Here is a 144,179-nt window from a genome sequence, read left to right as displayed (position 1 = left end):
ACCCCTCCCTACCCCGTTCATCGACGAAGTTCTAGACAATGTGGCAAGAAATGAAGCTTACTCATTTACAGATGGATTCTCTAGTTACCATCAAGTTCAGATCGCAGAGGAGGACAATAAGAAAACCACATTCACCACTAAATTGGGATCCTCTGTATAACATGTTATGCCCTTTGGGCTAAAAAATGCGCCAACAATATTCTCCAGGATTGTAATGGTTGCTTTCATAGATTCTATTCAAAGGTTTCTAGAAGTTTACATGGATGACTAGATCATCTACAATTTGCTGAAGAAGTACTCCAATTTGCTCCGAGTGATGTTTGACTAATGTAGACAACTATAGATTTCCCTAAACCTGAAGAAGTGCATATTTGTTGTCCCTTTCGGGACACTTCTGGGCCATATAGTCTGCAAAGACGGAGTTTTTGTTGATCCCTCTATGTTCGTAGTGATTCTGAATATGGAGATGCCAACAACCGTTAAACAACTAAGATCCACCCTTGGTCACACAGGATATTACGGGAGGTTCATCCCCAATTATGCTTCGATCATTGTGCCGCTAGAGAATCTATTGAAGAAAGCCGAAGGTTTGTCTGGTCAAATGAATGTGAAATTATTTTTAATGTGTTGAAGGAAAAAATAGCAAGTGCACCAATATTTATTTATCCAAATATGAGCAAGCAATTCCACATCGACATCGATGCATCGGGTGTCGCCTTGGGGGCTATCCTAGCTCAACTCGGAGACGGAAACCTTGACCACCCCATTTACTTTTCTAGCAAAAAATTATACACGACAGAAAGAACTATACCATGACTAAGTGCAAAGCACTTGCGATGGTATACTCTTTACAAAAGTTTCAACACTATCTCTTAGGGGGTTCGTTCAAATTCTTCATTGGTCATTTTGCCCTGAAATACTTGGTGAATAAGCCCGTACTTCAAGGAAGGATTTGCAAATGGATTTTATTCTTCGAGGAGTTCACATTTGAAGTAATTTCCAAGCCAGGCAGACTGAACATGGGGCTCGATCACCTTTCTCAGCTAGAGTCAGGAGAAACTGGGGGATCAATAGATGATCAGCTACCAGATGCTAAACTGTTTCTAGTTGAAGCGATACCATACTACTTGGAGGACATTGTAGTATTTCTAGCCACAGGTAAATGCCTAAAGGGGTACACGACGACACAATAAAGGCACTTGGTGGTTCACGTTGCAAATTACCAGTTGATTGCAGGACAACTATACAAGTTGGGCCTTGATAAGATATTACACAGATGTGTTCTTGTTCATGAGAGACCTGATGTATTGTGGGAGTGTCATTTAGGAGTTGTGGGTGAGCACATTGGGGGGAAAGCCATCACGAGGAAGGTGATGTAGGTGGGACTATGGTGGGCCATAGTTTTCCAGCAAAGGAGCCAACAGGTGTGACGTTTGTCAAAGGGTTGGGAAACCATCTCACCAGGATGAGCTGCTTTTGCAACCAGTGCGGGCACTACATGCTTTTGAGAAATGGGAAATTAAATTTGTAGGACCTATCAACTCACTGACACGACACTCACACGTCATGTACATTATTACCGCTACATAGTACCTTACCATATGGGTTGAAGCGACACTAGTCAAGGATTGCACTGCAGACAATGCCGCCAGATTCATTTTTCAGAATTTCATCACCCAATTTGGGTGCCCTCGAAGCCTCACCAGTGACCGAGGGACCCATTTCATTAATGAAACAGTCACCTCATTACTTCAAAACTTCATGATACATCACCATAATAGAAGCCCATATCACCCTCAAGCAAATGGTACTGTATATCCCTTCAACAAAATCTTAGAGAGGGGACTCACCAAGATCTGCTTGCCCAGTCAGGATGATTGGGATGAACGGGTGCCGACCACACTACGGGCTTATTGTACAACCATCAAGTGCTTACACAAGTATACACCCTCCCAGTTAGTATATGGACGAGAAGTTGTATTACTTGTTGAATTTACCATCCCTAGCCTCTTCATTGCGCATGTCACTCACATGACAGAGGAGGATTCAATTCCAAAGTGGTTGGAAGGGCTCTTGAACTAGACGAGGCTAGGTTTTTGGCATATTTCCACCAAATTGTCGAAAAGTATAGGCAGAAGGGATGGAACGACATGCATATCAAGCGGAAATCCTTTTCAATTCGAGGACATGTTTTGCTTTACAAGAATAAATTCTTAAAGTTTCCTGGGAAGCTGAAAATGCATTGGTTGGGACCCTTCATTGTTGTAGAAGTGAAGGAATTGGGAGTTGTCAAGCTCACACAACTAGATGGTGTCTTACTGTTAGGATGGATGAATGGTGCATGCCTGAAACCTTTCCAAAGTTCTAACAATTCGACACCAAATTAATTGAATCTACGAAATGGGATTATATTTAGGTTTAGGTAGAGTTAGTTGGTTCCTTGTAGTATATCAGTTTCATAAGTTAAGTTAGCTGGTTTGTTGTTCTAGTTGGAGTCAGTCAAGAATAAAATTTCATCATATATTTTAGTTATGAAAGTACTTTTACCCCACCATAACTGCTTGTTGTCAGGGAATCACACATGTCAATAGTCGTATATATCATAATTAAGCAATAATTCTCTGTGTCAGTTAGAATTTGGGCTAAATATTTCCCATAATACCCCTGGAACAATCTGTCATCAACTTCTAGGCATCTGCCATCATAGCACCATAATTACCCATCAATTTTATCCTCCTTTTACAGTTTTGCGTCACCAGAGTCAGGTCCGACTCAGCCGCCTTTACTGCTACCATGGTTAAGACCAAGTGGGGAAATTTCCAGTACTAATTAGTTAAGTGGTATAATAATGATAAAAAATTGTCAGTTTTTTCTATTTAGTTTGCATGGAAATGATAAGTTTCTCATAACCAAAAGGTAAGGTGGTCGAATTGTCGAGTCTGGAGTATGTATCTCACTTTCTTTGTTCCCAACCCAAATTCAAGCCCCTTGTGTTCTTGGTGTATTAACGCCACTCTACAACAATGACGAAGACCATAATTTTAGTTCCAGAAGTTGAACCATATTCCAGAATTACAAAGAAAGAGCCTCTATATGGAAAATATGATAAAGTTGTGCTTGTTAACAATGACCTCTCAGACTCATTCTAGTTTCTAGAACTAGAGCGGGAGGTCTACACAATACCTGTTACCAAAGCCGATGGGAGTTAGTCCATAAAAGTTATTAAATATTTCAGGGGAATTCAAGAGTCAACGTTACTGAATTTAAGAAGTCTCCTAGTCTTCGGCACACAAGGAGCAACAATGTAATGCACAAAACTTCTCATTAGTAGGATGCATGGAGGATTGTTATGGCTAGATAAGGAATACCCCATCCATGTTATCGATATTCAGAGGCTCACAATGTTGTCTGTTGTCGAAGCTGCCATATCAACTGCGTCTACCAGAGGGAAGAAAACATGTGATGATAATTATTATAACAAGTATGGTACCTAACGAGGAGGAAAGGGTGCTCTGATAGAGCCTATCAATAAGTTTAACATCAACTTTTCCTATTAAACAATTGTTGGGAAGATTATGTGACACTTTTCGCGAGGTGAATGTACATTAGACACCATCTCAGTTACGAAGGCTTATGTGTAGGGCATGCAGTTGAATTGGTGTAGGTTTCTGCTACAGGAACTTTTTGATGCCTGTGAAGGATGTGTGTAAAATGGATACCCACTTTATTTATGGATATCTCGTAGTGACATTGTCCATGTGGAAATGGTGCCCACCCGAAGGCCGAGAGATGGCAATGGTTACTAAAGACTAACCACTTTCTCTCAAGTATGTACCATATCAGACCTCGGGGGACCCCAATAGCAAAGAAATCAATGAGGCCTCCTTTTCCGGATGGTATAAGAAGATGTTGGAAGTCACCAAGGCCACAAAAAGGATCTCGAAGTCACTACTTGATGACTACTCACAGGATATCTGGTTCGACATCAGCCATGGTAGCACCTGGATATGGTCGAAGTGTGTCCATCCTGATACATTTTAGGTGCAAGCACAAAAGTTTATTTTAACTGAAGAAGCATTCCATATTGAAGTTTCCTCCTAGCCAGGAATCTTTGGAGAAGTTCAGGAGGGGAGGCATATATATTTGTTTGGAGGAATGGTGCCCCAACCATTATCAGTAGAAATGATTGCAGCATCAAGGAAGTGGATGGATGAGGAGACACTGAACCCAGTCATCAAGAGGCTCAAGATGCAGATGCGGTCCTTGCAGGAAACTATGTTGAATCTTGGCGCCTCAGTAAGTCCATTCCCATCCTTTTCATAATTTAATAGTTCAAGGTTGTCTGTTTCATTGATTTGTAGCCCTCTAGTTGCTTCGATTCCTTAAGTCAAGCCCCACTCTTAGTCAAATCTTGCAATTCTGGATCCTCGCCCTATTATCACTGAGCCACCATCCAGGCCCAAGAAAAAGACTAGTTCCACCTCCACCCAAATTGTTGATCTCACTAACGGAGAGCCCCACTATCACACTACCATGCCCATGATAGAAGAAAATCCACCTTCCACTTCCACCACCTCACCATGGTCACAAAATCCATCACCTCTCACAACCTCCATTTCTTCCACCATCTCTGACATCCTACCATCTGGGACTATGCTTGGTACATAAATGGAAATGGAGGTCGACTCTATTATCCAATAAAATGCTGAAAATATGAATGGTGCGCTTATAATTTGAATTTCTACCACGGAGACCATTTAAACGTCCATGATGTCTTTATTTCTCAAATTTGGTCTACTCACAATCACTGGGAAGTTTATTACCCTGCCCCTTCCCAACCCCACCACAATCTACATAGTACCCCTTCCCATCGATCCCATCACCTCATCACCACCACGCTCCCCCATGATTTACATTGATCCACAAATAGTTGAACCCTTGCAGAGAGCAACATCTCCATAGGGTCACTCTGAGAAATCAGTTGTCAATGGATAGTCGTTGCAATGTCGGTTCCCTGGACCTTTCACAATGAACCCCAATGACCTCCAAGGTTGTTCCTTAACCCAACTATTTACTTTCATTCAACTAGATGCACGCTAAGCATAGGCACTGCACAATGTCTCGGCTACCGATCACGAATAACAACAACAACAAATTCTGGTCCCTGCAACAAAATGCAACCATCTCCTCCAGGATAAGTAGAATCTACAATGTCAGGTTGACTAGATTACTAAAAAATCCAAGTATTATGGCCCTCAATCGGTCATATTGTGATAGATGCTCCAAAATATTTCTTTATCTACACCATTATTGAATGTGTTGATCACATCAACGCACCCTGCGCTGACCTTGTCTCGACCAATCGAGAGCTTAAGAGAAGTACTACCACTCAGAGGGCACTACCAAATTCTACCACCCAACATGTAGGCGAAATTGAGCAGAAGCAACTGGCCTGAAAGCCTTGATCGTCGAGGCTGCGAAATAAGCTCAAGGCCTTTTGCAATAAGTTCATGACTGGTTTTGTTGTCTAGCAAGAAAGAATCAACCTGTTTACCCTTTGCGCCACCATGTTAATCATTTGTTTAATCAATCCATGGGTACCCAAGACAAGACCCAACAGAAGGAACTTATGGTAGAAGTAGAAGTCCTCGAGAACCAAATCCGGCACATCAAAGATGAATTGACCAAGACCAAGAAGATACTCTGGGACCTTTGGCCACCCGCATAGGCTCATCTCGAAACAATGCAATAGATCAGTGAACAAAACCAACACACAATGGAATACTGTATTGATGACATGCCCGACCCAGCCTACTGCCAAACTTATGACACAATTCCTTGCTCAGGCGAGCACCCTCATAGGTACATGGCAAGTGGCTCTCAATGCATACACATAGTTCGAAAAGGCAGTCATCGAATCCATCCCTGAGTTGGGTCCTTCATTTGAAGGAACCAGTCAAGGGGAAGCAGCCAACTAAGGAGAAAGGAGCACCAGTAGCATCAGCAGCACTGATAGCACCGATAAAGGATTGACTCGAGGACGAGTCAATGGACTGTGGTCGGGGCCTATTGGGTCCTTTGTTTTGGGAAACAAGGTGACACATTGGAAGGATGACCACATTTTATCAAAGAAAACTATTGGGAAGTCATGGAGGAGACAAATGGAGAATAGGAAGGGATCCGTCAAAGACTAGAAGTTGTGAAAACATGGCCAAAGAAGTCGGGACTTAGGCAGCTACAACCAACCAAAAAGGAATACTAACAGTCGAGCAATAGAAGCAGCCGAAAGAGGATAGAGGTGGAGCATCCGAGGGAGAAGTGGAAGTCCAAGCAAACACAAGGATATAAAAGAAGGTCGAGGGGAAAAATCTAAGGGAAGAGATAGAAAGTAGATCGAAATGTTTTTGCAGAGTCGTTCGAGCCCACTCTGATTCTTATTATCTCGATTGGGTATTTCTCTTTAAAGTTAGTTTCTTGTTATGTCTATGAGGCTTTCGAACCATATGTGATGTTATACTATTGTTGGAGTTAATAGAAGAAGAGATTATTGGGATACACAAGTACTCTATGTTTGGGTTTGTGCAGTTTTCAAAAATTTTAATATGTTTACACCTGTATGATGTTCTTTCTCCTCATGCGTTTGATCTATTACAATTGGGTTCCTAATTGGTATAATTCTGGATTTACTGGCATTGATATATTCCATATGATTCTTCCCGATACCGGATTCCAACCCTTAACTAACTAAGGTCCGACACGCCTTGGGTGAGACGCCTTATTCGTCTTGGATAAGGTGAAAATGTTGACCTTGTTCTAGACTACAATAGATTTTTTGTTGGCCCCTGCGCTTGAACCCGAGGTCTCAACCCTTCCATTCTTTTTCTGCCAACAATAGGTTACTATAGGAGGTTCATCAGGAAACTCTCCTGGATTGCCTATCCTATTAAATCATTGCAGAGTAAAGGGAGGAAATTTGAATGGACAAAAGAATCTGTAGCTAGCTTTGAGCAACTGAATCAATTGTTGACAATTGCTCCAATTCTAAAGATTACAGATCTAGATAGAGTTTGTGGTATGTATAGATGCTTGCAAGAAAGGACTTTGTGGAGACTAGATGAAGGAGGGATAATTGGTATGCTACGAGTCAAGGAAACTAAATGAGCATGAGCAAAACTATGTGACATGTGATCTTGAATTGGCAGTGATCATTCATGCATTGAAGATGTGGAGGCACTATATTCTTAGTAGGAGAATTTTGTTGATGAGTGATCACAGTGGGTTGAGGTACTTGTTTGACTAACCAAATCTGAATGTTAGGCAAGTTAGATGGGTTACCACAATCAATGAGTTTGACTTGGAGATTAGGTACATTAAAGGAAAAGGGAACACGGTTGCAGATGCTCTTAGCATAAGAGTACATGTAAATCACATAAAAACTATGAGTTCATATGGGACAAATTTACAGGATCGGGTCTTGCAGGCAGGACAAAAGGATGACAAGTATAAGGAACTTAGGCACATGTTATAACAACAGGGTGTAGGTGATTAGGATGTGGACTATCATCTCAAAATGGATGGTTTGGTCAAATTTAGGGACAATATCTATGTGTTAGACAACAACGAGCTCAATAAGATTATCTTGAGGTAATTTCTTGTTAATTCGTATTTAGGTCATCCAGGATATTAGAAGACATTGACAGTGGTGAAGAAGTTATATTATTGGCTGAATCTGAAGAAGGAAGTGGCAGAGTTTGTAGCTAGATGCTTGGATTGTCAACAGATAAAAGCAGAGTGCAAGCATCCAAGTGGTCTACTACAGTCGATTCTGATTCTAGATTGGAAATGGGAGGCCATTTCCATGGATTTCATTGTAGGTTTGTCGAGCACATCCAAATAACATGATTCTATTATGGTTGTGGTTGACAGGTTGAAAAAGGTAGCACACTTCATTACAGTGACGTCTACTTATTCAACTAGTGATGTAACGTAAGTCTTCATAAGGGAAATAGTGAGGTTGCATGGTGTTCTGAAAAAATGTATCAGACTGAGATGATAATTTCACTTCGAGGTTTTGGAAGGAGTTATTTTCAAGTTTGGGTACAGAGTTGGAGTTCAGTAAAACTTATCATCCACAGAAAAATGGACAGATGGAGAGGGTCAACAAGATCTTGGAGGACATGTTGAGAATGTATGTTATGCATCAGAAGCGAAAGTGGGAGGAGTATCCTCCACTTGTAGAGTTTTCTCACACCAATGTGTATCATGAATCATTAAGGATGAGTCTATTTGAGGCACTTTATGGGCAAAGTTGTAATACTCCTATCAACTGGAGCGATCTAGTGAACAGGGTACTTATAGGATCGTACATGTTGGAAGACATGGAATAGGAAACACAGGTTATCAAGTAGAATCTAAAGGCAACACGGGATAGACAGAAGAATTATGTGGATCAACACGGGTCATTTAAAGAGTTTCAGGTTGGGGAGCATGTGTATTTGCGCATCAAGCCCAAGAAGAGCTTCTTAAGGATTAGGTTGTGTGTAAAGCTGGCACATTAGTATTGCAAGCCTTTTGAGATCCTTGATAGGATTGGACCAGTGGTATACAGGCTTGCACTACCTATGATAGTGAAAGTCCATGACATTTTCCATGTTTCATTGCTTAAGAGATATGTAAATGATGTGTATCATGTGATTGATTGGTATGTATTACAGGTGGATCTAGGAGGAGAATTCAAGTCAGAACGTGATCTAGATTTAAATAGGAATGCAACAAATTACAAAGATAACCATAAACACAGAGATGCAGTGGAAATAATACTTCATTTCTTTAATGTAAAATACTGAAATATGCTTACAAACAACAATGGAAATAAACTAGTTAGGGCGATGGTAGCTTATCTCTGAGAAGAGATGTGGCGGCTACATGCCTCTGAATTGTGTTACAATGAGGCTCGAAGGCCTATTTATTGTTGAGAAATAATGGAAAACCCTTAACATCCCAAAACCTAACCCTCTAAGATGAAACGCCAAATCGTGGGCCTCGTTTTGGGTAAGTTGGTACATCAACTTCCCGGGGTCGTAACTTTGGCACCCAATCTTCGTTTGACGCGTACAATAGCTCGTTAGAAATATCTATCCATGCACTCCAACTTTCGAAAGAGAAAAATCGGTCCATGGAGCCATGTTGTTCTCAGATTTCCCAAAAAATGTTGTTTAGGGCCTCAAAATGACTCCGGAAGTTCAGGACCCGAAAAACTCCTAAAAATAGTAAATTGTGCTACAATTACGAAAACTGAAAAACTAAAAGATACAGTTGTGGGGTTCCAAGTGGGATAGGTGGGTGGCCACCAACATCCACCTGGATCATTCCTCCCCCCTTAGGAAGCATTGGTCCCCATTGCGTTGAGTTCCTTCATTTGCTGAACTTGGTCCCTGGTTAGCTGTTCTGCAATCTCGGATGTGTCCAGTAACGGTGGGAAGCGTGGTTGAGGGTGGTACACGTTGAACACTTGGTACAGGTGAAGGAATGGAGGAATATTGTGCTCCAAAGCATTATTTCCCACAACCTTGGTAATGGTGTAAGGACCATGTCGGCACGGTCAGAGCTTCTGATGGGCTCTTGTAAGGCTTTTTTCTCCTGCAGATGCAACCAGACTTTGTTGCCCACCTGAAGCTTGTATGGTACCCCTGTGGGTGAGGAGAAGTTGTTCCTGTGTTCTTTCATGACCGTATCCCTCTGTTGCTGCTACTGCATGGAGGAACCCTTCATGGGGGTCATGGATGTGGCAACGATCTTCCCCTTACTTTGGGAGCGAACCAAACAGAAAATGAATTTCCTAGTCTGGGAGATGAGCTTGCTGCCTTTCTTAGCCGTGATCAGAGAGGTGGCGATAGGTGGGCTACCTATGGTATCCTGTATAATGAATTACCCAAAGAAATAATGACAGCGCGAGGCCTTGACTCATACACAGCATGTCGCCTCCACAAGTATGGCTAGCCAAATAGTACATCACAAACATCCAAAGGTGCAACATCACTCAATACCTCGTCTGTGAAGGGCTTGATGTTGTAGGGAAGGCAACACTGTTGGCGAACTCAGAGATCTCGTCCTTGGTGAAGACACCCGATACTATACGGCTACGGGTGTGGTGTAGTTGGTAGGCCCAACCGTTTCACAACCTCTGCTGAAATGAGGTTCTTTTGGCTGCCACTATCGATAATGAATTGCAGGGGCAAACCCTTCACCCACATCTGTGAGTGGAAAAGATGCTCCCCTTCCTCTAGATCTTCGGGCTCATTCTTCTCGATCTTGGCGGTGGTAATAGTGACGCTGGGCTCCGCATCAATGATATGCTTCCCTTTGTCATTCCCCTTGTCGGGTTCTAACTCAGGGTCAGAACATGCATCTGATTCTGAAGCCTTCAACTCGGCCACCAGCGACTGCTTGGTCCGACATTCACTTGTGTTGCGAGTGGGGCTCTTGTGGAACTCACACCACTTTCCTGTGTCCTTCTTCGACTTCGTGGTGTTTTTATTTTCTTTCAGCTTCGATGGGTTGTCTTGGGTCACCCTGCCTTAGTTTTGTCCTTTGGTCTTTGGATTCGCAGATCCAAAGTCTCGCTTCTTCTGTTTGAACTTTTGTTCGATTTTGACAGCGTATCGGTACGCCGTGCCGAGCGAGGGGATGTTTAGGAACTCCATCTCTTCCTGAATGTATCTGTGTAGGCAGCCGCGTTATTTGAGTACCAGATGCAACTCAGAATATTTGATACCCAACTGTGTGCGAAGGGTATGAAAAATGTTTGTGAAATCCGGCACATCTTGGTCCCATCCCTGCCGCACTTTATGTATTTGTCCTCATAGCTTTTGACAGGGTAGTACTGCTCCTTAATGGCATCCTGGAATGAATTCCAACTGGGTGCGGCTGAAAACAGTGAGCCTGTACTTTCATCCTGCTACTCGCAGTAGGTTTCCTACCAGTCCTTGATGTGCGGGGCTGCTTTGAGAAGAGTGAAAACATTATTTTCCCGACTCGAAAATTCATGAATAGAAAAATACCCTTCTAGCAGATTTAACCATTTATCTACATAATCTGCGTCTATCTAACCCTTGAAGATGGGGATTTCAAAATTAACTTGTACCTTAAAGGGTGTGGCGTTTGCAGAGTAGCTGTTGGAAGCCGATGCATCGCCTCTAGGTAGCCGCTGAAGGATCTGCGCAAAGTTGTCCATCATCGCGTTCCTTTGTCGCTCGAGGGCTTCTTCGAGCAAGATTTTGATAGGATCTCCTGCCCCCTCATCTTTCATCTCATTCGCCATGGGAGGCCGTCGGGATTTGCGAGGCTGGTCTTGCAAAGGTTCGACTATTTCAAGCCCTAACTCCTTATATCCTGACCTTGTTGGGGACATGGAAAGAAAAACAGAGAAAAAGAAGACCGCTCTGAAACCACTAATCCAGATTTAAACAAGAACGCAACAATTTACAAAGATAACCATAAACATAGAGATGCAGCGGAAATAATACTTCATTTCATTAATGTAAAATACTAAAATATGCTTACAAACAACAATGGAAATAAACCAACTAGGGCGATGGTAGCTTATCTCTGAGAAGAGATGTGGTGGCTACATGCCTCTGAACTGTGTTACAATGAGGCTCGAAGGCCTATTTATTGTTGAGAAATAATGGAAAACCCTTAACATCCCAAAACCTAACCCTAGAAGATGAAACACCAAATTGTGGGCCCCATTTTGGGTAAGTTGGTACATCAACTTCCCGGGGTCATAACTTTGGCACCCGATCTTCATTTGACGCGTACAATAGCTCGTTAGAAAGATCTATTCGAGCACTACAACTTTTGGAAGAGTAACATTAATTATAGGACCCATTTTGCTCCCATATTTCGCAAAAAAACGTCGTTTAGGGCCTCAAAACGGCTTCGGAAGTTCAGGTCCTGAAAAACTGCTAAAAATAGTAAATTGTGCTATAATTACGGAAATTGAAAAATTGAAAGAGACAGTTGTGGGGGTCCAAGTGGGATAGGTGAGTGGCCACCAACGTCCACCTGGATCAGAACGCTAATGCATTTTGTAGTGGAAACAACTCATGCTCCATAACCAAGCAATCAAGCAAGTTAAAGTGTAGTGGAAGCTTTTTGGGCCCGATGAAGCTACATGGGAGATGGATGATTAGATGCGGGCTATGTATCCTTCATTATTTGTAGGTGGAGCTAAATGAGTTTTGGTATATGTACATATTTACATATGGATGTTATTGTAAATACCACAATGAGCTATGTTATAAAGCTCCAATAAGCGGTATGGTTGTCATATTGTTATGCTTGTCATGTTGTTTTTGCTTTTCAGCAAGTTGTTCATTATAAATACTGCATCTAGCTCAGTTATAAAGCTCCATGGGTAGTATGTTTTGGTTTTCAGTGCTCTTGCTGGTTATAAGTGTCATAGAACACCAAGGATGATGTTCCCCTAAGGGGGAGGGGTCTGTAACAACCTCGGGTTAAAATTTCATGTAATAAAGTTAATAAAAGAAAAATAAGACCAAGATCATGGGACACGTATTCCAAGTTGAATGTTGGGCAAAACATCCTAGTGGGTGTTCATTTGGTTTATTATGGCTAAGGAAATTGGCAAAGGCTCTGAAAAGGAAAAGAGGCATTTATTGGAATTTTATTTATGAAAATAAAGGAAATTAGGAGAAAAGGGAAGTGAAAGGTCATAGGTTTATGTGAGGACAAGTTGAAGGAAAATTGAAAAAATTGAAGAAATTAGAGGCATCAATGATAAAAAGGCTTATGAGGATTAGTTCACAACTTTTTTCAGTTCAATTTTGGAGCTCTATCTCTATTCTCTATGTTCTCTCATACTCTTGCACACTTGGATCATTCTTGGACCACTCTAGAATTGGAGAAAGGAAGGAAAAGGAAGGACAAGGAAGCAAAGAGCAAGGAAGGAAGAGTTAGATCAAGCGGCTACAACGAGATTACTTTACAGGTATTGAGTTGCATGTATGATTTGCTTGCTAGTTTTGGCATGCATGTGTGTATTTGGTTCTCTTGTTGTTATTAGCATGGGTTTTGCCCGGTGTGACAGTGGTTTTAGCCTTGCCTTGTCATTTCTGTATAGCCATGGTGTGATGGGGTGCTGTTGTAGTGGCTACAACACCCTCCAAATTTTTGGCTTGCATTCAAATTTAGAGCCTTCCTTTGTTTTTCCTTTGATGGTTGTAAACACTCGAGCTCGCCCCATGGGCTCTTGTGAAGTATTTTCACCTTCTGCTTGTTTGACCAGCGATCATCTTTCAACATGATTTATTTTCCATGCTTGTGATCTAATTCTAGTGAATTTGAAGGTCTATCTTTGTGTGTTTGGGTTGTCTTCTCTATGTAAACATCCATCGTACTCACACACAAATTTGTAAACAATGTCGTGCAAGTGTTGTCACGGTTGTCTGAAGGTCTATCACAAGTGTCGTGCTTGTCACTCTCAACCCCAAGACAGTCTCACTGAGGGCATGTTTGTATTATTGTCATGGTGGTCTATGTTGTCTCGTCGTCGAGTATGCTAAGTGTATGTTCACAATGATAGTCTGCACAAGTTTGCTTGCTTTCGACACTTATCCATTCTCCTGAAAATCTGCCGACCGGACAACCCTCTTCCGTCAGACCCTGATTGATCTGCATTATGCAGTCTCAGCCCTCAGTGACCTTGCTCTGCTGCCCAAAACTGCATAATGCTTGAGGTTGTCCTCCGGATCAGCTGCATTTTGCAGTCATGGAGGTGAGTAGCCTGTCTACTTCCCAGAAACGACTTCCCTCTCCAACTGAACTGTGCATTTCTCAAGCACAGTCATCAACTCTCCTCCTCACCTGACGGAAGCCTGCACTGCTCTGAGACATGGGTCTGCAATGTTCTCCAAATTTGCGCAAACATAACCAGCTAGTCACCTGCTACCTTGCTCTACACTATTCCCAAAAATTGCATAGAGCTGCCCAGATGACCCTTGGTATTTGTCCTGCACTGTCCCCAGGAATTGTGCAGTCATGTTCAACAGGTCCCTCTGTAGCACTGCTTTGTCTTCCCTTTAGAAATTGCACAATCATGACCAATAGTCCCTCTGCAACCCTGCTCTGTCCTCCCTCTGGAAACTACGCAGAATTACTGAGTAGTCCCTCTACAGCCCCGCTCTAGCTTCCCTCTGAAAATTGCGCAAAATTTGCCCCCTCAAGGTCCCACCTTGCAGCTGGCACTAGTGAATCTCACTGCACAATCCTACCTCCCATTGATCATTGTGCAATTTTTCCCGATAGTGTAGGTCATCCTCTTGGAATGCCTCATTCCAGCCCGAGCTGTGCTCTGCGTTGTCTCAGTGAGTTATCCTCCTTCCTTGTCACCTAGAACACAAGAACAATGTGTCATGCTAGACTAGGAGGTTTTGGATTTGATGTCATGCTGTCATGAGTGAATTGCAGGAACAGGTACACTGGTAGATCATGGCGAGTTGACGAATGGTATGAAGAAGGTGTGCACATGCTAGAAGACTTGCTTGCAGCTGAACGAACGTACCAAGCATATCACGCAACAAGCAAAATGAACACATGCATGGAACCATCAAGAAGGACCAAGACCATCGAAGACCCCACAACATTATGCCATGCAAAGGAGAAGACAAAGCACACTAATAGGCTCAATATTCAGCACGCCAATAGGCCCTAATTTTGTAGTATATATTTTCACTTTTTAACAGTCTATGGTATATATTTATATGTTTATAACATTGTCATGAACAGTCACAATATACCTCGTATGGGTAATTTTGTATAGACTTCTTTTTGATGGCTACGGCCCAACATATAGCATATGCCGCACTGGCATCTACAACATGTAATTTTCTCTTTATAATAGAAAATTGTGATTTTTCCCCAGGGAAAAAACTAGATGGTTAATCAAGTCAATTATTTAGTTGACATAATTTTGTGGTAAATTGGCTCAATTGTGCGACTAGCCAATGCATTCCATTGGTCGATCCAATTGAGTGGTTGACAAAATTGATTATTTAGTCAATTTTCCTTTATGCTTGACTGATTATTCAACACTGATTTACAATCGACTAGTTAGTCTGTATGACAGTTGATTGATTAGTTGGCATTGGACATTGGTCGATTGGTTAGTCAATATCAACTAGTAGTTGATTTGCTAAATGGTTGAATTGTAAGTAAAAATAACCCACGGTGAATGGTTAGTTAACTCGACCAATAATTGATTGGCTTGTCAAACTAGCAAATGGCCTACTATAATAATACATTGGTCAACCTTATGGTCAATTGATTCCAACATTTGGACTATTCATATTGGCAGTTGACTAGCTTATACCCTGGTCAATCCAACTTGTAGATTAACCACATTGATTATTTAGTTAATAGGTCTTTGTAGTCAACGAACATATTGCATGATTGATTAAGTGGTTTAGTTAACAATTTGGTTTATATAACTGTTCGATTAACAATCACCTACATGAATAGATTTATGTGAATTGGTTCAACAAAAAATTATGTCTAAAGGTTTAGAAGTTGAATTAGTACCTCATATTTCACCACAACAACCAAAATTAGTGCTCCGAATTTTCCTATGCTTTTCAAGTGTTCAACTTTTGGGGTATTTGGGTCCCTAAATGACGTTTTTGGGTGGAGAAATCTAATGAAGAGTGTGTTCCTTTGGTACACATAATGTTTACAAATTAAAATAAATTGTTCAAAGAGAGATTTCCAATGAGGTATCATAAATGCAAAACATAGTTAATAAGAGAAATTTACACCTAAAATATTGAAGGGGATAATTTAAGGGCCATTCTACTTCTAGGAGGCATAACTCCTCGCTTAGGGCTTGGATTAGGATACATAAGTGGCATGTGGATAGCTTTTGGATGGAAGAACCCATCCATTGAATCAAATTTCAAATATGGGCATTCTAATTCTTAATTAATCATCCAAAGAATGTTGAACCGAATTAAGGAAAATGGATTAGATTAACAAAACATCAAATGATCATAACTTTAAACAAATTAAAAAATTGTATTCTAAAAAAAGTCAATTAAAAAAAAAAACGTAATTTTAAAAACAAATTTAAATAAAATAAACGTAGGGAATTTAAAGAAAAAAAACAATAATAAAATTTTTTTTATTTAAAAATAATAATAAAACAAATAAACTTTAAAAATATGCATATATTACCCGGATGCGGGTGAATTTCCAGAACATTAATGCTGAGGAGATGGATTGACGGCGCTCGGCCCAGCCAGCTGGTGGCCAGCGCGCCATCCCAGGCTCAGTCATGGCACCTGCAGAATCACCTCAGGCGAGAGCAGGCCAGCCTGCAGAAAATCTTTAATGCTCGCTCCGGCCGAGAAATGAAGGAAGATCAATTTAATATGGCGCCCCTCAACCCATCTGCTTACCCTCCGTCCTTCAGCATTTGCCCGCTCCAAGCAGGAATTCCCTGCAAAAGAACTATTACAGGAAAACGTTGTTGCCTGCTCTGCTGTCTTGCCTTTGGCAATGGGTTCCATTTTTCCCATTCCAAGCATTGCCCTTTGAACCCTACCCAGGAGCCCTCTGCGTATTCTCTGTTTTCCTTCCAAGCCCCCAATTCTCCTGAGCTTCTCATCCGCCGCAGCACGATGGTTCGTCACCGCATGCGGAGTCGCAAAGGAGGTGACCAAGGAGGTAGCACCCGCTCTCAGGCTGCGCACAATGAAGCTCCGCCTCCACCACCTGTTTCTCCACCTCCTTCTCAGGCCAGCTCTCTCCCTCCTAGTCCGCCCAGCCGTCACCATCCTCACTCTGCCTTCCATTCGAATCATTTCAGGTTTCAGAGCAACCTGAACCGGCCCATTATTACGGCTAATATCACTATCATCCTCTCTGAAGAAGAAGACCAGCACAGTGCTCCTGCGCTTATCTCTGCAGAGCAACCTCAGAACATTCACAGAATGGAAGTTTGTCTAGGCTCTGAGCAGCCTCCGTCGGATGAAGGCAGGGCAGCCAGGCATGGCGGTCAGAATGTTGAAGGTGATACTGCAGGCGACACACAGCACCCAGGTGGCAGCGCTCATGGAGCCACAACTTCGTTGGCTTTTGCTGGCAGCTCGAGCGGCACTCCTCCGGCTATGGAAATTCCAGGTGGCAATGCTCATGGTGCCACTATTTAGCCTACCATTTCTGGCAACTCGAGCGGCATCCCTCAGGTGACGGGTCTTCCAGCTGGCAGAGCGGACATCAATGTGGCGAAGGAAGGCAAGATTTGGTATGGGAACGAGTGTCCAGTTGTCAAGGAGGCTCCTGACCAGGATTTCCCAATGTAACGCCACATGGCCTCGCAAGAGCCACCTCAGATTTTTGCTGTTGACTGGTCAGGTCTTGTTGTCTGTGGTTTTGTTTCTAGTTCTATGGTTAGGCTTTTTTGTCTTGTTTCTCAACTGTTTTAGATGGTGAAATCTCAAGACTTCATTTCGGTTTTGTCGTTGTTCTCCCGGTCATTAGCTTGGTTTTTTGTAAATCTAAACTAGTTTCCCCAAATATGGTGCAGTTATGATTCCCAGATGGAACTTAGTTGTTTTCAGCTGAGGCTGCAGCCTCATTGTAAATTTATTTTTCCTTCCTTTTAATAGAATTAGCTTTTACAGAGAAAAAAAAAATGCATATATTGAAAAAGAGAAAAAAGAAGAAGAAAAACATCAAAATTATTTTCGTGGAGAGTTTTAAGATAAAACTATGTAGAGGATTTGTAATCCATACTGTGTTTTGAGTGGACACTCCACTCATCATCAGAAAGCAGAAAATAAAGATATATAATTTAATTATAAAAGAGCAAAAATAAAGATATATATTAAAAATAAATTAAAAAATAAAGTAAAATAAAAATAAAAGGTTATACTATAAAAAAAAAAAAAAATATATCCCCTTTCATTTTTTAAAAATTATATATATATATATAATTTTAAATTTTATTTACATTTTATATATATTTTTAAAGTTTTATATATATTTTTAATATTTTATTTATTATTTTTCTATTTTAATGTTTTTAAATAAATTTTATTTTTTCTATTAATTTTTGAAAAAATATTGTTTACAATGTCTTTTGGAATAAAAAGGTGATTTTTTATAAATATTTTATTTATGTTCTTTAAATTGATTCCTCTTTTTCTCCTAGGGGTAGCTCGATTGGTGATCGAAGTAATGTGAGTCCTAAGAAAATTGAGAGATCCAAGGTTCAAATCCCCCTATTGTGACCCGGTTTATGGAGAAGAGGTTAGGTTGTAGACCCCTAGAGGTTTACTCGTAGCCATGTGTCACGTGAGTTGCTAGGTTTCTTTGGGATTAAACCAAAAAAAAAGATATCTCTCCTTTAAAAAGGAATATTTACACTTTATTTTCTCATTTTTAAGATCTAAAATATTAAAAAAATAATAATTAAACAAAGTATCTAATCCCACTTTTAGATTTACATTTGATTTTTTTTTTAATAGTACAAATGGTCAAAGTTGTAGTGTGAATTAATTGGTAATTTTAATGCTAAAAATAAAATAAACTAAAAGTTAGATAGTTTTGAAAAACATTTAAAAAAAAAAAAAAAAGGAGAAAAATGGAAAGGTAGACAAATTTTCAAGTGTTCAATTTTATGGGTTTTCATAGTCACGATATTTGGCTTTTAGTGCCATGATTCAAAAGTATTTGAATTTTAATCATAAAAAAATGGGTGATGCTTCATCATCACCACTTTTGCATTTCAAAGTGTTTTTTCATGTCCTTCCTAGTCATGACTTTTGGTCTTTAATGCCATGATTGAAAAATGCTTGAATTTTAACCCTAAGAAAAGAGGAGTGACATTGCATCACCACTTTTGCATTGTAATACGTTTTTTCATCATGATATTTGGTCTTTAATGTCATCATTGAAAAAAGTTGGAATTTTAACCCTTAAGACAAAAAGAGGTGATGTATCATCACCAATTTTGCATTTCAATAGGGATTTTCATTGCTTTCATAAGCATGCTATTTTAATGCCATGGTTAAAAAATGTTGGAATTTTAATCCTGAAATGAAAAATGGATGATGATGTATCACAAGTTTTCAAAATAAACATGAAAATCATGATTTGATGCAATATCCAAAAATCCAAGAAATTGGTAAAGTTCTCATTGAGTTGGTAACATTGTTACTCAACTACAAACTTGACAATGAAAGGCTAATTAGAGCTCAAAAAGAGCAACATTAAGACTCAAATTTTGTAAAGTGTAAATCATTTGCAATAGAAGGTAGATCAAAAATCTAAATCTAACCAAGCTGCAAAGCACCGAGTATCTGGTAAAAGGGAGGATACCAAAATCTAGTACTATAAACAAACATTAGTTTTGCTCCCCAAAGCGATCAATGAGGAAAGCATGCACATCCTCTAATTTAGATATTAGCCAAAGTTTGTCACTATCTAGACATCAAGAAGTAAGTGCAAGAATAATTTGAAGGGAGAACTCAAAAAATTCAAGCCTTTTGTGTTCAATGGAGACCATAAGAAAGGTAAGGGGTGAGAGGCTTGGCTATTGGGAATAAGCAAGTGTTTTCAATTGCGTAATTAGTCACATAATTTTGAAGTTGGAATAGGCATCTATCACTTACAAGGCAAAGCATCCATGTTGTGCGACCACCTCAAGCAAGTTAAGAGCTTTGATGATAAAAATATATCTTGGAAGCAATTCAAGCACTATTTTCAAGATAAGTGTCTCTCTAAGCATTGTTATGAAAAAATGTAAGAGTTCTTTGATCTAAAACTTGGAAATATGACTCCTGGATGACATGTTTTTAGGGCAAAATCGGGGGGATGGGTTGCCACCGCCCCTCCTAAACAAGTGGCTAGGGACATGCTAGCATGCTCCCATAAGAGAATAAATGATTGTCAAGCTATTAACACCTCGCCTAAGGTGAGCAGTATGCCACATCCTCGATCCTTAGACCATGCATTGCAGATGTCTTGAGGAGAATTTTCTTTGCCAAGACAGTCCCATCCTCGCGTGGGAAATGAACAACACTTGTATTGTTATAAATTTGATCCCCCTTTTGGCATGAGCCTACTTGAATTCTAACACCAAACAATCCACCTTTCGGTTAGTTTCCCGATATTTTTCTCTGAGCACTCTCCATGTGGGGCTTTGGTTGACTCACCTTAGTGAAACTCGATTAGGCCCTGTCATAACTTCCATTATTGTCCTTGATAGTTAGAACCTTAGTTGCATTATTCAACATCCTTGGAATTATAGGGCTACTTTCCTATACCCTTCATGGTTTGCAAGTTAGGGTATGATGTTTCTATTTCTAGGATTATCTACTTTGCATGTAGGTTGGAACATTGAGTGGGATGCATATGACAACATCATGGTCGACACAAACCTCCATGGTACTAAAACTCTTGTGGCATTCCTTGGTTTGACAATTTCAGGTTTGCATATGTTTTTTCACTTAACTTCTATCCATATGTTCATAACTGTAGTCCATTGATTCTCGACCTTCTTTTTCTATAATGTTTTTCTCATTGGGTCCTTCTTGTCCCTAAAGCTCCATTCCCCTCTACTCCATTGGTAATCACGTATTGCCCTCTGCTCCTTAGCTAATGGTTGCTCACATCTTGGTGCCAGCCTCCCTCGTTAGCTCATCATTTGCTCGTATCCATCTTTGCACCCTCTTTGTTCCCCTGTGGCTAGTTGGTGACTTTTCTCTTCCCCCTCTTTTGATCTATCTTTCCTTCTTGCTTATGTGTCCCCTCCCATCCCTTTCATGTCTCTTTCCCCTTAATTCAACACCCACCTCTCCACCTTTTCTCATGTCCTTCTCAATATTAGAGTCTGGTTCATAGTCATTCCTCGTCAATGAGTGCATCTTCTTACTATTAGGAGCATGCCTATCGGGGACATGCATGTGTGCATCACGAGATTTAGGAAATTGTCGACTAGTTTTGAGACCTCACCATGGGACCCATCAAAGAGGAACTTGCTTGCATGGAAAGTGAAGGGGTCTCCCATCGACAACAAATTTTAGACATAGAAGTTTTGGTGGATCTAGCTAATTGTGTGCCCGATGTTGGGCATACATGTGGCAGGTTTAATCAATACATGCACACCATTGATTTGTATTGACATATGAAGTTTCTTCTAGGAAAAGTTTTGTTGAATCATTATGAACACAAGGTTGACATACTACAATCCTTAGAGCACCTCCACTGGAATTTGAGGAACATTGATTAGCATATGAGTCATATTGAGTGCCATCTTAGTATTCCTCCACCAGCTAGCAACACCCCCGGCAACACGAAAGATCTAATTCAGGCAACTGCTATAGATTCTAACTCCTAGGCTTAGTTTTTCTATGCTCATGGCCATTTTGTTTTTGAATCTGCTGACGTTCAGATCAACACCCTCCAAAAATTTTCCTACCCATGAATTTTGGATCCTTCTTAGGATCTAATGATCTATTCGCTTCATGATCAGTGAATGTTATGCTAAGTGTTTAAGTCTTCTTCTTAGTTTCTGAGTGTCGAAGTCACTTTCATACACATGTTCAGTTCGTAACAAGTTCATGAGTGCATTCTTTTATGCAAGCCTGAATAGGCATAAAAAATTCCATAAAGACAGTGTCTGTGAAATATTCAATCTATGACATCTGTCATTGCATACTTTCAATTGCAGTCTCTCACTTTTGGTTGTGATTGTACTTCTATTCTGATGAGTTTTTCCAACTGTCGCTTATGTGCACCTTTACTTTCGTAAGTATCACTTTCATGTTTATGAATGTTATTTTTGCTTTCCTTTACTTTAATAAGTGTCATTTTCATGTTATATTCGCTCTAGCATGTGTCATGTTCAACGTCGTTCGCATTTTGCAAGTGTCGTTTGCACTTTTCTTTTACCATTGCAAATGTTGTCTTTTCATATGAGAAGTGTCACATATAGCATAAGCATAGATATAGTTCATTTAAAGGGGTAAATTTGGTACTAATGAGTCATAATTATCATGGATACATGTATTACACTCATTCCCAAAGTTTTATGCACTATCGCAAAAGTGTCGTCATTATCGTCGCAAAGTGTATCTTTAGTGTCGCACTTGGAGGAAGTTGTTGTTCATATGTTCTGAGTGATCAATATTGTGTTGTCGATTGTTATGTGTGTGATCATGTTCAAGTTTTATCCTTATTCACTTTGACCTCACTAATCCCACACTTAGCTAAATTCTGAAAACTTCTTGTCGGAGCAAATTGGTTTCGCTTAGCCCTCATGAACTGCACACTGCGCAATCTCAACCCTCAAGCTCAACCCTTGCTTCTTGGAACTGTGTTTTGCCTTCTAGAACTACACACTATGCAGTTTCAGTGCTCAACCCTGACCCCTTGAACTCCAGAACTGTGTAACCCAACCTCCCAGTAAACTCCTTCTGCACACTGCGCAGTCTCGAGCCTCAAGCTTCCAGCCTGACTCCTTGAACTGCGCAAGCCCTAGGCCTCTCTCTCTCCAGAACTACACAGTGGGTAACCTCAAGCCTACCTCATTAAACCCCTAAACTACGCAGTCAGCCTGCCCTACCTTCCTAAACTCCACACTACACAATCTCAAGCCTTAGTCCTTGCTCCTGACCTCTTAAGTTGTGCAATTGTGCAATCCTTAACCTAGTCCCTCAGTGCAGCACCCAGCTATAGCTTAGTTAGTGATTTAATAAAGCATGTTAGATTTGGATTTTTTTCAGACCGATGTCATATTGTCATGAATGACTTTTAGTTGTAGGTATTATATCTTGTCATGACAGGATGATGATGAATGGGAAGAAGAAGGAGAGCTTACTAGAAGACACCTTTGGAGACGGAAGACAAGATGATCATTGAAGAGAAGATGAAGAGACACTATCTTTTGACAGAAGATCAAAGATCATGACCAATGAAGATTCCATATCAATCATCCCTTTGGAGGATGAATACAAAGCACATGCAAGATCCATCTTGAAGATGCAAAGAAAGCAACAAAAGGAGAAACTTAATAATGCCACGTCATCATGAAGTTCCATGCCATCATTGTCAAGAGTCACATGTGCCATAGTGTCTTGCCACATCATTTGTGGAATGTAATTATGTAATTCTCCAAAATGAGCAAATGTAAAATATGTGGAAGACAAAGGGTCCCACATGGAATATGAAGAGTCACTTTTGAGTTCTAAAGTCTTATAGAAGGTCAAAGGTCATGTAAGAATTTGAAAGTCATTATAGAACCTCAAGAGTCATGAGGGAGGTGAAGAGTCACATGGTAGTTGAAGAGTCACCTCATTTGTTATAAATACACCCTCATAACTCAAGCAAAAGGACTTTTGGGACTTGAACTTTCACCTTGGCTTCTCTAGCTTGACATAGGAGAGAAGATCTTTCTTTGGAGAAGCAAGTGGTGACTTAATGTTCCACTACTGGAGCTAGTGTGGCAGCATTGTACTTGTATATCTTGGCACTTCCACTTAATATATGAAGCTCGATGAGACAACACATTTTCATGCATATATTGTAAATATAGTAAGACTATTCTTTGTATGTTTGTGGTATATGTTTTGCTCACATGTACTAAGTAAGTTGACCTATTTCAGTGGCTTTGGTACTTATATTGTTGAAGGTGTGTTGTATTTGGTTTTATGATCGTGGTTGTCTTATGAACTAATTTGCATACTAACTTGTGATCCTCTTATGCTCTTGTGTGTGTCTTTTTGGATGTTACTATTACCTTTCTTCTACAGGTTCACTCTCTTTCACCATGTTGTGAAAGTACCTTGTATACATTGCAATTGTATGGCTCACAGTGTCAACTTACTTGCTTGTTTCAAAGAATGTTTGTATAACCTCTTATGTTAATAATGGAAGCCAAGGAAAATCCCTAAGGATATTGGCAACTGAATGTATTTCTAGTTGGGGCTCCAACTCCAAATGATGTGAGGTCTAATTGGGACATCACATCAGGGGGACCCCCTTGGTTGACGAATTTCCATCACTGTCAACAAAATCATATAGTTCTATCTCCATGCGAGTTTGGCTATTTTTTGGGTATGTATACTTTCTACTCATTTTTGTAAAGCATGATCTCACTTGCCTCTTTGTGAAGAGTACAATTTTGGCTATGGTCCAGTCTTACTAGTGAAATATTGACCTCGAATGGCTAAAATATCCATGTAAATCTCAATTCGGAAGGAAATACAATATCTATCCCCCAAAACAAATGGAAATATGACAATGAAGGATTATGAAAGAAAATTCCATGACTTGTTGAAAATTTTCAATGTTATTAAAGGTGAGAAAGTCAATATCCACAAGTTCTTGAGTTCTTTCCCCTACATTATAATAAGAAGGTCAAGTTTGACGAACCCAAGACTCTAGAGGAAGCAATAAGAAAATCCAAATACTCTATGAATAAAGAAAAAGTAAGCTAACATTCCAAAATTGCTGGGATGAGAATAAGAAATATACGATGGAGAAAAGGAGGAAAGGGTACAAGCCCATATGTTTCTAGAATAATGTAACACCCTCCTCCCACATTTACCCAAGCTTGCCAGTCCACCGAGGTAAATATGTGACGAAGAGTTACTATGATATGAATCAACTCCCTAATTACAGTCAATTAAGTGGAATCGACAAACCAAAACTTTACTGACCTCTCTTAGGTGCTACAGGACCCCCAAGAGGTAGCCAACCACTCCAGGTGCCCAACCCTTGAGTTAAATTGTTTTTTCACTGACATGGGCTCTCAATTGCTCAAATGACAAGGAAAGGAAGCAAATGTAACCCTCCAGTTGCTCCCACAAGCCTACTTCCTAGCGGCTGCAGACTGATTTACTCGGTTTTGTGCCAGTGACCCCGATATCTAAGCCACTTTTCCAAGGCTAGGACTTAGGCCCTTGCCATTTCTTGAATTGTTCTATTCATTCTCTCAAAAACACTATTTTGACGTGGATTTCTTGCAACCGAGAACTACCTCCTAATTTTGTGCTTCTCACCAAAATTATTGCATTCATTTGAGGTAAATCCTTTCCCTCAGTCTGATCTCAAACATTTGATCTTCAGATCCATCTCGTTTTATACCTGGGCCTTGAATATTTTAAATTTCTCAAATGCTTCATATTTTTCCGTAAGATGGCCAACTCAAGTCATTCTTGTGAAATCATCAATTAAGAGCATAAGCTATCTCTCACCTCATGGAAACTGCTTTCTCGTGGGAACACAAAGATTTATATGAATGAGTTCCTATGGCCTTAATGTAAAATGCTCCTTTGCTTTGAGATGCATTTGTGTTTGCTTTCTAAATTGACATGACTTACAAATGATGTCATGTAGCTTTGAGATTTTGGGCATATTTCTAATTGCCTCCTTTTTGTTGAGATTTAATAAATGATCAAAATCAATATGTCCTAATTGCTTATGACATAATCAACTTTCATCTATCTTTGCCACATGGCAACTTTATTTGCCACCTTTTAGCACATAGACAATGCTTCGAGTCCTTGTCGCCTTCACTATTAATTTCCCTGAATATTTCTTCTTTACTTCACAACCATGAGACCTAAATATAACTTCATGTCCTTGGTAACACATTTGACTAACACTTAAGAGACTATGTTTAAGGCCATCTATATAAAATACTTTTTGAGTTTTTGTCTTTCCCTTTCCCGAAACCAATATTCATTTTCCCATTAAATTTGTCGATGCAATGTTACCAAAAGTAACACTGCCTCTTTTGTCTTCATTCAAAGATCAAATTTTCTCTTGTCTCTTGTCATGTGATCTGAACATCCAATATCAATATGTCATTGGTTTCCTTGATTTTGAGAATAGAGTGCAAATCCACACTCTTATACGTCCTTAGGAATCTTTATCCATACCTCAGTGAGATATTCTTCCCTATCAGACCTTATCATCTCGCTTCTACACTCTCTTGCCTTATGTCAAAAGTTGTTTCATACATGGCATTCAATTTCATCCAAGATGAGAACATGCATTGTTCTTACCAACATTATTAACATAGGGATTCATAGACCTAGGCATTAAAAAATGATTAGATCTAACATTTATATTTCTGATATACTTATAGGCTCTATAATTTGTAGCCTTATGACCAAAGTTATGACATGAAAAATAATAGCCAAAGAAGAGATTTGGGTACCTTGGTGTGAAGATTCTTCTTTATGGGATTTCTCTACAAGATTTGTTTTGGTTGTTAGCTTGAGAAGGTTCATTCTTATACTGCTTACCTGCTCTATTGTTATTTGTGAAGCTGATCTACTTCTGTTTTTGTTAACTTACGACATCATTCCTTACTTTGCTTGGCTTGGTGCTTGGTCATTTTAGTACATTAGTATAGCTCCTAAGTTCCTATGTTCTTGATGCATTAGAACTCGATTCTCCTTTGAATTTTTCATGATATTCTTTGTAGTCCAAACCTATATTGATTTCCAGTGTTCTTTGATAATCGAGAATATTGTTAAGAGTTTCAAATCCCTTTATAAATATTGAGTTCATATCCATCTGAGCTTTATATTTCTCTAGATATTTTCTTAGTGAAAGTATCTTTGTTTCGAGCCTTTCACGATTCTTCTCCTTTTCTTTTATCTAGCTCATGAGGATGCCTTTTATCCTCTTTTCCTATTTTAATTCTACCTTTAGAAGAATTATTACTTCATTTGTAACATGATGTTTATCTTCATATAATTGTAGTTTTTCTTTTTGCTTTTGGTTCTTTCTCCTTAGTCTGTAAATTAGGCACTAAGGAGTTTCCTTCATATCAACTTCTCCTTCAATCTTATCATGTTCTCGATCAGATCTCTCCTTATCAAACTTATGATATTCAAGGGACATGAGAAGTTCTTCATATAAACTTGCATCAAATTCACACTCCTCTTCATCTTATGTGGAGTTTTTATCTCCCTTAAGAGTAGAAGCTCTTCCTTTTGAAATATTTTCCTTTATATAATTTTTCTTAGGTTTCTTCATTCCTTCATCTTATTTTTTTATCATTTTTGTTGTCTTTCTTGGCATATGGACATTTATCAACAAAGTGACCTATTCTACCACAATTTAAACATTTAAACTTACCTTTGTATTTTCCTAATCCTTTCTTCCATTTCCTTATGAAGTTAGCTTACTATTTTTCTGACTCATGATTAGAACAATCATGATTTTTATGTTCTTTTGACTTGTTTGAAGTTTTAAATGTTTCCACCTTTAGATCAAGTTGTTCTTTCTTTGTTCTCATTTCATATGGAGTTAAAATTCCAAGAGCCTATCCATAAGTTTATTTAATTCATGCCTCTATGGTAGAGATCTTTGCATCAAGTCTAGGGGAAAGATAACTTAGTACCTTTTGTACAAATGTAGCTTTATCAAGTTTGTCACCAAATTGTTTTATGGTATTTACAGTCTCATCTACTCTAAGAAAAAAAACTTGCTATATTATCATCTTCATTCTTTTTTAAACCTTCAAATTGCATTCTGTGAGCTTGAATTTTTGCACGTTTTACCTTAATATCTTCTTCATAGATGTTTAGAAACTTGTCCCTCATGGATTTAGATTATTTGCATTACATAACCTTAACAAACTTTGATTCTGCAAGACCACACAGAATAACATTTATAGCCTTTATATTATTTTGATTATTCTTCTTGCCAACTTCATCAGTTGGGGGAGTTAGAGGAGTTTGGTAACCATCTACCACAATTTGCCAAACATTTGTACTAAGAGACATTAGATAGGTTCTCACCCAAATCTTCTAGAAGGCATAATTATCTTCATTGAATAACGAAGGCTTTTTTGAAGAAGAATCTTATTGGTTGGCCATTTTCTTGTAGGATCCTCCTCCTAATTGTTAGATTGGCTCTAAAGGAAACACACTCTAATACTAATTGTGGAAGACAAAATAATACTGAGAGGGGGGGGGGGGGTTGGGTGGGTGAATTAATATTATACGATTTTTAATAATCTTCAAAATATTTAAGCTATTTCTAATAAGCCATACAAAAACATAATAAATCAAAATGCACACGCAATGATTAGGAGACTTGTATTTTTACATGGAAACCCATACGAGAGAAAACCACGAAACAAATTCTTATTTATTGATGAATGTAAGAAACAACCTACATTTACATTAATTTACTAGCACGAACTGAAAGGAGACACCCATCCCCTGATTTACAAGCACCAACCTGAAGGAGACATTGATCCCCTAATTTTTAGGCACCAACTTGAAGGAGATAACAATCCCCTCGTTGTTTCATATTTTGAATTTGAATCTTTCCTGATCTAGTCATCTCCTTTTTAAGTAGATTCAATATATTTTAGGTCTGCACATTTCACTTTTGATCTATTCTCTCTTCAAGTCTCATCTTTTGATATAACTCAACTTAGCATTCTACTACAACTCTAGTCTGCATTATGATATGTTATGGTCCTTGTTCCTACACAATCGATACTATCACGACACTTTGATATGAAATTTAATTTGTTCAGGTTCTCACTACTCAAATTGGTTTACTCCCTTCCACTTTGTCTGCTACCATTGTCTAACTCTAGCCGATTTTAGCAACTCACCCTCGCACATACATCGTTTTAGCAGTAATTTCAATTATTTAACCCTACATTTAAATATCATGGCCTCCTTTACAATGGGTATCAATCCATGGTATTGACCCATGGTATTATGGGTTGAATGGGTCACACAAATTGCCCACACACTCTCAGTAGTATCTTAACTCCCCCATATCTCACACACTACTCTCCCGCTGCTACAACACAATTCATATTTGTAATTGTGCCAAGATTATTTTCTCCTTACCTATATGGAATGATGCATCGATAGCTCCATTTCGTCCAACCTTGTACCACTCGCACCCTTCACATATGTTTCATATGCCCAGGACTGCAACCATGAGCGCTATCATACCAGGAGCACACTATACTAGAGTGGTGTTGAAGGCTTGTAGCCCTTGGGTGCTGAACTTTAGAACCTCATAACTTGATGTCATGACTGAGTGCTTATATACTAGATACTGAAGACCCTTTGAACCCTTTAGCTCCGAGTGCTAGATCATTGAGCACCCAAGGCCACATGTTGTCCTTGGTCCTAACATAGCGCTTTGGTATTCTTCCAATAGTAAACATCTTGGTGCTGATACTTTAGCTCCAAGTGATAAACTATTAAGCACCCTTGACCGTATTTAGTGACCTTGGTCGTTTAGCGAAACAGTGACTGTTGGAACGTTGACCCTATATATGTCTAGTACTAATATGATCCTTAAACCTAATAGATGGAACTTCAATTGACATATATTTTCACCCTTGATTACAACTAACAAAATTACCCTCATTACACCAAAGTGTTGCATGCCAGAGTGCTTCACTTGTCGTTCATTTCAATATTGGTATGGTTAATGAACCCAATAGATAGACATTCACTGATAGAATTTAGTATTTGATGAAATTTTCTCATCATATTAGACCATTGCATACCATAGGTTTTACCAAGTTGATTATCCCTATACCACAGTATATTTCCCCGCAAGGGTTGAGCCTTAGGATACCTGCAATTTTGCCCTGTAACCTTGATTTTATAACTTTTTGGCCAAAACTAAATACATGGTAAATCCATGCCAAACCAGGTCCTGGAATAAGTCCTAAGACCTCTAGTTATGCCACGTCAATGCACCATGGACCAATCAATGTTTGTCATGTTTTCCTTTTGCCATGTCATTTATGCCACATCATCTCTACCACATCATATCAAATATTGATCTTGATGTTTATATACAAAAATGGACTTCAGTGCTCTAACACCTTGGTATAAGACCCACCATTACTACTTCACCTTCCATGTCATCTACTATGACCAATTAGGGCCTGTCACATCTTTGAATACCGACATGCACCTACCACATGTCACATGCCAATCATCTAGTCAACTAGCTAAAAAATCCATTTCTTCCTGCCACATGTCACATGCCAATCATCTAGTCGACTAGCTAAAAACTCCATTTCTTCCTGCCACATGTCACTTGTATTGTTACCACGTCATTAGATCTACCACTTTTTCTCCACGTGATGCCACATCATAACATTGTCATGTCATATTGGATCTGGTGCAAACCCCTGCTTTAATCATCGCACATGTGTGAGCCCAATATAGATCTGGGCCATTGGATTGAGGCATTCTCAGTTGTTACATCCATCACGTGCATAACTACACTATAACCTTTGCGCATGTTGTGAGCTTGATACGTCTAGGTCACTGATTTATCACAAGATCAATCGTCGTGAAAATGCCAAATTTATTCCATGTTTGTGTGATTGTGTCATGAAAAACACTTCAAGCAACCTGCTTGACCCTCTGTTGCTCGAACTTCATTGTGTTGTGTTTGTGCGAGCATGCCATCAAAAACACTTCCAACACCATGCTTGACCTTCTGTTGAGCGAACTTCAAAACCTCTTTTGACATCAATGACAACAGTACATTTGACATCAACGACAACACATGTGCAACAAAAATTGTATATTTTTTTTTTCATTTGAAAAAAATATATATACTTAGTTTCATAGATTGTACATTGCATTCACAACCTACAAATATAAGATGTAGAAGAATAAATTAAAATGTGTTTTTATTTTTAATTAATGTTGAAATTAAAAATAATTTAATTATAATTATGTTGATGATGATAATGACTAACGTCGACTAAGACCTATATGGTCTACCAAACCTTAAGAATGTAAGAGATTAATTATAATTCTTTAATTTTTTTATTTCTGTGCTAAAAAAGAAGTGAGATTAGTGTCAAATCCCCATAGTTTTGTTGAGTTAAAAGGTCAATAAGGTTGGTAGTGTGACAAGTATTTTGAAAATTAGATCAAATGTGAGTACAAGATGGACAATCTAACAGAAAGTAGTCTTCATCTTCAACCCTCCTATAATCACACAAGTGACAAACTCTTTCATCCCATGGTATTTTGGTGGCGTGAGCAAGGGAGGGGTTTTGGTGTGCTCACATAGGTAGTTGGAAACGATCCAACATCGGTCATATAAGGCATACTAGTTTGGTAATAGGTTACATCCTCTTCCATGGGTTGGACTCGCTGAATATAGGTGTGCAAGTATTTAATTAGGTTGTCTTATTCATCTCTCAAAAGGCGTATTTTCCTAGTAGCTAGTGTGTGAGTCTTATGAAACTAGCATAATAGTTCGGAGTGAATGGAATGGAAATCCACACCACCAGTCCAAAATTTATTTTGTTAAATTACTCCTTATTCATGCATTGGGCTCTCAATTTCCTATCAATGTAGGCTTGCCTTCTCATAGTGTAGTCTAATAAATGATTGTTGCCATGGGATTAAAAAATTATTTTATAAGAGTTTGAAAGAAAACTAACATCACATGGATATTGTATTAAAATGATGTTAAATGGATGAATGAAGAAACATTGTTGAATGGTGACAAGTGAAATAGATTGAATTGAAATTTTGACTCAAATAAAATTTGGAGGTGGGATTGGGTTTGTTGATATATTTTCATTTGCGATAAATTAGTTCAAGCACCAAGCTATTGTAAAGCGCTTATCTAAGCATGATATCTAAAAACAATTAAGGTTTTGAATGTTTCTAGGATAGTTCATGATTATGGTATAATAATTATGAAGCTATGGTTCTGACCTTATTATCTAATCAAGAGACTTTTGAATATATAAGTAGTTGCAATATTATGATGGGTGAACTAATTTATACATATACACCCCATCCTGCGTTGCAATAAACCTATTCAATCATTGATAATAATGTTTGTGTATTAATTAATGAAGAGGTTGGGTTGAGTTGATCTCCAAGAAATTTGTTGTGGTCTCCCTTCACAATACTTTTGTATGTGAAGTAATTGGTCTAGAAACATAACATTGTAATTGGTAGCCTTATAATAAAGACAACTAGTCTGGATTTGGATACAACCATATGTGTCTCGATGATTGGAACATAGACAATGGGTATAATTTGAGTATTATAGTCTCCCCCCCCCCCCCCCCCCCCACCCCCCTCCACCACACACACACACACAAGTAATAAATTGTGTTTATCATTGGAGCACCTCCCTGATTCTTTATGTTGGAATCTTGTGTCTCTTGTCACCAACTGAGTATAGAGTTGCTCAAACCAAAGAAGAATTAAAGCCTTAAAGTGGAGAAGCATGGCTAGTCCTTGTATGTCTTCTTAGTGATTAACAATTGAGAAGTCGACTCAGAGGCATGATGAGTATTGCTTATTAGTTGGTTGTTTCGAGTGTAGGTTACACTAAACAACAATGGGTAGTGGACTAGCATAGTGCTACTTTACATGCTTGTAGAAGAACATGGAACATAGAAGTTCTCTCAACATTGCAGTTTCATGATGAGATTTGCAACCATGAGAAGGACATAGGTCTCTATATAAGACAAAGAATAGACACTGAGACTTTAATCACCTAAAGTATTCATGTTGGTGAGATGAGTGGGATATAAGTCCCTTGGTTATGGAACAGAGTTAAATCCCTCCTTAATTTATGGTTTACCATGTCAAAATATGTGGACATAATCCTATCAAGGAGAACTCACCTTCCTCCAAAAATAGGAAAGGGATCTTATCAAGAGTCTCCAAGAGAGGGCATACAACTAAAAATAAACATGATAACTTGGTCAACATGTAAGAATTTCAGAAGAATCTTCACTCCAATAATGGATGCATGCAAAATATAATTAAGTAATGTTCAACCTAAGAGGATGTGCTTAAGGTTCCAACTAGAATATAGCATAAAGTGCGTGGGAGATCAAATAATAAAATATTCCTTAGAGAATGATTTATCACCAACCTCAAAAATGGCAAGTGGTCCACAAAAAGTGTGTAACCAATCCACATGTGTGAATCCCGAGGCAACCAACTCCATGGATGAATGTACAAAGTACCATGTAGATGGATAGCTCCAAAATAAATGAAGTATTCAAACCCCAAAGTAGCAAACAAGCCATCTCCAACAAGACAAATCCAAGGAAATAAGGGAAAATATGGGTTTTTAACATGCCAAATTTCGTGAAGTAATAAAACCTACACCTTAATACATAGCAAGAAGTGTCTCCACTGGTGCACCCTCCAAGGATATATCTAAACATAGTAAAATGACTAAATGAAAACATGTAAAAGCTACAAGTGTGGCCGTTTAAGGATTCCAGATGCCTCATAATAAATTCCTTCCATAACCACTCCAAATAAATAATATATATGTCAAATTAGAGGTGAGGGTGCTCTCCAATGAAGGTCACACAATGGCAATTATATTTGAAATATCCATGCAATAAAGATGAGAGAACACCTAGGAGGGGCATACCTTACAAAACTTTGCCATGTAACTACCTCGACCACCCAACAAATAATATAATATCTCCATATGAAGTATGCCCTGTGAAGGGGTGCTAGGGTTGTTGGAACTCATCAATTTCATGCCAAAACCATGTGTCATTTCCCAATACCATGAACAAATCCTAAAAAACCATGTGCACAAGAGAAAGTATGCCCCAGAGAAGTATGCCAACCTATTGAACAATAAAATAATCATGGAAACCTTCAAAATTGTGCCCAAGAGGGGGATGCTCGGTAATAAAGCCTAAAATATCCTCTAAATAACTCCTTTAAGTGTGAACAACTACCAAGTGATGTCGGGGGCTCAAGCTATTAACCTCCAAGATAATCGAATAGATCAATTTAACCATTAAATTGTTAAATCAACTTCAACACGTGTACAAAGATTCATGCTAAAATAAAATAAAACCATAACCCAACCTCCAAATAGTAACCAAATGATTCAATCAAAATGAACATGTGTGAAAATCAAACACATTCCACCTAGATGACATCTAGCAAATGTTACAAATGATAAGAGATATTACTTAGGGAAATCCCACCAAGGTAAAATACATTATCACAACACATATTATCTAACCACATCAACATCATGACACAATGGAACAATATAAAATCCAACCCATTCAATTATCAAGTATGTTCCCTCCACACATTAACACAAAAGGAACATGTCAAACACCCCTCTTAGTGACAAGCTGATGTCATGGCATCATCATACAAAGTTACTTAGAAACTCTAACAATATCAAGAAACATCTACCTTTTAATGTTGTCATCTATCCCTTTTGAGGGCTAAAACCATCATCCAAATACAAGACAAGCATATTGACCATACCATGATGAGGTAGCATGCTCCATAACCATCGAACATACAACAAATGGGTGATCAACAAGGTAAGTATATGTGAGAAGACCACCAAACGAACAAGCACAATCACCCAAACATGGAGAAGTGAGGCTCCCTCAACAAAATAACTTCATTAAATGTTATAATGCATTGAAGACGAAGGGCTCCATGAAAATGTATCCCCCAAATCGATCCATTGCTCCATTAATGTGATAAATCACAACGTGGAACCTCATAAAATATGAGGTATAGCACTAACCATAAGGGTAAATAAGGCATTGTAATGTGGAGAGGTCAATAATCAAGGAACACACCAACTCGAAGTGATGAAAGAAATCTCTTGTGATTGGTAAGCGCCCATCACTTATTAAGATGTGGAGCACTATTTGTCGCAAGGAGTAAGAGAATGTCTAGTTGTGAAAATACTAAAAAGCAAATCAAAATTGCTTAGAGAAAAAATTGAACAATGTATTATCTTTTATTTTCAAAGGAAAGCCTCATAGAAAAACTCTAATGCATGATTTGACATATTTCTGCATTACATCCCTACTAAATCCATTGATGTAAACTAGTTCACCTCACATGGGGGATTTAAAATCAAGCACTTACCAACATGGAGCTAGCCAAATGACCAACAACATCTATGATAATTGGTTGAGCTAATCTCTTGGAACAAGAACATTACACTATTACACATCAATGATCAACATTAAAACCCTAAAATTACCTAAAGGTCTCTTCCATTAAATTCACCAAAATATTTTTGGAACACTCGATGATATTAGAAAAATATAGAAAATTTTAGAAGTTTCTTAAAAATAATAAAATATGATATTAATATTCACATAATATTCAAACTAATTTGACATAAGACATGAGGCAAGACTAGAGTTTAACGTTGATGGAAAATAGTAGGATTGGTCTAATCATATCACAAGGGTTACGACTAGAGTCCAAGGTTAATGGAAAATAATAGGATTGTTCTATTCACAACAAAAGGGTTTACTTCATGTTCAAAGATTTATGCACCCAGTAGCCAAACCATATTGGGAAATGAGAGCTCCATACTCTTTACTTATTATTTTTTTTTATGCCAAGGTCTCATTTTAAATTGGTTTTTTCTCTGTTTTTAGACCAATTCTCTTCACACCTTCGAGAAAGATATGTTATCCCTCTTTCTTGTAGTTAGAATTCAAAATGTGGATATGGTTGCGAACAACTTCAATCTAGAATTCCAACGCTTAATCATGCTTGGTTCTGGTTCAAAACCTCAATGCTCTCTAGGTGGAACTTCAAATTACACTCTTTTCTGATATCCATATGATTCTTGCTAATTTGGATATTTCCTTAGCTAACAAGTGATATGGATATCTTACACCTAGTCATCCCTAGTTACTCCAGATACCTTTTCCCTTAAATGAAAAAACTAAATATCTGGGATTTGGGTCATTACTATGTTACGCACTTCATAAGGCCCAGATACATTTTGACCAGGATATCTCTTTGGGCACGAACTTCAAAATTCGTTTCTTATTATGGCTTGCAATGGTGTCCACGTTGGACGAATTATGGTCTGGATATGAATCCCGATTAATATTTGGTTATCCATTATAAAACTTTTTGTGGGGCCCACCTAGATACCTTCCTATTAAGCTCTTAAACTTCTATATAGTAATATGGAAATCCAACTCAGTTGCAATGTGCACACTTTGGTGAGGCTTGAATTTGGTTTGACCCAGATACCTTATAGTGCATGAATATTGAGATCCAAATATCCATTAAAATTTCTTGTGGGCTAGCTCTAGATGACTTGAAATTTATATATGGTTTCAATATGGATTCGGGTAAAAAATACACTGCCAACACTTATGTAACCTGGATGCTCCTCGACCCAAATAACTTGCTACCTGACTGGTCCAGATGATGGAGATCATTAAGAAACATTTTTTCATTTCTAACATTTGATAGATCTTTCTGGATTATTATAGCTAGATGCCCAGCCTGCCAATTTAAACTTTAGGTTATAAATTTATATCTTGAATCTGGTACAGTTCATCTGCAACACTCAACTCTTCTTGCAATAAATAAAGAAAACAAGTCGATCTATGTTTAAACAACTCAAATTTAGTTACAGAGAGATACATATGATATAGTACATGCGGATATATAAATTCAATAATAGAGGAAGGATTACAAATCTACATGATTGTGTACAATCTTCCTCTTTTCCCACATACTCTCACTCTTCTACACTCAAAGAACTCTCTTCCTTTCTCTCCAACTCTTAGTTACATGGAAATTCAATTACATAGACTTCTCATATAAATTAACAACATGAATATGCTTTGCTAAATTATCTAATAAACTCTTAATTTGACTAAGTCTCTCCCTTTCCATAGCAACTATATGACAATCATCTAAATTCCTAACAACGTATGTTATTTTAGATTACAATTAGTAAAATATTACACATTAAATAAATTAAGGAAACAAACTTCTTTGGTAAAGAGGTTTTAACTTGAGAAGGTTAAAAGTGATTTTGACTGGTAGATGCTCTTGCATTAGACTCCTGTGGAATAAAATAATTGTTTGTGAGATCCTTAATGCTTATGCCATACTAAAAAATATACGTTGTTGTCATACAAGTGGAATCCTCTGTTAGTTGATTCTTCCATTTGACCAAATATTGAAAGTACTCTTTACCTATGGTTCTCTTAACTACTCTTTGATTTGATACTCCTTCAATTTCATTATTAATTTCTTTTGTTAGTTGTCTCTTCCATCCATTGGAATGATCTTCATCACTTACATGCTCATTTACTATAATACTCTCAATCACCTTGAAGGGATACAAATCCGCAACATTGAAATTTGAGAAATCCCAATGTCATTTGGGAATTCTAATTCACAAACATTAGAAGGAAATTTTATTAAAATCGTACATGGACCAATTTTCTCAAGTTTTAATTTATTTTATGTCCCTATAGGAAACATTTCCTTTATGAGATATGTAATCATTAAGTCACCAACTTGAAGGTCCAGTTGTCTTCTTTCCATATATGCTCTTTCTTTATACTTCTTATGATTCTCTTGCAACTGTTGTTTAACTCTTTCTTGCAACTCTTGCATGCTCACTACAAAATCCTCACCACCAATACTCCTCAATTCTTGTTTTCCCAAGTTTTTCAAGTCATAAATTCATCTCTATATTTATATAAATTGTCTAAAATGGATTCATCCTTGTGCTTCTATTAAGTGAACCATTATATGCAAATTCAACTTGAGCAAGTTCTTGATCCCACTGTTTGGGATGCTCAATTGGTAAGCTTCTCAAAATATTTTCTAAGCTTCTATTTACCACATCTATTTGTGAATTGGTCTATGAGTGATATGTTGAATTTAAATTCAAGTTAGTGCTTAGTTTCTTCCACAATATTATCCAAGAATGGCTTGCAAATCTTGTATCTCTATCTAAAACAATACTTCTAGGTAAACTATTTAATCTTACAACATCTTTAAAGGATAAATTAGTAACATTGGTTGCATCACTAGTCTTGGTACAAAGCTATGAAATTTTCCATATTTGAAAATCCATCTACAACCACATAAATTGAAACATTACCTCGTTGAGTTCGAGGCAACCCCAAAAGAAAATCCTTACTCAATGAGTCCCATCATCTACTTGGAATTAGTAATGGTTGGTATAACCCTGTATTCTGACTCCTCCCCTTAGCAAATTGACATACTCTGCACCTTTCAATAAATCTCATCACATCAGTTTGTGTACCTGGCCAAAATAAAAAGCATTCAACAAATCACATGTGTTATCTTGTCCAAATTGTCTTGATGGTCCTCCATTGTGTTTTTCCTTTATCAAAACATTCCTCATTGAGCATTTTGGTATGTAAAGATTATTGTCCTTAAACAAAAAACCTTACTGAATCATATAATTCAACCATTAACGTATGTTTGTGTTGACTAGGTTCTCACATGTTGTGTATGCATCCTTAATATATGCACCATCTTTGTAAATTCCCTTTAGCTCATCAAATCCCAAAACTTTAACTTGAAAATCATGTAGAACTAAATTAATTATGCTCAATGCATTAACTACCATATTTGTTGAACCACTTGTGTGTTTAATTAGAAATTCTACCCACTTAGCACGACTTTGATTAAGTTTTGGCTAACTGTTGATATACTACAAAGCATGATTGTTATCGTACAAAACAAATTCTTTGGGCATAAGATAGTGTCTCTATTTCATCAAGGCTTGAACTACGACATAGAATTCCTTGTCATAAGAGGAATATTTTTTATTTTCTTCACTCAATTTCGCATTAAAATAAGCAATTGGTCTTCCCTCTTAACTTAAAATAGCTCCAATAGCATTATCACTTGCATTTGTCTCAACTTGAATTTTTTTATTAAAATTCGGTAAATTTAACACATGTTGTTATGTTATCTTTTGCTTCAGCAATATAAAATTCCTATCAGCTACTACAATCCTTTTGAATGGTTGTTTGCTTTCTTTAATGGTCTCTACATGATGCAGGTCCGAGTGTGACAAAGGACCCTTCTAAGACCTTTTACTTTTGTGATGTGTTAAATTTCATTTTTAAAAGAAACATAATTGAATACATGTGCATGTTGTAAAGAAGAGGACCATGACAATCATCAGTAGCATAAAAACATAAGCCGTTGATAATGGAGTTCGTCCAAGAGGGACTACGTCTCCGGGCCCCGATGTCAAGATGGTGTAGGCCACTGCATTAAGTGTTGTCAATAGTGATGATGTACACAAGAGAAGATGTCGGGATCATACAAGGAAAATGCCCTCACGCAGGAGTGGCTCCAAGAGATGTTCCGCTACAAGAACTCTTAGTCAAAAGACTCCTATCAGTATGACACAAACTCATGCATGATGATAATTAGCATCCTGCCGACATGGCATAAAAGGGATCTCCATGCAAACATACATGACGAAAACATGAGTATCCCATCAACATATAACAAAGGGATATCAATACCCAACATGACGAATCATAACAACAAGTACATCCCACAGATGATTCCCCATCACATCAAGCAGGAATCATGAAAACAAGTAAGAAACAAGATCCCACATTAGACATCAAACAAGGATCTGTGCAGCACAATGCATGGCAAAAGAAGTACATGAACGCACTGCATATACCTCACAACCACTGCATATACCTCACAACCAGGGGCCATCTGAAGAAGCAAATGTCAAACTGCTGAAGCTGGTCATACCATCAACCTCGCTACGTCGAATCTCATGGAATGATTGATAGCATGCTGAATGCTGACACTTGCACTCCACTTAGAAAAATGGTTGGAAAATAAAATAAGCAAATGAAAAATATGAATGCACCATCAGATTTGTGGCATCGAATAGTGTAAAATCGATTGTCAAATTTATGAATTCTGAGAAATTGAGAATTTGGGGCTCAAGGAATCTTTTAGATTCCCCCTAGATTCCTCAAAGATTCTGCTCCATGGGTGGACTGGAAATCTGCAACTCAAAAGGCGAATCTAACCTCGCCATTGCGATCCTTATGGAAAACCGTAAAAAACGACTGTAAACTTGAATATATTCCGGCATGGAGAAAAATTACCTCCTCGGGAAGATTTCAAGGATCATGGTTTCGCTCCCTGTTTCTATAGCAGTCATGGTTCCACCCACATCGATTTGTGTGCGCACTTCTAGCCTCCTCCATCTCTGGGCGCACTGAGCAAATAGGTTCATATAGAGTTTATTGGGCGGATTAAACAACGAATTTGTTTGAAGCGATGATTAAAGTAAGCAAATCGTTGAGGAGGGGTCGGGGGATCAAATCCCGCCCCTCCCTTTTTATGACAGCATAATTGTTTGGATACCATGTATGGGAGGCGCATTAAATCATTGGTAGGGGTCAGGTCCGCCTTGGCTGGCCCACCCCTTAACCTTCGTTGTTTGAATGTATTGAATGGCACATTGTATGATGGTTGGCGTGTGTGAGGGTGCCCGGGAGGCGGGCTGGCCGCACCGGCCGAGCGGGTTCGAGCCCCGCCACCCTCGGCGTTTGGTTGGGTGTTATGTTTGGTGGGGAGTGGGCCAGGTCCACCGGAGGTGGCCTACCCACTGCCCTTATAATAAATATTAACATATAGGGTGTTTGGAGGAGGGTGGACCGGCGGGGGTCACAGCCCGTCGGTTGTAATTTTTTTTTTTTTAATATATATATGTAACGAGTTTGGTGGGTGGCGAGGGTGGTGGCCCGCCACCCCTAATATATATATATTTTTAATCTTTTAAAATGAAAATAGTCATTTTTTAAAATTTGAAAAAGCACCGAAGGAGGCAAATTAACCAGGCCACAAATTCACCTGGAATCTCACTTAAGTTGGCCGGAATCCAGTGGCCGGTTTTGTCCAAACTGTGGCCTCCTTAAGCCTGTGCAGTCACCAAAGTCAACCAAAATTTCACTGCTCCTAACTTTCACATACGGACTCGGTTTGATGAACCATTCACATCACCGTGATCAGGACAACGAGATCTTCGCTCTGGCCTTGGTTCGAAATCATTCTGATCACTTTGATTTTTGAGCTTTCATAAGCCCTCTTTGTCCTGTGTGTGTATCTAGAGCCACCTGGATCAATCCTCCCCACTGAGGAGCTTTTGGTCCTCCAAAAGCATGAAAAATAATCTGCAACTTCTCTATACCTTGTCTGCATCACAAGTGTCCTGAAAGGTCTCACTTTCATCTCCTTCACCTTTGTTCTTCGGAGCCTTAAGTGATGAGCCGACACCTGCAACCTGTAGTACATTGTTTTGCAAATTACATGCTTGACTTTCATGACCAACTAATGACCCAAGCATCCCATACTTGCCACGAGTTTATAACACATACTCGGTGGTCAAGTTTACATTAGGATGGACACAATACCCCAACTATGAAAACAAGGCCAACATATCATTGTTGCTTCAACAAGTGATGGAAAACACATCATCACTGCAACACATGATTTACAACAATAAGTCCAAACACTATTTGCTTTGACAAGTGATGGAAACACAACATCACTTTCAGAGTGTGAAAATGCAACTCAAAATAAGACCAAACATCATTGTTGTTGAACAAGTGATGAAAAACATGTCATCACTTTTACATTTTAAAATGCAACAAATGATTTAAAAAAGCACGACCATGAAATGCTAACATATCTAGAAACCATTTTTCACTTATCAAGGTGAATGGGTCGCCTCCTTGTGGCACATTCGATGGTCGAACAACTGCTTCACCTAGTTCATGGTTCATGCATCGACACTTTGTCTTTAAGGCGCTGCTTTGGATGGAGCCTCCAACAAGTGGCTCTTTGATGGCCACTTCTATCGCAATGACTGCAATAGGTTTTCTTCCTCCATATCTGCTTAACATGTTTCTTTACCTGTTGTTGAGAGGGTCTTTCACGCCTCATCCTTTTGTGTGTTGCCATTCTTTTCCAACACTTAGAAAATGTATGGTTATGTAATCCACAAAAGGTACATGTTTTTCGATGCCATGTTTTACGTTCATCATTAAAAACATGATTGTAATCGAAATGAACATTCGAAAATCGAAACTAGTTATACCTTTCCTTGCCATATTTGGTGTAAGTATGGCGATGAGAGCTTGCCCTAGCTCTTTCCCTATGATGGTCACCACCATGAGATGATGGGGATGTGTTCCCATCATTCTCTTTCCTCGACGATTTCAACGATGTCTCGGAAGCATATGACACCTTCGAGTATTCTCCCTCAGTGTATCTCAAGCCTGCAAATTGAGGTCTCTGCACAACCTCCAATGGTTGAGTTATGCCTTGGTTATTAACACCAAGTTCTTTTTCCTCCTCATGCCTCGTCCAGGTAAGAAGCCTCTAAATCTCCAATGGAAAGCATACTATGTGAAGATGAAACCGAAAGGAAATCAACATCTTTTACCTTCTCTGTAGATTTGGAAAGAACTGATGAGGGCCTCCCGTCATTTGTTGTTGGTGGTTCACTAGTTGTCTCGGCATATTCCCCAACTTCCTTTCTGACATACCCAAGTCCTGTCTGATGGGGTAATTCTTCTACTTTGATGGGGTTGACAATGTCTTGGCCATTAACGCGCAAGCCTTTTCCTTCATACCCCATTTTCTTCAACAGTTTGGAGCCAATCCCTGTGGTATGATTTTCAAAAACAACGAAATCATCATCAGGAAACATACATGAATTCGGAGAATTGTTTTTTACCTCACAATGGTCACACTGCAGCTTTTCCAAGGCCTCGTCCTTGCTTGCAATTGTCATAGCAAACTATGTTTCTCCTCTTTCTCTTCTTGTAGATGCATCTTCAACTCAACATTCTCTGTTTGAAGGTTTGGTTGTTGTGCTTCAATTCTTCTAGGGCCTCTTCCGTGGCTTGCAACTGAAGCTGCAATTGCTTCTTTTCCTCTGTCTCTTTCTGTAGAGTTTCATACATTATCTCTACCCTTTGGGAAATTTTGAGCATGGTTTCGTACATCGCTTTTTCATCCTCTGTTGTTGCACGTTCCATTGTTCACGCTACAATTCACATCCATGCAAATACCACTCTGATACCACTTGATGCAGGTCCGGGTGTGACAAAGGACCCTTCCAAGACCTTTTACTTTCGTGATGTGTTAAATTGCATTTTTAAAAGAAACATAAATAATACATGTGCATGCTGTAAAGAAGAGGAACATGACAATCATCAACAACATAAAAACATAAGCCGTTAATAACGGAGTTCGTTTAGGAGGGACTACGCCTTCGAGCCCCGGTGTCAAGATGGTGTAGGTCGTTGTATTAAGTGTTGTCAATAGTGTTCATGTACACAAGAGATGATGTCACGATCATACAAGGAAAATGTCCTCACGCAGGAGTGGCTCCAATAGATGTTCCACTACAGGAACTCTCAGTAAAAAGACTACTATCAATATGACACAAACTCATGCATGATGATAATGAGCATCCTGCTGACATGGCATAAAAGGGATCTCCATGCAAACATACATGACGACAACATGAGTATCCCATCAACATACAACAAAGGGATCTCAAAACTCAACATGACGAATCATAACAACAAGTACATCCCATAGATGATTCCCCATCACATCAAGCAGGAATCATGAAAACAAGTAAGAAACAAGATCCCACATCAGAGATCAAACAGGGATCTATGCGGCACAATGCATGGCAAAAGAAGTACATGAACACACTGCATATACCTCATAACCAGGGGTCATCTGAAGAAGCGGATGTCAAATTGCTGAAGTTTGTCGTACCATCAGCCTCGCTACGTCGAATCTCATGGAATGACTGCTTGCACGCTGAATGTTGACACCTGCACTCCACTTAGAAAAGTGGCTGGAAAATAAAATAAGAAAATGAAAAATCTGAACGAACCATCAGATTTGTGGCATCGAATAGTGTAAAATCAATTGTCAAATTTATGAATTCTGAGAAATTGAGAATCTAGGGCTCAAGGAATCTTTTAGATTCCCCTATATTCCTCAAAGTTTTTGCTCCATGGGTGGACTGAAAATCTACAACTCAAAAGGCGAATCCGACCTCGCCATTTCGAACCTTGCGGAAAACCATGAAAAATGACTGTAAATTTGACTATATTTCGACATGGAGAAAAATTACCTCCTCAGGAAAATTTCAAGGATCATGGTTCCGCTCCCTATTTCTACAGCAGTCATGGTTCCACCTGCATTGATTTGCGTGCGTGCACTTGGCACCCACCCGTTAACCTTCATTGTTTGAATGTCTTGAATGACACATTGTAAGTTGGTTGGTGTGTGTGAGGGTGCCCGCAAGGCGGGCCAGTTGCACTGCTCGGGTGGGTTCGAGCCCCACCACCCTTGGATTTTGGTTGGGTGTTATGCTTGGTGGGGCGTGGTCCGGGTCCACTGGAGGTGGCCCACCCACCACCCCTTGCTTTTGGTTGGGTGTTATGCTTGGTGGGGCATGGTCCGAGTCCACTGGAGGTGGCCCGCCCACCACCCTTATAATAAATATTAACATATGCGGTGTTTGGAGGAGGGTGGACCAACGGGGGTCACGACCCACTGGTTCTGATATATATATATATATCTATATATATATCTATATCTATATATATATATATATATATATATATATATGTAACGAGTTTGGTGGGTGGCAAGGGTGGTGGCCCGCCACCCCTAATATATTATTTTTTTAATTTGTTGACACCTAATCATAGGGATTAGGTGAACAACTGTAATTAGTGTAAATAAATAATAGAGGAAATGGAGAGTCATCGGGAGATGAACTGAAAAATCACTCCCTCTTGTATATAATAATAAACAACCTGAATGAATAATACAATTGCATTTGAGGAGTTACCTCCTGGTCTGACATGGTATCAGATCCAACGCTATTTTTGGCTTCCCTCTCTGCTTTGTACCTCCCTTCTACCTATTCTGCCTATGTTCTACCTATTTTGCAGAACTGACCTCTTGCAACCACTCCACAGGTGTGCCTCTGTCAAGAATTTGATAACCGTTCTGCAGGTTTTCCCCTCTCCAGCAACTGCTGCAGACGTTCGGTTGGTTATGTGAGGCAACTGCTCCATGGTATTGGCCCTCCGCCTTCCCTAAAAAAAAATCATGGGTACTTGCTTTGACACGGAGTTTTAGACTGTGACTCTCAGATTGACCGTGAAGAAAACCTATAGATTACATGCCTTATTATCTATTCTAATATGTTTTTAAGTGGGATGTACTAGTGAATTTTGAAAGAGGCATTTTATTTGAGTCCAGTATAGGATGTTTTTAAGTGGGTTGTACTAGTGAATTTTGAAAGAGACATTTTATTTTGTCAAAAATGTGCTTGTTTTCATCAGAGATACAGGTCCTGAATGTGTGCTTTGTTTATAGTTAGACATTGAGGTTCAATTTTTGTGTGGACCATCTCTAAATCAGACCTTTTGAAGTGGAAGCCTTACATCTATACTCACTTGTTGGGTTTTGTGAGCATGTCCATACCTCTGTTATATACATTAAAATTGTAGTTTTTTTTTACAAGCAGAAGTGCAATTTCTTACAACTTATTGGCAGCAGGAGTATATATATATATATATATATATATTTTAAATGCACTCATTAATATCTATTATGGGAGTGGTCCTCAATGGGAAGGAAGATTATCCTGAGTGGTCTTGGAAAATCAAACACACTCTCATTTTTAATGAGCTGTGGAAAGGAGCGTGTGTTGGAAACGAAGATAAAGAGCTAGAACAACCTACCTCACACAAGGAATTCGCCATTTGGGAAACTAAGAACAACAAGGCTTATGCATTGATTGTAGCATCAATAAATGAAGAGGTGAGTCGCCATATTTCGCCATTTTCAAATGCTTTCGAAGCCTTACAAAAACTGAAGGAACTCTATGACTCACACTCTGCACTTGAAGTTGTTCAACTCATGATTAAATTGTTCACCCTTGAATTACAAAATGATGATCCTCTTGCTCTTGCATCAAAAGTAAAATCTATTATGCATGATATCAAAGTCACTAATGTTGAACTGGACATTCCTCTGATAGCTTTTCTCAAGGCACTTTATCCCACTTACTCAAATTATCTTGAGTCATTGCAAGCAAATGGAAACCTCAAAGATATTACCTTTGAATCCCTTGTGAAAAAAATTGCTGAAAGAGAGAAAGCTTTTGGGAAGAAGACAACTCAGTCTTCTGAAGAGGTTGTGTGCCTTGCACATAGAGAGAAGAATCTTGCTGAAGATTCTTCCAGAGGAAGAGGTGGTCGAAGAGGAAGAGGAAGAAATTTTAGAGGCAGGGGGGGCAGACACTCTCAAGGAGAAAAGTCAGATTTTCACTGCATACGCTGCAAAAGAGATGGATCACATGCTGCATCCACATGCAAGTTTCCGTGGGACAGAATTGAGCTTGAAAGAAACCAACCTAAAGGTAAAAAAAATGACAAAGAGAAAGGTAAAGCCCCTGAATCCGCTCACTATGTTGTGGAACATTGTAATATTGGAGTAAATGAATACTTATTTAATGCTTCACTTGCTTCTTGGAAAAATGATTGGTTGCTTGATTCAGGAGCAACTTGCCACATGACTTTTAGAAGAGATTTTTTTGAAGAATTTACTGACAATGTTGATGGAGCAATATACTTTGCAGACAAATCAAAACTTAAGCCATCGGGGCTTGGTACAATCAGGCTTAAATTGCCTGGTCTTCCAGACTTTCTTTTGCATCATGTTTTATATCTCCCACAGCTAAGAAGAAACTTGTTGTCCTTGGTCCACATCCACCAGCAAGGACACTCCATTCATATGTTTTATGGCAAGCTTGAGGTGAGAAAAGCATCAGACCACTCACTTGTCATGACGGGGATAGAAGAAGAAAGGCTTCTCAAGCTGCAGGGTACCTCTGCTCGTGCACAAAATTTCTCATACAATTCTCATTATGAAGAAGGTACATTTCCATCAAGTTTATTATGGCATGCTAGATTTGGACACTTGAACTATGACATCCTCCGCTTGTTGAAGAAAAATTGTGTTATTGGTTTGCCTACAATTCCTAGGAAACTTAAGCAATGTGATGCTTGCATTCTAGGAAAGCATAGCAAACAATCTTTTCATGATTCACATTCCAGAGCATATAGAAAACTTGAACTCATTCATTCAGATTTTTGTGGTCCAATGCCTGTTCCTTCTGCAAATGGAAATAAATATATGATGACATTTATTGATGACTACACCAGAATGTGTTCGGTTTATTTATGGAAGAACAAATCTGATGCTTTTAAAACATTCAAGAACTTTCATACATGGATTGAAAATGATGCACAATCTCATATTGGCTCTATTCACATTGATAATGGAAAAGAATACACTTCAAATGAATTTGAAAACTATCTTCGCCAACATGGGACCAAGCATCAAACAACTATGCCTTATAATCCCCAACAGGATGGAGTAGCTGAAAGAATGAATAGGACAATCTTAAATATGGTGCGCTCCATGATGTTTTTCAAAAATGTAAAATTGATGTTTTGGGCCGATGCAATTCTATGTGTTGTATATGTAAAGAATAGATGTCCATCTAATGCTATTAGAAACAAGACTCCTTATGAAATGTGGTATGGGCACATTCCTTCGGTAAAGCATCTTAGGGTCTTTGGTTCCACATGTTATGCCTTGATACCAAAGGTACATAGAAGCAAACTTGGTGCAAGAAGTCGTAAGTGTATCTTCCTAGGGTATTCAAACACCTCCAAAGCACACGTCTCTATGATGAATTCAATAAAAAGTTTGTTGTATCTAGAGATGTAATCTTTCTTGAATCATCCAAAACTGACAATGTTGTTGAGCGACAACTTGATCTCTTGGATAGATTTGCAACTGCAAAATCATTTCAAGAATTTGATAATCAGATTCCACATCTTGAAGGGGGGATTCCTATACTAGATCAACCTGTGGAATCTTCTTCTGAAGCACTCTCTCCCCCGCATGAAACTCCAACAACGGATGATACTTTGAGTGATGTGATTGACAGAATTGGGAGACTCAATCTTGATTCAATCCCAACTCAATCAAAGGAGCAACCTACACCATCTCGGAAAGGTCCCCCAAAGTGGCTGACAAAGACACTTGAAAGTGTTCATCCTGATGAGGTTGGAAAGAGAGGAACTAAAAATTCAACCCGAAAAAATGGAGGTGATGTAGATGACTCCGATTCACCTGTTGATATGGATGTTTCTTATGATTGTGAATTGAATTTGTCTACAGATTTTGAACCAAATTCCTTCAAAGAAGTTGCTTCTCGTGATGAATGGAAAGAAGCAATGCAAAAGGAGTATGATGCCTTGATAAAGAATGGAACTTGGAAGCTGGTTGATCCTCCATTGGGAACCAAACCAATTGGCTGCAAGTGGGTCTACAAGAACAAGTATAAAGCTAATGGCTCACTTGACAAACACAAAGACAGGCTTGTGGCAAAAGGTTTTGCACAGAAGGAAGGGGTCGATTATGAGGAGACTTTTGCCCCACAGAAAAATGGGCTACCATCTGGACACTCTTTGCCCTAGCAGCTCAGAACGGTTGGAAAGTCCATCAAATGGATGTAAAAACTACTGTCTTGAATGGAGATCTAAAAGAGAATGTTTTTATGTCCCAGCCTGAAGGATTTGTTGTAAAAGGACACGAACATAAAGTATGAAAACTTGTGAAATCCTTGTACGACCTCAAAGAAGCACCACAAGCCTAGTATGAAAAACTAACTGAGCATCTTCTGAAACTCAATTTTAAACATTATGATCTTGATGATGTAACTTTGTTTATCAAGAAGGTTGGAAAAACAGTTGTATATCTTGTGGTATATGTAGATGATCTTTTGATGACAAGGAACAATGAGAGCTACATTGCATCCATAAAGAAGGAATTGAGGAAAGGTTTTGAAATGACTGATTTAGGCTATGTTCATTACTATCTTGGTATTGAAGTAACTAAACATTCGAAGTCCATATTCCTTTCTCAAAAGAAGTACATTAGAGATCTCTTGAACAGATTTGGCATGACTGAATGCAATCCTCTAACTACTCTAATGGAACAAAACTTAAAGCTCACATCCATTGAAGGAAAAGAATTTGAGGATGCAACAAAGTATAGACAACTTGTAGGAAGTCTCAACTACCCAACTACTACCAGACCAGACATTTAGTTTGTTGTTGGAATCCTCTCTAGGTTTATGCAAAAGCCTTGTGAGGGACATTGGTTTGCTGCAAAAAGAGTTCTAAAGTACTTGAAGGGAACTCAAGAGTTTGGAATCAAGTATACACAGGTGGGCGACTTCATCTTGATTGGATACTATGATTCAGACTTCGATGGAGACAAAGAAACTGGGGTGTCTACTTCGGGTTATGCTATGAGTCTTTAATCAAGAGTTGTCTCCTAGAGATCACACAAACAATCAGTTCTAGCAGATTCCACAACAGAGGCAGAATATGTGGCAGCAGCTGAGGCAACAAAAGAAATTGTGTGGCTCAAGAAAATTCTTGAAGTTTTGCAGGTAAAACAAGTACAATTGACTCCACTCATGATTGACAATACCTCGGTAATAAAGTTGGCAAAGAACCCAAAGTTCCATGATCGAACGAAGCACATCAATACAAAATATCATCTGATTCAACATCATGTTGAGGCCAAAACAATCCATCTTCGCCATTGTTCCACTAATGAGCAGATTGCAGACATCTTCACCAAAGCACTTGGAAGAGAAAAGCTTGAAAGATTCAGAACGATGTTGGACTCACTAACATCCCTTCAGATTAAGGGGGGGAATGTTGACACGTAATCATAGGGATTGGGTGAACAATTGTAATTAGTGTAAATAAATAATAGAGGAAATGGAGAGTCATCGGGAAATGAACTTAACAGTCACTCCCTCTTGTATATAATAATAAACAACTTGAATGAATAATACGATTACATTTGAGGAGTTACCTCTTGGTCTAACATAATATTTTAAAATGAAAATAGTCATTTTTTAAAATTTGAAAAAGGACTGGAGGAGGCAAATTAACCAGGCCACAAATTCGCCCGGAATCTGGCCTAGGTTGGCCAGAATCCGGTGGCCGGGTTTTGTCCAAATTGTGGCCTCATTAAGCTTGCCGAGTCACCAAAGTCAACCGAACTTTGACTGCTCCTAACTTTCGCATATGGACTTGGTTTGACGAACCAAACACATTACCGTGATCAGGATGACGAGATCTTCGCTCTGACCCTAGTTCGAAATCATTCTGATCACTTTGATTGTTGAGCTTTCATAAGCCCTCTTTGTTCTGTGTGTGTCTCTGGAGCCACTTGGATCACTACAATAGGAGCACAAATGCTACTAACGTTCTTAATAAACTTTCTATAAAAACTTGCTAGACCATGAAAACTTCTCACCTCAAAGATATTCTATGGAACATGCCAAGTGTTACTTGCTTTCAACTTTTTATTGTTCTATCTTCAAACCATTTTAAAAAATAATGAAACCCAAGCATACCAATTCCTTCTTCATAAAACTACATTTCTTTAAATTAATTAACATTTTATTTTGTTGCTAGTTCTTAAGACTAATTTGAGATGTCTCAAATGCTCCTCTTTTATTTGGTTGTATACCAAGATATCATCTAAATATACAATAACAAATTTACTAGTAAATTCCTTCATAGCCTCATTCATCAAGCTCATGAAAGTGTTAGGGGCATTAATGAGACCAAAAAGGCACAAATAACCATTCATACATCCACGATTTTTTTTGAAGGTTGTTTTCCATTCACTCCCTTCTCTAATCCTAATCTAATGGTATCCACTCTTTGGATCAATTTTAGAGAAATACTTGGCACCACTTAAATAGTCAAATAAATCATTAATGCGTGGAATTGGAAATTAGTGCCTAATTGTAATATTATTAATGGATAAGGAATCAATACACATTCTCCATCCACCATATTTCTTTGGGTTGAGCACTGTAGGGACAACACATGGACTCAAACTTTTCTTAATGAGACTCGTATCCATCAACTCTTGCACTTGTCTCTTCACTTATTCATTCTCTTGTGGAGTCATTTTGTATGCTACTTTATTTGGGAGACTTGATCATGGGATTAAGTCTAATGCTTCTAATAGGAGGAAAGCTACTCAGTAATTCATCAACAATGATATTAGAAAATTCATCCCACATAAATTTGACTTCTTGAGGAAAATCTTTTAATTCATGCTACTAAGAATTACCTTAGATTTTCCTACCAAAGAAAAATGTACCTCTTCCTGTTTGACTTCTTGCAACAACTCCTTTCCACTAATAAGCAACATGTTTGTACTAACTTCTTCCTTTGCTCCTCCATCATGCAAAAGTAACAATGTGTGTCTTTGACCATTCTTCTTGAGCTTATAGGTGTTCTTTCTACCATCATGAATAACCTCTCTATCATACTACCATGGCCTTCCTAACCAAATATGGCAAACATCCATGGGCATTACGTCTCGTAATTCCTCATCTTTATAGATGGGAATATGAAGCTCTACTTTGCATTGTTCACTCACCAAAATTTGATGTCCTTTTTCTAACCATGATTTTATATAAGGAATATTGTGTTTAATATCTTGAAATCTTATTTGTCTACCATCTCAATAGAAACCAAATTATTTGTACTACCACTAGCAATCACAACTTTACAACACTTTCCCTTTGACTTCCATACAATTTTGAATAAGCTATTCCTTTGGGTTGTCTCCTTAGTTTCTTTCTTTAATATAATTAAAACTCTCTCAATCAATAATGATTCTCTTGCTTAAGGGTTTCTTCTATTGCCATTGAATTCACACTTTCCTCTTTGCTTCTCTCACATGTGCTGAAGTATTTTCTAGATATTCCCATGACATATGTCCCAACTTTCACGTATGTAACATCTAGGTTGGTAGTATTTTCCTTTACCTTAGCCTCTCATGAAAAATATTCTTCCTTTGAAATCACCTCCTCTTGTCAATTGAATACTCAAACTTTCACTATCCTCTCTTTAGGGCTGAAATATTCCTATACCACTTTGTTGTCCTTTTCCACTTGTAGGACTTATTCTTCTATTCTTCTGACTCTATTTCTAGTGATCTTCTTTTCTGCTTTCAAAGCAGTTTGATATGTGTCCTCAACTATTCTTAGGGATATGATACTAATCTCATCCTGAATTTCATACCTCAAACCATTAATGTACCTAACAACCTTTTCAATATTTTCTACAACACAGTGAACTATAATGTTTAGTTTATAAAATTCTTCAATATATTCCCTTATTGGCATAGATTTTTACTCAAGATCCCGCAGTTTCTTGAAAAGATTTAACTAGTAATATTTAAGCATGAATTTACCTTTGAACTTTGCAATTATTTTGTACCAACTTTTGATCTTGGACTTGCCTTTAATTTTTTTATTTTCCTGCACTTGATCCCACCATAAAGTTGCATGACCTTTCAACCTCGTCACTTCATACTTCACTTTTTCTCTTCATCAACATCTTCATAATCAAAACATTTAGCCATAACGTTGATCCAATCCATCAATTCATCAACAATTAAATTACCTTCATATACATGCTCCTCCATCTTTGGTCAGTCACTCATCTTGGCTATCATCTTTAGTGTTTTCTCCTCTTTTGATTCTTCACCTTCTTCTTCGCTAGAAGATTCTTCTACATCACTAACATCTCCTATGTTAACGCCTCTTTTTTTAGCAGTCTCCATTGCCTCTAATCTCGCATGAATGCACCTATCTCTATTTGCAAGGTTACATTCGCTACATGCCTCCCTTGACCTGCTTGTCTACATCTTTCTGCCAACTCTGAGTGCAACAACTATGCTATGATACCAAAACTGATGCCAAGGTCTCACTTTAAACTGAAAAATTCTCTGTTTTTGGATCTATTCTCTTCTGACCTTCATGAGAGATATGTTATCCCTCTTTCTTGTAGTTAATTGTATTTGTGGTTGTGGTGGTGATTAGCTTCAAACTAGAATTGAAATGCTTAATCACACTTGGTTATGGTCCAAAACCTCAATTCTCTTCAAGTGGAACTTCAAATTACACATAGTTCTGAGATCCAAATGATTCTTACCAATCAAGATATTTCCTTAGCTAACTAGTGATTCATATATCTTACACCTGAATATCCCTAGTTACTCCAAATACCTTTTCCCTTAAATGAGAAATCTGGATATATGGTGATCCAAGTCATCACCATGTTGCGCACTTCGCAAGGCTTAGATACATTTTCGCCTCGATATCTCTTTGGGTACAAACTTCAAAATCTTGTTCTTGTTGTGATTTGGAGTGGGGTCCACCCCATATGACTTATGGTCTAGATATGAATTTTGATTTAGATCTGGTTCTCCCTTATAAAACTTTTGGTGGGGTCCACCCTAGATACCTTCATGTTTGGCTCATAAACTTCTATCCAAAAATCAGGGTATTTGGATCGACTGCGATGTGCACACTTTGGTGAGGCTTAGATATGGTTTGACCGAGATACCTTTTAGTCACGAATCTTGATATTTGAATCTTCATTAAACTTTTTGGTGGGCTAGATTCAGATGACTTGAAGTTTATCCATGGTTTCATCCCCTAATTCAGGTAAAAACTACACTGCCAACACTTGTACAACTCAGATGCTCATAAACTTGGATAACTTGCTGCGTGATTGGTTCGAATGATGGAGACTGTTGATAGACGATTTTTTGTTTCTATCAATTGACAAATCTTTCTGGATTATTGTGGTGGGATGCTTGGGCCACAAATTTAAGCTTCAAGTTATAAATTTCTATATTGAACCTAGAACAATTCATTTGTAACACTAAAATTTTCTTACAATAAATAAAGAAAACAAGTCTATCTATGTTTAAACAACTCAAATTAATTACACAAAGTTACATACGATAAGGTGCACGTAGATATATAAATTCAATAACAAAGAAATTATTACAAATATACATAATAGTGTACAATCTTCCTTTTTTCCACATACACTTATTCTTTCACACTTGAGAACTCTTGTTCCCCTCTCTCCAACTCTTAATTACATAGATTTCTCATACAAATTAAGATGTTGTCATTGACGTCAAATGATGTTGTTAATGTCAAATGGGAGATTGTTTGGCAAAATGTTGTCATTGATGTCAACTATGTGGGTTCCATGAAGAGTGCCAAGGAGTGTCGAGTTGAGGGGGAGTCCTCTGATAATTGTTGTGTTTAGTAGATAACCATCATAGTAGCAGGTTAAATGAGGAAGCTAAAAATATTATATCTATGGTGGTTGGGTGGCCCAATCTTTGAAGGCACTTCTATTTCAGGGGAACTACTTAGTCGCCTTTGCAATGTGCTCAAATGGGCAGACCTTGGAAATACCTTTCCAATGGTATAAGGCAGCTTGAAAAGGATAATGGATTTATGGATAGTTGAATTTTGTCAGTGTTCCAACTTAAAGGTTCAACATTGATCTTGTGTTTTGCAAGAAATTTCTTTGTTAAAAGAAATTTCAGACTTAGGTGGATTTGTGAAGAAGTCAGACTGATCAATAAGGTTGGGCCTTAGGGCTAGTCAGAAGGTCAACCTAGTCGAGAGGTCATTCATTGAAAGGTTTTGGTATATATGCAGAGGGTTGACCCCCGACCCCTGACCCTAGGTTTCGACATGTGTACAGAGCACCGAGCCCCAACCCCCGACCCTCGACCTAAGTGGGACTCGACTAAGACATGTGGCAAATTTATATTGATGATGATTGGTGTTAAGGGTGCATACAGTAAGAGACAATTTGTGCGCTAAGTGCCTCCCTTCAAGTGTTCCAATGGATTGAGGGACCGATTCCCAACCCTTGTGGGACCCAATGTGAAAAGACTCTCAATACATGTTAAGTTGGGGCAGCTAGTGATCTAGTAGACAATCTTTTTTCCCTCTAAAAGATCTCTCGATCCCGAGTTGTAGTTTGAAGTGCTCAACGGTTAGGCCACTAGTTCTTGACTTGTGGGCATATGACGCCAAGTCACTATGGAGTACAAGATGGCATGTTTGGCAAAAGTCACTGAATCTAGTAGTTAACCAATTATGGAGATATAACAATAGACACTGCTCAAAAACTAATGATATACTAGATTTGCTAAAATGAGCAGGTTGATCAGATATTAACATCGAGAACAATGAACACATCACGAAACTGAATATCTCTAATTGAAGGCAACATATCATAGTTAATGCGACAATTATATCGAATTTGTTTTGGTAATGGGCTTCTCTAATCTTGGAGGAAAAGTATCAGACAATTTAGATTGAGAACGTAGTCTCTTTGGAAAGACCCTGAACATGTACAATGGAAATTTAGTTGACAAGGCAAGCAATGCTGGGAATTTAAGAGTCAATTGTATCATGCAAGAAAAACTGTTGACCATGATGACTGATTTCATGCTCCAGTGTTTACTTGCCTACAAGCTCTGCTTCATTAAATGTGGTTCTCGAGCTACGTAACAGTTGGTGAGGAAACTCTCTATATAATGTTGTAATGAAAAATCCTATCTATGGATTTTTGAGCTGTGTGCGCAGTGTGAGAGTGGGAGTTGTATATGAGCCAAATAGAGTGGAAAAACAGAATAACGTACATATAGGATTTTGTATGGATGCGTGTCAATGTTATGTATGCTAAGTAAAGTGCAGAGAGTGTAGTAGACTAGAAGCAACTAAGGAAGAGACCATTGAGTGTGTGTGGTCACAACGCAAGGGAGGAATTGTAGAAAGACAATAAACCAAAGTCACAATTTAATTGTAATACTAAGGTAGGTCATTGTGCAACGTGAGAGTGGGTGTTGTGTATGAGTCGAAACAGAGTGGAACAACATAGTAAGCTGCATAAATAATTTTGTATGGTTGTGCACCAATGTTATGTATGTTGAGTAAAACACAGAGAGTGTAGTAGACTAGAAGCAACTGAGGAAGAGACCACTAAGTGTGTGTGTTTGCAGAGTAAGGGGAGATCTGTAGAGAGACAACAAACCAGAGTCATAATTTAATTGTAATACTGAGGTAGGTCATTGTTCTTAGTATGAAAATTGTATGAAATAGTAGAACACTTGATTGAAGTAAGTTGGGGCTTGCAATTATAAGAGGTTGGAGCCTCTAGGCAAGTTGTGGCTTGTTGATTTAAAGGGGGTTGGGGCCTCTTGTGAGTGGGTGCTCACAAACATATGATGTAATCAGAGTTGGTGCCTTGATTATCATCATAATACAAAATAAGCTTTGGTGTTTTTTCTCCTAGAAGGGTTTCCACATAAATCATTGTGTCAAATGTATGTGAATGTTGGTCTCTCATGTGTTGTTTGATTGAATTCCATTGAAAGTTTAAGTGCTCAACACTAAAAGAAAGAAAAATGTTAATTACTGATTCACCCCCTCACCCCCCCCACTCAGTAATCCCTGATCCCCAACAATCTGCTTTGCTAAATTATCTTACAAACTCTCGAGTTGGCTAAGTCTATCTCTTTTTATAGCAACTAGATGACAATCATTTAACTTCCCAACAACATAGATTCTTCCATATTACAATTAGGAAAATATTACAAATTAAATAAATCAAGGAAAGCAACTTCCTTTGGTAAAATGGTTTTGACCTAAAAAGGTTAGAAATGATTTTGAATTGTAGATGCTCTCGCATCATTTTCAAACATTGAGCCAAGCTCAAGACCTAGGTTTGAAAAAAGTAAAAATGAGAGGATCATGACTAAGTAAGAAATAAGTTTGGACCCACATTTTGAGAGCCTCTCAATATAAGGTTAGAGTTAAAATATATTTAACCAACTCTACTTTTTGAGGGGATGTAATAATAGGTGGAGGTGTTACCATTTTTTTTTTTGTGACTAGAGGAATTGGCAATTAGGCGGGTCTCATTCTCACTTGACACAGGGTCGATTCCCACTGCTACTACTATAACCTTTAGTTGACCGTTAGGTAGGTGGTAAACCCATGGAGTTTGGAACCGATGACCATTACATAAGGAGTGTCTTAGCAATACAACCATTCACCAAGTATTCTATGCCTTGTGGTCGATGGATGTGCCACTTATCAATAAGTAATCTCACATTAGTTTGATTATATTTGGTAGATGGGTTAACTATGCATAATTTCCAATAAAATTAAGTGAAATAGAATTGAAAAAGGACCACTTAACACCTTCCTTCCTTTCCTCCCTAAAATTGTGCCATCTTTAATAAAAAAAACTTACTCTTAGTGAAGGAGAATAAATCACTTATTAATTACAATATCAACTATTTAAATATCAATATAATTGTCAAACTTTTCTAATTATTAATAATAGGGGTTGTCTTTAGTGCGACTTTTTGGACTTTTGGGTGCTGGAATCCTGCGGAAAAATTTGAGGTGAAATCTTGATTTATGTTATTTAAAGTGGGTTTTTGGACTCTATATATGGATTCAACACCCTATAAAACCCTAGGGCACTTCCATTGTGCAGGGGTTACCCATCAAGCTTGTGATTTCAATGAATTCTTGCCGGATTTTAGAGAAATTAGACCGGAAAAACCCATCAGAAAAGCTTTCAAAAAGTTCCACTAAAAACAACTTGTTAATAATATTCACCAATTATTAGTAAAATTTATCTAATCAAACTTTTCTATTATTAATAATATTTACTAATTACTATTAAAATTTATTCACCAATCACTATTAAAAATTTATCTGTTGATTTAAAATAAAATCATTATAAATTTAAAATTTATCTATTGATTTAAAATAAAAATCATTATAAATTTACAAACTAAAAATATGAAAACTAATTCCATAAAATCAAAAACTAATTCCATAAAATCAAATATGAAAACTAATTCCATAAAATCAAAAACTAATTCCATAAAATCAAATGTTTTATTCATAACTTGATGGTAGCCCATTCATTGAAGCCATTGCTCTCTACCATGAAGTCTTACCTCGTCTATTAGGGTTAAACATTTTATACACAACCCCGTTGGTAGCCTATTTCCTTAGTTTATGAGGGTTAAACATTTTTGAAGCCATTGCTCTCTATCATGAAGTTTTACCTAGTGTGGGCTAAAGATTTTATCCACAGCCCTGTTGGTAGCCTATTTCATTAGTCTATAAGGTCAAACATTTTATCCACAACCCTCATAAAGTCCTGGACAACTAATACATACAATATTATAGAGCCATTAATGTATATGGGAAATATATGCTACTTGGTTGCCATTCCTTAAATTTAAGGAAGTGCCATATACTAAGGCATATTAATGGGCCTATAAGATTGTATATTGCAAGTTGTATGCTGGCCAAATAGCCTTATAACCGAGGCACATTAATGACCCTATAATATTGTATATTTGCAGGTTGCATGCTTGCCAACTAGCCTTATAAGATTGTATATTTGTAGGTTGCATGCTTGCGAACTAGCCTTATAGTATTGTATATTTGCAGGTTGCATGCTTGCCAACTAGCCTTATAAGATTGTATATTTGCGGGTTGCATGCTTGCCAACTAGCCTTATAAGATTGTATATTTGCGGGTTGCATGCTTGCCAACTAGCCTTATAAGATTGTATATTTGCAGGTTGCATGCTTGCCAACTAGCCTTATAAGATTGTATATTTGCAGGTTGCATGCCTTGCTTTAAGTTGCATTGTATATATTGGTAAGTTGTATATATTGGTTGCAGTTGCATTGTATATATTGGTAAGTTGTATATATTGGTTGCCTTGCCAATGCATTAGCTCTATTTCTATAATAATAACTTGTATATATTGGTTGCCTTGCCAATGCATTAACTCTATTTCTATAATAAGTTGGATATATTGGTTGCGTTGCCATTGCATTATCTCTATTTCTATAATAAGTTGCAGGTTCAATTATAGGTTAGGGTGAGGCTTTCCGTGGTAACTCAAAAACTCTAAACGTGACTGCTCTCTTTCATGAAAGCGCTTCGATTTAAAAAAATTATCAGCTGGGCTTCCAACGGTAACAGCATTGTATATATTGGTTGCCTTGCCAATGCATTAGCTCTATTTCTATAATAAGTTGCAGGTTCAATTATAGGTCAGGGTGAGGCTTCCTGTGGTAAGTCAAAAACTCTACACGAGACTGCTCTCTTTCATGAAAGCGCTTCCATTTAAAAAAATTATCAGCAGGGCATCCAACAGTAAAACAAGACCTCTGACATTCTCGTAGCCCGTTCATGGCTGCTTTTGTCGTGCTTATCAGAACAATCCATGACGAAATAGGAATATGAATGTTTACAGGGTAAGAAGGCCATGTCCTCCACTGGAGCTACATTCCCGTCTGCATTGCCACCACCGCCCCATTTCCACTACAAAAGACTGGAATGATGACGAGGAATTCGTGCGCAGAGTGGCGAAGACCCTCATGCTCCCAAATCACCGGGATGTACTTGACCAAATATCCCCCCACCTCTCCCCATCCCACGTGCCCAGAATCATCTCCAAATACAGGTTGGAAGTTCGAGTCGCTCTATGGTTCTTCCGCTGGTCCGCCAGGCTTGAGGGATTCCACCACACGCTTGACTCTTACATTACCCTAATTCACAAGCTGGTCCGCGCCGGTATGTTTTCCGACGCCAAGTCTCTGATCAGCCAGTGCACCACGGGCGCCGGCAGCGACAGTGCTCTTCTTCAAGAGAAGCTTCTTGAAGGCGAAGGGGGGCCTTCTTTCGCCGCGGTGGCGGACCTGCTCATCAGGGTTTACGTCGAAGAGGGTAAGATATCCGAAGCTACTGAAGTCTTTAATCGCATTATTTCTCAGGGTATAAAGCCTAATGTTCTCTCGTGCAATGGCCTCATGGCTGCTCTGTTACAATCCTCTAGGCCGGCGGCGGCCGAGGGCATTTATTCTGGCATGCTCGGTATCGGAGTCCAGCCGAGCAGGCACACTTTGAATATCATGATTAATTGCTTCTGCATTCAAGGGAAGCTGAAAGAAGCTGATAGACTTTTACGTGAAATGGACAGCAAAGGCTTTAAACCTGACGTGGTTAGTTATAATTCTCTTCTAGGCGGTTTCTGTAAGATGGGCCTGATGAAGGAGGCTAGGGTTTTGCTCGCTGAAATGGTGGAAATGGGGGCTTTGCCCAGCCAGGCCACCTATAATATCCTAATTTGCGGTTATTGTAGGGTTGGTAGGGTTAAAGAGGCTCTTGCCGTGAGGGAATTGATGGTGCGGAACAATATTTTGGCGAACAATGTGACTTACAATACGCTTATCAGTGGACTTTGCAAGGAAGGCAGAGCGAGGGAGGCCTTTGCGCTGCGGGATGAAATGACGCACTGGAGGTTTTTACCGAATACTGTAACTTATAACTCACTTATCAATGGGCTCTTTGAGTCAGGGGACAGTGTAGAAGCGTTTAAACAGTACGATGAGATGGTGAGTAAAGGCATTGAGCCTAATCAGGTTACGTATAGTATTTTGATCAAAGGACTCTGTAAAGAGGGCAAGATGGAGGCAGCGAATTGTTTTGTTAGGAAAATGTTGGAGCGAGGATTTGGACCTAGGGCTGTTGTGTGCAATACTCTGATCGATGGATATTGTAAAATCGGGAATATGGTGGAGGCATTTAGGGTTTTGGATGAAATGGTCAGAAGTGGTCTCTCGGTCGATATATGCACCTACAGCGTGATCATTAATAGGCTTTGCAAGGAAGGGAAGTTGGATCAAGCAGACCGTCTGTTTTGTAAGTTATTAGACAAGGGTTTGGTTCTCGACGAGGTTGTTTATTCCACTCTTATTGATGCACATTTCAAGGCAGATGATGATGAGGGTGCCTTAAAACTTTGGAATGAAATGGCTCGGAAAAATATTCTTCCTAATGTTGGAACTTATAGTGCTTTCATTAATGGGCTTTGTAAAGGGGGATTTACTAAAATGGCACGCACTGTTCTGAATGAAATGCTTGAAAGAGGTTTGATTCCGAGCAGTCCAATTTTCAATATGGTGATTCGTAGATATTGCAAGGATGGCAATTTAGAGAAGGCTTTTGAGTTGCATAACCAAATGGTAGAAAGCTCCTTTGAGCTTGATAGCAGTACATATAGTGTGCTTATTAATGGTCTTGCTATGGAGGGGATGTTGGACAAGGCAGCCAAGCTTTTTCACATGTTGGGGAACAAAGGTGCACCAGTTGATGATACTATTTACAATACATTGATAAACAGTTACTGCAGAGAAGGCAATATTGAGGCTGCCTTGAAGCTTTTCAGTGAAATGGAGGTAAACGGTATAAAATCTGGTGTTGTCACGTACAATGCTCTCATATCTGGATTTTGTAAAGTAGGCAAACTTGAAGAGGCGTATCGGCTTATATACAGAATGATTGAAAATGGGATAGCTCTTAATTCTATTACATATGAAATTCTCATGAGAGGGCATTGCAAAACAGGAGGTCACGAGGAGGCATTGAAGCTGCATTGTAAACTTTCAACAGAAGGTCTTGAACCCAATCTTAATGTTTACAATATTCTTATTGAGAGGCTCTGTAAGGAAGGCGATATGCAGAAAGCAAAGAGTCTCTTCAGAGAAATGTTGGAAAAGGGTTTGTCCCCAAACCACATGACTCATACTGCCTTGATCAATGGACAATGCATGGAGCAGAAGATGATATTTGAAAGACAAGGTGACACATTTCAATGAAGCAAGGGAAATGGTATCTGTGCCTGGTACCACATCTAACCAGCAAGTCAAAGCAGGGTCAAATAATCTTGTTAGCACATCCCAAGGAAGGCAACATGGAGAAGGTTAACGGTTATCTCTGTCAAAGTCATCAACGCAGATAATTCTTTTGGGTGTGCGCAGAACATGCCTGCAACTTCTCACCTTAAAAAATGCTTGGTTAAGAAGAATCATTGCCTATGCTTGGAAGGTCTTTAACTGCACAAGACCATGTCTGCAGAGAGGTTTGATCTTTTAAACGAAATTATCTCTGAAAAAAGTGGTGTAGAGGGTGCTTATTTTAGCCAGTTTTACTAGATGTAATTTTAGTTCTCGAGGATATTTTGATTTTCTTCTTTTTGAGAAAAATCATTTAGGACTTTTGTTGTGGCTTTGATTGGTTCTTCTGACTAATCATATCTAGTACAATTCTTGTGGTTTGGAATTATTTCTACCAAGAACATTACATGCCGCGTATGCTATAAGCAAATTTACCTAGGCTATGGAATTGTTTCTCGCCTTTTTTATTTGCTCTTTACCGTACACAAGTAAGGAAATGGGGCCTCAGATGACCTAGGAGCTTGCCTTACTTTCACTTTGCCTTTGCCGTTGCCGAACACATTGTGTTTTCAATGTTGAAAGGGTTAGTCTTGTGGAAATACTAGCTAGTTTTCCTCAGGGACAATGGTTTTTCCTATGATGAAATTTTACATACAAGGTTTAAGCCTTGATATACCATAGTTCTCATTATAATTACAATGAATTTCATGTCAACCAATTGAAAAGTCTTTCACAATGTTTTAATGATAGATCTGGTCACTTACATGAAAACTCAGAAAAAAACACTCAAGTAAATTAAATAAAGAAATAAGAAGATCAGCTTGCCAAAAAAAGGTTGTCCAAAGGTCTATAGCCTATAATGCAATGTTAGAAAACTCAGAAAAAAAACGCTCAAGTAAAATAAATAAAGAAATAAGAAGATCAGCTTGCCAAAAAAGGATGTCCAAAAGTCTGTAGCCTATTATGCAATGTTACACAAAACTGTGGGTGTGATTAGAATTGGTGGGGGTGCTGTACTTGTCCAGAGATTAGGAATTGGGTATTTAGAACTTTAACCGTAATTTTTTTATAAATATATATTTAGAAATCTAAAATTTAATTTTATATTGAAAATTTAAAAACAAAGAAATAAAATCTAAAATGATTCATAACCTCATGGATTCTCAAATGATTCAATCATTCATAACATCATAGTAAATACCAACGCAAGCAATTTTAAATATGTGAATGTGATATCAATCTCCCCACATAAGTAATTACTATATGATGTGCTTCCAAGGAAATATTGACAAATTTCCCACTGAATTCACCTGATAAATTCTTGGTTATGTACACTCTTACTGTTGAATTTTGTGGTAGCTTTGGAAGGTCTTCTGCATAGGCTTGGTGTCTTAGCATGTAGGAGATGATTTATTGCCTCTTTAGGTGCTTGCTTGATGGAGTAAGTGATTTATGTCTTCTTTCCTAAGTCTAACTTAGGAAAAGTACAATAATTAAAGTCAATTAATTATTGTGGACTATTAAGTCAATTTCTAAGGATAAATAATAAAATTATTTAAGTGACTTAGAAATGATCTCAACCATTGATCTCCTAGATCTTCTAGAAGGGAGATTAGGGTTAGGGATTTGGGCTTGATGAAGATTATAAATGAAAGCCTAAGGGAGAGGTGAAGACACAACAACAAGAGAGAGAGAGAGAGGCAACGAATTCGTTTTTCGGAAGCGATTTTCACAAAGAGGGAGAGCAATTTCTCTAGAGTGAGAGGCTCATCTAGACTAAGGAGGAAAAGGAAGATTGCAGGTTGATTCAGGAGCATTTCCAGGAGGCCAAATTGTTAGAGATTGCAAAGACGAATTGCTGAAGCGAGAAGGAGGTCAAATTGTTGGAGAGGCCGATTTGCCAGGGCCAAATTTCCTCAGAGGTTGTTCGAGGGAAAGGCGCAGGGCCAAGTTGTTGGTGAGAGGTGGGTCAAAATTCTCCAGGCTGAATTTCTTCAGAGGCTAATTTTTAGTGGGCCGAATTTGTCCAATGGTGCTAAGCTACAAGTTCTAGTCAATGCATATTTCCTTGTAATTTCTCTGTGGGTCAAAACCTTGATTTTCTTGAGATTAATTAATGAAGAAGAATTATTTTGGGTATTTATCTATAGTAATGTGTGATTGACCTCTTTGATTTCATTTTCGTTGCATATAAATTTTTGGAAGTTAAAATAATATTGATTTTATTTTTCAACAATTTAGAAATTATTTGGGTAATAAAATAAATTTTATGGGAATAATAATTGTTGCAAGAAAATAAATCAGGGCTGGTATTAAGAGATTTAACACTTACATGTAAAGTTAGTTCATTCTTGAATTGCACTCTTGAAAAACAATAACCCTAAACTTAGATACCTCAACTTCATGTCCACCCTAGACAAGAAGATTACATTGATTTAGAAATTAACACAAACAAAATATATATACAAATATCAACCAAGCAATGTGCATTCCTTGTGACTAAGGATCAATAATTTTATATTGCAAAAGTACTTTCTTCAACCTCAGAGGTCCTCGAACTATGCTCGAAGCTACCATGCTAAACACTCACTCTCATAGGGGAAGGTTTGTTGTTGAAACCAAATGTCATGCTTCTAATAAAGAATGCATATGTGAGGCAAAGCATCTCTAATTGGGGTACCTAAAGAATCGGCTAAGTGTCTATATCTCGTGGAAGAGACAGTGGAATCATCCTCTGATATACTAATGAACTAGGCAACATTATGTTCTCCTTAGTCTCTGCCTCATGGAGATGGCACAACTAGCAGATCCCATTTGAGCGGCTAATCTGGTGGTTAGTCTTGATCCATAATCTATGTGACACAACTCTAAATTGGCCTAGGGATGTATTTAAAGAGCATGCATCCATTGGAAAAGTGTATAAGGGGGTCAAATAAAGCATCTCTGAGAACCATGAAGTGCTCAACATAGAAGGCCATCTTTCGATAGAACCCACCTTGAGGGTTGATCAAAATGACCCTCACAAACTGCTTGTAGATGTCCTCTTTGATGATCATGTTCAAACTCATGTTGTGTAGGTAGGAGGTGATCAAGTGTGTCGAGGGAATATCTGAAAAGGGGGAGGCGATCCATCGTAATGCCAACAGATGCTCGAAGATCTGAGACACTAGCACACCAACAGTGAGAATGGGCTAGGGAAGTAAACCAAGCAAGGGTATTGGTCTCGTCCCTTTGCTTTATTTGTTGAAAAGTGTAGCGAAAGAAGGTCTTCTATAGTGCGTGCCTCGGCCATAAAGACCTCAAATTGTCCTCAGGAGATAGACTTTAGTTGTGGTGATTCAATTTCCAATTTGTGGGATTAATCATGTGTAGAGTTGGAGCTCCAGTTAAAGAGGAGTCTTCTTTAGTTAACTATAGGATAGATGGTAGTTCAAATTTAGAAAAGGACGAGTTGGGAACTTCAGTTTTTGATTGAAGGAGAACGAGTTATAATTCCAAGTGATGATTGGAGAAGAGAACTAGTTTGACTCAGTTAACTAGTCAGTCACAACTCAACGTTCAAATTTGTAACTTGCCTATTATAGTGTGGATAGAATCTATAAAGGAAGGATGAAAGGCACAAGTTATTCATTTGTTTTGTGCACTAGGTTGTGAGACAAGACAAGAGCTCAAGAGATTGTGAGAGAGAGGCTTGTGGTGTGCGTACTTGCAGGAGCTAGTGTGTAGTATTGTGGAGGCTTTCTTGTCGCAGAATTGTGCTAAGAATTAGCAGGCAATTCTGCGCTAAGAAACAAGAGTTGCATCCTAGGAATTCAGGCGCAATACGCTAGGAAATAGGGGGGCCTATGTGCAAGGAATTTAGGCTGGGCAGTGGAGACTTGAGCACAAGGAATTCAAGCCAGGCAAAGAGCAAGGAAGTAGGAGCTGGGTCAACATAATTGCAAGGTGGTTTAGGTTAGTATAGCAGAGAACAAGTGTGTTCTCAGTTGAACAATTTGTCTTGTAATTGATTCAATTACTTAGTCAATAAAAGACCACTTCAAAGAAGAGGGTTTTCCTAGTTGTGTTTCCCAAGAAAATAATTGTGTTATTGTGTGACTGTGTTTTTTTTATCTCTGTGTTTAATTTTGTTGCTTATAAGTGTTAAGAAATTGTCTTAGTGAAAGAAAGTAGTTTTAGATTATTCATCTAAGCAGTTGTAGAATTCGTGGAAAATTAACATGGTATCAAAGCAGAGATCAGTGTAAAGATCGACACCAAGTTGATTAGTTAAGTGAAGAAGTGCAAATCAGTGAGGAAGGTGAGCGCTAGAGTTTGAAGAGTAGAGCAAAGAAGTTCCTTGGATAACAATATGGTGTTCCTAGGACTAAGGTCAGATCACAGTTTAGAGGGAGCCTCAAATTTCTGTGCATGGAAGGAGCGAATCACAATAGTGTTGGAAGATAATGGGGTGGGAGAGTTTATCAACTAGGCTATAGCGCCACTTCAAGATCCTCAACAATTGGCCCAGTATATTGAGAATGACACCAAGGTGAGGAGGATCATTCTAGAGGGGATCGAAGACCATATTATTCCTCATCTCTATGAGAAGAAGACAACATATGAGATGTTTAAAGCTATCTTATATTTGTTTTAGGGTACCAATGATGCCAAGAAGCTTGCTCTCAAAGAGAAGCTAAGAAGTATCTAGATGAGCAAAGATGAGCCCATCATCACATATCTTTCAAAGTTAACTTAGGTTTGGGATGAGATAGGTGGTGCGGGAAAGACAGTTGTAGAAAAAGACCTTATGAGTCTTGCGCTTTTGGGACTCCATAAGTCTTGGTATGGCTTTCAGGATGCAGTGAGTGGTAGAGAAAATTTTCTTAGTTGGGAAAGGTTTTGGAGTGATTGCGTTCAAGAGTAAATCCAAAGAGGGACGAGAGATGGTAGATTGATGGAGACAAAGGACGAGGAGGACCTTGCCCTGGCAGGCAAAGGAGTAGAGCCAAGGGAAAGAAGGGCCAAGGAGAGGCCGAGTCCAGTCAGAAGGGTGAGAAGAAGAAGAAGGATCTAAGCAAGATCAAGTGCTTCCATTGCCATGAGTTTGGGCACTATGCCTTTAAGTGTCCTAATCGGAAGGATCATGTAGCTGCATTAGCGGAGGTAAATGCATTTTTTGCCCAGTTCGAGAAAGATTTCTCGTTGATTGCTTGCATGGCAAGCTCAATAGACATCAATGTATAGTATATTGATTCAGGGGCATCCTTTTACATGATTGGGAACAAGAAGTATTTTAGCCGCCTAAAGGAGGACATACAGTTTTAGATCGAGCTAGGAGATGATGGTATGTATGTAGCTAGAGGAGTTGGTACTGTTAGTTTTCAGAGGAAGTCTGGTAATCCTCTTCATCTCAGAGATGTCCTCTATGTTCTAGGCTTTAAGCAAAATCTTGTTTCGATAGCTACCCTTGAGGACGAGGGTTATGATATCATCTTCAATAGAGGTAAGGCTTACCTCCAGCACTTAGCTTATGGATGTAAGAAGCAGATAGGTGTAGGGAAGAAGAGCCTGTACCTGCTATAGGTTGAGACAGGCACAACCTTGAGCAACAAGACAGGGAGTGCGCAGAGTAGAAAAATGATCGAAAAGTGATGGTTGAGTGAGAGCAAGATAGAGCGCTCAAGATGGAACCTAAGCCAATATCTCAGTTTGAGTCTCAGCTAGTTGGTAGTTGGGCCGACCAACAGGATGATGAGGAGCTTAACCCAGGGTGAGTGAAGGTAGTCACTTAGTCGGTGACTCCCAGTATTGGGAGAGTTCGAACCAAGTGGGTAGAAGAGTTGTTTAAGGGGGATTAAGAGAGAGTTGGATCTCCCAGTATACCATATTCAGGTAGAGTAAGTAGCCACATAGATACATGGGGTACATGGCATTTATGATTGAGGTGGTAGACTCGTAGAGCATGGTTGGAAAGAATAGGTCTTCAGATTAGATTCTGCTGCAGAAAGTAGGGAAATCTTTTAGTTCAGAGGGAGAAATTGCAACAATGGAGAACATGGTAGTGTTGGAGATAGATCTAGGTGGAAGAGGTTTTTCCAGAAGTACCTTCCTTACTGAGAGGGAGTGTTGAAAAGTGTAGCAAGGGAAGTTCTTCTCTGATGCATGCCTTGGCTAGAAAGACTTCGAATTGTCCTCAGGGGATAGACTTTAGTTGTGGTGAGTGAATTTCTAGTGTATGGGAACTTTAGTCTTTGATTGAAGGAGGATGAGTTATAACTCCAAGTGATGATTGGAGAAGAGAATTAGTTTGACTCAGTTAACTAGTCAGTCACAACTCAACTTCCAAATTTGTAACTTGCCTATTATAGCATGGACAAAACATAAAGGAAGGACGAAAGGCACAAGTTATTCATTTGTTTTGTGCACTAGGTTGTGAGACAAGGCAAGAGTTCAAGAGATTGTGAGAGAGAGGCTTGTGTTTTGCGTACTTGGAGGAGCTAGTGCGCACTATTGAGGAGGCTTTCTTTGTGGCAGAATTGTGCTAAGAATTAGTAGGCAATTTTGCGCTAAGAAATAAGAGTTGCATCCTAGGAATTAAGAGGCCCCCTATGCTAGGAAATAGGGGACCTGTGCGCAAAGAATTCAGGTCAGACAATGGAGACCTGCGCACAAGGAATTTGGGCCAGGAAGAGAGCAAGGAAGCAGGAGCTGGGTTAGCATAATTGCAAGGTGGTTCAGGCTAGTATAGCAAAGAACAAGTGTGTTCTCATTTGAACACTTTGCCTTGTAATTGATTCAATTGCTCAATCAATAAAAGACTATGTCAAAGAAGAGGGTTTCCCAAGAAAATAATTGTTTAATTGTGTGACTGTGTCTTTTATCTCTATGTTTAATTTTGTTGCTTAAAAGTGTTAATTTTTATTAGAGCTATATTGTCTTTGCTTTGATAATCTCATTTCATTATTTCCATATTCAAATTCCCCCCATGGCATCATATCATTGTTCATATTTAGATCATTATTCAACAACATATGCAACTATGTAGAAAGAACAATGTCATCATCAATGCAACAGAACATAAAGGAACAATAGAAGAAAAACATTCACACATAGAGACACAAGGATTGGTTGGAGACCACGACAAAACCCACTATGGGGAAAAACCCTTTCAAATTCTTCTTCTTATTAGATTGTCATTGAATGATTCAACAAAGAGAGAGCACAATGATCCATATCTTCAACCATAAACCTATCAGCAAAAATCAACTAAACAATATCCATGAGATGAACTCAACAATGCTCATACTCAAAATTGTGATTCAGAAGCTTGTAATGAATTGTCATTGTTTGTGGTCAATTACCGTACACTGTGGTCAACGAACGAAAGCTTCGGACAACTGAAAAACCAACTCCTAGACTCCATGGGGAGAGTGTCATGCATGTGATTGATACCCTCCAGTCGCATGCATAGGCTTGCATGCTAGCGACTACAGTCAAAACTTCCTTTTGACAAGCTTGCGACTGTGACCCAAAACCTTAGAAACACACGCAAGCTTCAAACTTCAATTTCTCCTTCGTGCGAACCAATTCTCTGTGGACGAGCCTCAGACTTGTGCGAGCCAAAACCAAGAAAGAGAATAGAAGAATGTCTCATGATGATGTCTAAACTATGTTGCCAGGAAACGTGGGTTCGGGGATGGGTACGGGTGCGGGGACGGGGACGGGTACGCCATTTTTCGAAACAGGGTGCGTGGGTTTGTCGGTGGTATATATATATATAAATATTATATTTTATAAATTATAATATATATGAATTTGTATATTTTTCAACTTTAAACAAGAAAATTAAAATATTTATGATTTAAACTTTAAATATTTAAACATGCACATTATTGAACATTCAACATTCACAATGAAATTTCAAAATTTCTAGTTTGATACAAGTGCAAATTGGAGTTTACATATTAATAAGAATCATGATATATGTCCATTGTCATACTACATTCAAAATTTGTCTTAAGGCATCTCCCAACAAGATCAGGGAAATTTTAAAATACTAAAATAAAAATATCTAATAGTGAATAATGGCTTCCTCAAGCGATGTCATCAACATCACTCAGATCTTCAGTTAGCATGCTCCAATGTTCCACCAAGGTTCCGGGACGAGGGGGCGAGGGAGTGAGGGGGCGCGGGAGCGGCCTATGCAAAAGCTCCCTACCATTTTTAGGAAACGTGGGGGAGCGTCAGGGTCTTAAAAATTTATAAATATAAAATATAATTTATTAATTGAGTCCACTATGACAATTTGGTTTGAATTGAAAAGCTGCAAAGCATGATCATTGATATGAATATCATTTGACATTATCCAAATTTATAATATCATATAAAATAATAAATTTAAAATTCTAATTCAGCTTGGTCAAATTCTAATTTAGATTTTGGTCAGACAAAGGGAGAGCTTCAGCTTGATAAGGTAGCCACTGAATTCTGTGAAAAGGTAAATGAACAGATCAGGAACACTGCATTGGCAGTAGAAGGGGCAACTACAATGGGTTGTCCAGCTGTATTGGATCGAACAGCTAGAAAGTTTGTTATATTATATATAATATAGACAGTACACCATATGCTGAAAGAAGAGTTTTAGTTCCAGGAGAGATGAGAAGATCACATGAAAGAGTTTCTGACAGTTTACTATCAAATGAGATTGACTGCAGGATGACCATCTGCGAACCAACTTGGGTGACCAACGATGGCATGGATAATTTGTCTACCTTATTAGAGCAATGCCATGCAGTTTAAACTTCAAACTAGCAGTGTATTTTAGGGGTGAAAATAATTTTCAGACCTGAGAATTCAAGCTGAGCCACTGTGCTCTGTGTAAATTTTGTAACTGTATAAATTCATATATAACGACAGTTCCTGAGATTTCTTGTTGCCCATAGTATTTTGTCATGCTTGCAGTAAACGCATGTTAGTCTATAGTCCACCCAATTATTTCCCACATGACATAGGTGCTGCTTCCATAGTTTGTATGTCAAATGTCATGCAAATTAAAAACACAAACTGAATGTCTCATATTCTTTGCCTGTCACTCCAGTTATCTCCCCACTGTAATCCGGCCATCACTTGAGAAAAAAGGAGAAGTTTTAAAAGGGAAAATTCATGTACGTGCTATATGGTCCAGCAAATTTCCATGATACTGACCCTCTAAAATAATGCTTGTTGAAACCAAAAGACAGCACAAGACGTTATCCCCATACAGAACATGAGTAGCTTTGTACCACTTTAGGTCTATTAAATCATAAACTATAAGCAAGGCCATTTTTTTGGGAGCGTGGGGAAACGTCCCCTCAGGGAAGGGAAACGTTTCCCTGGCACGTCCCCCCCGAGTTTCCTCCATTTTGGGAGCGTGGGGAAACGTCCCCTACTCGTCCCCAAGTCCCCGGAGCGCGGGGGAGCGAGGAAACTAGACCCCTAGGGGGGGGGGCGAGTCCCCGTGGAACACTGGCATGCTCTCCAAGTAGGGATCACTCTCATCCTGAGGCTCTTGCTCATCCATAGCAATTGGAGGTAGCTCAATAAGGTCATCTGGTCGTATCTCCTCGTCCACACACATAGCATCGTTTGTGTATTGGTTCCATCCCTTAAAAGGACCCTCGTATCCAAGGTCTTTTTGAGATATGAGACGAAGTGTGCTATGAACGTACACTAAGTTCTCTGCCTTCTTTGAGCCCAATATATTTCTCTTTACTAAATGGATAAAGGCATAAGTACTCCAATTCCTCTTACAAGATGAAGAACTAGCTACCTAGAATATTAGGGGAAGCCCATTAAATTAATTAAAAAATAAAATATAAAAACTAAAAGAACCCCAAAGAACCCAAAAGAACTTGATTTTGGCATTCCAAGTACCCATCATCAGGGTTCTCCATACCCGTCAAGACAAAAGAACCCAATTTTTTTAAATAAAGAACCCGGTTCTTATGGGTTCTTCTTAGAAGCACCCGAACCCGAATCTGGTACTTGGGGACGAGAACCCGTGACAGGTTCGAGAACCCCGTCCTCGGGTTCGGGAACCCATGCAACATAGTGTCTAAATGAGGTTGAGGTCACTTGTATTTATAGCCTTCCAAGGGTGTCCAATTTGCTTTAGGGCCGACCTGATCAAACATGCACATGTGGGCTTTAATTCAGAAATAAACTTTCCCTTGTCCAAATTGAGCACTTTGATAGTCAAAATTGGTCCTCTCGAAAAGAGGAATCTAGTCCCATGGTTGGAATTTGTGAGCTACCAAATTAACACTCCCTCTTAACTAGGGAGAAATTCCAATCGCACCATGTAATCGTCGCAAATATCCCGTCATCAAATCATATCCAATCCCAAGTATCTCATCATCAAATGTCGTCACTGCTTATCATTGCTCATCTCTTGCTTATCTCTTGACTGTACCTGCTCATATGTTGAACATTCTTGAATCTAAAAGAAGAAGAATTTGATATTAGGCCGGGGGGGGGGGAGCTCAATCTACCAACCTCTATCCATTGGGGAGCCACTGCTACCACCCGGAATCATTGCCAACGGGGAGCCCAATGCAACTACCCAGGAAACATTAGTGGGGAGCCAAATCAACGACCCACATCAACATTGGAGAGCCTAGCTCAATATGGAACAACATTAGGGAGCACTTCTCAACCTGAAACCACATTAGGGAGCTTAGTCTGAATCCAAAATCTCATGGGGGAGCTAAACATCTACAACCCCGTATCGACCAATAGGTAATATAGGGGAGCACATCTCAACCCATCCTATTGCCCACTGATCTTCCCAACAATGACCCTCAAGATTCAAGTGGTAGAATACCTGCATCATAGTCAACTTGGGTTGTACGCCCCCAAGTACACTCTCAACCTATTGGCCAGACGTGGAGCGATATTTCCAACAAGCCTTGCTCGTGGGTATGATGCCAAATGGGGTATACTTTGCATCGACCCTGAGTGATAGATAGGGGAGCAACATCTATGGCCCTAGTGTCCAGAGATCTGACTTCCTTACCCTGGGAGCTCAGGTAGGGGGAAGACCTGGCTCAATGTTCTCGATCAATCCTGCTCTCTATAGATCATAAACATATTATCGTGCTCATATCTGGTAATGATCATGTCTCAATAGCAGTTTCCTGTTCACACAGATCATCAAATCAACTATCATATTAGAACAAAAATATATATATATCACAAAAATGATACCATATTCATCCTTCGTCCCATGGAGGCAGCAACCACAAGCCTAAGCTTGTCTCATACAACAACACCGATTGAAGATATCTTGGGATTCTTTGCAAATCGGAATCCATTCATTATTATCGCAATGTATCCCTTTCTTCAACCTGACTCATAGCTAGCCATGTCAGTCATCATCATACTCAACCTCAGTCGTGCTTGTTGCTATGGACTTTTCATCAAAATATCATGGCAAATATCATACTAAGGCAACACCCAGATGTACTCATCAATAACGATCCCAAATATCATCAGTACATCCATTCTGTCACATATCATAAGATAAATATCTCAAATAAAAAAATTGATCTTTCCATGCAAATATCTCAAAGGGTGCTTGGCAGTAACTCAATGAGTATGAAGAGGCTTAATCATGAATTGACTCATATTCTATGATATATATATATATATATATATACAGACTAGTGTTCTCACAGAACATTAATGCTTCAATCATTTGTCGGTTGCCAAGTCAGGTTCAATAACATCTCTTCATAACTTGTCCAAGGATTTACATTTCCATTTTCCAACAACTCTTCAGTAGCTTCATGATATCTATTTTTATTTTCCCAACTTTAGAACGTAATTCGTCATGCCATGGTTCTTCATGTTGAACTTCAGAGGCCATTTCCCTCTTACTTTGATCATCAAAGGCTCATTACCTGTCAAGAATAGACCATCAATATGTAAAACCAAAATCAAAGTCATACCTTGGGCCACTTTTGAAGTAGAGGTTTGGATGGGCGCATCTTCCTGGCTTTACCAGATGTCTCTCAATACAGACATACCAAGTTGGGAAGCTTGCTTCATATAATGCTTTCTGCAAACATAACACTTGACCAAACCAATATGCTCAGCCTTACATAAATCAATATTGTGCGATCAAAACAACTAAGTCAGCTTATCAAGCCTTAGATGCTATATCAAAACTAATATCAAAATCATCAATATCACTATAGCAAATTCTTTAGACCAGGTGACAGTTAGAGCTCTCATCCAAATATCAATTTATGGCTTCATCTATTGTCATGCCAAAAAGTTATCATTTACCAAGCAATATCAAACCAAACTTCATCAAGTCATCCTCATGATCCTAGTATAAATCATTTCTGTTATTAGATGCAAATGCATACACCAAGGATAAGTCATGTAGGTTCCATCTATTTATTGTGATCTGATATTGATCTAAGACAAACAATTAAGGTATTACAGACTCATGTGCATGGATGTGCCTATGTTATTTTGTGCAACGAATCGATAAGATTGCGAAATACCAGACACTGAAGCAGTTAGAGAAAACATAACAGGCAAACATGTAAATACACAAGTTTAATAAGGAGTTCACTCAATACTCCTGGGCTACGTCTCCCGGTCTAGCCTTCAGTGGTGGCCTCTCTATTATGTTTTCAAAAGCAGAGTTTTTACAATAGTGAGCTCAATTTGAGTCTCACACAGCATATATGAATCAACAAGACTGTACTTGGATCTCCCAAGTCTCTGGAGTACACAGAGTATACTTACTGAAACTCGACCTCTATTGGTCACAATAGTGTGAGCCCAATCTGAGACTCATACATGACAAGCATATACAGAGGAGTTCACTTGAACCTCTCAAGCCTTCTCTGGAGTACATAGACTCTCTAACTCTCTTTGGCTCTGTCTGGCTCGATGCTGCCTTTGCTCCCGCAGGTCAGCTCGGCTCCCTCTTTCTACGTTTAACTAAACTCTTTTTCTGCTTACTTGCTTTGTCTCTGTCAGTTCGTGGCTTTAAAGCCATCGGCTTCCTGACTGTTCGTTTCCGCTTCTTGGCTTTCTGGTTTCCTTGCCTCTGTTTGTCTGAATCCCCCTGTTCAGCGTAATCATCACTGTATAACCCCTCACAAGGAGGTGGCCACCTATTCTGTAACGGATGAGTCTGTCAAGTTCATTGGAAATGTTTGAACGACCGTTTTGTCCATTAACTCCAAGAATGCCCGCGAAATACGGATCTCCGCCAACGCATCGTCCATAGCGGACTTCAAATTCTTTACAATTTTGCATGTTGACCCTGTTGAATCCGGTCATCCATCGGAACATGTCTCTGCCGTTGATCTAGGGCCTCCAAATTCAACGGTCATCGTTCATATTGGGCGGATTAGTAACATGACGTTTACCTGTCCGATGTGAGTGGTTTTCTCTCTCTTCCGCCGGACGTGTGGCACTCATTGTGTGGCATCAGGCGGGACTCAGTTGAAACTACTTACCGCTCGAAGCCCTTCTGATATTTTTTCGGTTTTGTGGAATCCCGCTCCGTCGGAATCGAATTAATTACTTTTCCGCGTTTCATAATATTTCGAGTCTTGGCGCTCGGGGCTTTTCCTTCTTTGAGGGGTTTGCCCTGCGATATGCAATTAACGTATCAAAAATTGCCCTCGTTTCTCGAATTAACCTCTGGGTTTGCCAATTTGCGCCCGCGCGCGTTACCATGGGCCAACGGTCTGTGCGCTTGACCGAGGGTCCTCGTTGCTTCGCACTGATCACAAATTGCCATTGTCACGAGGATATCTCTGATAAGCTTGACCTTTATAAGACTTTGAAACTTTGGCATGATTTTTAAGAATTCATGAAAACTTAGAGAGTGTTCTAGGATCTAATTCGGATCACGACCTTCCCACTGAAAAAGATTTTGGACCACCAAAAGTGGTTTTTAAGCATCAATCAAGTGAGGGTATAAATTCCTCGCTTGCCCAATTTCTATCCATCTTGCACTGCTTGGTTTTGAACCTTTGAGCTCAACCCTGAGGTACTCAACATCCCCTCTGCGCGTTGTCCTTACCTTCCTGTCCAGAACTGTATCTTCTTGTACTTCATTGAGATATTCAAGCAACAGATCATCACTAGAAGGTAATTGGCTCTGCTCTTCGGGATCTTCAATCAATGAAGGTTCAAATAGTCTCAAGCTTTTTGCATTAACTACGGAATAGATGTGCATGTAAGCTGGCAAATCAAGGTGAAAAGCATTTTCACCAATTTTCTCAAGTATCCTGAAAGGTCCATACCTTATTGGCTTCAACTTCTTACCTTCACCTTGCATTCTGTCTTTGCTGATGTACAGCCAGACTTGATCACCAACTTGGAAACTATGCTCAATCCAATGCTCATCATGCCTTGCCTTGTACTTGGCTTGGCTCTTTTCCAGCTATTCCTATATTGCTTGGTGAATCTCTTGGATCTGTTCAATGAACTTGGTTGCCTTGTCCACATCACTGTGTCCATCAACTGCTATGTCTTTACCAAAGACAAAATCCAAGGGAGACCTTGGTGTGAAACCAAAACAGGTCTCAAAAGGAGATCTCTGTGTAGAAGAATGTTTAGCTCGGTTGTAAGCATGCTGCACATAGCATAGGTGTTCATCCCAAAGCTTGGGATGCTTGCTGCAATAGCCTCTGAGCAATTGGATCACTGTCCTGTTGACCACTTCTGTTTGGCCATCTGTTTGTGGATGAAAGGCTGTGCTCTTCTTTAGTCTGGTGTCCATCAATTCCCACAGACTCGACCAAAATTTCCCAACAAATCGAGAATCTCGATCAGATACAATGGAAGTGGGTAATCCAAAATGAACCCATACATGCTGAAAGAACAACTTTGCTGTTTGTTCAGCTGTAATCTGTTTGTTACAAGGTATTAAAATACACATTTTGCTGAACCTATCCACAATAACATATAGATAGTCATGACCTTTTCTAGATTTAGGCAGTCCCCCAACAAAGTCCATGGAAACACTTTCCCAAGGATGAGAAGGAACTGATAGTGGAGTGTACAAGCCTAGTTTTCTATTGTTGGGCTTGCTTTTAGCACACATGGTACACCCTCTTACATATCTAGAAACTGTTTCATGCATTTTTGGCCAATAAAAAAATCTTTGCATCTGTGCAACTGTTTTACTTACACCAAAGTGACCTGATCTGTTGGTCCCTATAATAATAGTGATTACCCCATTACTATTGTAGTTGTACCCCTTATTAATATTGTTGTGCCCCTATTGTCCCCATATTGTTATTACTGTGCCCCATAGAATCCCTCTATTGTTATTTTTGTGGCTTTATATTATTATTGTTAGGTCGGCTGGGTTATATTGTGACTCTTTAGACTCCTATATATAGAAAGGAGGTTTTGTCATTTGAATCATCGAAGAATTGTTCATTTATGTAATGTAAAGGAGGTTGCCCCCTCGAAGAGGCTGAATTTTAAGGCGTTGATCTATCTTTTTCTTGAGTTGGTTTCATAACATTTGGTATCAGAGCTTTCGATTCTAGGGTTTTGCTGCTCCAAACAGGTCATCGTGGCATTTTCGCTATAACTTTTTCTCTACAACGTTTCAGAAGTTAAAAAAAACCCATTTGAGAAGACATCGTGCTGAATCTCGGGTCCGAATTTCAGAGCTTTTTGTGCTATATTTGTAGAGATAAGATCTGAGGACGCTGGTCTTTTTGCAAACCCCTGAATTACATTCCAAACAGGTGACCTGGGGAAAATCGTCATAACTTTCTCTTTGAGCATCAGATTGAAATTTCGTAAGAAGGTACATAAAGAGGACGGACTATAGTTTCTTGTATATATTTTTCAGTGCCAAAGGTCGAAACAGTGACTCGTGGCATGTCGTACAAGTTCGCTCTACTGAACTAGTCTATAATAAGCTCACTATGGGAGATTTCGCATAACTCTTCCTTGAGAATCCAATTTGGATCACACTGGTGGCATTGGAAAGAGGACACAGAGGGCCTACTGCAGGTCACAATTTCAGAATTGGATGATTCGAAAGTACAGAGATACATCAGAGGCAATATCAGGCTCCTACCAAGTGAAAAAAGGTGTGTAGATTTTTTTAAATTTTTGTTTAAGCTTGGTTTGAAAATTTATTTTGAAGGAATTCAAAGGGCTTAGTAGAGCATTATTATCGATAACTGATGCCCCGATGAAAGAAAATGCAAACACTTAGTAAGCAACCTGAAAGCTCTAGCATGATTTATGAAGAAAGGGAAGAAATGCTGCATGATATATCAAAATTACAAGACCAGGTGCAACAAATGTCACTCTCACAAAAGCTAATAGAAGCTAAGATAAAGGGCGTGGAAGCTAAGATGGACGATTTGAAGATAGATTTGAAGAGAGACATGGCAGATTTGAAGACAGATTTGACAAATTTTCTACAAGAAATACTTACTAATGGTGAAAAGGTAGTAAAGGAAACTCATGATGCGAACAAAAGAAATGTTAATCATCATTTCATAGACTTTAATGTGGGATCGAAGACCCACCATATTCCAAAAATCGATATGAGGAAGTTTGATGGCAAGGATCCTGCAACATGGATATTACAGATGGAGCAATTTTTCGATCTCAATAATGTGCAAAACACACAAAAGGTATGTATTGCAACTTTATATTTGGAACCAAATCAGTTTGTATGGTATTAATGGCTTTGCTCTCGTAAACAAATTATCACTTGAGCAATTTTTACGGAAGAATTAATAGCACATTATGAGGATACAAAAAGCAACACTTTTTTTAGCTAATTGATAAGTCTCAAACAAAAGGGTTCAATAATGGAGCACATTGAGGAGTTCCAAAAATTGAACATGAGGGTAAAAAATATTCCAGAGGAGCATAGGATTGATGTGTTCATAGGATCTTTAAAGGATAATATTCAACATGATGTTTGCCTTTGGGAACCTGATTCATTAGAGAAGGCATTCAGGTTAGCAAGAAAAATGGAAAGCAAAATTATGGCAACCATGAAGCATACCACTCACAGCTATAAAGATGGAAGTGTTGTTGCCCCTAGTCTTCCACAACCTATAAGGTTGACACCACAGCAATTGAAAGAAAAAAGAGCAAAAGGGCTTTGTTACAGTTGTGATAGCAAATACACTAAAGGTCATAAGTGTGCTGAGAAGAAATTATTCTACATAGATTGTGAAGAGGAAGAAGAAAAGGAACAAGAAAGGTCAAAAGAAGATGATATACTCCAAGAACAAAGCCTAGATAAAGAAGAAATGAATCCGACCATATCTTGTAATGCATTGGAAGGAATTACCACTCCTCAAACCATCAAGATAGAAGGACAAATCAAGAAGAAAAAGGTAATAGTGTTGATTGATTCAGGAAGTACCCACAATTTTATTCATTGTAAGGTAGCAAAAGAATTGAATTGCTTCTTATATCCAGCACCAGAGTGTCAAGTGATGGTTGCAAATGGAGGAACAACAAATTGCTCTGGAAAGTGCCATAATATCAAGCTATTCATGGGAGAATATGTATTGACTAGTCCAATGCTTTCCATTCCAATGGGAGGTGCTGATGTTGTACTAGGAGTCTAATGGCTACAATCCTTGGGTACAATAGCTTTTAATTTTCAAGAACTTTTCATGAAATTTTCTGTGGAAGGAAAATAAGTTGAATTGAGGGGTATTGCAGGGAAACCGGGAAAGATATTTAGCTCTAACGATATGACAAAACTTCTAAAAAAGGAACAAAGAGGTGTAATTGCACAATTATGTTCTGTTCGCGAGATGTTTCCACATTGGAATCATCTATTTCTCCAGATCTCCAAAAAGTCTTGGACAATCATTTCAAGGTATTTGAAACTCCCAAAGGTCTCCCACCTATTCGTGATCATGATCATGCTATTCATCTGATTCCAGGAAGTGTTCCTCCAAACATCAGGCCGTACAGATATCCCTATGCCCAAAAGAGTGAAATTGAACGTATGGTTGTAGAAATGCTAGAGGTTGGTATAATTCAATCGAGTCAAAGTTCTTTCTCTGCTCCAGTAGTATTGGTGCACAAGAAGGATGGATCATGGCGCATGTGTCCGGATTATAGGGAGCTCAACAAGCTTACTATTAAAGATAAGTTTCCCATTCCTGTCATTGATGAATTACTGGATGAATTGCATGGATCAATTTACTTCACCAAGTTGGATCTTCGTTCAGGATATCATCAAATCAGAATGAAGACTGAAGACATTCCAAAAACAGCGTTTAGAACTCATGAGGGTCATTATGAATTTTTGGTCATGCCTTTTGGCCTTACCAATGCACCTTCAACATTTCAAGGTTTGATGAATTCAATTTTCAAACCATTCCTTGGAAAATTTGTGTTAGTATTTTTTGATAATATATTAATCTACAACAAGTCTTGGAAGGATCATGTTGAACATGTTGACAAGGTGCTACAACTATTGGAGGAGAAACACTTATATGCAAAAATATCCAAATGTTTCTTTGGAGTACAAGAGGTGGAATATTTGGGTCATATTGTATCTCATGAAGGAGTTAAGGTAGACACTAGCAAAATTAAAGCCATTAAGGAATGGAAAATCCCCACATCCATAAAGCATCTGCGAGGATTTCTCGGGTTGACAAGGTATTATCGCAAGTTTGTTAAGAATTATGGGAGAATAGTAGCACCTCTAACAACATTATTGAAGAAAGATGCATTTTCATGGACTCCAGAAGCAACAAAGGCCTTCGAACATCTTAAAGAGGCAATGTGTCAAGCACCGGTCTTAGCTACACCAGACTTCACAAAAACCTTTATTGTGGAATGTGATGCTTTCAAGAAATGGAATTGGTGCTGTTTTAATGCAAGATGAAAGACCCATTGCTTTTGAAAGTCGTCCAATTAAAGGAAAGTTTTTACACAAAGCTATTTATGAGAAGGAAATGTTGGCAATACTCCATGCACTTAAGAAATGGCGACCCTATCTAATGGGAAGACACTTCAAGGTAAAAACGGATCATGATAGCCTTAAATACTTTTTAGAACAAAGATTATCTTCTGAAGAGCAACAAAAGTGGGTCACAAAGATGTTGGGTTATGACTTTGAAATCATCTACAAGAAAGGGAAGCAAAATGTGGTGGTAGATGCACTCTCAAGAAAGGATGAGGATGTGGAAGCATTGTTGTGCGCCATTTTTATTATCCAACTAGATTGGATAAACGAAGCAAGGGAGGAATGGAAGAATGACGAAGAAGTGTGGGCACTTATTCGAAAGTTACAACAAGATTCCAGTACGTATGATACATTTAGCTGGCAAAATGATTCGTTATGGTACAAAGATCGCTTATACCTCTGTAAGAATTCTCAGCTAAAACAAAAGATTCTTATGGAAATGCACACTTCTCCCTTAGGAGGGCACTCAAGATTTTTAAAAACTTACCACAGGGTTAAGAAGGAATTTTTTTGGGATGACCTTAAATCAGATATTCAAAAGTTTGTGGCGGAATGTTTGGTTTGCCAACAAAATAAAGTTGAAACGATTAAGACACCGGGTCTATTACAACCTTTATCCATTCCAAGCCAACGTTGGGAGGAGGTTTCAATGGATTTTATCACAGGTTTACCCAAGTATGAGGGAAAGAGTGTCATCATGGTGGTAGTTGACAGACTTACCAAGTATGCACACTTTTGTGCATTATCACATCCATTTAAAGCCAGTGCAGTTTCTACTGCATTTATGGAAACAATTCAAAAGCTACATGGAAACCCAAAGATTATTGTAAGTGACAGAGATCCCATTTTCACTGGAAATTTTTGGACATAATTATTTTCTTGTCTTGGTACTCAGTTAGCTCATAGCTCATCTTATCATCCTCAATCTGATGGGAAAACTGAGATAGTAAACAAATGTTTGGAAAGATATCTTCGTTGCTTTCTATCTGATAAACAGACATAATGGGTCAAATGGTTGCCTCTGGCTGAATGGTGGTATAACACTTCCTTCCATACAGCAACAAAAATGACCCCATTTATGGCACTTTATGGGTATCAGCCACCATCCATCACATCATATTTAAGAGAAAATTCTAAGGTTCAAGCAGTGGAACATCACATCGAACATCAACAACAAGTCCTCCAACTCTTAAAGGATAACTTCGTGTTGGCACATAATAGAATGAAACAACAGGTAGATCAACATCGCAGTGAAAGAAGTTTTGATGTAGGTGATTGGGTATTCCTACGGCTACAACCATGGAAGCAAATGTCGCTCAAACAAGCTAAGAAGGATAATAAATTATCACCAAAGTATTATGGTCGTACAAGGTGTTGCAAAAGATTGGTACTATGGCATACAAATTGGAGCTTCCTGCAGCTTCTCGATTGCACCCAGTTTTCCATGTTTCATGTCTAAAGAAGGTTATAGGTGACAAGCTCCCAGTTCAAACCATATTGCCAGAACTTGACAAGGAAGGAAAAATTATATTGGAACCGGAAGCAGTGACAGAAACAAGAACTCGACAGCTACGAAATCGATCAATTTCAGAGTATCTTATCAAGTGGAAGAACTTATCCGTTGAAGATTCCACATGGGAGGATGAGAATTTTATACAGAAGCATCCAGAACTACTCAAGCGTTGAGGACAACACTTTTTTGAAGGAGAGGGGTATGTTGGGTCTCTATAATACTAGTGACTACCCCATTACTATTGTAGTTGTACCCCTTATTAATATTGTTGTGCCTCTATTGTCCCCATATTGTTATTATTGTGCCCCATAAAATCCCTCTATTGTTATTTTTGTGGCTTTATATTATTATTGTTAGGTCGGCTGGGTTATATTGTGACTCCTTAGACTCCTATATATAGAAAAGAGGTTTTGTCATTTGAATCATCGAAGAATTGTTCATTTATGTAATGTAAAGGAGGTTGCCCCCTCGAAGAGGCTGAATTCTAAGGCATTGATCTATTTTTTCTATCTTTTTCTTGAGCTGGTTTCATAACACGATCTTAGAGAAGTGTGTTCTTTTCAAATTATCTTTACTCTTTCAGTTTGAGGAATGCATAACTTTCCAAAATGATACAAGAGTTGGTCCTTAACATGATAATCTAATTCTTCTACTTGTTTGCCATGACTTAAAGTTGCATATACATCTTTAAAATCTATATCTTGAGCATATTGTTCAATGTAGCTTTCATGCAATACTGAATTATGCTTAAGTATAGTGGATGCATTTATGATTGGCATGGACAACATATCTGCAATTTTATTGTGTATGCCCTTTTTATATCTGATGACAAGATGAACATGTTGTAGAAAACCCATCCACCTATAGTGTCTTGATTGCTGCAACTTAGTTTGTGAGTGTAAATATTGAAGTGGTTGATGATCAGTATGTATAACTGTCTCCTTGACCATTAAGTAATGTTTCCACTTTTCCACACTCTGTACTAATGCATACAGTTCTTTATCATATGTGGGATAATTAACTACTGCGAAATTAAATGTCTCAGAGTGATAACATATGGGTTTACCGTGCTGCATCAACACTGCTCCCATGGCATAGTCACTGGCATTGGTTTCAATCTCGAATGGTCTTTGAAGATCAGGCAATGCTAGTACTGGTGATGTACTAATATTTTCTTTTAAGGTGTCGAAGGCTTTTTGCTGTTTGCCTCCCCACTGAAACACCTTGTTCAATCCTGTTAAAGCATGTAAGGGAGTTGCAATCAAGGAAAAGTTAGAAATAATCTGGAAAAGTTAGAAATAATCTTTCTTCAATACTGTGCTGCTCCTAGGAAGCTTCTAACTTCAGTAGCAGATTTGGGTTTAGGTTAGTTTACAATCACTGCAACCTTAGAGGGATCTATTTTCAATTCACCACCCCCTACAATATGACCCAAATAATTCAAAGATGTTTTGCGAAATTCACATTTTGAGAGCTTAACATAAAGATTTTATCTTTTCAAAACATCTAGAGTCTGCTTTACATGCTTCAAGTGTTCTTCCCATGTTTGACTAAATATAAGAATGTCATTTAAATATACAATGACAAAATCATCAATAAAAGGTCTAAGTACATCATTCATTACTCTCATGAAAGTAGTATGAGCATTAGTTAAGCCAAAAGGCATAACTAACCACTCATACAATCCCTGCTTTGTTTTGAAAGCAATCTTCCATGCATCTTGCTCTGCAACTCTGACCTGATAGTAGCCACTATGCAAGTCCAACTTGGAAAAGTAAACAACTTCTTTCAACTGATCTAATAGATCATCTATGTGAGAAAGGGGATAACGATTTTTGATCGTTATCTTGTTCAATGCTCGGTAATCAATGCACATTTTCCATGAGCCATTTTTTTTTATCACCAAGACAATTGGAGATCCACATGGTGATGTGCTAGGTCTTATGAACCCTTTCTCGAGCAGCTCTTGTACCTGCTTCTTGATTTATGCATTCTCTAAGGCGGACAACCTATACATTCCGATGTTAGGCAATGGAGCATCTTGCTGCAAATTAATATCATGTACTATTTCCTTTTTGGGTGGCAGACCTTTAGGTTCTTGAAATAGTATATCATATTCTGAAACAACTTTTTCTAAATCAGCTCGCTGTTTAGCATTACAGCCCTCAAATACATTGGTTTTATCAGGTTTCTTTTCCTTTACAACCATCAGTGAAAATTGTTTGCATGAATTTACAATTTTTTTTATCTGCCCTGAGTTTATGAGAGTATAATTATCCTTGAGTTTATGAGCTCTTACGATATATTCAATTCCATCTTTTACGAGCTGTTACTTGTTTTCAGCCCTATAGAAAATCGCTTTTCTATCATGCAAGTAAGTACTTCCTAAAACAATTCCACATATATCCAAGAGAACAACATCTAACTTAACCTCATCTACAAATGTTGACCCAAAAGAAAACCTAAGTTTACATTGTCTAGTCACTTGTAGCTTTGCTTTATCACATAACCAAACTAACGGATATGGTTTCTTGTGAGGTGTGGTTAGTAATCCCAACTTCTTTACAATTGCTTCAGAAATTAAATTGACTTGTGAGCCACACCACTATCAAACAAAATGTCAATCTTTTGGTGCTTGGAAAGAACTCTAATATGAAAAAGCTCATGTCTTTTCCTCTCATTTTCTTCATTTCTAGTAGATTGTGCAGAATTACTAGTAAATGCTTCAGAATTTTTACCTTTTATATTTGTCGCTGTGATTGTTGTTTCATCCCTTGAGTCTGACCCCAAATCTTTTTGAATAGCTGCGGTAGTCTTCTTCTTTTTGCCATTGTACTTCTTGGGTTTTAGCTCTGGATGCAGAATCCAGCAGTGTTCACCATCATGCCCATCCTTCTTGCAGTGAGTGCACGAAGGTTTGGTCTTTTGTACAACATTTGCCTTCTTCTCTTTCCATTCTGTTTTCTCTTTTCCTTATTCTTGCTTGCAGTGGGTTTTGATGATCCCCCAACTTCTGGGTTCACATTCTTGCCTCTAGCCTCTAGATGTGTAGCCTGAACAGATACCTCATCTATGCTAGTGGGATTAAACATGAGAATGGTATGCTTTAAATAGCTGTGTAGACCACCTATATACTTCAGCAAAGTTTCAGGTGAGTCTAAAGAAATTCCTAGAATCAAAGCTCTTTTCCTAAATTCTTGGGTGTAACTTTGTACACTTTTCCCTTTCAATTGTCGAAGAGTTTGCCAACTCATCATGGCTTGCTGCATATAAGCTAGTGGATAGAACTGTTTTTTAATTGCAGAAACAAATTCACTCTAGACAGAAAGAATTTTACCATGCTTCTTCATGTCAGCTTGTGTCTTGCCTTCCCACCATACCAAGGCAGTGCTTCCAAGGCGTAGGTTGGCCAGCTGAATCTTACTACTGTTTGAATCAATGCTCTGCTCCTTGCAATACACATCAATTTGTCTAATCCAATTATCCAGCTTCTCTGCATTCAACTCTCCATCATATATCGACAAATCAAATTTAACATCTAATTTAATCAAAGATGTCTTCTTTTTATTTTCAGGGCTATCAGGAGGTGTGGGAAGCTTTTCTTCTTTCCCTTTGCCTTTAGAATGGTCATGGAGGAGAGATTCTTTTGCTCCTTTATCTTGTTTGGAGTTTGATGAATCTTCTTCTCTACCTTTCTTAAATTCTCTATACATTTCCTCTACCATGGCTCTCATGGTCATGAAACTATCCATGAACTAGGAGTCTGATTCCAAGGGGCTTTCTTCTGCCATTTTCCTCTTAGGATAGACTCTTCCAGTTTCTGGGTTAGTTTCAACCAATTCTCGTTCTCCTAATTTAAGCTTTTGATCTAGTTAGCATTCAACAAAAAAAATCCAGCACAAGCTTGTCTAACCTTAGCAACCTAGAGCTCTGATACCACTTGATTTGATATTGATCTAAGACAAAAAATTAAGGTATTACAGACTCATGTGCATGGATGTGCCTATGTTATTTTATGCAATGGATCGATAAGATTGCGAAATACACAGACACTGAAGCGGTTAGAGAAAACATAACAGGCAAACATGTAAATACACAAGTTTGATAAGGAGCTCACCCAATACTCCTGGGCTACATCTCCCGTTCTAGCCTTTAGTGGTGGACTCTCTATTATGTTTTCAAAAGTAGAGTTTTTACAACAGTGAGCTCAATTTGAGTCTCACACAGCAGATATGAATCAGCAAGACTGTACTTGGATCCCCCAAGTCTCTGGAGTACACAGACTCTACTTACTGAAACTCGACCTCTATTGGTCACAGTAGTATGAGCCCAACCTGAGACTCATACATGACAGGCATATACAGAGGAGTTCGCTTGAACCTCTCAAGCTTTCTCTGTAGTACACAGACTCTCTGACTCTCTCTGGCTTTGTCTGGCTCGATGCTGCCTTTGCTCCTGCAGGTCAGCTCGACTCTCTCTTTCTGCGTCTAACTAAACTCTCTTTCTGCTTACTTGCTCTGTCTCTGTCAGTTTGTGGCTTTAAAGCCATCGACTTCCTGATTGTTCGTTTCCGCTTCTCGGCTTTCTGGTTTCCCTGCCTCTGTCCATCTGAATCCCCCTATTCGGCGTAATCATCACTGTATAACGCCTCACAGGGAGGTGGCCACTTATTCTGTAACGAATGAGTGTGTCAAGTTCACTGGAAATGTTTGAATGGCCATTTTGTCCGTTAACTCCAAGAATGCCTGCAAAATACGAATCTCCGCCAACGCATCGTCCATAGCGGACTTCAAATCCTTTACAATTCTGCCTGTTGACCCTGTCGAATCCGGTCATCCATTGGAACGCGTATCCGCCGTTGATTTGGGGCCTCCAGATCCAATGGTCATTGTTCATATTGGGTGGATAAGTAACATTATGTTTACTCATCCGATGTGAGGGGTTTTCTCTCTTCCGCCAGACGTGTGGCACCCATTGTGTGGCATCGGGCGGGACTCGGTTGAAACCGCTTACCGCTCGAAGCCCTTCCGATATTTTTCCGGTTTTGTGGAATCCTGCTCCGTCGGAACTGAATTAATTACTTTTCCGCGTTTCATAATATTTTGGGTCCGGGCGCTTGGGGCTTTTCCTTCTCTGAGGGGTTTGTCGTTAATCGCATATCAGAAACTGCCCCCGTTTCTCGAATTAACTTCTGGTTTTGCCAATTTGCACTAGCGCGCGTTACCATGGGCCAATGGTTGGCGCGCTTGACTGAAGGTCCTCGTTGCTCCGCACTGATCACAAATTGCCATTGTCACGAAGATATCTCTGATAAGCTTGACCTTTATAAGACTTTGAAACTTTGGCATGATTTTTAAGAATTCATGAAAACTTAAGAGAGTGTTCTAGGATCCAATTCGGATCATATTGTGAGATTACTTCATACTGAATCACAACTGTTTATACTTCAACCATTGTGCCAAGGACAATAAGGCCAATACAAAACTTTTATTGAATACCAATATTAGTCATTGAAATTCACTATGCCCACATAGCACTGTCATCAAGTACCAAATCAAATCAAAACTCTAACTTGTCATCACCATGAATTCAAATAATCCATAAGCCAAAACATATCCATGAACCATCAGTTATCATGTCAAAGTTCTAAAACATCATCAATATTTCAAGCCAATAGGTTAAATCTTGTCAAACCCATGTAATTGTTATCATATACAATCATACACATGGTGCATTCTTGATTTTGTGCACGAGGCTTCAAATTTTGTGACCTATAGGCATAACTACACCCATAGACCTTCTTCTGTGCTGTTGTGAGGCTTATCGCTGCACTGATAAGATTTCTTTCATGTGGTTGGGGTTTAAACTAGGGGAAACCCTTTCTTCTCAGACCAAAACTAACTGCAGACCAACAATTTCAGATATTTGTCTATTCATGTCTATAAACCATACTTCAATAGTAAAGAATCTTCTATACATATAGTGCAAATGATAGTGGGTGTAGGGATCTTATGAAGGGTTTCTCCCTCTTAATGAGCATTCCCTTCAGCCATTATTATTCAAGTCGTCAACTTGTCTATAATGCTGTTATGCATTAGCAGAAATGTTAGATCATAAAGTCAAACTATATCATATTCTAAAACATATATCCATCATGGTCATAACATTTAGCTTCAACTACTTCATCATCACATAACATCAAAATTTCATCAAGGGTTAGAGTCATATGATTAGGGCCACTGATAGGTGTGCCATCATACTTCAAAGATTTTAATTACTTCATAACTTCTTTATCATTAATCATCAAGTCAGGGCATCCAATTTTTCCACATGTCATAATTACCAAGCTAACCAAGGTCAACAAGAGGATCCTGAATGTCAATCTTATTGTTATACTTCTATCATCATGGTTATCATGCTTATCACAATTATTAATGATCAAATCAAGTTACCATATATAAAAATAAATGTGCTAGCCTTTACGAGATTAGGAAATCCATAATGTCTAAAATGAAATATGCTTGCCAAATATCAAGAGCAACAATATATCAAAAATCAATGTCTCTATGTAGCTTTACCATGACTTAATAGAATGTAAGATACTTGTCCAATACTAAGTGCATCATCTCATCGTAAGTATCATGAATCAAACTTACTTTCACATGCATGCATGAGCCATTTGTGTAGGTGACATTATCAGCATACCTTGTAGTATTCAAATACCTATGCACCTTCTTATTTGACATAGGCAACTATAGCACTTTGTCAACTTTTCATCAAGTGCCTCTTTTTCCATTTCCAACGCTAGTTCTTCTCTTCCTGTACTGGCCATGATCTTCAAGAAAGATCCACTTATCACAACTCATCAGGAGGTTAGAAGTATACAAATATTCATATATTCATGCAGGAAGTATAAGTAGCAATCAAAACAATAATCAGATCAATAGGTCTAAACAAAATAAAAGACAAAGAAGTAACATAAATCGAAAATTACTTATCGTCCATGAGAGGTGATTGTCTCCCTCTTGAGCCAACCTTCAAAGAGCCATCATTGTCAATTGTCCATATGACAATGTTGCCTTCAATATTTCAGCCAACTTTATCAGCAACTGGCCCTAATAGATACTATCCCATCCAGGGCTTCATTAAATCTATCACAAGTGCTTGTATATCTTCACATCAGTCATGCTAGGGTTTCTAGATTGCATATCTCAAATCTTTGTCTTAATTCAGGGTTTCTTCCAAACTCTATCCTCATAATATCCATCAAAACCTAATACACAAATTGCCTAGGGTGACCTTCAAACTCGAGTATTCTTTTAGGTCTCTGCCATCTTCTCTTGCTTCCATCAATGGTGTCTTCAGAGGGGTGATCTTCAATGACTTTTCTTCATCCCATCTTTGAAACCATGATATTTTTTCTTAGGGCTATATTGTTCTTTGCTTTGACAATTGCATTTCATTATTTCCATATTCAAATTCACCCCATGGCTTCATATCATTATTTAGATTTACATCATTATTTAGCAACATATGCAACTATGCAGAAAGAACAATATCATCATCAATACATCGTAACATAAAGGAATAATAGAAGAAAAACATTCACACATAGAGACACTAGGATTGGTCAGAGCCCAGGGCAAAACCCACTATGGGGAAAGCCCTTTGAAATTCTTCTTATTAGAGTATCATTGAATGATTCAGCAAAGAGAGAGTATAATGATCCATATATTCAACCATAAACCTATCAACAAAAATCAACTAAATAATATCCATGAGATGAACTCAACAATACTCATACTCAAAACCGTGATTCAAAAGCTTGTAATGAACTGGCACTATCTGCGATCAACTAGCGAAAACTTCGGACAACTGAAAAACCAAATCCTAGACTCCAGTCGCATGGAGAGAGTGTCATGCATGCGACTGAAACCCTCTAGTTGCATGCATAGGCTTTCATGCCAACGACTACAGTCAAAGCTTCCCTTTGACAAGCCTATGGTTGTGACCCAAAACCCTAGAAACATGCGCAGGGTTCGGACCCTGCAATTTCTCCTTTATGCGAACCAATTCTCTATGGACGTGCCTCAAACTTGTGCGAGCCAAAACCAAGAAAGAGAATAGAAGAATGTCTCATGATGATGTCCAAATGAGGTTGAGGTCACTTGTATTTATAGCCTTCCAAGGGTGTCCAATTTGCTTTAGGGCCGACCTGATCAAATATGCACATGTGGGATTTAATTCAAAAATACACTTTCCCTTGTCCAAATTGAGCACTTCAATAATCAAAATTGGTCCTCTCGAAAAGAGGAATCTAGTCCCATGGTTGGAATTTGTCACTTAGTTGCCAAATTAACAAAAAGTGTTAAGAAATTCAGTGTCTTGGTGAAAGAAAGTAGTTTCGAATTATTCATCTAAGCAATTGCAGAATTTTGTGGATAATTAATAGTATTGGCAACATTTTGAATGCGATGCAAGAGTGAGACAAGGCCAAACACTGTGTCAAGCCGAAAGGGATAAGCTCTAAACTCTATAAGGATGATGGGTTGGGAAACTGACTGCATGCACCTGATAATGTGGCGAAGGAGGGTGATTTATACTCTCTCTAATTGAAGACTAATTTGACTTTAGTAACCTAGGATCCCATACCTATGAACCATAAAGGACAACGGGCTGAACCAAAGTATTTGTGAGCGATGTCTTTGATATGTCTTGGAAGTGATTTTGAAAACACTGTCTCTCAAGATAGGTAATGGAACCATAGACTTTGCTGGCTTGGGGTTGGAGTGCATGGCATAGACCAAATTGAGGGCATGTGAAGAGTAACCCCAAGTAGGTGTATGTACAAGTGATATCAATATCCTCTCCTCTAAAAATGAAATGGTGATCAAAGAATGTCTTCTTCGATCTGTTGAAGATCATGACCTTGTTTTTACCCAGGTTGATTGTTAATTGTTGAAGGTCGCAAAGGAGGGCTACGTGAGGACCAAGCACTAGCTTGTAAAGGTGCATGATAGCTGTGAACAAGGTATATATCTGAGTCTTTGGAACAAAGTCTTGCGAGGGACGAAGTTGAAAGCTTTTTGAAAGTCCACAAGGTAACAATAGACTTTCTAAGAGTGATGCCGTGCCTCCTCAATAATGGCCTGAAGTGTAAGGATGTGGTCAATGATCTAATACTTAGGTCAGGATCTAGCTTGTCCTCTGGCTTTGAGTTGCCTCCTCCCAAGGTCCTTTGAAAGCATCAAGTGGAGGGATGTAGCATAAAGTTTAGAAAACATATGGCCTACCATGATTGTCTAGTAGTTGTTGGGATCCATACTAGAGCCTGATTTGTGAATCAGGTAGATAATGTCGTATTTTTGAAGTAAGGACTAAGTTGCATATCCATCTAGGGAGGGTCTAGGAGACTACCACTTTTCTCCACAAATGTACCAAAGCATTGGCTTTCTTGTTTGGTCAACATTTTAACTTGCAAAATAAACATAAGAGCACTTCTTGACCCTTAGTTAGTCATACCTTTGAATCTTCAACACCTCTGTAATATTCCCGAGAAATTAATTGCTCAAGAGACAAGGTGGCCTATCGATCCTTGTAGGCTATGGTCCTTGATAAGGGGGAAAACCTCAAAATACCCAATGTGTGGGCGAGTTTTGGGGCAGCTGGCCAAAAAAATCCAAAGTTGGGGTTTGGAGTGAATTTTACTCAATTAATTAAGGAGAGAATCCCCTCTAGGAAATCTATAAATACAAGAGGCTTGAATTCATTTGAATCATCATTGGATTGGATCAATTATCTCTGTTTTCTTTGAGCCTGAGGCTTTGAGGGTTTTAAGACCCCTTTTCCCGACTAATTTCGGTGGTGAAAGGTTCCACCCTAGTTAGTAAAACTACCTTTATCCTTTCTATTTTATTCTGTTCTGGCACAGGTTACTCTCTTGGAGTGAAACAAATTGGTTCTGGCATGACATATTCTCTTTGGAAACAACTCAAATTAGTTTGGCTTACATGAAGAGGGGTTTCGGTGGATGTTTTTAGCAAATCCTAGCCACGGAAGTTTTCCTTGGGAATTCGATCAAGAGAGGTCCTCTGCAATTTCGGGGGCCAAATGCAAACGAGGGCCAGCGAATGCCCTAATCCAGACGACAAGACAAATTTTCCCAGCCACCGAATTCTGGATGGATGGTTTTGAACAACGACACCATCAGGAAATCACTGTCCTGTTGCGGAACCGTAAGGGACAAGGTTGTAAATGAATGACTCTCTTCTAGCGGTTGTAAATACTAGCACGAGGGTTTAAGGCAGTTTGGGTCAACAAAACGCCAAGTGTTATATCCTGCAAATGGACTCGTGAGTAACCATCTGTAATGGGGAATCATCAGGATCAGTGTTGTTAAAATTGCGATATTATCGCGATTTTATCGTTTTATCACGAGTTTTTCATCAGAACGAGAATATCGTGAGTTTTATTTGAAATTATCGCCGATATTTTTTTCTGGCCCGATTTTTTGGAAATTATCGCGATAAAATCGGAAATTATCGTGGGCAGTTGGAGAGAGCTGGGAGACATTGCTTGGAGAGGGTTTGAAGATTTTTCAAGTGCTTAGAGGAGAAAATCAAGAGGAGGAGACCGATTTCTCCATAGAAACGGTATGGGGATCAATTTTTTTTTGTTTTCATTGTTTTTGTATTTTTTTCATTGTTTTTGGTTGGGTAACTTGGTATGGGCACCAATTTTTTTTTGTTTTCATTGTTTTTAAACATTGTTTTTGTATTTTTTCATTGTTTTTGTTGGGTAACTTGGTATGACTATGGGCACCATTTTTTTTTGTTTTCATTGTTTGTAAACATTGTTTATGTTTTTTTCATTGTTTTTGGTTGGGTAACTTGGGTTTTCATTGTATAATGTAAAAATTACAAATTAAAATACTAAATTGTAAATTTGTTACTTGTAAATATTAAATTGTAATCCTTATTTTCCCATAAGTTCACAACTTCACCGAAACACCATTCAAGTTTGCAACTTCAAAGTTCAAAAAAAACATGCCAAGGAAATTGGATCCCTTTTGGAAATATGGTGAACCTAAAGCTTCAAATGATAGACTAAACTTGACTTGCAAGTTGTGTGGCCACCCTATGTCCGGGGGGGGTGTATAGGTTGAAGTATCACCTTGCATAAATCTCTAGAAATGATGTGGGGCCTTGTTCAAATGCAAATCCTTAACTCATCCAAAGAGCCATGAAAGCATTGGAAGTTTTAGACCAGAATAGAGAGGCCAAAGAAGAAATCAAAAGGCAACTAAAAAAGTCAGCTGAAGCAAAGTGGCACTGGTTCTACTGTAGCATCAACCAATTCGGTAGCTGCCACATCATTTTTTGTTCCTTGAACCACACCTGGTTCACAGCCATCTATCAGTTCAATGCTAAAAAGAACTGAGAAAGAACAAGCTGATAAGTTGTTGGCAAAATTTCTCCTCTGGAGTGAAATTCCTTTTAGCATTGTAAGGAATAATCCATTTTTCCAACCTGCTGTTGATGTTGTTGCAAGTGTTGGCCCAGGGTACAAAATCCCTTCTTATCATGATTTTAGAGGCCGGATTCTTCAAAATGAAAAGCTTGACTGCACCCAAAGATTGGAGGATTTTAGGGCATCATGGGCACAAACAGGATGCACTGTTATGTTAGATGGTTGGACTGACCAAAAGGGGAGAACCCTTATAAACTTCTTGGTTAGTTGTTCCAAGGGGACTATGTTTATCAAATTTGTTAATGCATCTGCACAAATCAAAGATGCAAGAACTTTATGTGATTTGCTAGATGTGTTTATTTTGGAGGTGGGTGCAGAAAATGTTGTTCAAGTCATAACGGACATTGTTGCAAATTATGTTGCTGCTGGCAGGATGTTTATGGACAGACATCCTACTTTATTTTGGACACCTTGTGCTGCACACTGTATTGATTTGATGTTGGAGGACGGAGGGAAAATTCCCTTTGTTAAAGATATTGTTGATTCATCCAAAAGCATTACAAAATTTATATATAACCATACATCTGTGCTTAGCTTGATGAGAAGATTCACCAACAACAAAGATTTGGTGCGTCCCGCCATTATACGGTTTGCCACCAGTTTCATATCTCTTCAATCCCTCTTGAATTCTATGTGGGATGTGAAGAGAATGTTTCTTTCAGAGGAGTCGTGTGCTTTGCCAATGAGCCACAAACCAGAGGGAGAGGCCGTATGTAGACTAGTTTCATACCAGGAAGACTTCTGGGCGGGAGTGCAGGAGGTGTGCGCCATTCCTGAACCTTTGGTAAAGGTTCTTCGGTTGGTTGATGGTGAGAAGCCCGCAATAGGCTATTTGTATGAGGCCATGGATAGGGCCAAAGAAGCCATTTGGGCCTACTATGATGATAAGGGAGATGATGGGTTTTAGAGACAACTCCTTCTATGGGGAGTGATTGATGAGCGATGGAACAACACACTCCATCGTCCCATTCATGTTGCTGGGCTTTTCCTGAACCCCGCATTTTCTTACGCATGTGGGTTTGTATTTGATGCTGAGATCATGGATGGATTCTTATCCTGTGTCCAGAAGATGGTGCGATCTCTAGAACAACGTATAGAGATCTCTAAAGAAATTGAGACATATAGGATGGCAAGTGGCACATTTGGCTTTGAGATAGCTGTCATTGATAGGACGATTAAAATGGCTGGTATTTTTCAGTTTGTAACTTTGTTTCAAATTTCATTGTCTCTTCAAATTCCATTTTTTTTTTATGTTTATTTAAAATTTTATTTGTAATTTTGTTGTAGATGCATGGTGGAGAATGTATGGTGGCAGGGTACCCCTTCTGCAAAAGCTTGCCATTCGCATCCTCAGCCAAACATGTAGCTCCTCAGGATGTGAGCGCAACTGGTGTGTATTTGAAAAAATACACAACAAGAAGCGCAACAGGTTAACACTTAAACATTTAAAATATTGCAAATTTCCAAATAAATTTTTGAATTCATTAAATAATATTTTTTTGTAATTAGTAATTATTATTTCATGATCTTTGTATAGGTTGGAGTCTCAGCGACTTAATGACATGGTCTACGTCTACTACAATCTTCGATTGTGGGTGAGGCAACTTGAGAGGACACCTGATGTGGAGGTCATCTCATTGGATCAGATTGACACCACTGCTGCATGGAGGGTTGAGGCTGAGAGGCCTCTTGTGGAGTCTGCTGAGGATTGGTTAGTGCAGGATGTAGTGGAGGGGGAGGAGGAGGAGGAGGAGGAGGTGATACCACCTGCCCGAGCTACCCCTGCCACCAGTAGAGAACGTGGTCTACCTCCTATAGCTCCTACTTCTAGTTCTTCAGCTTCTAGAGCACATTAGACTCCACTGCCATCTCCACCAGCACGGCCACCAGCATCTACATCTAGAGGAAAAGGGAAAGCTGTGGCATTTTCTCGCAAGAGGGGCAGAGGAAATCAATAGGATTAGACTTTAGTTATTTTCTTCATTTTATTGTATATGACATTATGACATGATGAGATACGTTATTATATTTTTTGTTGATATTTTGAGGCTGAGTTGGGACTTAGGAGTCAGGGCTTACTATTCAGGACATGATTCAATGTTATGTGTGATTTTAGCACTAGAAATGATCTTAAACATCTTATATATTAGTTCTTTTATCACATTTATGTGTCAATGTATTTATTTTATGTTGTAGATGGTTTAGATATTAAAAAAATTGAAAAAAAATGAAAAAAAAAGAATATTTTTGTACCAAACGATTATTTCTGATTATTTCCCGATAATTACGATTTTTTCCTCACGCCGATATTATCCCAATAACGATTAATGCAACATTGATCAGGATAACACACTGTAACAATAAATTGTGTCAATAGTAGCAGATGTTAGTGCAAGTTTACAGGGACTAGCTGTTGACTGTTTACAAATTAAAGACAAACAAATTTAATACAACGGAATTCCACGGCCCCATTTAGCGGCCACATCAAGCATCTGAATGTGTAGCTGAAGGTGACTCAGAATATTCTGTTAGGGCATCATTTAATGAGTGGAATTAACAGAACCCACCATTAAACTGTCTCGTGGGACTAAGTAATTCTATTCGAGGCCACACTGAGGCCATACCAAGCCCTGTGGAAGTTATGAAGGTGTTTCTGAGCCCTCGCAGAAGGTTAATTTTCTTATCTGACATGCCTGAAGCTTAAGATAAAATCTGGCTCTTGAAGCAGAGCTCGGGGGGGCATCCTGAACAGGCAAAGAAAGTCTGAAGCGATCCAGAGGCGGAACATTTCCTAAATTGTCCAGCTATCCAATCAAAGTGAGTTGACAAACAATCTTGAAGAGTGCTCTGATAGTTTGGTTGCTCTGACTCCTGAGGGCATTTGGACTTCTCTGGTTTCTATTTGTGGAGACATGATAGGCTACTAATTGTTGTTATTTTTGCAGTAGCAATGGTTGAATTATAGAACGAATTAGAGTCATCTGTTTATTGAACAAGTTGTATTGGACCTGGATCGTGCTACTAGAACTGTGGTTAATTTATTTTATGGTATCGAATGCAATATTTTACTTTCTGATCATTGAGAAATAGTTATTCTAGAAAGGAAACTGTATGGTTAATTCTAGATTGTATTATTGAATGTTCTGTCCACTTCATCGAATCCAACAAAGAATTTTTTGTTGAACCATTAGTACCCTAAGAAATCCTAGGGAAAAAATCTCCCTAGGACAATACAATGGTATTAGAGCAGAAATCCTGCCAGACTGGATGGTATTTGAAAATGGAACCAACGAAAGCAAATTTTTGGGAAAAGTATGCAGAGTTTTGGGAGCAACAAGCAGAGTCTTGGAGGAAGCTAGAAGAGCAACAATTTGAAAATATCAGAGGATTAGAAGAATTTAAGAAAATGCGCAACATCTAAGAAAAATGAAATGGAACGACTTCTAGTGGTAAGGAAAGCAACTCAAGTTATACTGATCATAAGGCCAAGCTTGAAAAACAAGGTATAAGAAAGGTTGAAGCAAAGACGAAAGCATGGACATGGCTATATCCCCTGAAAGAGAAGGTACGCGATCAGCCAGATCCAATATTGGGAGAAATAAATGAAGACCATGCAGGGAAATGTGCAACAGAGGCTACTCAGCAGGATGCTTCCTTATCGACAATGCAAGAACCATCAACATCCTCATTGGATGAGAACTGCAATGAAAACATGGGAAACTATGCTGCTTGGAAGGATGCTGTGATGGCTAACTTGCAAGGATGTCCAGGACCATTGGTGGATGAACATATTGAGAATAGTAGCTTGGAGGATTCTTCACAGGCTTCTCAGAAGTCACATGAATCAATAGAAGCACGAGGGATCTCAAAGTCACTATTGGATAGAAGCACTGAGACTACAAGGGTTTCGCATGCAGAGGTCCCACTGGCAGACTTTCAAGGAATGCCAGAATTTATATTAGCTAAATTTAAAGCTGATAACAAAACCATGGCAATGATGGAACCTGCTCCCCATGACATCAGAAAAGGGTCACATATAGGGAATAAACTGGCAATACAGGAAATGATGACTCCATCCGTCAAGGCTTCTTCATTTAAAGGTGCCATACAGATGGGTTCAGAAGTTTACCAACATTTGAAGAATGGTAGAGGTACTGTCACATACAACATTATGATCTGGCATTTCTGCAAGATGAGGAGAGTTGGGGACTCTCAAAGATCATTGGAGAAAATGGAATCTACAGGTCTGGTAACTAAAGAGGCCACTCTGGCGGAAGAAAGCTTCTCAATGTATTGTAAGCCTGTTGAATTGCTCAACGTTCTTCAGCACCGAGCCTCAAAACATCCTTTAGCTCTTCAACAAAGTTTAAGTTACAAAATACAGGAAAAGCAACAAAGGCAAATCAAAATGACTGTCACATTCTCCAGAAATGTGAGTGGTGAAGTACAGGGGAAAAATTTCCGGTCTCTATGTATTTTGTTATCAAGTTCCATTCATCACTCTTTAGAGGATTCTTCAGTTTATTGGGTGACTCGTGCATGCTTACTGAAAACGTCAATTCAATAGGGATGCCATGAACAATCTGCAAATGATTTGCAGGAACTATGGTCTCTTTTGAACTTGCTTCTACTGAGGTATTTGACAATTGCAAAGCTTTCCATGACTGGTTCTCAAAGCCCTTTCAAAAGGATGGACCTTCTTCTCAGCTCCCTGAAGACAATTGGTTTGAAACTGAGAAGAAAGTGATTTTAATTCACAGATTGCACCAGATATTGGAACCTTTTATGCTTCATTGTCAGGTTGAACATGTAGAGGGGTCACTACCATAGAAGGTATCAATGGTATTGAGATGTAAAATATCAGCCCTTCAAGGTGCTATTTATGATTGGATCAAAGCAACATGCAATATTAGTCTCGATCCCTAGATTGAGTCCAAGAGAGTATCAGGCAATTCCAAAAGACAGATTAGAGCGTATGTTTCACTGAAGAACAGGTGTATGGATCTGCGAAAGGTTTGCAACCATCCTTTACAAAGTTATTTTTACTGGGTGGACTATTCTAATTTCTAATGATTATGCTGTGCGACCATGTGGAAAACTTTCAGTTCTGGACAGAATTTTCATCAAACTCCACAAAGCACATTATCGTGTCCTCCTATTCAATACAATGACAAAGTTGCTAGATATATTAGAAGGTTACCTGCAATGGAACTGCCTCCATTATAGAAGGATTGATGGAACAACTAGCTTAGAAGATAGAGAATTGACTATTCATGATTTTAATCAGTGTTGCACACATCGCGATAAAATCGCGATAAAATCGGAAAATCGCGATTTTTTAAATTTGCCGATTCAAAGCGCGATTTTTATCGAAAAAATCGCCCATTTTTTTTATAGCGATTTTTATCGAAAAAATCGCGATTTTTTGAAAAAATCGCGATTTTTTCGATAAAATCGCGATTTTTTCGGTTAAAATCGCGGGGGGCGCGGGCAGCGGGGTTTTATATGGAAAAAACGATTTTTTTTTTATTCATTCAGCAGTCCGCCGCGGAGGAGAAGGAGAAGAAGGGAGGGAGAGGGTTGCCGTCGGTTGTGGGAGCGAATCGAAGCGATTTTAGGAGGAATCCAAGCCAAGATCGCCAATTTGTCCATAAACCAGGTATGTAGATTAATTTTTTTTTGTTTTGGTTCAATAAAAACTTTGTTTTTCATTGTTTTTAAAGAATTTTTGGAAATTTTTCATTGATTTGGGATGGGTTATTTGTTATGACTATGAGAACCAATTTTTGATTTTTATTTTCTCATTTTCTTTAAACATTGTTTATTTTTTTTGATTTTTCATTGTTTTTTGGCATTTGGTTGGGTGACTTGGGTTTAGAAATTGGGATTTTGGAAATAATTAGCTTGTAATTTTGCAAATGCTAAATTGTAATTTGTATTTACTATTATCATTTATGTAATCCTAAATTCCTATTTCCTAATCCTTATTTTTCCATAGGTTTGCAAATTCAAAATTCAAAAACAAACATGCCAAGGAAATTGGATCCTTTCTGGGAATATGGTGACCCTAAAACTCCGAATGATAGACAAAACTTGTATTGCAAGTTGTGTGGAAAGGAAATATTCGGGGGGGTGTACAGGTTGAAGTTCCACCTTGCACAAATCCCTGGACGTGATGAGGGGCCCTGTCTAAAGACAAATGCTGAAATTATCCAAAAAGCCATGAGAGCATTGGGAGAATTAGAGCACACTAGAGACGCCAAAGAAGAACTCAAAAGGCAACTAAAAAGGTCAGTTGAAGGAAGTGGGCCAAGTGGCACAGGTTCTACTGCAGCGTCAGTCAATCCGTTTGCTGCATCATCATATTTTGTTCCTCGAACCACACCTGGTTCACAACCAACTATCGGTTCAATGATGAAAAGAACTGAAAAAGAAAAAGCTGACAAGTTGATGACAAAATTTCTCCTCTGGAGTGATATTCCTTTCAGCATTATAAGGAATAATCCATTTTTCCAACCTACTCTTGATGCTGTTGCCAGTGTTGGCCCGGGGTACAAACTCCCTTCTCTTCATGATTTCAGAGGCCGGCTTCTTCAAGATGAAAAGCGTGACTGCACCCAAAGATTGGAGGATTTTAGGGCATCATGGGCACAAACAGGATGCACTGTTATGTCAGATGGTTGGACTGACCAAAAGGGGAGAACCCTTATAAACTTCTTGGTTAGTTGTCCCTTGGGGACTATGTTTATCAAATCTGTTGATGCAACTCATCAAATCAAAGATGCAAAAAATTTATGTGATTTGCTGGATGTGTTTATTTTGGAGGTGGGTGCAGAAAATGTTGTCCAAGTCATAACGGACAACGCTGCAAATTATGTTGCTGCTGGTAGAATGCTTATGGACAGGCATCCTACTTTATTTTGGACACCTTGTGCTGCCCATTGTATTGATTTGATGTTAGAGGACATAGGGAAAATTCCCTTTGTCAAAGAGGCTGTTGACTCATCAAAAACCATCACAAAATTTATTTACAATCACACATCTGTGCTTAGCTTGATGAGAAAATGCACCAACAACAAAGAGTTGGTGCGCCCCGCCATTACACGGTTTGTGACGAGTTTCATATCTCTTCAATCCCTCTTGAATTCTATGTGGGATTTGAAGAGAATGTTTGTTTCAGAGGAGTGGCGTTCTTCGCCAATGAGCCGCAAACCAGAAGGAGAGGCCGTCTGCAGACTTGTTTCATACCAAGAAGACTTCTGGGCGGGAGTGCAGGAGGTGTGCGCTGTCACTGAACCTTTGGTAAAGGTTCTTCGGTTGGTAGATGGTGAGAAGCCCGCAATGGGCTATTTGTATGAAGCCATGGACAGGGCCAAAGAAGCCATTCGGTCCTACTATGATGACAAGGGAGATGATGGGTTCCAGAGACAACTCCTTCTATGGAAGGTCATTGATGAGCGATGGAACAACACACTCCATCGTCCCATTCATGCTGCTGGGCTTTTCCTGAACCCTGCATTTTCTTATGCATGTGGGTTTAATTTTGATGTTGAGGTCGTGGAAGGATTATTAACCTGTGTCCAGAAGATGGTGAGATCTTCAGAAGAACGTATGGAGATCTCTAGACAAATTGAGCAATATAAGTTGTCAGGTGGCTTATTTGGCTTTGATATGGCTGTCATTGATAGGACGGTTAAAATGCCAGGTATTTTTTAGTTTGTAGTATGTACTTTGTAACTTTGTTTCAAATTTCATTGTTTCTTCAAATTCCATTTTTTTCTTATGTTTATTTAAAATTTTATTTGTAATTTTGTTGTAGACGCATGGTGGAAGATGTATGGTGGCAGAGTACCCCTTTTGCAAAATCTTGCCATACGCATCCTCAGCCAAACATGCAGCTCCTCGGGATGTGAGCGCAATTGGAGTGTATTTGAAAAAATACACAACAAGAAGCGCAATAGGTTAACACTTAAACATTTAAAATATTGCAAATTTCCAAATAAATTTTTGAATTCATTAAAGTTTTAAACAATATTTTTTTTATAATATTAATTATTAATTATTAATTTATTATTTCATGAACTTTGTACAGGTTGGAGTCCCATAGACTTAATGACATGGTCTATGTCTACTACAATCTTCGATTGTGGGTGAAACAACTAGAGAAGACACCTGATACGGAAGCCATCTCATTGGATGGGATTGACACCACTGCTGAATGGAGGGTTGAGACCGAGAGGCCTCTCATGGATCCCACTGAGGATTGGTTAGTGCAGGATGAGGGGGAGGAGGAGGGGGAGGAGGAGGAGGAGGAGGAGCAGGAGCAGGAGCAGGAGGAGGAGGAGTTGGAGGAGCAGGAGGAGGAGGTGACACCGCCTACCCGGGCTACCCGGGCTACCACTACCACCAGTAGAGGACGTGGTCTCCGTCCACCTCAGCCTCCTATAGCTGCTACTACTAGTTCTTCAGCTTCTAGAGCACGTCAGACTCCACTGCCATTTCCACCACCACAGGCACCAGCTTCTACATCTAGAGGGAAAGAGAAAGTTGTGCCATTTTCTCGCAAGAGGGGCAGAGGAAATCAATAGGATTAGACTTTCATTTTATTGTATATGACATTATGACATGATGAGATACATTATCATATTTTTTGTTGATATTTTGAGGCTGAGTTGGACTTGGGACTCAGGACTTACTATTCAGGACATGATTCAATGTTATGTGTGATTTTAGCGCTAGAAATGATATTAAACATCTTATATATTAGTTTTTTTATCATATTTATGTGTCAATGTATTTATTTTATGTTGTAGATGGTTTAGATATTAAAAAAATTGAAAAAAATTGAAAAAAATGAATATTTTTGTGCCAAACGATTTTTTCCCGCTTTTTTCCGATTTTTTCCCGATTTTAACGATTTTTTCCGCTTTTTTCCCGGCGCCGATTAAATCCCGATCGCGATGTGTGCAACACTGATTTTAATAAGCCAGGTTCTGAATGTTTCCTATTCTTACTTAGTATCTGTGCAGCGGGAAGGGTTTTAAACCTTCAATCAGCAGGCACTGGTCATATTTGATCCTGATCCAAACCAAAAAAATGAAGAGCAGGCTGTAGCTAGGGCTCATAGGATTGGTTAGAAGAGACAGGTCAGAGTTATATACTTAGAAGCTGTTGTAGAAACAATATCAAGCTACTAGAAAGAAGATGAACTCAAAACTGGGGGAACAATAGATGATGAGGATGATCTTGCTGGTAAAGATCGATATATGGGTTTTGTGGAAAGCCTTGTTCATAACAACATTCAACAGTATAAAATTGATATGGCAGATGAGGTCATAAATGCAGGTCGTTTTGATCAAAGGACAACACAAGAAGAGAGGGGTATGACATTAGAGACTCTTTTACATGATGAAGAGAGGTATTAAGAAACAATGCATGATGTCCCTTCAATGCAGAAAGTAAATTGTTTAATTGCTAGAAGCGAAGAAAAACTGGAGCTATTTGACCAGATGGATGAGGAGATTGACTAGCCTGTTAAGATGATGAAGCATCGACAGAGATTCCTAAGTGGCTATGTGCGGGTTCAAGAGAAGTCAATGCTGCTCAAGATGCTATGTCTAAGCAGGTGTTAAGTAGGGGTTATGTGATACCAATTGGTACTAAAGAAGAAGATAAATTATGTGCAATGCCCCCTATAACCATTCTTGAGAAGAAATCAACCAGAATAGGAAATGCTTCTAATTGAAAACTCCCTAAAGTTTCATATAGTAACAGAAAACGACTACCTAATAAACACAGAGGCATGCAATCTGTTGATGGAGGCGATGAGGGAATTGAAGTATGGAAGAGAAAAATGGTTCAACTACACATGAAGAAGAGGGATTCCCATTCGTAAAGATAGAAGGACAGATTTTGCAGCAGGATTTGTCATTGGTTGGGGACGAGCAATGTCGGGAAGGGGGGACTGTGATGTTCCCGAGAAATTAATTGCTCAAGGAACGAAGTAGCCTATCGATCCGTGTAGGCTATAGTCTTTGATAAAGAGGAAAACCCTATGTTGCAGGAAACATTGCCCCCAGGTCTGTTTCAGCCAGGAAACACAACGGAAACATGGAAATGCGTACCGTATGGCCTGGAAACGAGTTTCTGGCCGTACTGGCACGTTCCACGTTGGGAAAACATGGCCAGTATGGCCGGAATAGAGTTCCCAGGTTGTACGATGGAGTTTCCACTTCATATTGTGAATTTTTTTTCCAGGTTGTACGACGGAGTTTCCAATTCATATTGTGAATTTTTTTTTTATTTGTTCTGTTGTTTCGGTTTGAAGTTTTGATTGGGCGAATAAAATATCTTGTGGATGCTTCTAGATGCCTCTTGAAAGTTATAAAAAGACTCTTGCCTCATTCACTCATCACACAATTGAACAAGTCATTTCTCTTGGAGACGGACGATTTTAGCAAAGGAGAAAAGAGGAAGAGAGCAGTGGTCTTTTGTTTTTATAGTTCTTGCAACCTCATAGTCTTTATTGTACTTGCAGCCTCATATATATAATAAAGGCTGATTTTGAGATTTGGATATATAATAAAGGTTGATTTTGGATATTCCAATATTGCTATTTTCATTATGTGATCATTCATGAGTAAATGTGATGTAAATTTAATCATAATGTTTAAACTTTAAATGTAATAAATTATAATGTATCATGTATGTTTTATGATTGCACATAACATTTCTTAAAAAGTTAAATGTTCTAAATTCTAATATATATATAACGTTTCCCTGTTTCCAAAATTTGGGGGGCAGGGGGGAGTCACGTTTCGTACTTGTGCCTGTTCTGGAAACTCGTACCCGTTTCCTCGTTTCCAAAATTTGGGGGGGAGCGAGGGGGGTCGGGGGTCACGTTTCGTACCTGTGCTTGTTTCGGAAACTCGTACTCGTTTCCAAAATTTGGGGGGGGGGGTTCACGTTTCGTACCTGTGCCCGTTTCAAAAACTCATACCCAATTTCTCGGTTTCGTGCAACTTAGGGAAAACCTCAAAATACCCAATGTGTGGTCGAGTTTTGGGGCATCTGGGCAAAGAAACCCAAAGTTGGGGTTTGTAGTGAATTTTGCTCAAATAATTAAGGAGAGAATCCCCTCCAGGAAATCTATAAATACAAGAGGGTTGAATTCATTTGAATCATCATTGGATTGGATAAATTATCTCTATTTTCGAGCTTGAGGCTCTGAGGGTTTTAAGACCCCTTTTCCCTACTAATTTTGGTGGTGAAAGATTCCACACTAGTTAGTAAAACTACCTTTATCCTTACTACTCTATTCTGTTTTGGCACAAGTTACTATCTCGGAGTGAATCAAATTGGTTATGGCACAACCTATTCTCTTTGGAAACAACTCAGATCTGTTTGGCTTACATGAAGAGGGGTTTTGGTGGACGTTTTTAGCAAACCCTAGCCATGAAAGTTTTCCTTGGGAATTCGATCAAGATAGGTCCTTTGCAACTTTGTGGGCCATGTTACCCACCACCTGTGGGGTGACACACATAGGACAAATTTTCTGCTATATTTGTCTTCAGTCGGCAGCCAACAACCCCTTGTAGCCACCTGATAGCTCGATGTTGTTGAAAAGTGTAACTAGGTTCGACCTTCATAATGACATGTAATTGCGATTTTTGTAAATGATGTAATGAAGAAAATAAAATTATTATTGGCTTGCTTCATGGGTTTCATGAGCAAGAGATTTTATTTTAGATGGCTCCCATTGAGAGCCTTTAGGATTTGTCATAAAAGTCATATAGAGTCAATGTCATGTATGAAGAACCCTCTTGGGCATGTTACTAATGTATATGAGTCAATAAAATGGTTTAGTAGCCCTCCAAGACAAGCACAAGGTATCCTTCTCCAAGTCGGCCTCAAGACAAAGAGAATAATCCATGTCGACTCACATAAATGAAGGCACACCTATTCAGATGCACATGTCAGCTAATTTATATAGGACAAACTACTATATATACGTGGCTGGGGTCTTCATATTTCCATAGTGAAGAAGCTTGCATATCTCTCTGTGATTTCGGATGACTATTACTGTCGCAAGTTCGGATGGAACTCAGTGAGAAGATAAAGGGACAACGAGGATCCTTTTTGGACTAATCAACGTAAACAATTCAAATATCTCTCTGAATTCGGGTGGATAGTTACAGTGAGGAATTCAGATATCATTTCAGTCAAGAAGTTCAAATGGAACTCGAAGAGGTGATGAAGAGACAACAAGGATCTTTCAAGGGACAATGAAGAGTAACTACATAAATCATAGTGTAGACAAAGTTTTGGTGTAATCTCTGTCTCATAGAAAGGAAGTGTTGGGTGCCACCAGAGGAAGAAGGTCACAAGTGTGTGTGACAAGATCTCAGCACTATTGCAAGGGAGAAGGTCTTGGTGCTTTCAATAGTGACTATGGTTAAGTGATACGACTTTAGAATTCAGTGCTACTAGAGAAGGAGAAATTTGGCATCCTTGATAAACTTAGTGACCATAGTTCGGTGTCATCACATATGATACGAGACCAGAAGTAGAAGGAACCGAGAGAGAGTAAATGAGAAGGTGGAAGAGGACTTGTGTCTTGGTCTTGGAGTGGCTAATAGGTCAAGGGTCTTGGTCTTGGTATTCGTCAATTGGAATCTCTATAAGAAGAATTTTGTGCGGGTTTTCTTCTCAAAGAGTGAGAGGTTTTGGCCTTGGCTGATAGCCTACATTTTGTGTCTCTTGTTTATTTATGTTCATGCATTGGTTGTTGTTTGATGAAGAAGAACATTAATAACTTAATTGAAGAAGATCTTAATCTAAAGTTGTAAAAAGCACTCACAAGCAGTTACTAAAGGAAGCAAAATCACCTAACTATCGATGCCCTAGATTTCTCAACATGGTATCAGAGCTAAGGTGATAGTTAAGGAAGGGCATCTAATCAAAGAGACACTCAAGGATTGAGTTTAAAGAATGACATCAAAGCAAGTCGAAGGATATCAAAGCGAAAGTTCAAAGATCTACATTGAAGAATCAATCCCTAGATCAAAGAAGAAAGTTCACTTCAAAAGAAGTCTTGGGATCATCAATCAAATCAAGGCTACTAGAAGTCTACACCAACAAAAGCGTTGGATCCTCTAGTCATCGTCGAAAGACCACAAAGGCTCTCATCAAGTTGAAGAGATCTACAAAGCAAGGTAGCCCAAGGTATAGACATCCAAGAGAAGCACTTTAAGAACAAAGATCACATCATCTTGGAGAAAGTCGAAATCCTAAGAAGCATTCCTGGGATCCAATCTCAATCAACTTGAAGTTGAAGTATTTTGAAGGTTGTTCATCCATAAAAGGCTAGATTGAAGGCGTCGTCATAAAGAGGGCAATCTTCTCTTTTTTTTGAAGCAAGGATTTCATTTGGAAGAAGATCACCCAAAAGGAGGCAGTCTCCCCCTCCTTGAAGCAAGGGCATACTTATTCTTAAAAAGGATCATCTGAGAAGCATCAAGTCATCTTCGTCATTCATCATCAACAAAGAAATCAAGTTGAAGATTTCATCTTTACTTAACAAGTAAGTATCTTTATTATATAATCTAAATATGGTAAAATGACTTCGTTTTGCAAGGAGATATATTAGCTGGTTGGGTCATCGAACTTCCTTGCATGGAAAAGGAGGATAGACATAGTCCTCGAAGAAAGTGAAGTCATTGATCATATCAATGGAAAAGTCTCCTCTGAATACATGGAAAGGGATCAAAGGGCTCAAGGGATTCTTATGAAATCAGTCAAAGGTCCCCTCATATCGCAGAATTGGAGACATCAAAGAGATGTATATGATAAATTGGAAGAACTATTATTTGAAGATGCAATAAGAAAGGTCATATCACTTAGATCTGATCTACACAAATTGAAGGTATCAAAGGATGAAGGTATATCTTCATAAGATCTCAACTGCAAGATCTGGGAGAGATGATTTCAAATAAGGAAATAATCTTTTTTGTTCTAAATGCACTAACTGATGAACAAAGTGACAAATGTCTATGAGGATAAAACTATCCAATTCAACAACTTGTGGTTTCTATGCAAAATAGAGGAAGACAGGTTGAGGGCAAAAATTATTCAGACATTTGTCGAAAGGAAAGAAGAACATAGCTAAGAATCAATGCTATGAGCATTACAGGAAAGATTGTCCTAAGCTTAAGAAGGGCAATAACAAGGAAGATAGAGAAGAAGTCCATTTCACCGAAGAAGTGGAGGAAGCTGAAAGAAGGAAGTCCAAGGAAGAGGAAAAGCATTAGAAGAGCTCATGACATCACCATAGGAAACATGAGGGATGTCTGATAGTCAACTATGAAGGATATAGCTCCTGGGAACCTGATTGGAAATTTAAGGAAAGGAAGAAGTCATCTAGGACAAGGCTCATCATACATCAAAAGGTGACATCTGTTGAATAAGGATATACAAGATCTTCAAGACTCTGTTGGTATCTTCTTTGGAAGGTTCACCAATCTAGAGAGGAAGCAAGTGTTTCATCAGGAACTCCCACTTGTGGAATTCATGGGATGATGGTATGATGACATAAGAGATGAAGAAGATCAAGGGATTGAAGCTCTTTTCAATCAAGGAAGCTGCTGAAAGAAGCCTAGATGACCTAAAGGTAAATGACGTATGTATGCTTGTATTCGATACTATAGAGTCATTTTGTATGGTTGCAGGTAACATGGATCACTGCTCTATCTTGACAAGCATGATCAAAGGAAATGAATCTCCTCCTATGAAAGGATGCCGAAAGGCATGGGCCACACTAGATGAGATCAACATAATATATGAAGTATGAGGTGGTTGATTACATTTGAGGAACAATTATTGGAACCTCTTGTGAATGAAATATGTGAAGAAAGGAAGGAAGAGATCGTGAGATATGCAACCATGGTAAAGGTAATCAACATCCGAAAGACTAAAAAGATTTGACTAGGATATCTCCATGAAAGATATGAAGACTTCGATGGAGTCTGAAAAAGGAAGAGACCCTTGACAGTGGATATCTTTGGGAAATATGTCAACATGTATGCAGGATGTTGATGCAAACTGGAAAGATGTCATGATGAAAGACCATCACAAAGGTAATTTTGATTTAAGCGTTCATTTCTTATTTTTGAACAAATATCTGGATGGGTTTATGTAGGTCTGCCAAGGGAAGAACTATGGATGTCTTCCAAGAAGACCATATAGAAAGATATAAGATCCTTCCGGAAAATATGGCATGAAGAAGGCAACATGACATGAAGCAAGGACAAATGTATGCTTATGGATCACTTTCTGATGAAAGGAATGATGACATGACTGACTCATGGATGAAAGTTATGAATGGTTTGTGCCCTATGAAGAAGTCCCAAAAGATGAAGACTCCTTGACAAAGAAATTCATGACATCGAAGGAAGGAGCTCTTCAAGCAATTGGTTTTCTTTTGATCTCCACATGAGGAGCTGCTATAGGTCCCTAATTAAAAGGGAGCTTGGAAACAAGTTTCTTACTTGGAAGAAACTTGAAAATTCCTAAGCCAAGATGGAGCTTAGGTACATTCATTTATTGGAATAGATATGTCCTCCCTAATTGAGAGGGAGAGTTAGACACATCATTCTGGTCTTCACATGGGAAGACAAAATGGAGGATTGGGTAACCATTTGGCATTTGATTCTCTTTGAGGATGAGATAGGCATCCAAGATAAGAGTAGTCGTAGAGGACCAATATTATTTGAGGATTGGGGAATCCAAGATAAGAATAGTCTTGATGGAACACACCCTGAGAACCCGGGTGAGGTATATTCCGGGAGAGACAATGATGAGAGTGTCTATAAATCATTGGTATTGCTAGCATTGAGCTCAGATCTTGTGGAGAGATAGAGCTGTTAGTCAAGGCCTTGCTATGTAACAATGCTGGTTGATATGATGCTAAACAAATGGGTTACCAATCCGATTCTTTTTATTAGAAATTCTTCAGATTGAGAATGACTGAGTACCATTATGAATACCTCCCTAGTTAAGAGGGAGTGTTGAAAAGTGTAACTAGGTTCAGTCTTCATAATGACATGTAATTGTGATTTTTTTAAATGATGTAATGAAGAAAATAAAATTATTATTGGCTTGCTTCATGGGTTTCATGCGCAAGATATTTTATTTTTAGATGGCTTCCATTGAGAGCCTTTAGGATTTGTCATAAAAGTCATATAGAGTCAATGTCACGTATGAAGAACCCTCTTGGGCATGTTACTAATGTATATGAGTGAATAGAATGGTATAGTAGCCCTCCAAGACAAACACAAGGTATCCTTCTCCAAGTCGACCTCAAGACAAAGAGAAGAATTCGTGTCGACTTACATAAATGAAGACACACCTATTCAGATGCACATGTCGGCTAATTTATATAGGACAAACTACTATATATATGTGGCTGGGGTCTTCACATTTCCATAGTGAAGAAGCTCGCTTATCTCTTTGTGATTTCGGATGACTATCACTGTGGCAAGTTCGGATGTAACTCTGTGAGATGATAAAGGGACAACGAAGATCCTTTTTGGACTAATCACGGTAAACAATTCGGATATCTCTTTGAATTCGGGAGGATAGTTACAGTGAGGAATTCAGATATCATTTCAGTCAAGAAGTTCGGATGGAACTCGAAGAGGTGATGAAGAGACAACAAGGATATTTCAAGGGATAACGAGGAGTAACTACAGAAATCACAGTGCAGACAAAGTTTCAGTATAATCTCTCGGTGTAATCTTTGTCTCACAAAAAATAAGTGTTCAGTGGCACCACAAGAGGAAGGTCACAAGTGTGTGTGACAAGATCTCAACACTATTGCAAGGGGGAAGGTCTCGGTGCTTTCAACAGTCACTATGGTTCAATGATACAACTTCAGAATTCGGTCCTACTGGAGAAGGAGAAATTTGGCATCCTTGATAAACTCAGTGACCACAGTTAGGTGTCATCACATATGATGCGAGATGTGAAGTAGTAGGAACCAAGAGAGAGTAAACGAGAAGGTGGAAGAGGACTCGTGTCTTGGTCTTGGAGTCGCTGATAGGTCAAGGGTCTTGGTCTTGGTATTCGTCAATTGGAATCTCTATAAGAAGAATTTTTTGCGGGTTTTCTTCTCAAAGAGTGAGAGGTTTTGGCCATGGCTCATAGCCTACATTCTGTGTCTCTTGTCTATTTATGTTCATGCATTGATAGCGGTTTGATGAAAAAGAACGTTAATAACTTAATTGAAGAAGATCCTAATCTAAAGTTGTAAAAAGCACTCATAAGCAGTTACTAAAGGAAGAGAAATCACCTAACTATCGATGCCCTAGATTTCTCAACATATATGCTACTATTCTTCGGCATCTGAGTGAGCCATTGTGTGCCCTCGCTCGTTTGTTATGATCGTGTTGATTTTGGGTAGCATCAGATGTGCTCTAGCCTTGAAATTTGATGGAGAGGCTATGGCACATGAGATCTCCAAGACCCCGAAATCGTTTGGAGAAATTCCACCCGGATGAGGAGTTATGAAAATAATTATTTTTTTAATGGGTTCCTAAGTCTAAACTTAGGAAAATAAAAATATTAATGGGTATTAATAAAGATAAGGGTGAGAAGCTTCAAAGAGACGAGGATCAAGTCTGTTTTAATCTTAGCTGTTGATTAGAGACTTAATCTCGGTCGTTGATTCATCAACAGGGAAAGTATAAGGGTGAGAAGCTTCTAAGAGACGAGGATCAAGTCTGTTTTAATCTTAGCCGTTGATTAGAGACTTGATCTTAGTTGTTGATTCATCAACATGAAAAGTATAAGAGAAGACTTGAGGATCATTTGGAGACACACCGACAGATACTCAGTATCTCAAGATGTTGCTCTTGTGTATTTATATTGCTAGATTGGTCACACAAACTAGCCCACCCATCACACACTTTCGTCAAACCACTAGATGCAAGAGATTTAGTTCACTAAAGTTGGCACGGATAGAGAAATGTTAAGGAAAATCGATTCTCAAGAGAAGGAGATCGATTTTAGAGGGAGAATTGCAGGGTGGAGGAAGAGGAGGGTATCAACATCAGTCAGTGACTGAGGAGGAGGTGACGCAGGGACATTGAGAGACAACGCAGAGGAAGACGCAGTCCAGGGGAGACGTAGCCCTCACGCAGGCTGACGCAGAGGGACGCAGAACCACTCAAAGCGACGTTGAGCCATGCAGAGGTGACCCAAAAGTGGGAGAAGGGTTTCCAAACCGTCAGAAAGTTTTCAGGGGGAAGTCTCAGGTGTTTTCTCTCAGGTTCTCTGTAAAATCATTCCTTGTAAAAGCGATTCTTGCTGAAGATTAATAAAACTCTCATCTGCTACACCGATTTTCCCACATTGGTTTTTTTCTGGGACAATTGTCCAAAAACAACTATGTTGATGTGATTGGTTCTTGTGTATGTATTTTCTCTGTGTAATTATGTGATAACTATAGTAGAATTTATTTTAATATTTGCTGAAGGGATCTCGTAAATAACTTATTGTGAAGAATAAGTAGGTGAAATAAATCAGTTACTGTAGTAGAATTTAAGGTTAGAAATTTTCACAGATCCTACGTTTGAAGGTGGGCCATCCAACCTCGAAGGTATGATTTTTCATTATGTAATTGGGTGTTTATGCTTGCTTTTCTTGGGCACATTTGGGTATAGATTAGTGGGGGGATTCAACAGAAAGAACATTCTTTGGCTGTATTCTTGTTCCCTTACCTCAACTTGGGGGTTAATCTTGCATCCTAGTCCTGTGGGATCTCTTTTACTGGCTACTAGCTTTAGGAGTGACACTACATGGGAAACCCTAATTTTGGCCGCGTGGGCCTGCTTCTCGATACCATATATCTCACTCACCTCCGCTTATTACAAGCCCTTTTCATATTTTCCCAATCTGGGTCCACATTTGTCCATTGGGACCACAAGGTGTTAACATCCCCTTCCCCTTGTCCACACCTTTGGGTCGGGCTTGGAATGATGCCTCAGAGGTTGATGCATCTAAAAAGAAAGATAAAAGCATAATATGGCCATAATCAATAGGAAATGTACCACAAAATGCAAAGATGGTATGGACAAAAGAATTTAACACGTGGGAAAAAGCCAAACATATGCTCTACCCCCTATCTTAGGCCATCACCTTGGTTCCCAGGGCCCCTATGAGAGCCCCTTGCATCATTAAGGAACCCATGATTGTCCCAACCCCTAGTGGGCAATGAACTGCCTCGCCTTATGGGGGTATTCACTTCTATATCTTACACATCATGCTCTCATCCCCTTGAGCCCCGAGTAGTAAAATGAAGAAAAATCAATAAAAGGCAAAAGGTATATGAAGAAGGGTGGAAAAGCAAAGGCCGGGGTAACTCATGTACCGCAATTACTACCTCCTACATTCGTACACCCAAGGTGTGGGCCTCCTTCATCATAGCTACCCTTGTACCATGGCATGTGGCTTGGAGCGTTCCCTTTTGCCCCCACTCCATTTCATCATTATTTCACATGACAGATGCCATTTGATGGATGTACCAAGGACTTGTCACTCCCTTAGAGGTTGAAACCACCTAATAGGGTCCATCATTAATGTCTCTTGTTAAGGAAGGTAACATTAGTACATGTTCAAAGCCCATTTGGAAGGGCATGCCACTATGAAGTGTCCACTTCTGCCCTTGATTAGCAAGCTTATTTACTCAATTATACTAATGAATTATTGCATTGGAAGGTGAGGAGATGCATTAGATCTTATACAAGATTGCAGGTGGGTCTTCATCCCGGACTTGGCCTCCCTATATGGGATCCAAGCCTTCCAGAGGGTCATAATGGCACTTGTAGGGTGAGCATTGAGGGTTTATGGGTCTCCAACATTGTAGAGCATTGATTGACACACCATGGGCTTCTTCAACACCACCACATTGCTTGTTCGTGCCCCAACCATACAGAGATGATGATGCACTTGGATCGTGTTGCCTAGTCGGCTACACATTGCACCCCAGACTTGGCAGTTGATCCAAGGCCTAGAGGAGGTTTTGTCTCACACGGAGAGACATGGGAGGGCATGTGTCATCTTTTAGCCGTTATTGATGGAGCATCAACATGATCTTGAGCCATCTGGAGACCCCTGATACCCATTTGGAGCCCACAGAACCCAAATTGGGGTTTGGAGATGTTTTGCAACATTTGGAGGGCATCCTCCTCTTGACCATCATTTTTTAGGCCCTTGCCCTTATTATCAGCACATGAGGACTCAACACTAGCCTTGGAGAGCACTTTACATTAATTACTTGGGCTAAAAGACAAATTAAACAATAATTAATGTTTAAGCTATCTTGGTTGTCTTGTAACCAAGGGTATCTGACATCATTTGTTATGTTAGGGGCTTCTTCCTTTAGAATTTGAACTCATTAAACTTGTATAAATAAGAGAGACTCTCTCTCACTTTGGATCATCATGCTTTGGATTTTCAGCCAATCTCATTTGGAGATTTTCGGCTTGCAACTTGTTGAATGATTTTGGATGATTAAATGCATTTTGGTGTTTGTAAAAATTTTGCTATCTCTGTTGGAGCTTCTCTTTGGCAAATTGATGGATGGATATACCCTTCATTGTCTTGTAAGTCTTGTTTAATTCTATTTTTCTGTCTAATGTCTAATGCATGGAATGTTGTCTATGGTTTTAAATGTGCGCTAATTTTGTTAGAACATTGAAGTTGTTAGAAATTTTGCATGTATTACTCATTGACAATGAATGAATGAATGTTCCTAGAGGCTGTTCTATATATTGCATCCTTGAAACTCCATTAATTATGGCCAGCGAAGTGTAAAATTCTAGGGTAGCCATGAAGTTGCCTCCATTAGGGCATGCAAAGCTGCTTCGAGGTCTCCCTGAAGAACGAAGTTCCCAAATCAAGATTATTTTGACTCCAATCTTCCCAATTGCTAGGTACTGGTCCTAAATCCTTGGTGATCGCATTAACTCGTCAAAACATCATTCTTTTCACCTCTTTTCTTCCCTCTTTTGTCGTCCCTTTAAGGATAAGGAGGCCACCCTAGGGCTTGGTACAAATTTCATTAGGGAAGGGCTTTTGCAAAACCATCATGACAATCTTCTGTGATGGTGTTTCCTCTAGCTTTCTTCTTGATTTGGGGCCATTTTCAAGGCCAAATCTTAATATAATTGATGCCCTAGCCATGATGCCGAGTGGGAACCCTAGGTGTTATTCTTCAACTTGGGGATTATTTGAAGGCTTGAACTTTAGTACTTGAAGTATATCAATCATAGCCTTTTCTCTTGTCTATCCTGATCTTGGATGTACTTTATCTCGTTGAATACCTTAACCGTAGGTCTCGGGTAGACTTCCTTTTGGCAAGTCATCGTAGCTTCTCCCAAAGCTCACACCTTAATTGAACCTTTCCATTGAATGAGCCATCCTTGCCTCACTTTGAATCCTATTATAGACACATTAATCGCAAGTGAGGGATCGATATTGGGACTCCTGCCGTCGGTGAAAATCTGAGAAGAGAAGGGGACATAGGCTATGTTGACAGTGGGCCTTTGTCCCAAATTGTTGTTGTGCCCTCTAGCTTAACCCTATTTACTAGGCCGACTAGTTTGTGCAACAACACTTTTGGCGTTGTTGCCGGGGATGCGAGACGTGTGTCTTGTTCCCTAGACGACAATATTGACATATCTTTACTCCATTGGAAGAACGAAGCCCTAGTTCTTCATTGAACTTTAAAGCAAATGCTTGTAGGGTGAAGCAAGCATTTATGAAGGCACCTTTAAATTCACCCTGGCGACTACTACATAATTGATATGTGTAACCTAATAAGATGTCTTTCTTTGATGAATTTCTTGCCTTGGACATTGTTTTAGATATCATTTTTGGGATTCAACTGCGTTAAGTAAGTCATTAACGTATGACCATTTCCATGAGAGGTAGTCGTAACTGACTAATTTCTCATGATTTTTGAATTGTTCACTTAGCACTCATTGCATCGGGTGATGCTCACAGGGGTGAAGAAGTGGGATTGAAACTAGTGAAATGAATCACATAGTGTCAATCGTCACTTCCGGGGCTTGCACCCGGTAACCAGGACTTCCCGGGAGGTCACCCATCCCAGATCTCCTCTGGCTCAAGCGCGCTTAACTGTGGAGTTTTCCCACAATCAAGCCCACTTAGCTTGCTACCCCATTTGCAAAACCTTAGCAAGTATTGTGCCTCATGAACCATTCAAGTAGAGATCCCTTCACTCTTATTGAATTTAAGTATTAGGGGTTTACGCAGTGCATTATATTAGATATCATTTTTGGGATTCAACTGCGTTAAGTAAGTCATTAACGTATGACCATTTCCATGAGAGGTAGTCGTAACTGACTAATTTCTCATGATTTTTGAATTGTTCACTTAGCACTCATTGCATCGGGTGATGGTCACAGGGTTGTTGGTTGGACATTGTTGCCGTCCCTGGGTACCTTAATCATGTCACTTGGAATGCTATACATGGGTTGCCTAAGTTTGATGGTGATTCGCTTTTTGCAATTGATCATGTGGCAAGATTTGCTGCACATGTCTCAATGGCTGAAGTGGTTCACCATGATGTCCTCATAATGTTATTCATGAGATCCCTTCATGGTCATGATTCATGGTTACATAATTACAAACCTAGGAGCATCTTGTGACTCGTCAATTGAAGCATTCTTTTATGGCTTCCTTAAGCATTTTCAAGCTTGCCAAGCATTAGATATTCAAGAGGAAGCCTTCATTGAGCATGAGGATGATCACGAAGAAGGGGATTCCCTTGAAAGTGGAACGGAAGATGACCCCATCTTTATCAAGAATATTGCCTCTAACATTGGACATATCATGGACCTTGAGGGAGATGACCCTACTAGCCCCTTGGGCATTGATATTAGTGATTACTTTTATATTGAAGAGGGGAAGTGGGAGATCAATGGGCATCATTTTGACAAGGACCCTATCTACAATACTGATGATGATGATATTAATAGGGGCATTATCTTTCCTCATGATCTTGGGGATATAATTGAGTCTCATTTGGCCCCTTTCCCCAAGCCTTCTTACACTAACACTAATAATGATGAGCCTTTCCCCTTTTTGAGCATGATCATTACCAAGGTCAACCTATTGGCCATCATCCTTGACCTTTTCCCTCCTCCATTGACTTCAAAGCAACCACAAGGCTTGACACTACTACGAAAGATCGTGATAGAGAGTTCATGAGTTCATGAGTTCAATTGTCCAATCATCCATTCTTTGTTTGCAAGAAAGGATTCGACTCTCCAAGTTGGCATTCTTCCTTTCGTCCGTTACTCCTTTCTATGATGTCTGGATCTCTTATTCTCCCACTTCCCGCTCTTATGATCCTACATATGACCCTTCCTAGCTTTGCCTTCAGATTTGTTGCATCAGTAATCATAGGGGCACGTACTCTTATATTGATCCACTAATGTGTTGGTTGCATGGCTATATGATTACACTTAGCATTTGCACAATGTAGCCATGCATGTTAGAATAGGATGCATTGCATATTAATTTTTGCGTTAGAATTTAACATCATATTGTATTCTCATGCTAGATTAGGAGTGCATTTAGAATAAACTTTATTTCTTGTTGATTTTTATTGACTAACAAAAGCATGGGTGATCAAAGGACGCCATCAAAACATGCTGCCCCATTTGCTTTGTCTATGATATGCAGTTAACAGGTCTGCGGTACCTGGAGATTGCTGGTGCTCTCATGACCTCCCCGTTCGAATAAGTGGTTCATGCACTCTACTGAGAGCTCATGTCCCAGTTGGAGCCAATTGTTACTCACCACTAGTGGGTGACATCCATGGGAGAAATTTTCTCCTAGATTTGTCTTTAGCCTGCGGCCAACAACCCCTTGCAGCCACCTGATAGCTCGATGTGCTACTATTCTCCGCCACTTGAATGAGCCTGTGTGTGCCCTCGCTCATCTGTTATGATCGTATGTTTGAAGGTGGGCCACCCAACTCCGAAGGTATGATTTTTCATTATGTAATTGGGTGTTTATGCGTGCTTTTCTTGGGCACATTTGGACATGCATTAGTGGGGGGCTTCGGTGGAAAGAACGAGCTTTCGCTCTATTCTTGTTCCCTTACCTCAACTTGGGGGTTAATCCTATATCCTAGTCCTATGGATCTCCTTTACTAGCTACTAGGTTTAGGAGTGGCACTACACGGGAAACCATAATTTTGGCTGCGTGGTCCCGCTTCATGATACCATATATCTCACTCCCCTCCGCTCATTACAAGCCCTTTTGATATTTTCCCAATCTGGGTCCACAAGGTGTTAGCATCCCCTTCCCCTTGTCCACACCTTTGGGTTAGGCTCGGAATGATACCTCGAAGGTTGATGCAGCTAAAAAGAAAGATTAAGCATAATATGGCCACAATCAACATGAAATATACCAGAAAATGCAAAAGATGGTCGGGACAAAAGAATTTAGTTCGTGGGCAAAAGCCAAACGTGAGCTCTACCCCCTATCATTAGGCCATCACCTTGGTTCCTAGGGCCCCTATGAGCACCCCCTGCATCATTAAGGAACCCATGATTGTCCCGACTCCTGGTGGGGAATGAACTGTCCCACCTTAAGGGGGTATTCATTGCTATATCTTATGCATCATGCTTTCATCCCCTTGAGCCCCGAGCAATAAAATGAAGAAAAATCTATAAAAGGCAAAAGGCATATGAAGAACGGTGGAAAAACAAACGTTGGGGTAACTCATGTGCCACAGTTGTTCCCTCCTACATTCGTACACCATCGGGTGTGGGCCTCCTTCATCGTAGCTACCCTTGTACCATGGCATGTGGCTTGGAGCCTTCCCTTTCCCCCCCTCCATTCCATCATTATTTCACATGACACCTTCCATTTGATGGATGTACCATGGACCTGTCACTCCCTTAGAGGTTGAAACCACCTAATAGGTCCATCATTAACCTCTCTTGTTAAGGAAGCTAACATTAGTTCCTGTTCAAAGTCCATTTGGAAGGGCATGCCCCTATGAAGTGCCCACTTTTGCCCTTGATTAGCAAGCTTATTTACCCAATTATACCAATGAATTATTGTGCTGGAAGGTGAGGACACACATTGGATCTTATACAGGATTGTAGGTGGGTCTTCATCCCAGACTTGGTCTTCCTATATGGGATCCAAACCCTCTAGAGGGTCATAATGACACTTATAGGGTGAGCGTTGAGAGCTATGGGCCTCCAACATTACAGAGCATTGATTGATACAACATGGGCTTCTTTAGCACCGCCACATTGCTTGTTCTTGCCCTAGCCATACAAAGACAATGATGCACTTGGATCACGTTGCCCAACCAACTACACATTGCACCAAAGACTTGGCAACTGATCCAGGGCCCAAAGGAGGTTTTGTCTCACCCAAAGAGACATGAGAGGGCATGTGTCATCTTCTAGCCCTCATTGATAGAGCATTGACACGATCTTGAGCCATTTGGAGACACATGAGACCCATTTGGAGTCCACAGAGCCCAAATTGGGGTTGGGAGATGTTTTGCAGCATTTGGAGGGCATCCCCCTCTTGACCATCATTTTGAGGCCCTCACCCTTATTATTAACACACGAGGCCTCAACGCTAGCCTTGGAGAGCACTTTGCATTAATTACTTGGGCCAAAAGACAAATTAAACAATAATTAATGTTTAAGCTATCTTGGTTGGCTTGTAACCAAGGGCATCTCACATCATTTGTTATGTTAGGGGCCTCTTCCTTGAGGATTCAAACTCGTTAGACTTGTATAAATAAGAGAGACTCGCTCTCACCTTAGATCATCACACTTTGGATTTTCGGCCAGCCTCATTTAGAGATTTTCAGCGTGCAATTTGTGAAATGATTTTGGACGATTAAATGCATTTTGATGTTTGGAAAATTTTCCCATCTCTGTTGGAGCTTCTCTTTGGTAAATTGATTGATGGATATACTCTTTATTGTCTTGTAAGTCTTGATTAATGCTATATTTCTGATATAATGTTTAATGGAGGAATATTGTCTATGGTTTTAAATGTGCCCTAATTTTGTTAGAACATTGAAGCTGCTAGAAATTTTGCATGTGTTACTCATTGACAATGAATGAATTAATGTTCCTAGAGGTTGTTCTATATTTTGCATTCTTGAAACTCTATTGATTATGACCAATGAAGTGTAAAATTCTTGGGTAGCCATGAAGCTGCCACCTATAAGGCATGTGAAGCTGCTTCTAGGTCTCCTTGAAGAGTGAAGTTCCCAAATCAAGATTATTTTGACTCCAATCTTCCCAATTGCTAGGCACTGGTCCTAGATCCTTGGTGATCGCATTAACTCATCAATATATCATTCTTTTCACCTCTTTTCTTCCCTCTTTCGTCGTCCCTTTAAGGATAAGGAGGCCTTCCTAGGGCTTGGTACGAATTTCATTAGGGAAGGGCTTTTGTAAAGCCGTCTAGACAATTGTGTTTCCTCTAGCTCTCTTCCTTATTTGGGACCATTTTCACAGTGAAATTTCAATATAATTGATGCCTAGCCATCGTGCCAAGTGAGAACCCTAGGTGCTATTCTTCAACTTGGGTATTCTTTACTCTTGTCTATCCTAACCTTGGATGTACTTTATCTCGTCGAATACCTTAACCCTAGACCTCAGGTAGACTTCATTTCAAGGGGTTTTTCTTGGAAAGTAGCTTCTCCCAAAGGTCACACCTTAATTTAACTGTTCCATTGAATGAGCAATCCTTGCCTCACTTTGAATCCTATTATAGACACGTTAATCACAAGTGATGGATATTGGGACTCCTCCCGTCGGCGAAAATCCAAGAAGAGAAGGGGACATAGGTTGTGGTGACAATGGGCCTTTGTCCCAAATTGTTGTTGTGCCCTCTAGATTTAGCGTATTTACTAGGCTGCTAATTTGTGTAGTAGTAGGCTAGATGCAAACAAGGGCCAGTGAATGCCCTAATCCAGACGAGAAGACAAATTTTCCTAGCCACTGAATTCTAGACGGATGGTTTTGAACAACGATACCATAAGGAAATCTTCTCCTGTAGTGGAACTGTAAGGGACAAGGTTGTAAATGAATGAATGTCTTTTAGCAGTTATAAATACTAGCACGAGGGTTTGAAGGCAGTTTGGGTCAAAAAATCGTCAAGCGTTATATCTTGCAAATGGACTCGTGAGTAACCATCAGTAACGGGGAATCGTCAAGATAACACTTTGTAACAACGAATCGTGCCAATAGTAGCAAATGTTAGCGCAAGTGTTACAGGGACTAGTTGTTGATTGTTTATGAAGACTAGTTGTTGATTGTTTATGAACTAAAGACACAAACGAATTTAATACAACAGAATTTCGCTGCCTGTTTAGCGGCCACGTCAAGTATTTGAATGCATAGCTGAAGGCGGCTCAAGAATATTCTATTGGGGCATCATTTAATGAACTAAATTAATAGAACCCACCATTAAACTATCTCGTGGGACCAAGTAATTCTATTTGAGGCCACTGTGAGGCCATACCAAGCCTTGCAGAAGTTACGAAGGTGTTTCTAAGTCCTCGCAGAAGGTTAATTTTCTTATCTGACAGGCTTGAAGCTTAAGATAAAATTCGGCTCCTGAGCAGAGCTTGAAGGGGCATCCTGAACAGGCAAAGAAATTTTGAAGTGATCTAGAGGCAAACCATTTCCTAAATTGTTCAACTATCCGATCAAAGTGAATCAACAAACAATCTTGAAGAGAGATCTGACAATTTGGTTGCTCTAAGGGCATTTGAAGTTCTCTTGTTTATTATCTAAGACGTGATAGGCTGGTAACTGTTGTTATTTCTACGGTAGAAACAATTGAATTATAGAACAAATTGGAGTCATGTGTTTATTGAATAAATTGTGTTGGACCTGGATCGTGCTACTGGAACTGTGGTTAATTTATTTTATGGTATAAAATGCAATATTTTACTTTTTGATCATTGAGAAATAGTTATTGTGGAAAGGAAACTATATGGTTAATTCTAGATTGTATTATTGAATGTTATGTCCACTTCATCATTGAATCCAACAAAGAAAATTTTGTTGAACCTTTAGTATGTAAGAAACCCTAGGGAAAAAATCTCCCTAAGACAATACAACATCAAAATCTTGGTTGATATTGTATGTATGAATGGGGATTCAAATATATGTGACCTATTAATCCTAGTTTTGGGCCTTGTCTCTTTGGTAAGCTCTACTTTGCATTCATATTGGACTTCGTAAACTAGCACTTGAACCTTTTCTCACAAGATTTTTAGACAAAAAATTGTGTATACTTTGGGTCTATTAAAACATCAGATTCAGCTCAATTAATTTCATCTCCAATCAAGAATATAGCTCACAATTGTTAAAATGTGGTAAAGGATGTACATTAACTCATTGTGAAAGAGAAACTTTTTTGGACTTACATTGCATAAACTAAGTTTGCCTATAAATCCCCATATTTTGTTTGTGTTCTTTTTATTTTGCTAATTATTGAGATTTCGTGCTTTCCTAGGTTTTATTAGCATTTGATGCAATCCTTTTTTGGGTGAGGGCCATAAAATTTGAAATTTTGCAATGGTGGATTCTTGGTCTTTAAAGGTATTAGATTTACTTAAGATTCCTGATGGATTCAAAGATTTAAGCTAATGCCCTGCATATCCTTTTGAAATGGGTGCTTTCCACTTATAGTTTATTAGGAAACTTCGTTTCTTTTATGGTTGGTAAATTGCCCATTTTTGATGAAGTGGGATTAAACTTTGGCTTAGATAGATCTATTTCATCAAATTTGCCTAGGACTTGCACTTGTCCTCGTATATTTGGCTAGGACAAGTTGCATATGCTCAACTAATTGTGGATGTTGTAGGTTAACACAATCAATGCATTAACACACAAATCACCATTCTTATGAACTTTGACGTTTACACACTATTAACAACATGTTTTAGTACAATTGTTTATCACATAACCATTACTTAGTGTATTAACATAAGATCAAATGTCACAAACTCTTGGATAACCACATTAGCACAAATAATATATGCTTGTTGGCTTTTGATGATGGATCATCATAATGGTAAGCACTACTTGTCACTAGACTATGTTGAGAATGGTGTAATTATCTCTTGTTGCCACAAACATCTCATGTTGTGGCATTAGTACCTTTGGTTAGGTATTAATTATCAGTAAGGCCATCATTTATTGTAACACCTGTTGATCAAGTCAACTTTGATATATATTCTCATTAATGCTCCTAGGTAGTGCGCCCTACTTATCTAAGCCTATGACCACTCTTGGGTGGACGCCCTACTTGGGTTGTGTATAAGTATTCAACTCAAACTTCATTTGTAAATAATCTTTCTTGATCATTTAACTAAGGCTTTATGATGTAAGTGTTTTATGTCTATGAGCATTACATTTTTGGTAGGGTCTTGTGGTTGGCATATTCTCCAGTTTATGTGCATTTGTGTATCACACATTCATGCTTGGGCATCTTTCTCTGAATCTCTCGCACGTTTAGACAACTAGAATCCCTGATGGTTCTTGTTGACACCTAATCTTCATGATTGGGGGAATTTGTAAATAAATAAATTAGGAATATGAACAGTCATCGGGAGATGAACTGAACAATCACTCCTATTGTATATAACAATAGCCTACCTATGGAATAATAGACGTATCAGTTTTCTGCCAAACAGGAGTTACTCCTGGCCTGACATGGTATCAGAGCCAACCCTTTTTTTAGCTGTTGTAACTCCCTGTCTGCTCTCCATATAGCTGAGCAGCTCCTCCATAAAATTAGCTGCTCCTGACATGGTAGCTGCACCACTGCCCTCCACTATTTAGCGCTGTCCATCCTGTCTGACTGTCCAAACGTTTCAAAAAAAAAGGGCGCTGTCCTGACAAGCACTGTCCTGTGCGTTAAGTTTCTTTTGAAATACCCTGAAATGCTCTGACTTGCGCCTGCTGCCTCCATTGCATGATTTGATAGCCTTAGGTTCTGCGCTGGAGTGTCAGGCCCGTTTTGCTTTGTAATTCTGAACTGTAAACCTGACGTGACACACATGGGCAACGAGAAGACTATCTTGTCGGTGTTTGCTAGACGCTGTCACATGAATTGCTTCACCTGATTACTCTGTCCTCCATTACTGGTTCTCATCTTGCTTTCGGCGTCCACGCTTTCAGCCTTCTATCCAACCCTGTGTCGATTTCTTTTCTTCAATATGCACCAAGACGTCGGCCTTGCGAGTCCGTTATAATGCCGAACTGCAGTCGACGGACACTAAAGAAACCTGTGAAGTGGTTCTTGAGTTGGCGGTAACCCTGATTCGATCAAAACACACCGACTCCTCTTTTCCATCTGCCCCAATCTTTCCATCTTCTCAAGGGTTTCTGGCATCAGTGTGTGCAGATCGTCAGATCGAATCTCACGAAGAACGTCTGTAAGCCCGATTCCAGGTCGAATTAAAAGGTACAGGAGTTAGCCATGGTTATTCATAACATCCGCCCCTGGGCCAACAGGAAGCCAATGGCCTGAGCGTCATATGACGTTAAGTGTTACGATGAATCCAGATGATTCCCGGCATTACAGTGTTGACGGCAAGGTAAAATCATTCAAAGACGTTAAGATCAGTCCTTGTTTACAATCTTATCATCGTTGAAAGGATCTTTTCGGCTGCCTTCTTGATTAACTTCTGCAGGTTACAGTGATTCGAAGGCCTGAAAGCTCCTGTCAGAGATCTATTGGCACCGCCCGGATGAGTGGTATACGTTTGCATTGAACCGCTTGTCGCTGTATATGCCGTGTCACAACGTTTGAATGTTGAATATTGAATGCGTTTGAATTATTAACGCTGTTGAATTAATGTTTGAATGCGAATGTGTATTAAAGTTGAGGTTTGAATAATATTCACACTGTTCGAGTATTGAATGTGTATTAAAGCTGAGGTTTGAATAATATTCACACTGTTCGAGTATTAACGTGGTGCGCATCCGGGGAAAACACTGTGGGTATTAACGCTGTGCGCTGTGGGTTTATACATATGCCTGTCCAAGTTTGTGGTCCAGAGCATATATATATTGAATGGTTTTCATTTGTGCGTGGAGCTCTTGCTTAAAAGAAAATAAAAGGGGAGGTGATATGGAAATATTATATGAGGATATTTTATAAATTTTGGAGACATTTGAAGAAAACATAGTGCATAAAGAATTTGAAATCTTTTTGCCCTTTTGAGTACAATTTCACTGTATATCAGCAGAAGTTTTTTTTCTATCAGCAGAAGTTTTTTTTTACAGAATGCATTCAATCATCTCTATGGTAGGAATAGTTCTCACTGGCAAGGAGAACTATCCTGAATGGTCTCGGATGATAAAACACACCCTCATCTCCAATGAGTTATGGAAAGGAGTGTGTGTCGGAGAAGGAGACAATGACCCAGTGCAACCTACATTAGACAAAGAACTCGTCATTTGGGAAAACAAGAACAACAAAGCCTATGCATTAATCGCAACATCTGTAAATGAAGAGGTGAGTCGCCATATTTCATCATATTCAACTGCCTTTGAAGCTTTACAAAAGCTGAAAGAACTCTATGACTCACATTCTGCACTTGAAGTTGTTCAGCTCATGATTAAACTCTTCACTCTTGAACTGAAAAATAATGATCCTCTTGCTCTTGCATCTGAAGTAAAGTCTATAATGCATGATATCAAATCCACTAAGGTTGAGCTGGATATCCCTCTTATTGCTTTTCTCAAGGCACTCTATCCTACCTACTCCAATTATCTTGAGTCTTTACAAGCAAATGGAAATCTTAAAGATATAACCTTTGACTCTCTTGTGAAAAAGTTTGCTGAAAGAGAGAAAGCCTTTGGAAAGAAGACAGCCCCTGAATCTTCTGAAGAGACTGTGTGCGTTGCTCATAAAGAAAAGCATCTTGCTCAAGATTCTACAAGAGGAAGAGGTGGACGAAGAGGAAGAGGAAGATACTTCAGAGGCAGGGGGGGCAGATATTCTCAAGTAGAAAAGGCAGACTTACACTGCATTCGCTGCAAAAGAAATGGATCACATGATGCCTCTACATGCAAGCTGCCATGGGACAAAATTGAGCAGAAAAGAAACCAACAGAAAGGTAAAACTGATGATACAGACAAAGGTAAAGCACCTGAATCCGCTCACTATATTGAGGCACAATGTAACATTGGAGTAAATGAAGATTTGTTTAATGCTTCACTTGCTTCTTCGAAAAATGATTGGTTGCTTGATTCAGGAGCAACCTGTCATATGACTCATAGAAAAGATTTTTTTGAAGATTTCACTGACAATGTTGATGGAGCAGTATACTTTGCAGATCAGTCAAAAATCAAGCCATCAGGGCTTGGCACAATCAGGCATAAACTGCCTGGTCTTCCAGACTTTCTTCTGGATCATGTTCTATATCTCCCACAACTCAAGAGAAACTTGCTGTCCTTGGTCCACATCCGCCAGCAAGGTCACTCCATTCATATGTTTGATGGCAAGCTTGAGGTAAGAAAAGCTTCTGACCACTCACTTGTCATGAGGGGAATAGAAGAAGAAAGGCTTCTCAAACTGCAAGGAACCTCTGCTCATGCACAACATTTCTCATATATTTCTCATCATGAAGAAGGTACACTTCCATCAAGTTTATTATGGCATGCTAGATTTGGACATTTAAACTATGACAGTCTCCGCTTATTGAAGAAAAATGGTGTTGCTGGTTTGCCTACAATTTCTAGGAAACATAAGCAATGTGATGCTTGCATTCTAGGAAAGCATAGCAAACAGTCTTTTCATGATTCACATTCAAGAGCACATAGGAAGCTTGAACTCATTCATTCAGATTTATGTGGTCCAATGCCTGTTCCTTCTGCAAATGGAAATAAATATATCCTGACATTTATTGATGATTACACCAGAATGTGTTGGGTTTATTTATTGAAGAACAAATCTGATGCCTTTCAAACATTCAAGAATTTTCATAAATGGATTGAAAATGATGCACAATCTCATATTGGGTCTATTCGCACTGATAATGGAAAAGAATATACATCAAATGAATTTGAAAACTATCTTCGCCAACATGGGATCAAACATCAAACAACTGTGCCTTATAATCCCCAACAGAAAGGTGTAGCTGAAAGAATGAATAGAACAATCTTGAATATGGTACGATCCATGCTTTTCTTCAAAAATGTAAAGATAATGTTTTGGGCTGATGCTGTTCTATGTGCTGCATATATAAAGAATAGATGTCCATCTAATGCTATAAGAAACAAGACTCCTTATGAATTGTGGTATGGACATGTTCCTTCGGTAAAACATCTCAGGATCTTTGGTTCCACCTGTTATGCTTTGATACCAAAGGTACATAGAAACAAACTTGGTGCTAGAAGTCGTAAGTGTATCTTCCTGGGGTATTCAAACACCTCCAAAGCATATCGGCTCTATGATGAAGTAAATAAAAAGTTTGTTGTATCTAGGGATGTAATTTTTCTTGAATCATCCAAATCTGACAATGTTGTTGAGCGGCAACTTGATCGCTTGGATAGATTCGCAAAAACGAAATCATTTCAAGAATTTGATAATCAGATTCCACATCTTGAAGGGGGGATTCTTATACTAGATCAACATGTGAAATCTTCTTCTGAAGAACAATCTCCCCTGCATGAAACTCCAACAACTGATGATGCTTTAAGTGATGTAATTGATAGAATTGGGAGACTCAATCTTGATTCAGTCCCAACTCAATCAACAGAGCAGCCTGGACCATCTTAGAAAGGTCCCCCGAAGTGGCTGACAAAGACATTTGAAAGTGTTCATCCTAATGAAATTGGAAAAATAGGAACCAGAAACTCAAACCAACAAAATGGAGGTGATGTAGATGACTCTAATTCACCTGTTGATATGGATGTTACTTATGATTGTGAATTGAACTTGTCTACAGATTTTGAACCAACTTCCTTCAAAGAAGCTGTGTCTCATGATGAATGGAAAGAAGCGATGCAAAAGGAGTATGATGCCCTCATAAAGAACGACACTTGGAAGCTGGTTGATCCTCCATTTGGAACCAAACCAATTGGCTGCAAGTGGGTCTACAAGAAGTACAAAGCTGATGGCTCACTTGACAAGCACAAAGCTAGGCTTGTGGCAAAAGGTTTTGCACAAAAGGAAGGGGTCGATTATGAGGAAACTTTTGCCCCCACAACAAAATGGGCCACCATCCGGACACTCTTTGCACTAGCAGCTCAGAACGGTTGGAAAGTCCATCAAATGGATGTAAAAACTGCCTTCTTGAATGGAGATCTAAAAGAGAATGTTTTTATGTCCCAGCTTGAAGGATTTGCTGTGAAAGGACATGAACATAAAGTATGCAAACTTGTGAAGTCCTTGTATGGCCTCAAACAAGCACCGTGAGCCTGGTATGAAAAACTAACTGAGCATCATCTGAAACTCAACTTCAATCATTTTGATCTTGATGATGCAACTTTATTTGTCAAGAAAGTTGGCAAAACAGTTGTATATCTTGTGGTATATGTAGATGATCTTTTAATGACAGGGAACAATGAAAGCTACATTGCATCCATAAAGAAGGAATTGGGGAAAAGTTTTGAAATGACTGATTTGGGCTATGTTCATTACTATCTTGGCATTGAAGTAACCCAACATCCAAAATCCATATTTCTTTCTCAAAAGAAATACATTGGAGATTTGTTAAACAGATTTGGCATGACAGAGTGCAATCCTCTTTCTACTCCAATGGAACAAAACTTAAAGCTCACATCTATTGAAGGAAAGGAATTTGAGGATGCAACAAAGTATAGACAGCTTGTAGGAAGTCTCATCTACCTCACTACTACCAGACCAAACATTTCATTCACTGTTGGAATCCTCTCCAGGTTTATGCAAAAGCCTTGTGAGGGACATTGGTCTGCTGCAAAAAGAGTTCTAAGCTACTTGAAGGGAACTCAAGACCTTGGAATCAAGTATACACAGGTGGACGACTTCAGCTTGATTGGATACTCTGATTCAGACTTCGATGGAGACAAAGAAACTGGGGTATCTACTTCAGGATATGCTATGAGTCTTGGATCAGGAGCTGTCTCCTGGAGATCACGCAAACAATCAGTTCCAGCAGATTCCACAATAGAAGCAGAATACGTGGCAGCAGCTGAAGCAACGAAAGAAATTGTGTGGCTCAGGAAAATTCTTGAAGATTTGCAGGTAAAACAAGTACAATCAACTCCACTCATGATTGATAACACCTCTGCAATAAAGCTGGCCAAGAACCCAAAGTTTCATGATCGAACAAAGCATATCAATACTAAGTATCATCTAATTCGACATCATGTTGAGGCCAAAACAATCCATCTCCGTCATTGTTCCACAAATGAGCAAATTGTAGACATCTTCACCAAAGCACTTGGAAAGGAAAAGCTTGAATGATTAAGAATGATGCTTGGACTCACTAACATCCCTTCAGATTAAGGGGGGGAATGTTGACACCTAATCTTCATGATTGGGGGAATTTGTAAATAAATAAATTAGGAATGTGAACAGTCATCGGGAGATGAACTGAACAATCACTCCTATTGTATATAACAATAACCTACCTATGGAATAATAGACGTATCAGTTTTCTGCCAAACTGGAGTTACTCCTGGCCTGACAGTTCTAGAGGACTTCGATAGCGAGCCAGTGCCCTATTCACCTCCCTCTCTCTCGGTCATTAGACTCGGGAGACTTTGACATCTTCATCCGATTTCTCTCTCCCACTTTTTCTCTTGACATGTTCTTGAGTTTCTTACCTTTTCATTCTTAGACAAATTCAGTGTTTTCTATCACCTTGCCTCTGTCACAGTTTTATACATATGTTTTGATGTTATGTAGGTTTCTTTCTTTATGTCATTTTCTATATTTTCTAGGAGCTTCCTTTGCACTCCTACATTGTATTCATATTGGTTGTACTCTTCAATCCCTTTGACCTACTTTTGTGGTCATTCATCATACATTAGTATAATTATCTTATTTTATCTCTCTCTCTCTCTCTCTAGTGCACTATTGGTGCAACCCTAGTGCACTTCTTTAGTGCTGTTTTTTTCTCTTTTATTGCAGGTGTTTTGGATGATTGACCAATCGTTACTATATTTTTGTTCCCTTACTTCACTTGGGAGGTTAGTCTTCGATTCTAGTTTAGTGGGACCTCCTCTGAGGCCTTAGGGTTTTAGGAAGGGCACTGTTGATGAGGCTTTGATTGAAGTAGCATGTCCATGGTATCCCATACTTACCACTTTCCATCTTTCCCATTATTCCATCCCCATTCTTCGAGTTGGTGGTCATTGGTCATGGGGATTGACACCCTCTCATCCTCATACTTGAGTTTGGGTTTGAAAACTTTGCCTTGGAGATTGGTGCAACTAAAAGAATTTAAAAGAGTAAGAGAGCCACAATCAAAGAAAAATATAAAATGTAAAAGATCAACATATGATTAACACGTGGGTAAAAACCTGGCATGAGCTCTACTCCCCTCATTAGCCATCACCTAGTTCTTCAAGCACATGGTGTTTCATCTATAAAAGGAACCCTTGTAATGTCCCAAGTTCCAACCTTGATGAGCGATAATCTTCTTCGTCATTAAGGGTATTAAATGCTAAATCTCAAAAGGCAAGCTTGGGTAGCTATGCACCCAAATCAAAGCATGATCATAAAGAACTAAAAGATGCACTGGAGGGGTGGAAAAAGAAGGTCGAGGAAAGGGGTAACTATGCCTCCATGATTGTTCCCTCGCATCTGTACACTCGGGATGTTGGACCACCATTATTTGGTCACTTGTCTATGGTTACCTGCCTTATTCCCACTTCATTGCCACCATTTTCACGCAGACCTATGGATTGATGGGCTAACTTGGGACCTGTCACTTTCCCTGGGGGGCTAGAAACACCTAATAGGGTTATCCATCTAACCATCCCTAACATAAGGAAGTAACACTTTTACGGGACTCGATCTAGTTAGATATTTGAAGGTGATTTTTGTGTGAAGTATTATTGTGCCCTTGGCATTAAGTATGGTCCACTATGATGCATTCATGGTTGTTGTACCTAATGATTGTTGATTTTCACTTGATCTTAACAGGGTTTTCTCAGGTAGTTCTCATCATAGCAGCAAAGGCCTTTTGAGATGATTGCCCCACTTTTTCAGCAACATTTTAGAGGTTGTTTTGCCCATTGTAGAGAGAGTATGACCTTGTTAATGTAGCATTTCTTATCTAGAGCAAAGTCTTGGGTTGCTTGATGACCCCACATAATGCTTGATGCTTTGAAGGACCCTAGATGTTGAAATGTTGAGCCCATGCAACTTGGTGTTGGAGATATTGATGATGTGCCCAATGGACCCAACATGCCTCCATGTTGGCCTTGACATTGTTCGATGGCCATCACTTGTTTTGGAGCACGAATGATGATAGTGATCCTTATGATGACAGGGGAGGGCTTGCACATCACTTTGGAGCCGCAATGCTTGAGTTAGAGAGTGCCACGTCAATGCTTGAGTTAGAGAGTGCCACGTCACCCCTCTTGCCCTTTGGAGGGTGACGTTGGGCACCTTGGAGATGACGTGTTGGCATAGAGGCACTTTGGAGGCATGCCCATGATCTAGGAGCTACATCTTGGAGTATGGGGCACTCATTAGCCCACATGACACCTATGGGTGGTATTCGAAGCTCATTTGGAGGATGACATCATGCTTCAGGAGGATTTTCTCCCACACATCTTGACATTTATGGCATTTTTGTTATGTTTTTGAGCTATGAGTTAACCTCTATCTAGTGGAACACTTAAACTTGTCAATAATGATTCTTAGTTGTATTATTGTAAAAATGAGTGGGATAGGTGTCATATAAATATAGCCTCCCCTCATTTCATTTATTCATTCTTTTCCTCTCTAAGGGAGTGCAGGCTAGACTTTTCGCGATTATGGGCAAGATGTGATCTTTATGGATGTGAATTTCTTGTGGATGTGATTTTTGCATGGGGACATTATTGTTAAAGAAGTGCCCTTTGTGGAGAATTTTGTAAGTTTATTGTCTTAGTATTGATATCTTGCATGTTAATTGTTTAAAGTGGGGTTTCTATTATGTCATGACTAAATGCTCTATTATTGCTGAAATCTTGCTTCATTATTGCATGTAAAATTGTTCTCTCTAAGGCCTATAGGGAAACTCTTAATGTGCCGATCCTATATTTAATTTCTCCCCTCACAAGAATAATAGCTAAGGTTTTAAAAGTGGATGCCCTAGATATTCCCCCTTACTCCATCAATTTCCTTGCCTTAAACTTTAGTCTTTTTCCCTAAAGACTCCATTAAACCCTAGTAGGATAAGGCACTGATCTAGAGTGCGTTGATCATCCATAAAATCAACTAAACTTCATCTCCTTTTCTCTCTCCTAGATGGCTAGGGCAGCCACTAGGGTTTCCAGGGCATATTTATGCATATACGTGTGGTTTGAGTGGATGTTTGGGGCTCAAAATTTAGGAATTGCATCTATAAATTATATAAAGGAAAAATCTAGCATATTGCATGGTATACACCACCTAAATAGGGCTGATATTACTCTCTTTATTGCTCTTCATGCATACCTAACAACCATAGAAATGTTTTCCAAATTTAAACCTAGCCTCTATTGGAAGATCTTAATCCTTGGTTGTTGAATATTATTTTAAGATCTTTTCTTTGGGCTGCTATATGACATTGAATGCTCCATCATTGCATATCTTGGAAACCCTGTTATAACAACCTACTTCTTGGTCCAAGCATAGATGTTAAGTTTTGATTAACATGTTCTTTGCATAAGACAGTCACTTAATTTTCCATATAGCCCAATTATCAATCCATTTCTTTCATTAGCAATCACATCAATCATTATCACATTGACAGTAACTGAAGAAAGAACATAAACAAATAATGCAGAGGACAAGCCAAGACAAGAGGACACATGAATATGGCTCAAGCCAGGGAAAAACCCCAAGATGGGGAAAACCCTTGATCAATTCTTCTTATTATTAATGTCAAGTGTTCAGCAGAGAGAGAGAGAGAGAAAGTACAATAATTCAAGGTCAAGCTTGACTAGCAAAATAGGAGAGCCACTATCACTGCCCTCAATCATAGATGCAATTCTGGAGCTGATGTCATACTGTAGAAGAAGCTGACTGGTTAGGGCTAATACCTGTCTATCAAGGAACTGCTTTAATCAGGTCAACCATTCATCTATCACTCAAGACTACATGAGAACATCATATCTTATGTTTATAAGAGCTGGAGTTCTGTTGCTTGCTGGTCCTGGTTAGGGCATGAAGCACAATGTTACAGCCTTTACAAATACACCTCAAACAGCCTACTACAGCTGTGGCCTCCCTTCATGTTGATCTGTCCTCCTTCAGCTTCTAATCTGAGCTTGATCTGGACCCTAAATAAGTCTTCATGCCAATCGAAATAGGTCTGCAGTCTGCCAGGGTAGTAGCTTGTCTTCTCGGCCTACTGTTAAGCAGGATAAGGTATGCGGCCTGCTTGAGAGAGACTTCTTGTAGATGCGGCTTTCTTAGGAGAGCGTTCACACCATAAAATCAACCCTAAACACTCCAACTCGTGCGGTCATCTTCAGGAATAACTCGGACCTGTAATATGAAATAGAAAAGCCCAGAACAGTCTTCAAACAAGCCCAAACTTGCCTTTAACAGGCTCGGCCTCCTGCCAGAGGAACTCGGTCCATCAAGTAGCCCAATCAAGATGTCAATCATGCCCTTCCTCCTTCGCTGGAGCTATCTTCCTTCTGCAGCCATTTCAGAGAGAGAAAGATGTGTCCAATATGGATGGAGGACACTTCTATATATAGGATTTGGAGAGGGGTTCCACTTGAATAATTTACCCCAAGCCAACCTTGACAATTTGCACATGTGAGGGCTTAATTTCAAAAACATATTTTTCCTTGTCCAAATTTGATGATCTTTAGGTCGATTTTGGTCCTCTCGAAAAGAGGAATTCGATGCCATAATTATCTTTTTCAAAAAATCTGCCCATAGTGGAATTTGGCCCTAGTTGCCAATTTTAACATTAGAGTATCTGAACCATAGTATAGATTCTAGAATACATAGGGCATCTTAGCTCTTGCTGGTGCTCTGCAACAATAGACTTTTTACTTATCACCTTGAGCCCTTGTATTAGAGTATCTTTGTAGGTGATTTAGGGAGGCCTCCCTTGTGGCTTAAACCCACTAAATAGCAGGAGAAAGGTTGCTGAGGTGATGGTGGCACCCCTTTCTCTTGTTGCCTTAAGGTCTGGCCCCGCCCAGTGAGGCTTTGCACTGCGCCTGCTATATTTTGTTGCAATAGGTCCTATATATAACCCACACATGATGCCATCCTCTTACTTGCATGGTCTAGGACAACCATTCTTAATACATTGGTTAAATCATTGCCTGCTTTTCCTGCCACAAATCTTTATCTACAGCCACGATGAATATGTCATGAATATTTACTATTAATTTAAAATTAAAATCATAAAAATAAAATACAAGTCTAAGTTTGAGTAACACCATCCTCCATATGTGAGTCATGGCAATCTACTTTTTCAATTGGTATCAGCCACCTAGTATCTATCAACTCCCTCAGTTCATGATCAGTTTAACTTCCCATGAACCGCTCCTTCAGGGTTTTCTCTCATTAGGTTGGTGCCCAAATATGCCTTTTGCTTCTTGGCCTGTGAGGATGGAAATATTAATTGAGAGAGGGCCTTCTACCATCTCTCTGCAGTTGGGTCTCTCTTAGATGATCTTCACATTCTCTGCATCTTCTATTTCTTGTAAGTCGCAATATTATGTCCTTCATATTTTGTCCTTGGAGTTCCTCTCCCAGCTCAGCGTACACTTGGACACCCTCTGTCCAATGTCAGACATTTGGACAGTGCGGGACCTGACATGTCCGACACTTGGGACACCAAAAATGTTTAAAAACTTCCAAAAATAACGTGTGGATATGTCCCACATGTATCCAACACTTGGACAGTGGGTCCTGACATGTCTGAGACTTGGGATACCAAAACTTTAAAATGTTATTGTCATTCCAAAAAGTATGTGCAGATGTGTTCCGACATGTCATTAAATGTCTTGATGTAGTTCTATTTTTGTGATGTTCAGAAAATTTATATCTTTGTCTATTTTGTTCTATAAATTGTTTTGTTTGAATGCATCCATTCAACTGCTGGAATTTCATCTGTGGACTCCTGGAATCCATTCTTGGCAAACAGCTGTCACTATGGAAATCTAATCTGTCAAAGTCACCCAGGGATTGCACCTGATCCCAATGGTGTGAAACAGCTCCTTGTGGTGGCAAATTGGTCCATGAGGTGTGAGCCTGTTATGAGTGTGAATTGACCTTGGGTGGGGAGAATAGTATATATTTTAAAATTATATATATTTATGTGGTTCCCCATGTTGTGGTTTGGGGTTGTGTGTGTTCCATATTGGGTGCTTGTGTCTGCATTTCCCAATGTCACGTGACTTAGCTTTGGACTGTTTTTCGCAGCCAGATTCCGAGGAATGTACAGATCTATGCATGTCAGTCAAGTAACTTACCTTGTTAGAGACAATCTCAAGTCTGATTCTGATCTCTGGAATTTCATTTTCCTGTGCCATGCACTCATTGAGCAGCTTCTTGAGGAGGTCCCTCTGCTTTCCTCTTCCTTTTTTACCAGCTCCTCTGGCATGACTAGCAGCGACTTGTAGTTTAAAACATAGTTTTAAAAACTGGAACCAGGTTTCCAAGCAAAAGTGGATCGAACTGGATTCAATAATCCGGATTTGAAAAAATTACATAAAATAATTAAATTTTTAATGAAAAATTTATTTTTAAGATTTCAAATCATTATTCCAAACCATTAGACACAAAATATGCAAAGTTTGCTCATCTATATACCATGCAAGGGTGAATATATCAAAATGGCATTGAGTGCAATACATATCAACAACAAAATACATAATCATTGAGGCTCTAAGTGGCCGCCTCTAGAGTCCAAAAACAATGCTACAAGTTATTGGGCCAATGGCCTACTACAAATCACTGATCAACACGATCACTCATCAAATTCCTCATTGATTCACCACTACTAGAAGTGGGATCATAAACAAGAGCTACACAAACATCATCTTGCTAAAAGTTTTCAGTCTTGGATTCCTCAACTTTATAATATGGTAGAAATTGAAAAAGCTTAACATGCCTAACCAATCATTTTGGTTTGAGTGAAGGGCTCATCTCCTCAACCTTATAATATTGTAGAAAGAGCTTAACCAATTATTTTGCTTTGAGTGAAGGTTACAATTTTGTTAATGTCCTTGCAGAGGAGTTCAACAATTAATACCACCAGCATCGGAGTTCAACAATCAATACCACCAACATCAAGGTACATAAAGGGCTTCAGGTTCTTGATTAAATGCCAATCCCATAACTTCATGCATGATAGAAATCAATGAAAATGTTGCAATCCTACCAATCCTAAAATCCTGAAAATTGTCAAGTCTACTGAAGTTTGAGGGGGACATGAAATTCTACTTTTTCCATATGAAGTCTGATAAGGTTGGAACCACTCTCAAACATCCTGAAACAATAAATGGTAATGTTAAAATCTTGAAGTAAAAGTTGACATTTCCTACATCTTAAGAGAAAGGAAATGCCAACTTTTACTTGAAGAATTTAACATTACAATTGATTGCCAACATTGATAGGGTTGATTTAGGTTTTTTGTTTAGGTTTAGTGTTTAGGTGGGCGAGGGTTGGTTTAAGGGGGGCTGTTTTGCGGGGTAAACAACCCGTGGTTTCCTCAAAAATCACTTGAAAAACCGCTACTTGGGGTCTTGGACTGCCCCCACACGTGAGATCTGACCAGGCTGATTAGGGTTGGAATCAGCATCATAGGGCCTGTTTGTACCGGGTAGGTACTAAACCCACTGGTTTGGTACCTAACCGGTACAAATTGGCCCTCCAAGCGGGTTTTCTACTAGATCATTACCCAGCCTTATCTGACCAGCCGGGGCCCGGTTTGACTGGTTACCTGTTCGGACTGGCTGGTTTTAAAAGCTATTGTTTAGAAATGTAGATGCATAAACTTCAAGCCTCTCATTCTTGGTTGTTCAGCCATTGCTTATTACCAACTAATGATTGACTGTTTACAAATTATAATGATTTATCTTTCTAGGATTAGCTTTTCTTGTATCTACCCTGAGAAGAGTTTTCTTCACTTAAGTACCAGATCGTTTCTCATACATACATAAAAATGTACATCAAAGTTGGGAGATTATTGTATTTGATTATATATGGTTGTGTTTAACAATAGAGTTAATTTCATTTCTTTGTATGCTGCAGATAAATTTGCTTGGTAGGTTTACAGTTCATGAAATTCCTAGCAGTTTATCTAGCTTTAGCTAAAGGCTTCTTGTTGGGGATTTTAGTTCTATTTATTGGAACCAAAAGTGGATTTGGACAGGATAAGCAGTCAACATGCAGTGAGAGACTTGGATTTCTCTGCTCAAGGCTATTAGCATTCATATCAAATAAAATAATGGCAAGAAATCCTAACCAGTAAGTAGCAAATGCTCATTTAAATGCTTGTTACAATTATATATATATAATATGTATTCTCTCCTATTTTACCTGCACAAGTTCTGTAGGTTTGAATATTGTGTGTTATCCTAGTAGTTTTAAGAAATACAACCAAGAACACTGCTGTGTCCATGAATGAAGGAAAGCTGGTGGCTTTACAAAGGGAGTTTTCTTAAGGCATTTTGATGGTTGAGCCAAACTTTTGAAGTCCTTGATATATGGCTTGAGATGTTTTGAAAATCAGCAGGAAGAAGGCATGTTGATTGGCATTTTTATCAGATAACAGGCCTCAAGTGCTCGTTACCAGGCAGTTGACATGCTCCATGATTTGGAATTTCAGGTTTTGACAATGGCAGCAATGAGGCACGCCAGCCTGCATTTGAATCAATTAGCACAGGTTGACAGTGCACATTATCATAACCTTCCTATATTTCTTTCGTGTGATTTCAAGTCTACCATTGTGGGAGAGTGTCGATTCTTTATTATTGAAGCCTCTCTCTAGAAAGCAGTGAAGGGAGTTTAGTGTCATATTTGTAATATGTAGATTAAGAAGGGCTTTTGTTTTCCATTCCATTATTTATTTGTTGATTGTTGTTTTATTGAAGACAATGTCAAAACAGTAACTTAGCACCAATTGATTCTAGCTCAAGAAGGGAGCTAAAACAATGGTCCTGTCAAAATTATTTTCTCTGCTCTTAAAGATTATATAAATAAAAGGGATTTTGTTGCCCAGCAATTTTGTTTATTAGAGAAAACAGTTTGTGTTTTAACCTTTTGGAATGTCTTTCCACAAAACAGACTTTATGGAAGAGCAAGTTGCAAAATTATTCTCAGGATTCTAATACATCGAATGGCATATAGTTTAAAAATCATCATTTTCTTTCTGATTAAGTATTCGTCTTGGTTTAATTACTTGATTAATGTGTCTGAATGTGAAGTTCAAACTTTATATTTCGTTGATCAAAACATTCCCATGAACTAAATATGTGTTAAAGGGTTTTTTGAAACATCTTTGGCTTGGAAGGTGGCTTTTTGGAGATATAAATAAAGACAAATTACTAAAAATTGGGATGGTGAAGTCCTAATAGGGAGCTGATAAAAGGAATTCTAGCTCAGGGACTAAGCGACCAAGATTACAAAGACACTAAAGTTGGAATAAGGAGACAACTCAACTGAGAATAACAGTTGGAAGGTCAATGGAATAACTCACACAAAGGTGTCTTAACACAAATAACCTGAAATAATTGCAAGTGAAACACACCTTAGCAAAGTAGTCAACATTAAACAAATAGATAAAAAGTTTTTGAACCCCAATGAATGTTTCACACAGTTTTCTAATTCAATTTATGAAATATCTGTTCATGGAATAAAAACAAAATCAATTGAAAGAATTCAAGCTACGAGCTTTCCATCCCTGGTAAAGTTGTGCTTGCTGTAGGCATGCATGCATGAGCTAAAACAATGACAAAATTTTTAAATGTTAGTTGTAAAGGCACACCTGAGATGAGGAGTTTCTCTTCACATGAGCATTCCTCCCTTCTTGGGTCATCAACAATATGCATTTGAATTTCTTTGTGTTTCAAAGACGATAAAGAACTTTAAATTCTGATTTATTTTAGTTTGTTGCGTTAGTTTGGTTTGCTGCTTTGTAAAGCTTCGAGTGATTATGCATGTTAATGGTTCTTTCAAACAATGTATTTCTACCCTAGGTCGCTCTGTATACTGTGAGCACGAACATACATTGGAGGGAAAACTATGTTTTTATTTCAAAACTGTGGACTTGACTGCATTTAAAGGAGAAGAAATAGAGACGAGATGTAGAGGATGTTTCTTTAACTCTGCTCGTATGTTCAAGAAGCGCGTGCCTTCACCATGGTGTGGTTAGAAGTGATGAAACAATATACCCTTTATTTATGAAGATCTCTTCAAGTCATGCTTGTTCTTTTTGCCCCTGTATATGAAGAGATGTGATATTACTCAAATTCAATGTAGTTGCAAATCACATAGATATTATTTTCTGAACTCTAAATTGAAATCTTTGTTTTTGGGATATAGCTATGTTGCAATATATTAAACTACCTTGAGGTAACGCTGGTGAAGCTTTTATAAAGATTTGTCGATACTCTCTTGATAGCTTATCATAATTTTACTAAATTCTTAGTTATTTCAGTAAGTTCCCTGGCTAGTTCATGTTTCCAAGTTTGATCAATCTTAGTTGATAGCTTGAGCCCTGAAATGCAAGGCTCTGGTCTGTACTAAGATGCATTTAATTTCATTTTTCATTTATCATTTATCCATTGTATATTCTGTATAATATTCATCAATTTCTGGCCTATTTTGCAATTCTTGCTTTAAATAATAATAATATTCAATTTTGACAACATATATTTTAGGGGAAGCTATTATTTTCATTATTTTGTCACGTTTTCATTTGGACAATAATTGGAGTTTGTTCTCACTAGGAAATATGCATTCACCTTTTAGTGGTACTCATCTTTGTTCAGTTTGAGAAAAAGAAAAGTGCGATAAAGTAGAGACATTTAAGGCTTAAAAATTATAGGAGAGATACACTGTGATCATGCTTATTATGTGTCTACCCATTTGATAAGCATGACCATGAAGGAAGGGAATACACAACCTTGCTGCTTATTTCATTTGTATTTTTGTTTATGTTTGTGTGTATTAATACCAATATTTTTACCCTTCACAACATACATATTAATCTCTATATCAATATAAATTCATATTTCAATCTGTTTTGAATAAAATGCTTCATTTCACAATTAATATAAACATTTAAATACATAAAAGGCATTTTAGGCAAAAAGAAAAAGGAAAATAAGTGGGTTGATTTACAACAATCATGACCATATAAGAGCCACAATCAACAGTCTTAAGAGCAGTGGAGTAATCAAAGTGATTGAGATACGCAAACAATATCGTAGAACCATCAAAATAAATAATGTTTGACCTTTTAGTGCACACAACAAGGTCCATAGATTGGATAGCTAATAGGATGAGACCCATGTTAAGAATTTGGTTGTCCTTGTCTTGAAGGGCTATCCACTACACATCATTAGTTGGTTTCAATTCAAGGTTGGTTTTGATTATCATGCACAAGTTCATTAGAATGTCGTTACTTTAGGAAATGGCTAATGTGGAGTTGTACTGGCTAGAATTGACTATTGTGGCACTCACGAACAATTATGAAAGCAACATGTTGTGGCCTTCCATTAGATCTCTGCAACTATTTAGAGCATGCCAAATGGACAAGAGAATTGGCAAGTGACTCCTTGCTCAAAGTGAACACCCATGTTAGTGCATAATATATATATACATAACCGTGACTGAAAGATCATATCTCTTTTTGTGTTTCATTGTGTAAGGGTTTTGTACCCTTTGTACTATATTGGATTTTTTGGAATTTCTTGTCTCGAGTTATATATATGTTCTCTTGATATATTTCATGGCATTAATCATATAGTTCTGTTCTAAAGATTAGAACAAATAATCTGATATTGTAGTGGGAAATTCGACTTTCCAACCTAAGACTTTTGTGATATTTGCATGAAATATTGTGAAAGTGATAATGCTTTCACCATAAAATTTCAAATGCGGGCAACTAGTAAGAAAGCATTGAGGGGTTTACTTTCCATGTAAAAATATGAAACATCATATGGCTGAACTAAATTCTTGTAACATAAGCGTAGACACCTAATATGGTAAATAGAAAATCCAGCGTTCAAAGGAGCGATTTAATACATTTTAATATTGCTACACTATTCAAAGTCTTGCTACATGTTCTTAGCAATTTGTTGTTTTCACCGGACATAGTGAAAATGACCATCACAACATAATGATGATCAAGCACTTTTTATTATTAGCCATGAGAAAATATTGCGAATAATTTTATGTTGAATGGGTGAAAACAAACAACAATCACAACATTGTGATGGTCAAGCACTTATTGTTATTAACCATAAGAAGACATTGCCAACAATTCTATGTTGAATGCCTTTTTATTTATAATGAAAGGCATGCCTCTTTCATTATTATTAAAAAATAGCAAGGGGTTTTTTTGGCAACATCAACATCAAAAAAATGAAAGCGATATATCATCTAAAGAGAAAGATGTAAAAAGTTAGGTTATTAACTGGCATATCTTGGGGACATGTGAATGTGATTGTTGCAGTGAATAACTGAATGGACATGTAGAATGAGGCAAGAAAGGGCTTATGTAGGCAAGGAGGGGCTTGTGTTATCTTTTGACGCCATGGAAAGAGGAATTTGATGTCATGGAAAGAGTAATTTAAAGTCATGACAAAAAATAAGATGGAGAAGTTGTGACCATAGTTATCATCCTTGATACATATGGTGCCCTTAGAATTATTTCAATTAAGATCTTAATAGTGAGCTTGCAACAACTATGGTGCAATTGTCAATCTTCTTGAAGGCTTATGCCTTGAACTTTGTTAATCTTGGAGCTACACTTCATTATTTAAGGGGGGAATTGAAATGCGTACCTTTTCTTTGAAAGGACATAGAGGTGTGAACTACACTTCCTACACTAATCAATGTGTAAAATATGTGCAAAAATTAAATAAACACAGTTGTAGTGAATAACAACACATAACAATAAAATCATTAGACAAAAACATTTTGGAGAAAAACCCCACACTCTAAAATATACGCATTTCAACAACTAAATGATTAATACATAACATAGTTTCCTTGTTCTCAACAAGAGTGTTCAATAGTAGCATAAGGATTCCAAAGAAATTTTGGTAGGTTAAACTCACACTCTTTCTTCCTCCAATCCTAACACTAAATAAATAAGTTTAACAAAACTATAAATCATTTATGATTTCCCAATTCTATATGATGGGAATTAATTGGTTAACTATTGTTGCTTAGCATTCATTTTTTGATAGTAATATGCATTTATTCCTCGCCACTATTCAATAATTAATCCCTGTCACTATTTTGCATTTATTCCTTGCCACTATTCAACAATTAATCCATGTTGCTATTTTGCATTTATTCCTTACTGTTGCTTAGTATTCGTTACCTGTGCCACTATTAACTGTAAGGTGTATGACACACCTGCGTCAACATTCTCCCACATGTCATATACATTGCAAGAGTAGAAGGGAGAATGCATTGTAAGGTGTATGACACACCTATGCCAACATTCTCCCACATGTCATATACATTGCAAGAGTATAAGTGAGAATCCATTGTATAATAAACTAATTGTTAGGGGCCATATGGCCCATATATTCAGAGCACCACTTGAATTTACGTGTTCTCATTGGTTTCATTAATGCATTTGTAACATTTCACAAAGTGCCAACTTTCTCTAATATCACCTTTCCATCCGTTGCCATGTCCCTAACAAAATGGTATTGGATATCTATATGCTTTCTCTTTACATAAAAGGTTGGATTCTTAGCTTGATAAATGACATTATTACTATCATATTGAACTATAATAACTCTTTAACTTAGCCCTACTTCCACCCAATTTTATAAACTAAATGGCCTCCTTATAGGGATGAGTAGCTTCCATACACTTTGCCTATGTAGTGGACAAAGTGACCAAAACTTATTGCTTGCTCATCCAACTCACTACTGCACTAAGCAACCAAAACACATATTTATTCATAGATTTCCTTCTTTTTACATCCCATGCCCAATCATAATATGCATAATACTAGCTATGGGTCCCTTGAAACATCACTATGATAACAAATATAATATTTAGAAGTACCTTGCAAATACTTGAAGAACCTCTTCATTAAATCCCGATGTTCATGTCGAAGATTAACCATGAATTGACTGAAGGCTCCCACTACTTAGGCAATGTTTGGTCTAATACAAACCATAACATACATCAAACTACCAATTGCACTAGCATACAAAACAAAAGCCATATCTTCCATCTCTACGAGTGTTGTAGGACAATGCGCAAATGAAAACTTAGTTCCCATAGAAATCAAAACATTCAATGGTTTGCAATCTACCATGTTAAAACATTGTAGAACATAGTTTACATACTCAAGCTCAATCAAAGCTTTCTATTTTCGCTCTCTCTCCTAATCTCCATTTCTAATATATATTTTTGCAAACCTAAATTCCTTTTGTATTAAAATGTGTTAAACATTGAGATTTAAAGTCAAGAATCACATGTTCACTGTCAGCAAAGAATAACATATCATCTATAGACAAAGTGATAACAAGGAAAATACCACCATAATTTTTGTAACATACAATGATTTGATTTGAAATTTAAAATTGCAATGGCAACACAAAAGAATAAAATTTTTGGAACCACATTTTGGGATATTATTCGAGGCTATATAAAGATTTATTATTTATTATTTTTTTATAAATCTGCAACAAAATGACTCTTTACCCTTTTCAATGTAGTGCTTTGGTTGTGTCACCTATATCTCCTCCTTTAAGTTACCATGTAGGAATTGTTAAGAAATCTAGGGCATTCAAAGTTAACAATTTCTTTGTTTGATAGTTGCTTGTGATACACTTTTACTTCTTAGCTTATAATCTTTTCTTCGTTATGTTATTATTGTGTTCTCTTCATCAAGACAATTACCAATATGCATAATAAAAGACAAATGACACAGTATGTAGGCTTCTCAGCCAGGGCCAAAACCTCTCACCTCTTGAGA

At 38.7% G+C, this 144,179-nt stretch overlaps 2 protein-coding genes across 7 annotated transcripts; both read left to right on the top strand.

Moving 5' to 3' along the window:
• The first annotated feature begins 58,829 nt into the window (after positions 1–58,829).
• On the top strand, positions 58,830–137,470 carry LOC149140159 (uncharacterized). 6 transcript variants are annotated; one of them, XM_089446535.1, is made up of 3 exons: positions 58,830–61,909; positions 136,234–136,295; positions 137,255–137,470. In XM_089446535.1, the coding sequence occupies exon 1, from the start codon at positions 59,229–59,231 to the stop codon at positions 61,644–61,646; it is 2,418 nt and encodes an 805-aa protein (XP_089302661.1). In that variant the 5' UTR covers positions 58,830–59,228; the 3' UTR covers positions 61,647–61,909; positions 136,234–136,295; positions 137,255–137,470. The 6 variants fall into 6 exon arrangements, with proteins under 6 accessions (XP_089302661.1, XP_089302663.1, XP_089302662.1 ...); XM_089446537.1 differs by lacking the exons at positions 136,234–136,295; positions 137,255–137,470 and adding exons at positions 95,030–95,171; positions 95,280–95,351; XM_089446539.1 differs by lacking the exon at positions 136,234–136,295 and having other exon boundaries at positions 59,583–59,715; positions 59,825–61,909.
• On the top strand, positions 99,931–102,508 carry LOC149140160 (uncharacterized). Its single transcript, XM_089449005.1, has 2 exons — positions 99,931–101,703; positions 101,835–102,508. The coding sequence occupies exon 1, from the start codon at positions 99,965–99,967 to the stop codon at positions 101,456–101,458; it is 1,494 nt and encodes a 497-aa protein (XP_089305131.1). The 5' UTR covers positions 99,931–99,964; the 3' UTR covers positions 101,459–101,703; positions 101,835–102,508.
• Positions 137,471–144,179: the final 6,709 nt, after the last annotated feature.

This window comes from Pinus tabuliformis, chromosome X (assembly GCF_031772625.1).
Source record: "Pinus tabuliformis cultivar Carrire ecotype Pingquan chromosome X, CPIR1, whole genome shotgun sequence".
Taxonomy (NCBI): domain Eukaryota; kingdom Viridiplantae; phylum Streptophyta; class Pinopsida; order Pinales; family Pinaceae; genus Pinus; species Pinus tabuliformis.
This window is presented reverse-complemented; position numbering and strand designations above follow the sequence as displayed.

Coding starts and splice junctions, on each gene's coding strand:
- LOC149140160 (XM_089449005.1), top strand. CDS start 99,965: ATGAGAGCATTGGGAGAATTAGAGCACACTAGAGACGCCAAAGAAGAA.
- LOC149140159 (XM_089446536.1), top strand. CDS start 59,229: ATGAATGTTTACAGGGTAAGAAGGCCATGTCCTCCACTGGAGCTACAT.